This window comes from Phasianus colchicus, chromosome 24, assembly GCF_987193195.1.
Source record: "Phasianus colchicus chromosome 24, bPhaCol1.hap1.1, whole genome shotgun sequence".
Lineage (NCBI taxonomy): Eukaryota > Metazoa > Chordata > Aves > Galliformes > Phasianidae > Phasianus > Phasianus colchicus.
This window is the reverse complement of record NC_143459.1, coordinates 900,301-1,039,214: the sequence shown is the minus strand read 5'-3', so window position 1 is coordinate 1,039,214 and position 138,914 is coordinate 900,301. Positions and strand designations below refer to the sequence as shown.

Below are 138,914 nucleotides of genomic sequence, written 5' to 3'. Positions count from 1 at the left end.
CTACTTATTCAGTTGGACACTACAAATTTCTGTACTTCATTTTAATGTGTTTGGGTTTTTTAGGCTTTTGATAATCCTCCCATGATAATTTAAAGTACCTACCAAGCAACGCAAAGCTTTTCAGTCCAGACCTCTCAATCAATTCTTTGTTAGCAGACTTTATTCCCATGAAGTATCTAGGAAGATTTACTCTAATGGGACACGTAAACAAAGTGACATTTTCCTACCTCCTGCTAGCTAAACAGAGAATGGCAATTTCTCAAACATGACCAGCACCAGAATTTGGTGTGCTATTTGCTTTTCAGCAGTGGCTATTAGCCTTCCCCAGGACCTGCTTTTTTTACTGAAGGGCAAAAGGATCCGGAAACAATTGATTCTCAGAAAAAGGTTTTTTGGAGGAATTTGGTTTTAATTTGCTGACTTGCTCCAAGAAAGCAGCCTGTGTGCAAATCCAAAGATCTGCTGATGAATAATCAGCAAGCTTTTGTGTTTTAATATTTTGGTGGTAGAAGCAGTACGAGTCTGACAGAAGAAACACAGATATCTACAAAACATTCTCAACTGAGTAGAGTACAAAGACCAAAATAATGAAAGCATCACAAAGAATGCAACCAGAAGCTAGATGCTAAGAGGGACCTGAGGCCTAAAGCAAAGAACAGATCATCTGTAATCAGTCAGGACTAGAGAAGCTCGGAGTCATTGGACATCCTCTTTTTGTCCTAAAGATTCCCAAGACTAGGATACCCATCTCCCTGCACCATGCAGGTTGAGGCTGACCAATGAACAAGACAGAATCACAGAATCACAGAATTGCCAGGGTTGGAAGGGACCTCAAGGATCATGAATCTCCAACCCCCCTGCCACGTGCAGGGCCACCAACCATTCCACCTAATGCTAGACCAGACTGCCCAGGGCCCCATCCAATCTGGCTTTGAACACCTCCAGGGACGGGGCATCCACAACCTCCCTGGGCAGCCTGTTCCAGTACCTCACCACTCTCTCCGTAAAGAATTTCCCCCTGACATCCAACCTATATCTCCCTTCCCTCAGCTTAAAACCATTTCCCCTTGTCCTGCTGTCACTCACCCTTTCAAAGAGTTGATTCCCCTCCTCTTTGTAGGCTCCCTTTAGGTACTGAAAGGCTGCAATGAGGTCACCCCGCAGCCTTCTCTTCTCCAGGCTGAACAAGACTTCATGAGACGCACAGGTCAGGGACATAAGGTTGAAAACCCTTCACTCTAGATTTACATTTGGATTTTATGTTTGTAAATGAAGCCACATACAAATTTTAGGAACTGCGATAAGGAAATGGAAGCTCATGAAAGGTGTGGGGCATTGGGAATCAGGATATTTCTATGGAAATGCTTGATGGTTAACAGGATTTACGGGCCCTACTTGCTGTCATTAATCCTTTTCTCCCACATCATTCCATTACACATCAGTTTTCCTGAGTGCAGCCCCAGTGCTGCTGGAGCCCACGGGTTCAGTGCAGGAATGGTTCTGATGTCTGAGTGACCCACAGCCCCGTGTCAAGGCAGAGCAGGAAGAGGAGAATAATATCATTAAGGTCAGTATCATTAAGATCATCAAGTCCAGCCACCAACCAATGCCTGTGACCACTCAAGACAATGTCACTCAGTGCCACATCCACCCTTTTCATGAACACCTCTATGGATGATGACTCCACCACACAGAATCACAGAATGGCCAGGGTTGGAAGGGACCTCAAGGATCATGAATCTCCAACCTCCTTGCCACAGACAGGGCCACCAACTTCCACATTTAATACTAGACCAGGCACCACCTCCCCAGGCAGCCTGTTCCAATGTATTACCATTCTTACCATTCTTTCTGAAAATATTTTTTTTTCTAATATCCAAACTGAACCTCTCCTGATGCAACTTAAGACCATTACCTCACGTCCTATTGCTGTTATCTGGGAAAACAGGCTGACACCCCCTTCGCCACAACCTCCCTTCAGGTAGCCGTAGAATGATGCAGTCTCCCCTGAGCCTCCTCTTCCCCAGATGGAACCACCCCATATTCCTCAGCCACTTCCCATGGCACCAGAGCCCTCACAGCTCCGTTCCTTTCTCTGGATGCACTCCAGGGCCTCAATGTCTTTCTTGTAGTGAACGGCCCAGCACTGAGCACAGCACTGAGGTGCAGCCAGTGCCATACAGAGGGATGGGCACCTCCTGTTCCTGCTGGCTGTGCTGCTGCTGACACAGCCAGGATGTCGTTGGGCTCCTCATCCCCCTGGGCACCCTGCTGGCTCATGTTCAGCAGTGTTACCAGGACCCCCGGATCTTTTTCCTCCTTGCAACTCTCAGCCACTCTGCCCCACACCTGCAGCACCGCGTGCGGCTGTTGTGGCCGAAGTGCAGGACCTGACACTTGCGCTTGTTCAAGCTCATCCCACTGGCCTCAGCTCAGCGATCGGCCTGCCCAGGTCCTTCCCCAGGACTCTCTCCCCACTCGTTTGTCTCCTGTTTTCCCACACGGCAGCCAGAGGGCAGCAGAGGGAGGGATTTCAATTTTTTTTTTCTTTTTTTTTTTTGTTCTCAGCCCTCTGCAGCCGGAGCTTCGCAGCCCGAGCCCGACCGCGCCGGGCGCTCCCGTCCCCGTGTTTCCCTTTACAAACCCCGCTCCCCTCCCCCCGAGCGGTAACTCTACGGCCTCGGGAAGGGCTCTCTGAGAGGCTCTCCCTCATGGCGGGGCTCCGTGCGTAATGAGGGGAAAAGGGCCCCCTTGACGGTAGAGGAAGGTGTTTGAGGAGTTCGTCCCTCGCTTTCCACAAAGGGAAATGGGGCTGGGGGCCGCCCGGGCTCCGTCCGCGCCTCACGGGGGCGGCGGTGAGGAGGGAGCGCCCCCCCCGCCCGCAGCCGGCCTGGGACTCTTTCTCTGCCGCTTCCCCCCCCCCTCCTCCTGAGCGGGAGTTTCCAGGAAGCGCTGAGGGGAGCCGCAGCACCGCTCAGCTCTCGCACAGCGCGCCCCTTGCGCCGAAGCCGTGGCAGGAACGCAAAGTAGTCCCGGCACCTCTCTGCTCTCAACCGCTATAAAGCGCCGTCCCGCTCTCCTCTCGCAGGAGATTATTGCAGAAGCGAGGGGAGAGAAGCGTTTTTCCTTTCTTCTCATCCCGTGGATTTGCGCGGAAAAAGTGAGGAAGTGGAGGGGGGGGGGGGGGAAGGGAAATTAGAAAAAAAAGCGCCGGCTGCGGCGGAGGGATACGCGGGAGCGGAGGAGTGAGGCGGCGCAGGGCGCTGTGCGCGAGGGAGGGGTGAGCGGGAAAACGCGGCGCGGAGCCGGGAACTGCGCCCCCACCCCCTGCCGCGGGGGGAGCGGCGCTGAGGGGGGGTTGCCGCCTCCCCCTCCTCAGGCGGACGGGAGCGGGGCGGCCGCAAAAGGCGAAGTTTGGGGAAAAGTTTTCCCCCGCCCCGAGGTGGAGGGCCTGGGGTCGCGGCTCGGCGCCGCCCGACGGGACGCGGCCCGTGGCGGCAGGTGAGCGGCCCCGGAGCCGTCCTCCTCCTGCTCCTCCACCTCCTCCTCCTCCCCCCCCACCTCGGCCCGGCCCGCCGCCCCGTGTGCGAGGAGCCCCGCTTCTGTCGGCGCTCGCAGCCCCGCCCGCCCCGCCGTTGGGTCCCGTCCCGCCGCGACTCGCTGGACGGTGCGAGGGAAGTTCGGCCCGGAACGCCCCGCTGTCGGTTTGGCCCGGCGCCCCGCCGAGCTCCGCGCCGCCCCGTTGGCGCTCCCCAGCCCCGCGCAGAGCGGACAAAAACCGAGCGAAAGCCCCGCGCGGCCCCGCCGGGCGCAGAGCGGCACAACAAGGGCTGCGCCGATCGCCAGGCCTCGCGCCGCTCTCCCCACCCCCTCCGCAGCCCCATCCCCCACTGCAGCTCCCACAGCCGCCTCTCCCTCCCATTAACGCTGAAAGGGGAGGACGGCGGCGCTGATGGGTTTTTCTCAGGCTGACTCTGTTTTCTCCCCCTACCAACCGCTACCAGCTCACAGCCCTGCAGAAGTGCAGAGCACGCATCTGGCTCTGCGAGCGCATCGACCGAATGCACCCTTTCCTCTGAGCCGATTCCCCTTGTTTTGCTTATTCATTATGAGGGCTTGGCAGTGTGCTTTTTATAAACGTGTAATCTCTCGTTTTAGAAGCATCTGCGCTTTAAGAATAAGGTTTTGTCTTCTATTGTCGCTCTTGATAATAATCTCTTGAAGTGCTCCATTTTTGTCCTTAAAGTTCTATTTTATTACCTTCTGTGAATCAGTGAAGGTCAGTTTAACCCTTCACGTATGAAAATAGGCAGTCACTGTACAAAAGGGTTGCTTTATTTTTCATTGATTTATGTTTATGATCATATTTCATTTGGTGAGAGTTGGTTTTTTTTTTTCCTCCCAGATAAGTCCTGATGCATGCTGGAAGAAGTGTGTGCTTCAGCACTGATTAAAGTCATGTATGAGTTAATGAGAAGCTTGCAGAGTATGTGAAGCAAGAGAAAATCTTTAACCAGCTCTGCTGTTCCCTCTACATAGCACAAACTTGTAAGCTGTAACCAGAAGGTGGATTGGATGTGTGAAATGCTGCAGTAGGAGACTCTTGTAATTGCATCACAGGTGGATGCTCACTCAATTAATGTATTGTAAAAACGCTAACATAAAAGTTGGGGGGTTGTTTTTTTTGTTTGTTTTTCTCAAATTTCTGTAAGATGGTGTATTTCAAAATATATTCAAATCCTTGAATGAAGGATGCTACAAACCTACAAAGTAGTATTTTCTGGCTTGGTTTTTCATTTTAAACAATGCCTTTGTTTGTTGGGATGTTGTTCTGTTGCTTTTTTTTTTTTTCTTCCTATGCTAGCTGCTTCCTGGATGAATAAATTGGTAATACATAAGAGACTCTCAGGTGGTGGATGAACACAGTGCTGTAATATCAACATTCTAGTTGTGGGACTTCTAATTTAAGAAACACATTGCCAGAAGAAATAAAATCAAGGCTGAATCTTGCTTGCATTTAGGTCCAAATGTAAGATCCCCTTTCTAAGCAGTCCCCAATGAACACAGAGGGTAATTAAGTAAAAATAAAACCTTTCACTTCAGCCCTCTCCATCGTTTTTAATGTAAGCAAGAAAATGCAACTGTTTTCATTATGTGTTCTGATATTTCTTAATTTTGTACTGCATCTTCAATCCTCCAGAGGCTTATAATTGGTGTGATTTGGGGGTATTTCTAGACAATACTTTTAAGGAAATCATCTCACTGTGTCCCAAAAGGAGCTACTGAGCAGTCATTCTTTAAAAAAAAAAAAAAAGACTGAATTTCCACAGCTTTGTCTTCTACCCCCCCACCCCACCCCCTCCTTTTTATTCCCCCCAATGGAATTTTTGTATTTAATTGTTGAATTCTTCTTTCCTTAGATTAAGTTAAATATTTATTGGTATCAGTTGGGTTTTTTATTATTATTATTTTTTTTTTTTAAAGAGCCTTATTGCTGAGTAGTCTCTTCATACTGCATTGAGGATATGACATAGAAAGGGACTGAAGGAGAGTTGTTTTTATGCTGGGAAAGTTAGTGCTGTTTTTGGAAAAAAAATATTGTAGAAAATGGAAATTAAAAATACATTTTATGCTGGTGGGAACTTTGTAATGAAGCTAAGAGAGGATTTGAGGTCTCAGAAAAGCAATTATTACAAGAGAAAAAGCAGGACTTTATCATCCATTTGTAAAAGTTCTCCTGCTGAATATCCTTTTGGGGAACTGAAATTTGGCTCGTCTGTTTATGAACATCTGTTGAATGTAATTTTAAAAAGGCACAGATTATAATCTTAGTTTCTGTTGTCTGTTTAAGCTGGAATTGACAAAACAAAGTACGATGCAATGCCTTTTTTTTTTTTTTTAAATAGTGAGCTGCATGAATCTTCTATAGTCTGCAGTACAGATTACCTGGCTGTGTATGTTTATTCTGTACATTTTTCTCTTTGGCTTATGACATAACAGATGTGTGGCCTCCATCCCCGTCTGTAGTTGGTTAACTCCATTACTTTCCCAGTGAGCTTTCAAATTTTGTGGGGCTTTTTTTGTTTCTTTGTACCAGGAGCCTTTGGGATGCCTGTGTTGTCTCTGATGTTTTTGTACAAGGAATAGAGTGATGTATTTGAGGGGAAATTTTGAGAAATGTTGGGTATTCCCAGAACTGTTGCCATTCACTCAGTTTAGCTTTGCATCCTTCCCACCTGTCTTTGACTACATTTCAGTAAATGCAATCACTTGGTGTCCACTGTCTCTAGATAGTACTACTTCAGCATCTATTTCTGCAGTGTTTGTGACCTCCTGTTATTCAGGGAGGTCTTCGCTGTAATTTTCCCTCCTATTATTTTGCTTCTTTTGCAGCCTGATGTTTTTGCTGTTGTTTTATATTCCCAGCAAGCACCTTGTGAATGCTTCAGCTCAAAATTTAGGTCATCTCTGATAGAAGAAAGAAGAGGAAACCTAAAAAGTAAAAATAAGATTTCAGTGCTTTAAAAAATGCTGTTCTTTTTTTGGGGGGGAGGGAGGGAAAGAAAAACATACGAACTCTTCTGTGTTTTATGTTCTGTGTGGACCGGGGAGAATGGAGGGTGCCTTTGTTTGATTTCAGGAGGAGAGCTGTGTTATCTTCATGTGACCGTGGTTTCTTTACCCATGTGCTTTCCTGATCTTTTTCATTTTCACACCTGCCTTGAGCTTTAATCACTCAAATTATTCATAGACTTGCCCTGGAAAAAGAAGAGGCTGACCTCTTCCCATCTGGAGTAGATGGATTTACTATCAATAATTGTAAATGGACTCGGATGACTTAATGGTTTTTATGCTTAAATTTTTTAATTCTGTGATTTCATTTCTTTTTAAGGATTCTGCCCACAGTCTTCCCTGAACTGATAGATCTCTATGGTATAACTTTAAGTTATTTCTTGCAAATTATATCTTAACACTGGACTCACATCTGCAATGTGCTGATGATCCCCCGTTGACTGCTGAGTTGTCAAAGAACGCTTCGTTTGCACAGGACCAGGCCTGGAAGTTGCAGTTGTCTTTTTTTTTTTTTTTCCCTGTAATTATATACAATGTCTTTCGTTACAAAGAACCTGAAGACAATTTATGAAATCAGCAGCCACAAAAGTAATGCAGTGCCCGTTGGGGGTTATGTATTCACATTGATTACAATTTAACAATCCCTCAGCCTGGGGATATCTGAGAGGACTTACAGCCAACTGCTTTTCAATCCGTGCGTGTTGCTATAAGCAGCAAGCTGGAATTGATAGATATCTTCGCTCTCGCCAGCAACTATTGGTTCTCTGTTACTTCAGTAGCTTAATTTAAATTATTAAGAAACTTGTGAGTCTGTTTTGTTTTTCTACTCTTCCTAGCACCAAAGTTTCATCTGGCCTAGATGTATAATGAATACTTTGATTGTGATTTAGTACAGTTTCCTCCATTAACTCAAGAAAGATTTCTTTTCTGTATTGTTTTTCTTTCAGACGGAGAGAAGACTTGCATAGCTGGAATTCACCTGGACAAATTGAACTTGGGACATAATAAGATGCAAAATGAGAACACTTGTGATTTAGACTTGAAGTTTTGTGTTGTTCTGCTATAGAATTGTACTTGGTAAAAGTCAACCAGAGGGAACCGCCTGTAATCAAACACATCTTGATGGTGGAGGGAGCACCACAAGGTGACTTCAGTGACCTCAGCTTTGGGGCTGTGTATTTAGATAGCCATCCCATATTTCCTCAGTGCTGTCTTTTGCGTACTGTGCTGTTGTTCTCTCTGTTTTGCTCTTTCTGATACTTAGAATGCAATGATTTGGGTTTTTTCCACAAGCAGATGACACTTTGCTGTATCCTCAGTGTCCTCCCATGGTTCCCTGTATGAGATAGGTTACATTCTGACACTGATGCTGTATTCTCTGCAGTTACATGGAAGGACCACTTCAGAAATCAGCAGCTCTCTAGCTTTCTAGGTTTTAGCCTACCAACCTCTTTCCAATTCCAGAGACTTGTCAAGCAAACTGCACCATTGTCAGTCTACTGTCACTGTCCCTCTCATTGTAGTTTCTGGCTTTTCTGCTGGAGGTGGGAACTTATAAAGGCACCTTTAGGGTGATGGATGTTATACGTGGGTACAGATAGCAGTATTTTTGGTACAAATAAGGAAAGAAAATGCTCTCCAACTTCTGAATGTAGATGCAAAATAAGAGAATCACAGAATGGCCTGAGTTGGAAGGGACCTCAAGGATCATGAATCTCCTACCCCCGCAGGCAGGGCGAACAGAACCATGCAGGTTCTTTGTTAATGTTGGGTCATTTGTTTCTTCTACCCTCTGCCTCACACGTTTGATAGGTTATTAATTGAAATTAGTTCAGCCAACTCCATGAATTAGTGATGTATTTCATAGGCCTGTCTCTGGCCAGAACAAATCTTGCAAGGAGAAGAAACGACTTTTATTTTTTTCTAATTTCTAACAACAAGGGGATTGAGTGCACCTTCAGTAGATTTTCAGGTGACACTAAGTTGGGAGGGAGTGTTGATCTGCCAGAAGGGAGAAAGGCACTTGATAGACTGGATTGGTGGGCCAAGGTTAACTATATGAGTTTCAGTAGGGCCAAGTGTTAGGTCCTGCGTTTTGGTCACCACAACCCCAAGCAACCCTACGGGCTTGGGAAGGAATGGCTGGAAAGCTGCCTGATGGAAAGGGACCTTGGTGTACTGATGGACAGTCAGCTGAATATGAGCCAGCAGTGTGCCCGGGCAGCCAAGAAGGCCAGTGGCATCCTGGCTTGGATCAGGAATGGTGTGCTGAGCAGGACTGGAAGTCATCCTGCCCCTGTACTCGGCACTGGTGAGGCCTCACCTCGAGTGCTGTGTTCAGTTTTGGGCACCTCAGTACAGAAAAGACATGGAGGTGCTGGAGCAGGTCCAAAGAAGGGCGACAAGGCTTGAGAAGGGCTTGGAGAATATGGCCTATGAGGAGAGACTGAAGGAACTGGGGCTGTTCAGTCTGGGGAAAAGGAGGCTGAGGGGAGACCTTACTGCTCTCTTCCAGTATCTGAGAGCTGCTTACAGTGAGAGCGGGGTTGGTCTCTTCTCACTGGTACAGGATGAGGGGAAATGGCCTCAAGTTGCACCAGGGTAAGTTTAGGTTGGATATCAGGAAACTCTTCTTTACAGAAAGGGTTGTTAAGCACTGGAATAGGCTGCCCAGGGAGGTGGTTGAGTCAGCATCCCTGGACGTGTTTAAAAACTGTTTGGATGTGGTGCTCAGGGACATGATTTAGTGGAGGGTTGTTAGGGCAATAGGTCATGGTTGGACTCAATGATTTTTAAGGTCTTTTCCAACCTGAATTATTCTATGGTTCCAGGGGTAAACTCAGAAATATACACATCTGTTATCAAACTGTTTGAGATATACGTAGGTCTCTTTGAAAGTAATTCCTCCTTACTATTTCCATGGAAACAACAACAGATACAAAGAGCACAATAACTCTATTTGATAGAGCAAGATCTTAGCTGCAAAACACTCTTTTTCAACATAGTCACCGCTGTTAGCTTTGCGTTTTCACAATGAAGAAGAGCCTGCGTGCCACACTCATCGAAATCTGTGCTGGTGGAGGTGATCTGCTGCCAGCACTGCTGAGACGCAGCACCCACTGCCTCACTGTGCTGACATCTACGTTCAACAAATGTCAATGAACTTCATGCTGTTTTTTTCCACGTGGAGGAATTCAGTTCCTTTGCTTCATACGCGTGTCCATGTCAGATGCTCATCTGTCAGTGTGCCCCTCTGCTGCCGTCTGCCACATGGCAACAAAATATAGTGGACTATCGGCAGGAAGGTTCAACTACTGCCATGCCACCAACACCTGCCTGTGGCACTGTGAGCCAGTGTACTATAGGAAGCATTACCTTTGGAACAGCTCTGGTAATTGTTTAGCACCATTATAATTTTCCATCTACCCCTCCAACAATTGCAGTTGCAAATTAAGCCCTTTTCTCAAGCATGTGTCTCTTCACTCATGTGTGTCCTCTACATTAAGGCATTATTTGGTGGCTTCCGTTTAACTATGTTATCCTGTTAGTGATAACACCTCTGTTCTTATCAAAAGATTGGAAAGGTATTCCTGGTCTTTGTTCAGCTCTGCTACAATGCGCAGATATGTCATAATTTACTCTTTAATTTATCAGGCTACATCCTAGAAAACAGAGAGAGAAAACTGTGCAGCCGCTATAACTGATGTGGCTTGGAGTGCAGGTTGTGTCTCAAAGGATGCTCGTGTGCAGACTGCATCTCTTCCTAATCCCATAGTAACGTTGCAGCTAATTCTGATGGTTTCAGCTCTTCTGATGAGTTGCCACGCTGCTTTTTGTTTGGTCTTTTTTTCTGAGTTTAAACAGTACATCTTGTATTTGTTCAACATAAGGTTACTTTTTACTTTGAGTGCTTTTGTAATGTCTCCATTACTTATGGGAGCTGAGGGTGCTCTTTTTGATTCAGAGTGTTTGATGAATATATTTGTAGGCACCTGCAAACTTTGTCCTTGCTTCATCTACTCATTCCGTGTTTACTTTAAGATAAAACTATCTTCACTCCCCTAGATACGATAGGTCTTTCCTTCAGCTATAGTCGAGCTTCCTGTTGGTGTTGTTATTTCTGAGTAAGGAAAGTCTGATATCTTTCAGTTCAGTTGTTGCTTCATCTCCTCTGCTCTCCCATGGGGTCTTACATGTGCTTTCAGTTCTGCCTTACATTTTTGATTTTGTGATGTTCCCTACTATTTACATTTCCTCACATATATCCTCTTCATACCATCTGCTACTTTATGTCTTGCTCATCTCTGAATTTGGTAACCATGCTGCATGCAACAACATGCTACCTTATTTTCTTCAAATTTAGTAAAAAAGGTTTTAAAAGAACAAAGCAAATTAGCATTCACCATTTCTATCTGGACATCTTAACTGATGAAGGACCAATTCAGTGAAGGCCTTCAAATCCTCAAGATGAATAAATTTATAGCTGAGATTTTGTATGTTGTTTATGCAAAAGGCATATTATCCAATTCGCCACAGAGGTTTCACTACTGACAAAAATTAAGTTATTGTAGAATGCTTCCCTATCAATTCTTTTCTTTAGAATGCAGTAATTCTACTAAGTAGTGTTTACTTCAGAGTCGGTGTGTGGCTGTGCCTTGTTAGATAAAAGCTGCGGTACTAAAACTGTTTTACTGAACTTAGCTCCTGACCTACCTTCTAAGGCCACGTCTACAAAGGGACGATACATCAATGAGTCCGTCTGATCTAATTACAGCTATTTAACTATGTTGAGCACAAGTACATCCACCTCACTTTGTTATGCTGATTTCAAGTATTTTCACTGTTGATCGTGTGCACACCATCCTCTTCTGTATCAGTACCTCTCCAAATACTCTGTGCTGTTATCCCATGGAGTGCTATTCTGCTTCTCAGCTGTATGTTCTTTTTCACAGCAAGCTGATAGGGAATTCTCTGGAATGTGGGAATTCTACAGGTCAAACTGGCAATTTACTATCGCTTTTTTCTTGGCATTGATTTTTGCCTATGCAACTTCTTCCTCAAAATGCTGCAAGGTGGCATGAAGAAAATGCCAGTAAATGCATTATAATGCTTATTCCTCAGAGGCTGCATAGGTGGAAGGGTTTTGTTCTACAGCTTTGTAAGTAGCAAAAGCTCTATGTAGTAGAAGAAATGCAAAAAGGGAAACCATCAGGTATGATCAACCTGTTACTTCCATGCAGTGTTTCTGGAGCAGCTGACACGGTGTGCTGTGTCTGGATGCAGTCAGCTCACAGTGCCTGGGTAGCACAGGAAGCAGACCAGTAGCAGCAGCTGAACAGCAGGATGACAGCATTGCACTCATGGAAATCTGTGCAGATTTCAGCTGCAGAGATGAAATGCAAAGCAAGGGCTTTCCCTAACATGCAGAAGCCCATTGCTGTCTATGGAAAAGCATTATTTCTGATTACTTGCAACTAAAAACCAGCTGGGTTTGTGTCAGGGGTGTTGTGGGTTTTTTAATGCATATAGCTGTAGCTTGTGTTGTAAAGCTTGGTAATGCATAAGAAATTACTGAGAGCTTTTCCCAAATACAAACCATGAATTAGATAAAGGCCATAGGGGTTTAAGGAAAAAACATGGCCTGTTGAGCCAGGAGAGAGAATTTATGAAGACTGTGAACAATTTCTTAATGGTTGTACAAGGCCTTGCTCATCAGTGAAGGTGATTTACCATTAAGTGGGTTTTGAACAGCACTACAAAACTTTGTCATAACAGTCTAGACAATTGAAATTGCTCTGATTTGTACAACATCTGTAAGAAAAGATACTAAAGGGTGGGTGGAGACAAGGAATGGAAAGGTGATTTTGATGTTATCCAATGAAAAAAAACTTCAGCAAAATAGTCACTTTGAGGAAGACCTGTGCACCTTTCTCAACAGAATTCTTCTTCCTGTACTTTCTGTAATGGTATAGCAGTCAGAGAGATATCAGGAGACTTTGGTCCCATGTGGATATTTAATGTCCTATCTTTAAATATATATATCTTCTCCTCGTGCTGGTATTTTCATTGTTTGTCCATCAGTTTTGTTGCTTTACCAAATCTTACTGTGAATTAAGACTATTACATGTCCCATTTTCCATGGGCGTGCACATTCAATTGCCAACATTCAGCATAACTAAGTGGAAGTTTGGTATTTTGTCCCCCCTCAGTTCTCAGGTCAGCTCTCCCCTTTAGTTTTTCTGAGTCACCTGGCATTCTTGTTCTTTGGGCTCTTCTCTGTTGATTTTTATCAGTTTTTATGTTTTATGTGGTGCCTAAAACAGGATACAGTATTCTAGCTGAGAATTTCACCAGCACTGAGTTGAACAAGATAATTGTCAGGGGTGTCCTACGTAAAAGAACCTTATTAAATATTTCTGTGATGTATCGTCTTCATTGTGTCTACTCAAATTCAGTTTGTGATGCGTTACAACCTCTGGCTCCTTTAGTGAGTACTGCCTGTTACCCCTCTTATATTGCATGCTTCTGATTTGATCCTTGGCTACAGAAAACTGCTGAAAATGTCACGTCTGAAGACAAGGAGGAGGAAAAGAGATGAGGAGCTTTTCCAAAGACACTGCTCCTGTGAAATCCAAGTGGGTCAGCCTGCCTTTGGAAGAGAAATTATTACTTAATGTTTGTTCACAATAATGGGTGGGAATGACAAAGTTTTGTCATTATTAAGTTCATAGAAGTCCTAATATGAGCCGGAGTAGGAATGTTTGCTTGCAAATGAGAAAGAAGATAGTTACAGTACGTGAATCTTAGATTATACTTCTGGATACATTTTTCTACTCTCCTGTTACTCACAAGATGTGCAGAACGACTTAATAAATGTCCCTTTTAATAAATAATAGTTCTGGCTGCCAGAGTTGAGATGAACTGAAGTTAAAATTGAAAGGCTTTTGAAGAAAGAAGAAAACAACCAGGAAAGTTATGCAATTCTGCTTTTGTCCAAAACACTGAGAACGTGAAAATGCTATCCATGGATGTGAGGTGTTCTCTTTTGGTCTTTCATGTGGTTATCAGGTTAGAACACTGCCAGAACCAACCAAACAAAAAAGACACGGATGTGTTTCTGCCTAATGCCCCTTGCATATTATTGTTTAAAGAAACATGAAGCAGTGGCAAACGAGGAAGGAATCTGACAGCATGGAACATGGTGTGCTTAAAATCATGAAAAACGTATCCACTTGAGAATAGAAGATCCCAACAAGAGCAGCCAAGGTTTGTTTGCAGAAGAGAAGTATTGCTAAAGCAGGCGTATTTTTATTTGGATAAATTAAGAGACCTTAGATTGGAAGAATTTGATTATTACTGGAGAAGTTCTTTGTGATCAAAATTGAAAGACATTAGCAAAGAAAATAGAAATATAATGGAAACCTTTTATGGTCTTCTGGGTCCTTCTGGGTCTTCTTTTTGGAAAGCTCTCCCCTGAGAAAAGATGGTTCTTTGAACTGCTCCTTGCGGAGCCAGAGGGCATTACAGTGCTGAGGTGAGTTTGTGTGTGTGAGTGCAGCAAGGGTCACTGTTCAGTTCTTCAAGTGCAGTCTGACAGAATTTGCTGAGCTTGTGTGTGTTCCATTGCTGGGTCAGCTTGCATATTATTCACTGTGTATTTCATGCTGCTCTACGCTCCTGTGACCCGGATGAATTTAGCAGGGCACTGAGCAGGAGGTTTCCTGTGTGTGCTTCTTACACTTCTGCCCATCTTAACCCAGTTCTGTGCACTGTGATGCAGTCTGTAATTACAAATCAAATAATAAGACCTGCCTTCTCAAATGCTGTCTCATTTTGTGACTTTTTTTAGAATTTTTTTTTGCTTACATATTTTATTTATTGTATATAGTTCAAATTACTGCAGCAAATAGGGATTGCTAATTGTAATGGATCTTCTTGGTGTTTTTCACTGTGGCATCTAAATACCTTTTAACCACTTTAAATATATCTTCACAATATTGCAAAGAGTCTTTTCTTCTCAGTGCATTGATGCAAAGCAGGAAAATTAATGACAAAGCTATCAAAACTTTCCACTGCATCTATCTATTCCACAGTGACAAACAAACAAAAAAATCATCTTGTCCCAATAAAATAATTAAAAATATCTTCTTCAGCCACCCACCAGGTTGCAGATGAATATTCCAGGCAGGCTGTTGGTGTTGTTTTGTTCCTTGCGATGCTGAACTGAAGGAGCCTCAGTTGGTCACCATGCCTTATGTGAGCACTCATACTTCATGCTGTCCATAGAAACATCAAATGTTAGCACAAAAGCTGTTAGCCCTTTTCAGCCTTGTAGCCCCACTTGAAGGATATATATATATATATTTTAATATATATATATATAGTTAATAAGACCTCCTATTCTGACTTCTCAAGTGCAATCAGACCTTTTTGTATATTTGGTGCCAACATAACCCAGTAATTTAAATACCTGTTTTCAAACCATAACTCATGGTCAGCCTTTCTTTTGTTGGAGTTACCTGAGCTAAAACTTCAGCCTTTTCTCATTATAGATTCTTTGCTCTTGTAACCATCTTAGTGAGCCTTTCTATGACCATTCCAATTTTCATGTATCATCCATGAATATAAACGGTGCACAGAATTTTTTTCTGGAGAGTCGCTGCAGTAACATCTGAGTGTGCCTTACCTGGCCATTAGATCACATTATCTCCTTCATTTTCTGTGGTGTGTGGTCATTCTGTGACCAAGTCATGCTTTCAAGTCTTTATCCTTCTCCATTAACTAAAATGAATTCCCATTTTACAGGAATGTTGGCTGTTAGTCCCTGGGTGAGCAGCCTCACGCTTTGCGGTCTTCTCATTACTGCGTTCCACTCCTGCTGGTCCAGCCCTCAGAATTCCCATCTTGTTCTAAAACCTGGTCTGATTTTCCTCCGTGTTTTTTCCCCTCCAGGTGAGAAATGAGCCTTGTACCTCTCGCTGTGCTGGCTACTCTGTACAGATGCATACATATGTATAATGTACATGTACACATTTATACATATGTATAAAGTAATCCTTATGAAAATACTGTATGAGAATAGTCAAAATAAATAAAATGATGCGGTGGGAAGGTAGTGAATCTGGAGGAAGACATGGGGTGATTACATCCAGGACCTGAGTTTTCCAGCAGCAGGGCTTAAGGGTGTTTCCTGAACAAAAGAAAACAAATGATGCTTCAAACACTTTGTTTCATAATGTGTGTTGTTACACTTGTTGCCTTTTGGAGCACCTTTCACTGGGGTATCTGATTCCCAAGGCAGGAACACAATTGGCGACCTTGGCTGGTTTTCTGCTCGGTATGCTCTGCTTTAACCAATGCCTTTGTTTTACTGGAGGTGCCTGTGATAGTATCAGCCCTTATGAAGAAGTAGTATTGCCAAGGTTTGATTGTGGGCCTTCTCAAAGTCAGAGATAACAGCTAGATAAAAAATGACCTTGTTGCTCAGCTCCAGTAATGAGTTCCAAACGTTCTACTGCAGCCAGTCTAAGCGCGAGCGAACTTCTGTGAGGTACGAACTTGTGAAGCTCAGAGCCACTCTGGCTGTGTACCATTGAGCAAGGTGATGGAAGGAGGCCTTAAAAACGTCACATCCCTACATGCAGACGGCAAGCTCCCCGTGTGGGTTAGACTATAGGATTCAGACTTTGAAATACACATTTATGGATAGCTGTTGAAAGGTCGATGAGTAAAATTTCTGCCTGGCCCTTCCATGATCAAGTGTTTCAAGGCTGGTCAACACCTTTGTTTATCTGGAGTGTTGCATTTGTTGTGTCGAACTTATTTATCTGTGCCTGCCTTTGTACATTTGAAACGAAGGGACGTCAGTAAGTGTTCCCCTCATAGCATGGATGTTAAATAGTTTGTGTATTCTTTCTCTGCATTAAGTATTGTGTTTGTGCCCATTTTATATCAACAACAACAAAAAAAACCTCATAAAATCAATTTTTGAAAGAGGTTTTCAAAGCACATCATGTGACTGAGTCACAGCTCTGGATGAGGTGAGCTATTGTAGAATCTCATATAAAATATTGCAGTGAATTTACCCAATAGGGATATTTTACCAGTGAGCACAGATGAACCTCCCCTGGAGATTTCAGTCCACTGTGATCTGATTCCCCACCTCAGGTGAACTTCTGTCTTTTAGAAACCAAAAATCTTCAGCTCTTTTCAAAAGAAGATTTTCTTTGTGTTCTCAATGCACAGATACTCGATTTTCTTGAGTGAGGAGCTGCTATGGGCGTTATGGGCGGACCCTGCGGAGCGCTGAGCACATGGCTAACTTCGAGGGAGTCAGTGCTTAAAATCCCAAGCACTGCTGCCTAAAATCGCACGTGCACTGAAGAACCCGGGGCCGACGGGCTGCGCATCGTGTGGGACCGAGCCCTGGGGAGCACACGGCGAACCGTGCGTCCGAATTTTCTTTCTCTATTTTAAACATGACGCTTAATGCAGAAGTCCTGACAGATGTTTAATTAAAATGGTTATTTCAAAAGCGAGGAACGCAATGTGTAAAACTGACATGCCGGGTTTCTTTCTGGCTCTCCCGGCATCCGAGCTCCCTCCTCTACAGCCGTAGTGCAGCGCTTGCCGCTTTCGGTTCTGCTCCGTTCCTGTGCGATCCTCTTCCATCTTTTCCAGTTGCTTCATTCTGTTTGGAAAATGGCAATGTAGAATGTGTTTGGTGTAACCTTAATCCTGACCAGCATCTGGGCTCCGCTTGAAAAAAAAAAAAAAAAAAAAAAAAAAGCAGCATCTACTGCAGGCAAGGTTTGTATGTGCTGCCCTGCTCCGTGGAACAAAGTTGGGAAAAAGCACCAAACCCAACAACCGAAAGTAACCGTAGCAAATAATATTTATTCGAATTGACATTTTAATTAATTGGAGGTTTTAGTTAATTGTAGGTTTTAAGGGATTCTCCTGCTCACACGGACAAACTGCGAGGCTGGTACTTGTCCCCTCACCTCTGTCCTGTACGTCATGGCAGAGGCAAAGCGGATTTGCACCATTTTAGAGAAAGAGAGAAAGGAGAGGGGAGCTGTCTTGAAATCACGCTGTTATTTACTCACAAAATATGGATAAGTTCAATGCCACCATTAAAAAAATAATAATAATGTAATGAACTGAAATTCCTGCGCGATGCCTTACGGCATTTCCTTAATAAACTTTTACGGGCCTTGCAGCGGTACCAGCAGAGGGATGTTTCATTCCCCCTCCTCCCAGCGAGGCTCTCGGTGTGAGCGCGGCTCTCCCGGCCCGCACGGGGGGGGCGAATCGCCTTTGAAAATCCGGCGCTCGGATCTTTGCAGCACCTGGAGATCGCGCGCATGACTCCGTAATTGTGCGCCCTGCGGAGCGGCTTTGTGTTCAGCCACACGTTGAAATCGCCGCTTCAGAGCCAGTTCCGATCGCTGGGGTGTGACTCCTAATTACAAAGCGTAGAATAACGCTTCTCAGCCAATTGCGCTTCCCTGATGTTCCCCCCACCTCTCCTTTTCTTTCTTTCTTTCTTTTTTTTTTCTGTTTGATTTTCGCGACCCAGAAGTCGGTGGCACAGTGCCGCATCTGCCAGTGCTCACTTAGGGCTGCTGAACTTCACTCCCCGAGCAGCCACAGAGGTCGCTTCTGAGCAGCACGAAACGTGGTTGGTTTTTTTTTTTTTTTTTTTTTTTTCCCCCACCGAGGCTCCCAGTCCCTCATGGCCACGGTGGAAAAGCACGTTTAAATCCTTAACTCGGCTTTCCCACGTGGTGCGTTGCCGAGCTGCTGTCACAGCGCGCAGCGCGTTCGTTTACACGGGGTGAATGCACTTGTTTCCTGCTTGCGCTGAGAACGCGGGAGGCGATGAACATTTTTAATTAAGCGGCATTTCCAAAACAGCACGGGGAAAAAAAAAAAAAAGAAAAAGAAAAAGAAAAAAAAAAAGTGGGAAAAGCTGGTGTGTGCTGGGAGACAAAACCCGGCTGTTCGTGCGAATATAGGACGTGTTGGGTGTGTGTATGAGCACTGAAGCGGCGCTGGGAGGAGGGGGTGGGGAATTTTTTTGGTCATCTTTTCACCCCGTTCAGAGCTGACGGTCGCAGCGTGCCGTGGTTCAGCACTCAGTGGGGAGAAGGGAAGGGGGGGACCCAAAGTTGCATCTGGTCTTCAGACCTCGCTGTAATTTCTAATGGAAGGTGTCCCTTGCCTTTAATTATTTAGTCTAAATAGACCTATAGCTCACTTCATTTCACTTAAAGGCCTTTTTCCCGAGGTCTTCAGGAGGCACCCTGCATCGAGCAACGAGATAAAATCTTGGCAAAAAGAGGACCAAAGGATGTGAACCCCTCGGAAAATTCCACTTCCTGTATACTAATGCTTGTCCTTGGGTCTCTCACTCATTCCCATGCATTTAACAAGGGATTTGTGCCTGGGGCTACAACGCTAACTTTCTAAATAAATGCCGTGCTGCAGAGAACAACCGAGCTCGCCACTTTCCGCCCTTCGCAGTTAATAGCTCGGTACGATCGCGTCTCCTCTCCTCCTCCTTCCCTCCATTTTATTTCTCCTCCGTTTCTTTTTCAGCAGGCTCAACTCTCCTGCTGAACTTGCTGTGAACAAAAGGCTCCGTTCCAGATCCAGCCCGGAGTTGCCGTGAGAAACTTCACTGCGAGCGCTGTCTGTCGCGCTCCCTCCCTCGCCTGCTCGCTCCCTCCCTGGCTCGGTAAAATGGCAGTGCGAGAGCTTTATGAAAAGGGTGAAAACCCTCCTTTCTCGGCACCCGGCTCTCCCGCAGCACCTCCACCACCCCCCCGCCCCAGTCGTGACTCCTGAACTCAAACTTCTCTAAAAATACACTTTAGGAGGGCAGAATTTCACGGCAGGGAATATTTTTTTTACACTCCGCTGAAAAGAGCAGCTGAGGGTGGGAGAAACGCGGAGGGACAGATTTGCTGGGAATCGGTGCCTCTCTGTGCGCTGGTGAACTCAGCCGATTTCACCTCCCTGCGTGGTATCGCCAGTTCCCGAGTACTTAAACAGAATAATAGTTTGCTTCGGTGGGAAAATCCAGGCCCGGAGTTGAGGTCTTTCTCTTTTAGCAGCAATGAAAGCCTTTTTAACTCTTCCACGTGGGTTTTGCAGAGCGATGTGCCTGATGGGCGAACCTCCCCGCCAGCTCCTAAATCTGGTGGGGGTCTGCACAGATCAGACGGTTGAGCTCCCGATCCAGTGCAGGGATTTGTGCAGACTCCGGTCCGCGTTTTCTTCCCCCCCCCCTCTTTATTTATTTATTTATTTATTTTTTTGTTGTTGTTAAGTAGATTTACTCCTCCAAGAGCGCTCAGCAGCAGAGCTGGGCTTCGAGGGCGGCTGTGGAGCCTTGCGTGCATAACCGCCCGTACAAAACACACGCCCAAAAGCTCTCCTTCCCATTATTATTTTCCTCTTGGAGGTGTTCCGCGTTCAGAACATCGCTGAATTCTGCCCGGAATTTATAAATTCCAGCTCCGTTTCTTTCAGCTGCTCCCCGCGCTCCTGCCCCGCTCCCACCGCCCCCGCGCCTCTTCCCTTCCGCTCTGCGAACTCCGCTTCGCCTTTTACTCCTCCTAGCGAGAGCTGCTGAAATAATGCGTTTCCTTCAGTCAGGCAGAGTCCCCTTTCCTCTCCTAATATGCATCCAAACTTTTTGCAGCGCACCGTCAAATGTTAACAGCGGGCGCTGTGAGCGCGGCCGGGCAGCGGCTCCTCTTTGTAACCTTTGGTGCCGGCGCGGTGGGAAGCAGCAAATCCCGTGTAAAATCCACTCCTGCCTTTGAGCCGTGCTGCTGCGTTCAGCGAACTGACAGAGTTCCCTTCTGCTGAAACTCCACTTCAGTTCGCAGTGCAGAGCTCTCTCGCTGCGTGCCCTCGTGCCATTGTGTCAGCGCTGGAGAGGGAGATTATACAATATCTTGACTTTTTTTTTTAAGAGGATAAATAAGCATTGTCTTGTACAGTGCCCCGGCACATTAGCCACTCACAGCAAACAAATAATTCAAATAATGTTAAGCTTAGTGCTTATGAAGCTGCAACAAGAGCGCTTAACCCCGATATGATAGTGGCTAAAATACTGGAAAGAATGGGCTGGACAAATAGAAACATATTTATAGGAAATGTAATTTTCTTTAGCAAAACTACTCTCAGATAAGCTGAGGGACTGTAGATAACCTTTCCTCATTCCACTCCATCTTTTGCGGTGTGCTCTGTGAATTATAATGGATGGGTCTCTTGTTCTTGGGTCCAGTCTGCATATCTCAGCATACTGTGCCTCTCAGTAAAATGGAAGAGCATCCTTCTTCACCCAACTACACTCATTGCTTCTCAGCTCCTTTCATTCTAGCTCAGTTGTGCTAGTTAATACTTTACTGTAGAAACTCTATCCAATTCCTGAAGTAATCCAGTCCATGTTTGTAGCGGGTTGGAAGGCTGGGGATAATGATAACTTGTGTGAGCAAGCGAGAGAGAGGGAGCGCGGCTGACTTTAGTCTGGTTTCCATGTCAACGATTCAGTCCATATTTGCCATCACACAGTTGGCAGAGCCTTTTTTTTTTTTTTTTTTTTTTTTTTTCGGGAGGGGGACACTACTCCTGTTTCTAGTACTCTAATCTACACCAGGTTTCCTAACCTGCCTCGGTGCTAGGATAAATGGCACGGCCACCTTCATGAAGGAGACTCCACTCAGGAAGAGCCAGCCTAGTGGCGGTGGCCTGCAGTGCCATGTGAGCTCCGAGCTGGCCCCAGCCTATCTGAGCAGCCAGGGGCTGAGCCTGTTGTGGAGGAAAGCGTGCTCAGCACTCGGGGAGATGGGGAAGGGAGGACTGCACAGGCTGAGAAGAGTGTTACCCTGTTGCAAAGAAAAGCCTTGTTCAGTTCTGCAGCTTGGAGAGATGGGAGTAACAGCATGGGATGACACAGCTGGCAGGAGAATTTTCAGCTAATAGATGGAAATGTTAAGAACTGTACCATCATCTGCTTTCCAAACCCCATGGTTGGAGTTTCATTGAATGCCTTAGTATTTAGTAATGTGCCAAGGCCTCATTGATGAGGCATATTCCAAAATCTGCTTCAGCTTTCACAAACATTTGTTAAAGTGAGTGTCTCCTTATTGTGTGGGTGGCTGGGGAATCCAGTCTGCTTTTCACATTACAGTCAACACCAGGTTTCATAGTCTGCCATAGTGCTCTTTGAAGAAGGTTCCGAAAGGCTGACACACGTAGAGGAGCTGCGAGCGTGGAGTCTTTGGGTGCACCTGAGCTGAAACTTCAGCCCCTCGTCCGTATTCGGTAAACTTCTGGTGGTGCTTGGTTGGACAGCGGGGCGTCCTGAAGTAGGCTGCAGCTTTGGAGTTGAGAAGATTGTTCTCAAGACTGTGAGGCAGAATTGCCTCCAGATTAATTTTCTAGGTTTATAGCAAAAGAAGCATCTGGAAAAGGGTGTGTTAGTGCTGTGGTCAGCTACAGCCCACCACGGACACTGGTAAAGCCGCTCTCACAGGATCTAACCTGATGTCTTAAAAGCTTTTCCCTCCACCTGCTCCTCCAAGGAGAGCATACAGACCAACTTTTTGTTCTAGCATTTTCCACAGTTTTGCTGTGATGGAACCTCATCCACGTGGCACAGTCAACTGTGGCAATGCTGTTTTTGTTTGAGAGCCTGTAGGGCTATTTACCATTCTAGAATACATGTAAAATATTGCTATTTATTGCCCTGACCAGGTTCCCTTCCTACTTTCAGCTTTGGAATAAACCTTTTGTTCTGCTACCTGCGTTCTAGATAATACTTTTATATGGTAGCTTCATAATGAGTGTAAGGGTTGAGTTGATAGTAGCAGACATTGAGATCTTCAGTTCATCCACAGCAGCAGGCATGGAGCACCGGCAGTGATTCTGTCCTTCCACGCATTGTCTTTGCCTCTTGCTCTGGACTCAGGTTTCCCCACTGCCAGCAGTGTTGTTAAAATGAGATTGCTTGTGATTGTGTCCTGCTGGTTGTTAAGGCCTGGGCTGAGCTCAGTGCTTTCATCCCTGTACAGCTGGTAATCGAGGTTGTTCTGCCCCACTTTTTTGTTTTGAGGTGGTGTTCTAAAATGGAAGCCTCCCCTTCAGAAGATTCTTCTGATTCCCCACCCGTTGTATTCCAACCTTTTCCCTCTGTAGAGTTGTATTTACTTAAACTTCACTTTTCCAAACATTCCTGTATCCCAGAAGAGACCCCTTCCCCCTCAGCCAGCCAGATGTGGGATGCAGGGCTGAGGTCTAAAGCATATAGGTATTCTCTCCATCACTTCTGGAGGTTGTTTTTTTACAGTGTAACTAACTCATCTTTTTGTATCTTTGCCACAGACCTGTGCAGTTAGAAACATAACAAGAAGAGCTGCTGGGATAGGACAGCCCGTGTCCAGCACTGAGATCCAGGTACATTCCTCTCCTCCTCCCTTCTGCTCTGGGAAAGGCTGGTGGGATGGAGGAGACGGGAATCTGGGTCTGAAATGGTTAAAGAAAAGCATGGCCTAATTCTTAGTTCACCTTTTGACAGTTTGGGAGGTCCGGCACCTCACGATCCTCGAGACCGCGGGAGCATCCCGGCCCATTGCTCAACGTGTTGTGTCTAGACACGTTCAGGTGGTTGTGGTTCTCCCCATTCAACCACCCTGAGGGAGTTCCTGGTCCGCTGCCCACTGCCGTCGCTCTGGCAGCAGCGGGATCAGGACTTTCTTGGACGTCCGCGCCGTGCAGCTCTTGTCTTGGCGCGCTGCCAACTCCTCTTCCAGAGGGACACAACCAGCAGAGAGGAAATGACAATCTTCAGTAGTTGGTAAAGGCTAATTCTAAATGGAATTTCTAGGGACAAGGGAGAGGCGCTTCGCTGACCCGCGGCCCACCTCCTCGCTGAGCCCCCAGAGCCGCCGGCGAGCGACGCGGCCGCGCGCCCTCTCCGCTCTGCCCCGGAGCTGGGCTGCGGCCCCGTGCCCCCGCCGCCCCCGGAGCTGCCCCGGGAAGGTAAGGGAGGCCGCTCCGAGCGCGGCCGCAGCTCCTGACCCCCGCCCCGAGCCGGGCGGCCCGGCCGGGGTCGTGCCGCCGCCCGCCGCCCCGGCCCCGCCCGCTCCCCGGCCCCGGTTCCGCCGCGCCGCCCCACGCCGGCCGGCCGCGCTCGGCTCCGCGGATCCGCTGCGGGTTTTGCGTGCGGCAGCCTCCGCCGCGCCGAGCCGCGAGCGGCCGGGGCCGGCCCGCTCCTCCTTTGTGAAGGGGGGGAGGCTCCCGTCCGGGCCGCGCCGCGCTCCGCTCCGGGTTTGGCAGGCGGCCGCGGCGCTGGGTAAAATGGCAGTGCTGAGCCTCGTGTCGGAGTGAGCCCCGCTCGGCGGACCAGAGTCGGGAGCTGCCGCGCGGCTCGCCCAGCCCGGCCCCGCCGCCGCTCGGCCCGGCTCCGGGGACGGCGCCCGCCCGCCCGCCGTGTCCCCCCCCTCCCTCCCTCCCGCCTCTCCCGCACCGGGAGCCCCGTCCCGGGTCCCCCCCTCCTCCTCCTTCCCCCCACTCTCTCCTCCTCCTCCCCTTTCTCTGCCGGCTGCAACCGAGGAGGTACAGCGGGGCCAGGCCCCGGGAAGCCCAGCCCAGCGGAGCCCTCCCCGCCTCGCCAACCAGGCCGGGGGGGAATGAGCCCCCGCTGCCCTGAAGAGCCCGCCGCCGCCTGAGCGGGGAGCAGCAGAGCAGCGAGGCCTCACGCCGGCCGGCCAGGCAGGGAGCAGCTCGGGGGGGACCGGTCCGGGGGGGGGGTGGCCGGGCGGGGAGGGGGGGGATCATGGCTGCTCAGGTCGCCCCCGCCGCCGCCAGCAGCCTGGGCGCCCCGGCTCCGGCCGAGCTGAAGAAAGCGGAGGCGCAGCAGCGGGATTGTCCCCCGGAGGAGGCGGGGGGTGAGGCGGCGGCGGAGCGCGGCGGCGGCGGCGGCGGCGAGAAGCAGGCGGAGAGCGAGGGCCCCCCGGGGAAGGAGCTGCAGGACGGGGCCGAGAGCAACGGAGGGGGCGCAGGGGCCGAGTCCGACCTGAAGAGCTCGAACGGGAACCCGGGCCCCAGGCCCGCCGCTGCCGCCGCCACCCTGAACAATAACCTCCCGGAGCCGCCCGGTGGCGGCGGCAGCAGCGACGGGGTGGGGGCGCCGCAGCAGCAGCAGCCGCCGCAGCAGCCTCCCCCTTCCCACCCGGCCGCCTTGCCCCCGCCAGCCTACGGCTTCGGGCAGCCCTACGGCCGGGGCGCCCAGGCTGCTGCCGCCGCCGCCGCCGCTGCGGCCGCCGCCGCTGCCTTCCACCAACATGGCGGACAACAAAGCCCTGGCATGGCAGCGCTGCAGAGCGGGGGCCTGGAGCAGTCTTACCCGGGGCCGGCGGGAGCCCCCGCGGGGCCGCCCCCTCCCCAGAACTCGCACGGCGGCGCCGAGCACGGCTTCCCCAACCACCAGTACAACTCCTACTACGCGGCCGGCGCCGGGCGCAGCGCCGGCTCCTACCCGCCTCCCCCCCAGGCCTACGCCCTGAGCTCCCCCCGGGGCAGCGCGCAGAGCTCCGCTCAGGCGGCCGCCGGCGCCAAGTCCCCCGCCGCCGCCGCCTTCCAGCAGCAGCGCTTCGGGGTCATGGGGCCCTCGGCCGCCGGCGGAGCAGGAGGAGGAGGAGGAGGAGGGGGCGCCACCCCGCAGCCCACGGCCACCCCCACCCTCAACCAGCTCCTCACCTCCCCCAGCTCCGCCCGCGGCTATCAGGGGTACCCCGGGGGCGACTATAGCGGCGGGCCGCAGGACGGGGGAGCCGCCGGCAAGGGCCCGGCCGCCGCGGATATGGTCTCGCAGTACGGCGGGGGCAACGGCCAGGGCTGGGCCGCAGCGCCCGGCGGGGCTCCGCCGAGGAGTCACCACGCGCCCATGAGCCCCGGGAGCAGCGGCGGCGGCGGCGGGGGACAGAGCCTCGGCCGGAGCCAGCAGGTAACTGCGGGACCGCGTGGGGCGGGCGGCGCGCCGGGGGGGACGGGACGGGACGGGACGGAGGGGCCGCGGCCGCCGGGCCGGGGCTGGGGGCGGCGGGGGAGAGAGGGGCCCGGGGAGGAGGGGGGGCCGGACGGGACGGCGCCTCTCCCGCGGCTTCTCCCCGCCGGGTCGGCGCTGCTGGGGAGCTGCCATTGTCTGTGCCTGCTCGCTCGCTCTAAAATGGCTGCCTCGCCGCCTTCCCTTCCTCCCTCCCCAGCCTTTGTGCGAGGCTCCCGGAGAGCGGCCTCCGTCCCGCGGGGGTGCTCCGGCGGGGGGACGGGGGGGGAGAAACGGCGGTCGTCCCCGGCGGGGAGCGGCCGGGCTCGGCGCGAAGGGGCCGGTGGAGGCCGTGCGGCGGGGGTCGGGCGGCGGGCGGCCCGCCCGGGCCGACGCGGGGCCCCCCGGCATCGCCGCCGCCCTCCGCGCCGCCGCCCCGCTCCCCGCCGCTCCCCGCCCCGGGGGCTTCGCTCCCGGCCCGGGGTCGCCCGGGGCCCGCCCGGCTGGCCGCGTCTCGGCCCGGCCCGGAGGGGCCATCTTCCCCCGCGGGAGGCCCGGAGGCCCGAGCCCGTGGCTGGGAGTGCCGGTAAACAGCTCGGCGATGGGAGTAGTGAGTGCAGATTGCTTTGGTTTGGGATTTGAATTATGGAGGTAAAATCCTTCTGTCAAAGCCAGGAGACAGTTGGTCTTAGGTTGACATCCTATCTGTGATCTGATTGGCTCCCCATCTCCTGCTCTTGGCCATTTATAATTGCCTCTGATGTAATGGTACAACAATCCTGATGAGCTCATAAACTTTTACACTCGGCTTTTCTGCCAGCTCGGACCCGAAGCAGCCCCGCCGCTCGCCACCTCCTCGGCCCCCCACCGAAATTGGCCGTGACCTTGAGGAGGGTCGGCCCCGCGGGAGCGGAGCCCCGGCCTGCCTGCCCCGCTGCTTTGTGCCCGAGACAAAAGAAGAGGCGATGGCATTTTGTTTGTACCTTGGGTTTATTTTGCTTGTGATGCTTTATGCGGCCTGGAATAGAGTCTGTGTTGTCAGAACAGTGGAAGGGCTTCTCCGCACAATGGGCTTGCTGTTTATTTTGGTTATGTGACTTTCCCTTTGGTATAAATGATTTCTTTGATGGATCTGAGGGTGCATTTGTTACTGACTAATTTTGGCCCTTTTCAAAACTGGGGCTGTTTGGATTCTTTGAGCTGGAGATGTGGGGGTTTCTGGGGTGTATCGCAGCCTTACAAATAAACAAAAAGCCCCACCAAACAGTAGCAATCAGTCTTGCGGTGGAAGCGCTGAAAATGAATTACCTACTTCAATTCATTGGGGAGGTTTAGTATTGATCCGGCCTCGGCTTCTGGCTGTGCATCTCGGGGCACGTTTTGACTTTGAGTGAGCACTGACAACATCTGTCCCCTCTCTGTGTTTAAAGGACATACTGCAGGTCCTCACTGTGTCACAGCTCTTCGCTTTTTGAAGGAGTATGAACAGGAAAACCAAGCCTGCACATCAAAACGATCATCGTATGGGTAGAGTTACCCGTTTGCTGAAAATATGGAGGAGCAGAAAGCGTGTCGAGGAGAAAGCAGTATGGTGTATGCATCAGACATCTTAGATACGGGGGAAGAAGAGATGCTGGTATCTAATATCTGGAAACTTGACTAAAACCAGCTTCCTCTCTGTGTTCAGACACGCATCCCCGTGGCCTGTCGTGGCCTCGTGCAGCCTGTCAGATGTCCCTCCTTGTTCTGTGTGCTCTGCTCTAACTTCAGGCCCTGGGTTAGAGCCATTTGATCCCACACAGTGTGACATGCAGCCTCCAGACTTTCCTTTCTTGCTCAGTGCTTGTGTCCACATGAAAGCTGCTTAATTTTTGTCTCTTGGTTACCTGAAGGTGGTCTCCTTCAGCATCTTGAGTTACTTGATTGTCTCTTCTGTCAAACAGTGCTTTCTAAGAGTACCGATCTTAGCTCTGCTGTGTTCTTCAGAGTGTCTGATGGTAACTGGTAGTGAGCATCCCATTGTTCAGAGCGAAGGCTGCAGGTCCTCAGGGGTGCAGCCATGTACCTGCAGCACAGGAGTACAGAGGACAAGTGACACAGGTGTCAGGGTGTCTACTTGAATTTACTCTTTGTAGCCAGAATATGCGGATCTTGATAGAATGTGTGCTAAAAGGTGGTGTCAGATGGAACTTTTCAGGCAGCTATTTTATTATGCTACATGCCTGACAAAAATGTGTTCCTGTCTGTGTCATGATGGAACAGGAGATGTCTCTGGGTTGTGTTTTTGTCCTGGAAATCAGATTTCTGTATCTCTTGATTCAGCTTGGTTCTGTATCTCTTGATCTGCCTTGTATTGGTAATATCTGAGTAACTAGTCTCATTAACTGGAATCATTAATGCTGCTTTGAGAATTAGTTTAACTTCTAAGTAGTACAAATAGTGTATATAACTTTTCCTAAAAAAACAAACAAAACTCCCCAGTTTTATTTGTGTGAAGGACTGTTGGATTCGAGCTGACCAATCCTTCTTTTTGTTGTTAAAACCACAAAACCCAACCCAAACAGGCTTACCTTGCGCAATGGAAAAAGCTTGCACGTGTCTTCTCTGCTGCTCGCAGTAAATGGTTCGTTAATAATAATATTCTGGTCTTAAATTGTAGCCTCCTTCCACTGTGTAGTCTGCCAAATTCCCTGGATTGGAAGAATTTAAAGCTTGTGTCTTTCCTTTGTTTTGTACAGTGGTGAACAGAGTGCATGCTTACTGTGTAACTTTCTGAGGAAATGTTGGACAGGGAGAGCAGGACGCGGCTCACCTGGCTGTGCGTTAGGAGGAGGAGCATCTCCTGGTGCAATGGAAGGTGATGGGAAGAGCGGGGGGTTCCTCCAGGCAGGAACTGCTGGGGCAGTGAGCTTGGGGTTTTGGAGCTGGGCAGCAGCACTGTGCACAGAAGCGCCCTTAATTCTCCATACTTGTTAGGATTTATGAATGATGCCGTGTGGAGAGTTTTATTGCATTGCTCATCAGGAAAGACAGCATGCTTTCTGGAGTGCAAGTTGTCTTGGGGAACAGTTCAGGCAATAAATGGAGTCTGTAATTGCTTGCATAGGTGGTATGGAACCCTCTTGGACCTCTGCTTGCTGGCTGGGCATGAGAACAAGGTGCTGAGCAGGGCAGGCGTGTGCAGGGACTGTGTGTTTTTTGTATGGCCTTTACAGCTGGGAAATGCAATAGGGTCAAGAGATCAGAATGCCTTGTTGCAGAGTGTGGGATGAGAAATCTGTAGTTTTCTGTGGGAATGGCTTGTAAGAAACCAGGCTTGGAATCTTAGTTTTCAGTTTTTCCATTTCACTAACAGCCATATCATGTATTTGTTTCCACTTCCCTTCAGAGCGTGTGTAGCTGTTGTTAATAATCAGCTGGCTTTCCCAGTGTCTGGAGGCTTAAAGGAAACTGCTGAAGAGAAAGCACTTCTCTCCCTGAGGAGGTGGGCACCTCTCATACGTGCTTTCACTACAGCAAGTGACTCCTGAAATGGGAAATGATTTTGGGTTGCATTAAACATCAGCGTAGTGGGTAATGTCCTCATAGGTGTACCAACATCTCCAGGCCTCTATTAGAAGTTCAGTGAAGTCTGCTTAAAAATTGTATGTTAATAAGGAATGCTCTCTGGGCCCGTTGCCATACGATAGTTATGTTTTGTTGACTTAGATCTCAACTTTAGTAGCAAGTGAGGCATGAAAAATGTTGTTGAAAATATGCTTTTTAAACTAAATTGGCACCAAATGGCTCTGTGCTGCCAATGAGCTGTGATATCTTGGAATCTGAAATCGAGACCTGGCTCCCGTTGTCTTCTGTCACAGGGTTTTCCCTTGCTTAGCATTGTAATGCTAGGAGGCCTGGAGCTGCTCGCAAGGTGCAGCATGCGTTGGATCTTTCCCATGAAAATGAGGAACATCTTTTTTTCTAATGTACGGATTGCTTCGGAATGAATGATTTTAGATTTTCTCTGTGTTCGTGTAGGTAGAAAACCGTTAGCTTGATGTTGTGAGGATCAATCTAGTTAATTCTGATGTGGACTCTGAAGGTTTTACTGGCATGCTTGTCGGAGTTGTATGGGGTAGGTGTTGCCCGATTCCTGTAAAATACCTTGATTTCTCAGATGCTTTCATCCTGCTGCTTGGCTGGATGGTGACTGATGTTTCCAGGCTGGCCGTGTCTGAAGTAGGATTCAGGACAGAAAGCCTTATTTTTCAATTTTTTTTTTTTCTCAGTGAAATGGGGTTAGTAAGGCTTGGCACCTGTATTCTGCTAAATGTGAATTAAATGCTCTGACAGTCCTTATTTATTAGCTGGGCTAGGGGTGAGTTTCTGCACACGTCTCTTGCAGTCATGTTTCTTGCAAGATAGAAACGTGCTTTCTGGAAGGTTGTATGCTTGGCTTTTGGGTCATAGTTTTTTGGCAAGAGTACTTGCTGGTTTCCTAAAGCTGTTAGTCCAGTCCAATTCCTTTTATGTGCTGAAAGTTTAGTTTCCTGAGACGAGTGCTCGGCAAATATGCTTCATCCCTTCCTGTTCTGAGGTGATAGCAGAAACCGGGCTTGAGGGAAGCATGGGAATCAAACACGGGTGGACACCTTGCTGTGTTCCTCATGCTTTGTTTTTAGCTGTATTTGAGAACACTGGTTAATGAATACTGTCATGCAGGAGTATTAACGTGAAGACTCTATTTAAAAAAAAAAAAAAAAAAAAAGCAAAACAGAAAACCAAAATAAAAACATAACAGCTTTCCTTCAGAGAGAAAATGAAGTTTGAAAGTAGGCTGAATTGTACAGATGTGAGGTAACAGGAATTAAAAATGAACATGTGACTTTTCCACCATTTTTCCTTTTATACTGTGCAAGGGAACACCACCAACCTGGAAATCCAGTTTTTATCCTATGAATCTGAATCTGTGATCTCTGTAATTAAAATATTAGAGGAGAAAGATGCCCTTTCCAGTTTTTGTGTTTTTGAAATTCGTTGTCTAGGCAGTTTGATTTCTTTTTTGAATTGCATCTCCTGTGTGATGGATTGCTCTGGGGAAAAGCTCATCAGCATTCCATTGCCCAATTCCTGCCAAGAATGTTTGAAACTCTCAAGCAGCAGCAAAGCAGAAACTGAAGGCAGGCAGAAGTGCAGGGGCAAAAAGGGAAAAGATAACCTTGTCACTATTGCCGTTGTTGCGATGGCCACCTGCTTTCTCTTCTGCAAGGGCCCATAAGGCATTGTGAAGGATGCAGAGTAGTATCTTCCTTTTCCTTCTTGTGGATGAAATAAAGGGGATTTCCTGGGAAAAGGTAATTGAGGAGAAATCCTGGAAAACGTTCATCTGTCTTGTGCTGATTCAGCCTTGTTTTTATTAGGAGGTTATGCACATGCACTAGTAAAACTAGACTGGATGTCTGTTAGCCAAAGCCATAAATCTCCAGCTAGGAGTGGATGACAGGTGGGGCTGGAGGAAAAAATGCAGCTTGCTTTGACACACTGGACCAAAACTGATGTGTTCTGTCTGGGTCCCTGCAGTCCACCTGATCCTAGGTGACATTAGGGAAGCAGCTGCTGCTAACTTTCTCTTTTTTGTTTTAGCAACTGAAAAAGAAGAAAAGGTGGTGACCTGATGAGAAACCATGTGTATTTTCTGCAGGCTCAGGAAGACCACAGTGTACTTACAAACTGATTCCAGTAACATTCCAATCATAAGTTAAATGTCATCTCTGCTATGTTGAGTGTGCGTGTGTTCTTTAAGGCCGAAATCCTGTAGAAACTGTAGGCTGCAGGCAGTGGTTCTGCTCTGGTATGTAGAGGAGTGTAAGGTCTGAGGTTCTCACAGTGTCTGTTCTTCAGTGGGAGCAGCTGAGATGGGGATGTGGGAGGCTGCAAGGTGGGGCATGGAAGCTGGGACAGGGCAAAGAATGGAAATACAGATCTTGTGCTTTGGCCTTCAGTCCTCCCTCAGTGCTTGGTTAGCTGCATTGGATAGGACCCTTTTAGTGGAGTTCTGTGCTTAGATGCTTGGAGAGTGAAAGCAGCAGGGCAGGAACAGGAGGAGCTGCTTCTCTCAGGACTGAGCTCATGTACATATTTTACCAATGTCTTAATCAGATGATGATGTGTATTAGCATATGGATGAGGGAGGGGTTCCCTCTCTCTTCTGTGCACCTGCACTCTTCTGTGCACTGCTATGTAACTCAGCAGTTCAGTCCTGCAACTTGAGCATTTTCACTTTTTTTTTTTTTTTGAAAGCACCAAGAAGAGCATTCCCCAGTTTGCCATTGTGTTCTTTCTGGAGTATTTCTGACACTAATTCACAGCTCAGTAAGTATTTCCACAATGTAGGCATGAGCTTTCTATGGTGAAATGTAAAGGATGCTACGTAATGATAAGTAAATTCAATAAAAGCTACTTTTGAGTTTCACAGCAAATATTTTTTGTTTGTTTGTACGTTCAGAGTAAAATGGTAACTATAGCTAGGATTTAATTTCTAATCTTGATTCTTTCTGTTTTTGGGGAGGAAAAGGGGGCAGAAGTGGGTAGGAGCAAGTCAAAAAAAGGATTGGGTCATTCCATAAACAATTTTGGTGAAGAAGTTTCTTTAGGGGGGAGTGTGATGGTGGAGAGAGAGTGTGTGTTAATTCCTGTGAAATTCCCATGAAGAATCAGTTTGTGTAAATAACCCTGGAATGCTGCTGCTCCATTACAGTTATTGGCATTTCATGCGATAACCAGCATGCCATTATTTCTTTCACTTACCTGTAGCAATTGAAATGCTTTCAAGGACATACTAAATTGCTACTAACTTTTTTCCCCCTTTTTATCTTTTAAATTTGAGTGACTTCCTGTTACTCTGGGATAACAAATATTAGGCTTGAACTATCCCAAGAAACTTCATGTTAGACGTGGGGAATAGTTTGTGAAGAAGCTGTGATTGTCTCTGGAGCAGGCAGTGCTCTCTCTCCTGTGTGTTCTGCTCAGGGCTCGCCCTGTGTTCTGTGTGATCATGAGTGGTTTTGGCTCTGTGGCAAAGCAGAGGGGACTGAGGAACACTTTCACGTTTTTTTTCTGGCATGTGACAAGGAGAGGAGAGAGTGTTTCAGGGCAGCAGCCAGTTGCTGATGTCAGACTGTGGCCTAAAGAAGCTGTGACTTTCCAACCTGAGAGATTCTGTGACTCTTCTTGATAGAAATTCTTGAAGTTTGGATGACTGGAATTTCCCCTGGGGAGAATTACTGGGTTAAACAAGTACTTCCCCCTTTACCACCGCCCCCCCCCCCCCCCCCCGCACTTGTAAGATTTCATTCAGGTTTGACTTAGAGAAACCCTGAAAATTACCATTTCCCTTCTGATGTCAGCACTGTTCTGGCATCCTGCCTGTGAATAACTGAGCAGGAATGCTTTAAAACCTGAGCTCAGGCCACAGCTGCAGCTGCACCTCCAGACATCGCGATGAGAGAGCTGTTGTGCCCCAGCAGGGGTTGAGCTCTGTGATGCACTCGGACCGATGTGTAACACCGCTGCTTCCCCTGCTGACAGCGGGTTTGTATTTAGCGCTGTGTCTGGAGCGGCGGTGGTTGCAGTGGTGTGAAGGCAGACCGAGGAGCAGGACGTGTGGAAGAGGCAGGGTACATGGAGATGGCCATCCTGCTTTGGTTTGGGGCTCTGGTTTTGGTCTTTTCTGGTGAGATCGTGCAGAGCAATCTGCAAAATATTGTGGTCTTTCACTGCCTTTGTTTTGGTAGGTGACCGTGCCTTCCGCGCTGAACAGAGGTCTGTATCTGAATTCAGATAAAGGCCAGGTAGCCTGCTGTCCTGCTCCGGGGCAGGATCTGCTACACCTAGTAACAGCACATACTGTGATGAAGGGATGTGGCTTCTGTCTCAGTGCTTTACTGTCCTTAGCACTGGACATTAGAAAAAATGTTTCTCTAACTGAAGCAATCTTAATTCTCTTCTTGTGCTTGTCTTTCGAGTTATTGGGATCAGAGCAAAAGTGTATGATAACCAGCTTACAAACGTCTGAGTTTCCCCCCTCCCCTGGTTTCTTGCTAGTTAGGTTGCAAAATGTCTCTGTTTCTTTCCAGATTACTGTGCTTGCTGGGGACTGCGCTGAAGGGATTGGGCTGTCCTGTGTTACCACTTGCACACCTAGGGTCCCAGAGCCAAACTGTTCACTGTGCTTCCCTGGATGGGATCCTTCCTGTTGTCTTGTTTTCCATTTCATTCTTCTTAACAGTTTGGTGATGGATTTAAAGTCCAAATGACTGTAGGACTATGCACCCTGTGCAAGTTTAGGAGGAGAATCTGGTATTCATTAACTCTAGGTAAATAATTAAACCAGTGCCAGACTAGAGGTGGTCTTTCCTCAAACGTACTTCTTGTGACGTGGTTTGAAAAAAATCTTTCACCTCTTTGCACAACGTATGTTGAAATGGTGGAAGTGCTGGAATCAGGCACAGCCTGAGCATTCTGCTCAGCACGAGGTGTCTCTGACTTTGTAGCTGGCATTGCTGGCCCTGGTGAAGGCGTCACACTGAAGGGCAGTGCATGGAGTGTGATCGCACGGTCTTCAAAACGGCCTTTTGGTTGTGCTCCAGCTGTGCACAGTGTGAGAAGGGAGTTACCCCCTGGGGCAGCTGGGTGGGTGTGTGTGTTTTTCTTTATTATTTTTTTAAAAAACATGATGGTGACCAAATGAGTTTGTAAGGGGCTTTGGTAGTTGCAGCGCTTTGGAGTTTCTGGGAGGTGCTCCAGGTGCCTGCTGGATCTGACTTTCTCTCTGGATTTGGCATTGCACCTGGAACACTTTTCTTCTTTGGTCTTATGAAAAATCATCTCGTTGGAAATGTCAGTTCCGATTGGCCATAGACAGAAGTTGGCTCCCCTGGAACAGAACGTTTTTGTGGGGGCATGGTTTTCGGGTGATGTGTGCTGACCCTGGATGTCGTGAGGGTTTAGAACAGAAAGATGAGGAAAGCACTCACTGAGCTGCTGCTCTGGAGGTGGGGCAGAATGCCTGGCTGCTGCCTGGCTCACGGTAGCTACTGGTGGATGTACAGAAGTGACTGACAGATGATCCTGAGGTATTCCACCAGCCTGTGCTTTAAAAAGATTTCCGAAAGGCCTTCGTTGGCCTTCCTGTTTGGTTCACACGACGTGGCAGCATTGCAAAAGCTTATTTCTACATTAACTGTGATTGATTACTTTGCAATCTAGGACAAGATTTCCTTTGAAAAGCTCTGTGCTGATTCGGTGTCAAGAATTAAAATCAGATGAAGTAATTAGTGTGCTGTGAAATATCCCAGAGTGTTTCTTGTTGGCTTTCAACTGTTCTTGGCCCTTAGCCCTCACCTCCTTTTCCTTCTCTAGTGCAAGGTGCTAAATCTATTGTCTGCACGCTCAGGAGAATAACTCATTAGGTGTATCGTATTAGGAGACTGGGGGATAATTTGCTGCTGAACTTCAGAGTGTAGATTTACTGGCTCTAATGATGAGTGCGGAGTATATTGAAAATGCATTGTGTCAAAGCAGCATCGATGCTTGTACTGAACGGTGAACACGTATTAATGTTAGCTTTAAACCTGATCACTCTGTGAAGGGCAATAAACTGTTCAGAATTGTCAGTGCTGTCAAGGTACAGTCATGCCTCACCTTGCTGTTCTCGTATGAGTTGTCTTGCAGTTTCTTGTTATACCTGTTCCTGCAACCAGTGAAGACTTCACAGCATTGGCTGATCCTCCTCCCCCTTGGCATTGGCACGGTGAGGCATTTCTATATCTCCTCACCAGCTGTCCCCGCGCACTTTAACTTGCTGAGCAACTCCCCACATTGTTCATTCTGCTTTAAAAGAAGCTGGATTTTTCTGGGCATAGATGGAATAGGAGCCCAAGGACAAAAGCAAGCATAGGGTGGTAGACCCAAGCCTCAAAATCGCTATAATCAGCTACATAGGGCTGGTGGATTTTTATTATTGTTTTTTAAAAAAGCAGTGACCTTATACTACTGTACAGCTGGGGTTCATGCCAAACTCAATAAAGCCCACAAAAATAGCATCCAAATTTGTCAATTGCTGTAAAAAGAAGGGAAATAAGTCTTGTTTCTTCCTATTAGTATAACATGGCTTTGGTACCTTGGATCTCTCTGATGAAACAGGAGAGGGTAATGATGCACGGATGGACATTAAGGGGAACTGAGCTGCTTTCTAACAAGGCAGCAAGGTGGCTGATGTTGCAGTGCAGAAGGCACTGTGAACATTGGATGCTGGCCTGGAACTGAGGTGTGTTAGAGATGCTCCTGTTCTTAACAGAGTGTTGCAGTAGTGCTCCTGGGGGGCTGAAGTTGTGCCTGTGTGTGATCTGCTTGGCGGGCCCACATCACCCTGGTGCAGAGCGCAGGAGCTGTGTGAATTGGGCTTTGTGGGGCCCAGAGGTGAGAAGGGCTGGAGGGTGGGCTGGTACAGCACTGGTCTTTCATTCAGATTGACTTAAGCTGAGATTGTCTCTTCCGTAGTTCAGATTACTTGGGTGATTTTGGCAGTCCTTTATGTTGTGTTATACATTCTTCTAAACAAATTCAATTCTTCTGCAGAAGCAAAGGAGAGACTGTGTTATTCTGAATTGTTGTTTGTAGAAATTACAGGTGCTGACATGTAGCTCTTATTAGTGCAAGCAGCTGCTCTGGACAAGATGGATCTCTGTGTGCTGAGATGAGGTAGCCTCTGACAGCTGTACTTTTCTTACCATGAGCTGGGCTGCTTCTCCTCCATCGCAGTGCTTTGTGCAGTAGGAGAGTTTGTGCCACTGGACACCTGCAATGTTTTAGAGCCCTGATGTGATGCTGAGGTGCCTTGGGTACACCCTTACCAAACCAGCATGTTAAGTGGCCATGGGAATTTACTTGTCCAGTGAGTCTGGTCAGCCACCCTTTGTTCCAGTGTAAAATGAAGCAAATTTGCAAAAAAAAAAAAAAAAAAAAAAAAGTTGAAATATTCAAATATACTTTGAGCTTTCAGACAGACACAAGTGGGTTGAAACCTGCAGTGCCACATTTATTTCCACTGTATGTATGGAGGATTAAGGCACAAGTTAAGATGAGGAAAGCCACATGAGGTAGTATAGTCAATGTGGGTCTCCAGTTCTGCAGCTTAACTGTGTTCCTCTTTCCCTCCCTAAATGTTGGAGGAAGATCCATCTTCAGACAGACTTATCCACAACTTTTTCCTGGGCAGTTTGCAGCTTTGCTGTTTTGTTGCTTTTGAATGGGAGAGGCTGAAAATGCACTAGAAAGTCTCTTTCTAGTCTGATAATCATGATGATGAGGTACTTTATATCTGCATATGTGAAACCAACTTAATACCCCTCCAGCAGATGATGCTTGATGTCTTTTAGACTTTCAGAGCGTGTAGAAATTTTGTTCTTTTTTTCCGTGGTGAGTAAGCATTTTTAGAAAGCTAGGAGGGTGTGCTGGAGGTGCCTCCTAAGAATGTTTAAACGTGTCCTGGGACCCCTCGGATTTCTGTTCATGAAGGGCTTTAAATGAATTGGTAATGTTAACTTTATTCTGGAAGATAAATTCTAGTGAGCTCTCTTGCATTGAGTTTTCCTTCAGCTCAAGTTCTGGAAAAGAAACGTCCACACGTTTGAGTACCAAAAGCCTGTCTCTGAGATTAGTATCGCTTGTTTGAAGGGAAATGGGCGTTATGGAGAATTAGCTGCATGACTGACGTCTGCCATAGGTCTCAGTTGTCCAACTGCATTTGCTGAGCTTTGGGAGCCTTTCAGGTTTTCAGTGGTGCTTAGGGCAAATATTTTGTGTCTTGGTGATCTGGAGCAGCTGCACTCTTCTGGACTGAAATCAGATCGCTTAAGCTGTAGTGACACTTCGTGTAATTTTGCTGTTCCATCCTTGCCCTTTCTTCTCTTGCTTTTTTATGGCTTGCTTTTGGCCTGGGCCCATTTCTGTTGTACAGCAGGAACTTGCATGCTCCTCCTAATGCATAAGCGGGCCTGGAACAAAAATGCTGTGATAAGACACTTAACTGTCTTTTTGTTGACTTTGCTCCAGTTCATTAGAGTGGATGCAGGAGGTTGGCTAAACTTAAAGCCTGATTTAATATTCAGAAAGGATGTTTCTTTCCATCTTAAAAAGAAGAGCACCTCGTTACAGCTATCACATATGTGGTCCTTGGGGTCATCTCCTGTGGAGCTGAGGTGAAGATTTTGGGAGGAGTGAACAGAGGCACTTTGGAACTCTTGGGATCAGTTGGCTGAATAGTGTGCTTCTAAATGAGTTAGAGAGCGAGGGGATGGCTAGTTACCTCATTACGTGGATCAGAGGAAATACTTTCAATTTGTACTTGTGCATGCAGATGTAATTGAAGGTGTTAGAGATTACGCTGCCCCTCTAAATAGCAAAGTGGATAATCTGACTCCATCTACTTGTGAAATGTCTGAAAACTTTACTAGTCTCCAGCAGCTGCAGAAGAATCTGAATTCTTTGTTAATTTAGCCTGTGTTTAATTCAGTAAATAGTGCTTGTCAGAATCTCCTGCCGTGTTAAAATAACCCTGTAGGTAGCTGTCAGCTCCTGCTTCCGCCTCAGCATCTGATAACAAAGTTGAGATGAGAGCAAAAGGAGCCGGTTGCTTGGCCAAGGCCTCAGCCCACGTGTGTCACTCAGCCAGCTGCAGAGCGGGCAGGAGCCCTGAAAGTGGGGAGGCTCTGTGTTGGCTGCTGGCTCACCTCTTCCCTGCAGCCCAGAGCTCCTGTGCAGGCATTGGATTGCATTGTTCAGCTGTGACACCGGTGTCGTGCTGGCAGAATGAAGACAGAGGGCGAGGGAAATGAGTCTTGTGGTTGCTCCAACCTCATGTTGGTGTGGCAGGGACTCGCTTGTGCGCTTTCCACAAGGATCTGGACTCTGCTGTGCACTGAGTCTGGATAGCAGTGGTGACCCTGAGGAACTTGCTGTTTGTGTGACTGGTGTGTCTTGTGAGTGCTGTGCTACATGACCCTGGTGTGAGGCTGGGCCTGTATGCCTGGAGCTCCCACCAATGCTGGTTTTTGCAGAAAAACAGAAGAGACTTCGCCCCTCGCCCTGCTCAGCACATTGCAGCGCTTACACTGTAAATCTTACTTCAGGTCCCTTTGCACTACTGAAAAATGTCCTGCTAATGTAAGTGTGCATCTGTCTTTGAATAGATTCTGAAGATGGCAGAAAACCAGCTATGTGTCATCTTCAGATATGATAGTGGTTGAAATATTGCATCGAGGATGCTGAGAGATACCTGAATAGTGTGGTGTGTGATAAGCCATGTGGCTGTGTGTCAGGGAATGACGGACTGAAGAAAGAAACAGAAAATCTAGAGCTTTGATAAGCTGGATTTGTTGAATTTGCTAAGGAGGGCTTAAAGTCAGTCTAGGAGGGAAAGATGAGATCAACAATTGCACTTTGTTTAAAGCAGAGGCTAGCGGAGCACCTTCCTTCTGCCTTTAAAAGAAGAAAAAACAACAGAAAACCAAAACCAAAACGCGCATGCACATACAAACAACAAAGCCTCAGATTCCCCCCTGCAACTGGGCATGAGTACTGTACTTCTCTCGGGTTCTTTCTGATGACGGTTTGATTTCAGTTCCTTGCCGGATCTTCTGATTTACTTCTTTCGGGAGCAAAGCAGTCCATAGTAATAGGTCTTGTGTCAAAACTCTGGTCAGTTGTAATCAGTTTCAAGAGTATTAGTAAAAGTGGTACTTGGGAAAGTCCTCTGAGATGTGTGGACTGTCCTCTTCTTGAAAAGTGTTAATAGGGTAATTACTGAATTATGTTTAGCCAGGAAGGTACATTCACAGAATAGCTGTTTGGAGGAAACCTATTCATCTTAGTTCCACTGGTAAGATGTAGCATCATGGATTTGTGGAAGATCTAGAGAGGAATCTGTGCTGTAAGACTGCACGTAGGGAAAGGAGCAATGTTAACGGGACTGATGGTGAACCGATGGGGCTCCCAGTGAGAAGCAGGTGGGTGAAGTTGTTTAGAAAATGTTTTGGTTTCCTTTTGTGCCCAGTGCTGATTTCAGTAGCTTGTTCTGAAGTCTGTGTCAGTTTGAGATGAGAGGACTAGAAAGTCTTTGGTCAAACTCTGACCTACTGGAAAAAATAAGAAACAAAACCAGGCCCCCACTGCTTGCAGAGTTGAGGCTATTGAGCAGGGGTCAGTTAATCAAACACTTTGGCAATCACAAATTCAATCTGTGTTGGCTGTTGATAATGAGATGAGTTTTCTGTTTCTCAGTGAATGTGTTCAAATCTTTTAGGTTCTTGGATTTGCACTATGGTGGGTAGTTTTATTTACATAAAAATAGATGTATCCTTCAGATTTCCAAAGGACATTTGTAACTCTGAAGCACGCTTGTCATTTAAACTGTCCCAGTGGGACACTTGATCCACATTTGTGTAGTGCTTGCTATGGGGTTTTCTAAGCCTTTCATCTTTTGTGTGGACCTTCATCTACTACAGGAGAATTTTTCTTTTTATCTTAATTTCACCTTCGCCTCCTTCATCTCTCTTTAAAAAGTGGAGCACCATAGGGAGAGAGGCAGTGAAGTGTGACCTGCTGTGCTGGCCCCTTACAAAGCTCTGGAGGGGGGTGAGCTCAGGCTGGGGTGTTGACCTTAGCACAGCCAGTTGGGCCTTGAACAGATCGGATGGAACTGGTCTGGCTGGAAGATGAGCTGTGTTTGCTCGCAGATGAGGCTGGTTGTTAGTTTGTGCTCAGTTCTCAGCCTGAGCTCTAGTCTGGGTCTGGAAGAGTTTTAATCACGTCTGTGTGGGATTTTGGAAGACCCAGCAGGCCCGTGGAGGTGAAAGAGCAGGCTGTGCCTGGGGAAGCATCTTGTGTTGTCAGTTGGATGTTACCATTCGTCCTGCTGCCAGCGAGTTCATGGCATTGCAGTGGGTGTTCCACTCGTGTTCTCAGGGGCCTTCACACTGTGTGCAGGGACCCTTACAACTGCCACAGCAGCACTGGTGGATGTTTGCTTGGTGCTGCAGAGGGTATCACTCTGTGCCTTTTAACTAGAAGATATGGCAGAGTTTTAGTTTTGGGGGAGGTTTGGATTAAAGCCTTTGTCCCTGCAGCACTGTGAACGTGTGCTGATGGTGCTGAATGCTGGGGCCGCATTCTTACACCAAGCATCCTTACCCACTGTTGGTGTCTCGTGCTGACCAGAGCTGTTGGTAGCTCCAGAGGATGTGGGAGTTCCCCCCCGGGCCCAGCTCGCTCTGAGCTCACAGGGCAACGTTCAGCCTCAGCGGCGCTTGGGATCTTCTCATCCCAGTGACTTCCAGGCCCTCAGTGCTCCCTGTGCCAACAGCCCAAGGACAGTCTGGGAGCAGCTGCCCCTCGAGCAGTGCCGGCAGAGCCTGGCGGCTCCTTTGTACCGCTTGCAGCCAAACAATGGTTTGTGCTCATGGCCATGTGGTGAGTCACGTGCACCGCGCTGTTTCTGCTGGGGTCCTTGCCCATCTGTTCCCGACTCTTTCTGGGTTATCAGGCGCAGGTCCAAGTCCTTGCAGGCAGCCAGCTCTGTGGCCAGAGATTACAAGCACTAACCTTCCTGGCAGGGTGGCGTGGCTTTGCTTTTATGCAGATTAGCCATGTGCTTCTCACTTCAAGGCGTTCCACAGGAAAAGACGTTTCCTGTGTTTGGCTGTGGTGGGCGTCTCCGGTGCGGCCTGGCTGGGGCCATGCGTGGCGACTACACTCGGGAGAGGGATTACGGCGTGCTGGCCCCCCTTCCCATCCCACCTCCGTCTACGTCACCACAACACAACCACACGCGTGCTCATACTGTTGGTGTCATTCATTCGGTGCCAAGATTGCTTTAAAAAATTCCCTTGGCCCCAGTTCAAACAGGAGTACAGCTGGGATGTGTTAGATTTTAGGCAGTCTGCCCTCAATTTGAGATGAGTTATAAATAGCAGTGCCGACTTCCTTAACTACCACTCTCCGAGGTAAAATGCAGGTTAATTACTGTGGGAATCAATTAGGGCTTCTCTCGGTTAAACAGCCAGCAACGCTTTTTATTATTTTTTATCACAAAAAAATGGACAACAAACCTGATCAGGAAAAGATTTTGGATCTGAGCTGGGAGCTCGGAGCCTTTTAAATTATTTTTTTGGCCTTTTTATTTTTATTTTGGGGCAGCAGAGGAAACCGATTGTGGCCAATACCCGCATTTGCCAGTAGCTGAGTAACGCTGATTTGAAACCAGAGAGTTCAGTAAGGAGTTCTCCTTCCTTTTCTTCCTCTGGCCTAATGAAGTACAAACATGTAGTAAGATAATGGAGAAAGTCAGAGCTTCTTTTTTTCTGTGTGGCTGCAGAGGGTTTGGCTCCTGCTCTCCAAGTGGGATTTCTCTCTTCTCTTTACTCCTTTTCCTGCTAGGACTGTAAGGCAAGCCCCTCCAAGTCAAGCAAACTGCTCTTTGGAGAAGCCAGACTTTGCTTCTACATGAGAAAACCTAAGAATTTGTTGTGGAGTCCTCATCTGCTTAGGTGTTTTTTTTTTTTTTTCATGTATTTTGTTCAGTTTGATTATTTTTAAAGAGAGCTGCACCTGTCTCCTTGTGCAGTGAAGCAGAGCCGCTGGCTGCCGTTCAGTTTCTCTGCTCGGGGCCCACTCTGTGCTTTCCCATCTCTACCTGCTCACAGCCCCAGCATCCTGGCATGTTTTGGAAGAAGTGTGGGTTTTTGCAGTGCTGTTGCACTGGGGCCGACATACTGTGCATTGCAGGTGCTTGGAGAGCTTTTTAGCTCGGCCATTGAGGCTTGCTTTGGGCTTGCTGTTACTCGCTGTTGCTCTTACTCTAAGAATAGTTTAAATTTTCTTGAAAGCTCAGCAGTTTGTCTGGAACGTTGGCTTTCAGTGGCTTTCATTTCACACCGTACAAAACAGCTTAGCTTTTTAAAGTTTGACTGGGAACAGGGCTGTGTTTTGCCAAGTTCTGGTGCCTAACAGTGTTGTAAAACAGCGGAGCTACTGAGACTGAAGGGAGAATAGAGGCAATTTCTATGAATGCAAGAAGGTGTAAGCAGGGGGTCTGGACTTCAGTGATCAAGGAGCAACACTTTATCTCAATTATATCTCTCTGTGGCGGAGCCTTTGCTTTTGAAGTGTAATCACAGTAATCTACTCCTGTGGTTTCCTATTGAAAGGATTTCCCATGTATCAGTCCAGAGAAGTGTCTCCAGCCTTTTGCAGTCAGGGTTTGGTATTTCCTTGTTTATCCTGGAGTGTTCTTGTGAGCAGGCTCGCTTCCTCTCGGCTCTCCCATCTCACACACATTGGTGTGCAGAGCAGCTCTGTACCACCTCCACTCCCAAAGTCTTTATGAGAGCTCGTGGATCAATTTCAACTTCTGTATTTTGACTTTGAACGTTCCTTTCTTGAGGCACATGTGGTTAAATTACCAGCAAGGGCTGAGATAGCAGATAGGAGCAGCCCTCCTGATGGCATGCTCCTGAAGACAGAACAACACTGCTAAGACAAGAGTAGTTTAAGCCCCGTTAGTGAAATAGATGTGTGTCTCTAATGGGAGATTTGGAGGGGAAAAACGAAGTGCTGCTGCCTGAAATGGCCAGGACAGCCCTGACTAATTAGCTTGTTGGTAAGCAGCAAGTCCAGGCTGTGTGTACGAAATGGTTCCTTCACTTGAAAGACATGAATTGGGATTTACATTTCTCTGCTTAGAGAATTTTACCTGTAAAGCTGTAGTTCAGAGTGCTGCTCTTCATATTTGTTTTTAGCATCTCTGTGTGCTACGGCCACAGCTGAAAGCTGTGGTGTTTGAAAGTACACCCTGCACTTTGTTGGGTGATGGGCGATGACTCTTGGCCACATCCTCAAAATATTGTTTGGATTTTGTGTTGCCTTTTAAAATTTCCTTATAGCTGCAAAAAAAGTTTCTTTCTTTAACAGTCATCATGTTTCCTGTAAGAGCCATGGAAAAGTGGATCTTCACCTTGTTTCTTATCCTTGTGGGTGACCACAGACAAGAAAATCTGTGCAGAGGGGGCAGCATGTGGTGTGTGCACAGTTAAACACAACAACAACAACAACAACAGAATTAACAGGGATGTATTTGAGAAGCTGTCCTTGCTAGCAGACTGCGAAGATGAGGTAACATCTGGGGGAAACAAGTAACAAAGGGAAAAGATACTGAAATGTGCAGTCAGTAACAAAAGTTGCTCTCCAGCAGATAGCAGCAGAACTGCACTGCGTGCTTTTCTTGGGGGAAGAGTGAGCTATGGGGGCAAGGAATGTAATCATCAGTACTGCTTTAAAGATAGCAAAGAAAACAGTGTGGGGAGGGAAAAGATGAAACCCACGGAGATGCTGGTGATGCACTGGGTGAGGTTTGGCTGTGAGGCAGTGACACAGGTGATCCTGGGCTCCTGGGACTCCATCTTCTGATGCACTGCAGCCTCAGCCCATGCTGCTCCTCAGTTCTAGCAGCTGTGGTAGCTTGAATATTAAACACAAACTTCTTCAGAGCTGTTTCAGTATCAACGTATGAACTAAAATGGAAAAAAAAAAAGGCACAAAGGAGTGTGGTGGGTCACATCTCTGTAAAACTGGCTTGGTAGAATCATAGTGATGTGTTGCACATGGTTGTCCTGGGGTGCCTTCTTTAAGATGGCAGAGTGCTGCAGGGCTGTCTGGGGCCGAACTGGAGGGAACTCAGGTCTAGTTCCTAATTGATTTCAGCCTTATTGGTGCAAATGGCTCTAAGGGAGCTGGTTTGGCTGGGTGGTAGCACCACTGTACCAACTGTGGGGTGCTTTGTCTGCATCCCCACTGAATTCCCTCTGCTAAATTCCAGCTTGTGCTGCCCTACAAGAGTGCATCGAGCTCCCCATGGTGCCCCTGCTTGCTTTTCTTTGGCATGGGCTCGGAGCTGGGCTTGCCTGGCAGGCTGGAAGTAGCAGACAGCTGGTCAAACAAATGTTGTCAGGGTCTGTGTGTTGGGGCTTCAAGCTGTGCTGGCTGTTGAGGTAGGATTTTCTGAAGTGTAGCATACTGCATGAACTTTTTCCTGGGAGGGTGGATTCTGCAAACATAACTGAAATACTGTTCTAGTGTCTGGGATTCTTTATGCTTCCAGCAGGAGCTGGCTTTGTGCGATGTTTGCTTGTGCAGGCCTGTAGTGCCACTCCTCAAGCACCTGATCTCAGCAAGAGCGGGTGGATCTGCGCAAATAGCACCCTAGGGCTAGTTGCAGGAAGCAACGATGTAATAGAGAGTCCATTGTCATGGTGATGCGCTGGAAAACATCTAATTGGTATTAGTTAGGTCGTCAGGAGATCAGTGAAATTCCTTATTCAGTCCGAGGGATGGAGGTTAAAGACTGCGGCTGGGATTCATTTAGAGGTCACTATGCCAAAGCAGGCTGATGGCAGTCTTGCTTTAGTGTAGTAGTACTGCTGCCTAGGTAGCAGCATTGTGTTTTGGGGCTTACAATATTTTCAGGAAATTTGGTTGACTGTTCCTATGTGTCCGCTGCAGGCAGAGGTAGTGCAGCTGAGGCAGACCTCCTCAAGTTGCATTTACTCGTGCGTCTGCTCCAGAACTTATGGACTTGACATTCAAGGCTGACCAGTACTTTTTCATGCATCTAAAGAAATTTGATTTAGAATCCTGTATTCTGCAAAAGGCAGTAGACACAAAGCACATGTTAAAAATAATAATAATAAAAGGTAGAACTGCAGTCTATGAACATCAGTAGTACTCGCCAGTATTACTACACCGATATGGATTAATTGAAATGCATAGGTGTAAATTAACAGCCTGTAGTGCTTTGGGAGACCTCATTACACGTGAAAGAAGAAGTGTTTGTTGCGAATATTTAAATTTTCAGAGTGAATTTACCTTGTTGTGGAGTATCTGGATATTAAACTGCTGCTTAGTGTGGAGAAAAGCCACTTACATTGATAATTCATCTTTCCTAATGGTCCTTGCCACCTTCTTTCCTGTCCTCTGGCCATAGGAGATATGTCAGCATAAAATGACTGCTTCTCATTGGGTTTGTTCTTTGTGAAATGTCTGTTGTTTGAAACGGCATTGGAACCCATGCTGTACTTCAGAATAGAACTGTAGGTTGTAGCACCCACAAAGAAGCAGACGGCTTCTGCTGCTTTGCACCAACCTGGTGAAGTTTTGTTTGTTGTTTTTTTTTTTTAAATTGTGAACAATTCCTGTATGCAGCTGGGTGTATATCGTGTTTCACAATTTGCTTTGCAGCCTTCAAGCCCAATGGATCAGATGGGGAAGATGAGGCCTCAGCCGTATGGAGGAAACAACCCCTACACACAACAGCAGGGACCTCAGGCGGGGCCACAGCAAGGACATGGCTATCCAGGACAGCCCTACGGGCCACAGACTCCTCAGAGATATCCCATGGGAATGCAAAGCAGGACACCAAGTACAATGGGCAGCATCTCATATGCGCAGCAGGTAGAGCACCCAAGCTTCTGTAAGTCTCTGTTTCCAGCAGGGACAGGTAGAAGAGCAAGAAAATACAGTGTGTTTTGAAGGAACCACCTTCCATTGGGTTGGAATTGGTTGATTAGGTGAAATGGCATTTCTTTAGGCTGCATGTGGAATCCTTCCTTCCACAAGAGGCAGCAGCAGAGCAGTGAGTCAGAACCAAGGAAAAAATAAATAGTGAGGCAACTGAGATACTCTCACCACTGTTAACAGTTCTGTTAACGACAGAATTGTTTCTTGCAGTGGAAATGACTTCCAGGTCAGTTCTGGCTCACTGCGTGAACTGAGTGCTTCCTGCTGGACTGTTAACAAGATACAAAAGGCTGGCTTTTTGTGGAGCAAGCCTTCTTTCCTTTTGATGTTAATGTCATCGAAGCATGGTCAGATAGGGATCCCTAAAAATTTAGTTATGGTGCCTATTAAAATTTTCTTACTGCTGAGAATAATGTCATGCACAAGTGACTTTTGATACTGTCTGGGAGGTTTCCTTACATAAGTAGTGACATTTCATGTACCTTCCCAGTTAACTGCTCTGCACAGGTCTCTGAATCGTTTCTTCTTGAGTATAATATGACTGTGTGTATGTAAAATCACTCCTTAACTGGTATGATTCTACCTTCCTCTTCTGTAGATTCCACCTTACGGACAGCAGGGTCCCAGTGCATATGGGCAGCAAAGCCAGACTCCATATTACAACCAGCAAAGCCCTCATCCCCAACAGCAGCAGCCTCCATATTCTCAGCAGACTCCATCCCAGACCCCTCACTCTCAGCCTTCTTATCAGCAGCAGCAACAGCCTCAGTCTCAAGCTCCACAGCTTCAGACATCGCAGCCTGCGTATTCCCAGCAGCAGTCCCAGCCGCCCCATCAGCAGTCCCCAACTCCATATCCTCAGCAGCAGTCCACAGCCCAGCAGCACCAACAGAATCAGCCTCCCTACTCACAGCAGCAGTCACAGTCACCCTACCAGCAGCAGCAGCAGCAAACTCAGCAGACAGCTTCCTCGGCTCTTTCTCAGCAGTCATCTTCATACCCTCAGTCACAGCCGCAGCAGCAGCAGACTGCATATTCCCAGCAACGCTTCCCCCCTCCTCAGGTAGGCCATCTCCTGCTTTGCTTCCTTCTCTAAGTTTTAAGAAACTTGGGCAAATGGTTTTCTTGGTGGGTTTAAGCCAGTAGAACTATGCATTGACAAGCTGGCTGGAATGATTGCAGTAATAGATGTGCTGCTTCTCCACTGTGTAGATCTGCATCTTTTTCAGAAACGTTATGTTGGTAACAGGCCGAGCTGCAGTAATGCTGCAGTTCTAAAGACCAGTTGCAAGTAAATGCTGTTTATTGACAGTACTGGTCTAAAGATTTCATAGTGGCGTGGTTTTCACACTGTGGTCTGTGGAAGATCTCCAGGTGGTCTACAGAGCCACTTAATTTAGCACAATAGCAGAGCACTTCAGAGATTTCAAAAAAAAACAACCCTATTTCCTGGTGCTTTTATATCTCATCCCAAGACTTCAGGAGGTGTATTGATCATACAGAGGAAATGAGCATGGGAAAGCTCCGTGGGTTCCTCGCTGCTTGGGTGGAGTTTTTTCACAGGCGTTTACAGAAGGCAGCACACAAGTGGAGATGGAACCAGTAAAGACAGTTTTCAGAGTGACACATAGATGGGGGAGTTTGCTCTTAAATGTAAAGCTTTGCTTTAAGGGGGAGAGGTAAAACATGAAGCATGGGGAATTGAAGATAAAATCAAGAAACAGATACATTTTTTTCTGTGTTTATTTGCAGTAATATATAATAATATTCTAATAGTCATGAAAAGCTAGCTGAGACCTTTAAGCAAACGTTGCAATGCATCAAAAGTAGCTTTTTGAAAGTAGGGAATTATAATTGACTTGCAGCATTTGTGTAAGGAGGCACTTATAGCTATTGTGTGATGTTAGAAAATCAAGAAGCTGAGTGGGCAGTCTCCCAGGACAGTCTGTGTTGTTCAGGGTCTATCAGTAATAAGAAAAAGGCAAAGAATTACTATTTTGTTGTGATTTGGAGTTCAACACCCAGCACTCACCATAGCAGTCTGTGGAACAGTAGGCATGCTGGCTTCAACTCTTTTCTGTCCTATTTCCTGGTTTAAGCAAATGTCACTGAGGGTACATAATTCCTCCACAGTGTGAAAATATACTGGAGTGATTCCAGCTGAGCCTTTATTTTACTCCCATTTGTGATTTTTTGGGGGGTTGTTTTTTTTTAATTTTTCAGGAGTTATCTCAAGAATCGTTTGGCTCCCAGACATCATCTGCTCCCTCAATGGCTTCCAGTAAAGGGCAAGAGGATATGAACTTGAATCTTCAGTCCAGACCGTCTAGCCTGCCGGTGAGTGGTGAGCTGTTCTACGAGTGAATGGGGAGAGAGCAGTCAGAAGCACAGCAGGATAAATTAGCAGTGGTGGTATTCCACGTGGAAATGGGAATGATGGAGACTGCCTCTGCTTTTTACTAAGTCATTAGCTTCTGGTTTCCCACTGGAGATTAAATGTAATTTACAAAAGTAATGGATCTGAGAGTAAAGTTTACCCCTAAGTACTCTGGTCTGCATGTTCTAGCCAGAAGATTTTTCTTGGGGTTTCTGTTCATAGTGTCTGAAGTACTAATTGCTGTTACAGTAGGTTCTGCCCTTCAGGAAAAGGTGTCTCATTTTATTTTATTCTGTTGTTTCTTTAGCCCACTGTTGCGTCAGTTGTTTGTTGGCTGTGGAACTGTTCCTGTTCTGTCACTGGAACCTCATGCTGCTGATTTAAGGTTTTTTGCTCTAATCTGACCAAATGGTTGATAAAAAAAACCACAAGTTTATTAGCACCTGAAGTGAGGAAGATCAGCTCTTTCCCTGACAGAATGCAAAAGAAAATGTAATTCTCCATCTAAATCTGCTCACAGTATGCACAGTGAACAGTTGGGTATGAGATGAGTGCCTAGTTTTCCAGCAGATTTGGGCCAGAAGGGTTTAACTTTGGCTTCAGACTTCATAAAGGAAATGGAGGAGGGTCAGATTAGTTTGCACAAGTTGCTCTGTGCCTCTGACTTGGAAGAACAGCATTGAGATGCTGGATTCTGATTTTTCTGGTTACTTTCACTTCTAACCAGTAGGAAGTGGGTGAGGGTTTTTTTTTTTTGTTTGCTTTGTTTTTTTAAATTTATTTAGCCACTGGCTAAGTCTATTTTCTACTGCATTGGTCAAAGGAGACTGAGCTGTGTATATACCAAAGTTATTTTTGTACTCAGCAGTGAGAACAGCTTTGTGAGCCCCTTGAAATAATTCCTTTGGATTGTGGGTACAAATTGTACCCAGAATACAAAGTGATTCCAGTTCTGACCACCTAATGAGACTACCACTTTTTTTTTTTTTCCCCCCTTAAATTTTGGACCTTTTAAATAGCACGTTTCTTTCCACTCTACCTCTCCACAAGTTCTTCCATGTGACCCATCTTCTGGCAAAGGATGTAGGAAAAGTGAAGCCACTGAAGTAGTTGAAGAAATTGCTCTAGTTCTGAAAGGATGGAAGTCCTGTTCAGTAGCATTGTTGGTAGAGCCTTCATGAATCCTACCAGTCAGCACCCTCTGACTCGGATTATAGGAATTAGCTGCTCTGCTTAGCAGAAGTGGCTCCTCAGCATCCAGTGGGAGTCTGTTTTATACCCTGTGGTATAATGTGTTTGGCCCCTTTCAAGCTTTCCTTTTTCCAAAGCAGTTTAAGAAAAGATACCATCTCTGCTGTGAGGGAACTTACCCAGTTTAAAAGTTTTTAATGCTAATGAATTTCTAAACAGATACTCAGATTTTCTGAAGAGAAATCCAAGGCATGAAAATTCGCTCCAGCTTTTAGTATCTGCCATCTATCAAGTTTATTTTCTGTATTAAAGACACTTTACAGTCACAATGTTTTCATATCTTTATCACCAAATCATGAGCATTTAAGAAATGAAGTAGTGTTCAGCTTACCCAACCCTCACGTGCTTCTGGGCTTTATCTTCTTCAGTAAGCAAAAAACATTAAGTGGTACATATGTATGTGTGTGTATATGTGTACCTGTGTGTGTTTCACAGTTCTTTGTCCTCCAGTTAGGATCTTATAGGGCAGGACCAGCTCTCCCATCTGTAAACTGAGAATCCATTGGATAGTGGTGCTGTGGAATAGCTTAAAGAGGACCTCTGAGGTGCACAGAAACCAGCTCTTGGTTTCAGTGACGGATGTCTTGCAGGATGTCTCTTGGCCTAGAGATGCTTAGAAGCAGAGGAGCTACGTGGAAGGGTGTTAGCAATTTATTTTATCTTCCTTACATACTACTCATTCTGTCTGTTTTAGAATTTTTTATCCTACTTGGGCAGATTCTTAGACTCCTGTTTTGCCATTCTGTATGACTTACAGCATCATAGTTTGTGGGTTTTTAATTTTTTGTGGAGTTAAGTCCTATTCCAAGCCTCAGTGGGCATTGTGGAGAACCGCTCACTGGGTATCTTGGAATCTGGGCAAATCATATGGTGCATCATCTTTAATTAAACACAGATCACTAGGAAAAAGAGGTTGCTGCTTTTAGGTGTGTATTTGTGAAGTGTTAAATTTACGTAACAAGTGCCTTTACAAGTCTGTGGCTGTCACCCATTTAATATTATATATCAGTATTAATGCTGAAATTTCAAGCAACAAAGGCAGGAATATATCTTTGGCTGACATAGTCATTTCATGATGTCCTAGACATGGAAGTGTTGGTTTGGTGACATTGTCAAGTTGTTGAACTGCTGTCAGATGTTGCTGGCTTTCTTAGGACCTGCCTAACAATGAGAAATCTCACATTGGTCTCCCTGCATGGTGGTCTTCAAGATACTCTTCCTTCCAATGAGTTTTGTGTCACTAACTAAAACTTCTTGATGATTTTCATTTGAACAGCTGAAGAGTCAAACTACTGATCTCTCTAGTGATTTGCCTGAACATCTTTAAGTAGCAAAATACCTTGTCTTTCTGTCCTAGCCTAAATATTTCTGGGTTTGTTGTTCTCTTTCTGAAGGTTATACTTGCTGTGTTGGGGGAAAAGACTGCTGCTAGCTTGAAATCAGTGATGCCTTTTAGAGAGTAATGCATCTGCAAGAGTGTCCTGGCTGGTACTCTTTTCCTACAGCAGTCAGGATGAAGAATTTCTCTGAAGAATTTGCTGTTTCCCTCGGGAATTTCTTGCCAGGATTGCAGTTCAGCTAAACTTAGATTCCTATTGTGTATGGGAGAAGTGAAGTGTAGTCGTTTGTGTCTGAGCGTAATAGAGGAATAGTAATCCACAATGTAAGTCTTATTCTCCCAAGAGGTTCCTCAGTCTTGTCTTTTCAGCAAAGAATTCTTCTTGGCAAGTTGTATTCAGTTTATTTGGAGCCTCTACCTTTGCAACTTGGATATTGAGTAAGTGGAAGTCAAATATTTCCAGCTATTAATTACCATCTGCTTAGACTTGGAAGGTACTCTGGCAACATGGGCAAAGGAAACCAACAGGGTGCTGGGACGTCAATTTGGGTTGGAGTTGAAGTCAGTTCTGCTGCAAAAATCTCTGAAATTTTGGGGCTGTTCAGAGTAATTTTGTATCTTGTTATGGAACAAGCAGCAGGTCTGTTATGTTGCCTTGGTCTTTGTCTTATGGGCCATCGAGTGCAAGTTTCTGGTGTCTCTGAAGTAGATGCGGGGTAGAACGTGGATGTCTTTAGTTTGTTTGGTTGACATACTGTGTAGTTTGAGGGAGAATCCCTATTCCTTTCCTGAATGTTTCACTTCCATCTTGTTATGAAGTGGGAATCATTTCTATCTCAGTATTTTTTACCACTGGGGAACTGTTGCTCAGTTAGCTGCATTTCAGCTTTGTTCATCACTGGCTTCAGGACTGAAATGTGTCTTGTTGATGGGAGGAAGGAATTCAACCGACTGCAAACAAATTCCTGATCTGTGTTTAACTCATGCATGTGCACTCTGGTCTTGGATCTTTGTAGAGTGGATTTGACAGTATTAGATTTTGTGGGGAGAGGAAAGGTATCACAGTTGTAGGATATTTTTTGTTTGATTTCTTCCTCTGAAGTAATTTCTGAATGCGGAGACGTTGGCAGGGGTAGCAGAGATTTGTGGGTCTCACAAGGAGGTCATTTCAGCTCTCACTCTGTGGGTACCTGAAGTAGGATAAAGTCAGGCTCTGTCAGCTGCATCCCCTGACCTGGAAATAATCATGGCAGCATACAATGAGAAACTACCTCGGGGCTGTTATGGGTGGCAGGGCTTCAGGAATTTTTCTGAAAACATTCCTTTTGGCAATTTCTTTTGGGGAAGGGGAGAAGAAACTTTTGTAGTTGAATCTCTTGGTGGCTTCAGTCACTTTCTTTTCGCCTCTGGGTCTTCCTGCTTATGTTAGGGTTGTAGTCCTTGCCCCAGGAGAGGGATTAGTGATAGCTACAGGCCCTGGTGGCTGGGCATCAGTGGACACATGGGGCACTTGGGGGCTTGCTCCAAGGAGCGCAGGACCTGAAGCACCAGTGTTTATAGGATTGGTACGTTCCAGTTCCTGCTGGTAGGAAGGTTTCTATCCCAAGTTACAGAGATCTGTGGAGTTCAAATGTTTTTTGTCCTGACCAGGGCTTCTCTAGGCTTTTTTGGTTCGTGTGATTTTGGCAATCATTATTATGTCCTTTCTTAAGAAGGCCTTGCTTCTTTAAAAACTAATTTTGCCCACAGCCTTTACAGGTGTGGGGAGTGCTGGGTGCCACGATCATCCAGCCGCTGCAGGCGAGCCCCTCTCAGGGCCGCTCTGCTCTTTGTCCATTGGCAGCTGCTCTCAGCTCCTCTGGGTCTGAGCCAAACTCACCCAAGCACCTTGGAGGAGCTCCTTGCCTGTGTGCAGCAACTGGGCCAGCTCCAGGCTGCCCTGAGTGCTCTGCCTTCAGGGAGGGGTCCCTGCAGGAACCCCATGGCGCTGCTGGGGCGGCTCAGCTTCACAGGAGCTGGCAGCAGATTGCGCTGTGCTCAATGCCGGGCTCGTTTCCTGTTTCTATTCTTGTTGTCAGCAGCTCAGCTCTGCTTCCTGCCTGTGAGCCTCGTGCAGATTCCCCTACCCCAGAGCCTTTTGATTTCTTAGGAGCAATTTTGGTTGCAGGCTGAACTGCAGAGTGGTGGTCTCGTGGAGGGCAGGATGGCGGCCACAGCTAACTTGGGATTTGGGCACCCTGTGTTCCTAGTACAGGCAGGCTCTGGCCTAGCTGGAGTGATGGTGGGGGCGTTAATCAGGAAATTGTTGTAGGATGAGCAGTTCTGATGTTGGATCCTGAAGAATAGTCCATGCTCTCAATCACACACATCCCCTGTGGTGCTGCAGCCTGGAAATGTAGCACATGTGTTGCACTATCACTGCTGCAGCAGGTACCTTGCAAGATGAGCCTCTGCTTTCAAACACACTTTCAGCGTGCTTCTTGTAGGGTAGGGAAACCAGGCTTTTTCTTCATTTTTGTTGCTGAGTTGGTGTTATTGGAAACCCCTTAAAAAGAATGGGGAGCCTCAGTCTGCCTGCCACTGGGTGCAGCAGTCGCATCCCTCTGCCCTGGCATTGCAACAGAACCACACTGGAAGTCCCAAACCATGCAGGGAGAGACAGGCTGTGCTGAGCCGACTTTGTGCACTATGAGGAGTGGCTGCAGGGATAAGTGAAGGCATTTAACTTCTGCTGATAGCACTGTGTTTCATGTGAGCACTGCTGTACCTGAGCCTGAAATTCACAGGATTCATTTTCCTGCTAATGTCATCTTGGCATTTGGGATTGACTTGTCTTGAAGATGTACACAATCACAAATGCAGTGGAGAAAACTGCTTCCGTGTGGAAGCATGGCATGGGCCCATGCCTGTGCCTGCCCCTCTGCTGCGGCAGTGGCAGTGCTGCTGCTCATGCCATTGTTCTCCTGATTGTGAGGTTGGTGCTGAGATTTCAAGCAAGGCCTGCATGGTAATCAGAAGAGGTGTTGTGTAATGGTTTTATTGTGGTTTCAAATCAAGTCTGACTGAGGAAAAGAAAGCAAAATTTGCTGAACTGACAGGAGATGCCATCTCTAGGAATTGACTGCTCTGGCAACCCCTGGCCCTTTGATGGTGGTGAGTGTGCATCAGTGAGTGGCACAGTGCGGATTATCAGGACTGTGCTGACCTCCTCCCTTGCACGTCTGCTGCTCTAAGCAGAATTTCCTAATTTCTTCTGCAATTTGCCTTCAGTTCCCCTGTCCTGCCTAGGTCAGAGGTCCCTGGGGGGGTGCTGCAGCCCATGAAGGCACTTTCTTTGGCTCTGCCCTGCTCCCTGGGTCAGGAGGTCGGCCATGGCCCTTGGAACCACTCTCTCACTGTCTCCCCACAGATACAGCAGCCAAACTCCTGCTTCTGCTGCCTTCTTTGCCCACCCAAACTCCTGTGGTTGGCATGATGGCAGTGGTGGCATTGTATGCAGAGATGCTGGTGAATGCTTTGGAGTTTAAATTGAAGTTGTCAGAGTCTGGAAATTGCCTTCCAGTGTGAGTGCTGCTGTGGCGTTGGAATATCCTTATGGCTGCAGTCAGAGGGTAGCTGCTGCCTCTTAGACAATTAAGCTTGTTATATGCTCTGGGCTTTGTCTTCAGTTTGAAGCAGAAGATGCCATCTGAGCCCCTGGAAGAAAAACAAAGGCTCTGCAAATAACCAGGTTGTGGTCTGTCATTTGAGAGCCATGCAGGTTTCCCACTTGCTCTTTCCTTCCCAGGGGCTGGTGTTGGGTAGCCCTTGTGCCTGATGTGGCCAACTGGTAGTTCTTGCTGCCCTTTCCATCCCTAGCACCCTCCCCAAAAAATTGGTGTTGCCGAGGACATCGTCTGATACAGCTATGATGCTGCTGCTCACTGTGCCTGTGGTCATGCACGTCTCTTCCCTGCAGCCAGTTCAGGGTTGAAGTTACTGTTGAATCTTTAAGATTCACCGTCTACTCATGCTGCTGCTGGGTGGTCTGGCCAGCCCCTGTGAGAGCCAAAGTGACATGGCTCTGCCAAGCCAAAATTCTGCTTTTATCACTGTTGCTTTCAGTATTTGTTGTAGCAAGAAACCTGGGAGTAATTCTAGAAGCTGAGCAGCTTTCCATGGGTTAAGTGGGAGCAGAGCTTTCTGCTGTGTTTCCCAGGGTCTCGCAGAGGAGCTCAGCACCCAGTGCTCCCTGGCTTCCCTGCAGTGGGTTTTCCCTTCAGCGACATCTTGTTCTGTGGATGAATCATGTTCTTCTGTACTTTGTGCTGCAGCTACAGCTTTGAATCTCTCTTCTCCAAAGAGAGAGAATATGAAATTTGTTAATCTGTTCAGCGTTTGGAGGAGGAGGGAAGTCCCCTTCCTTTCTTCCTTTCTCCCTTTCTCTCCCCTTTATAGAAATTTTATTTGGAGGGGGAAGAGAAGGAGAGCAGGCCCGGAGTAGGAGCACTCGATGTGATTAAAGCTCCTGCTGAGCAGATCTGTGGGAGTGGAGTATTGACCTCTGAAAAATCAATGGCTGCTGCCGTAGCAGTGCTGCCGTTCTGCAGGTCTCCCATTGCAGGAATGAAGCGAAGCCAGCAGCACTTTGTCTGTCTTCCTCCCTTTTTAGTTTTGGACCTGCTTTCTGCCAAGTGGCCCGACTCACCTAAGTGTGCTGAGGTGGATTAGAACAGCAGCTTATTTTTGTGATCAGGGTAAAATTTTTTGTGTGACGCTGAGCCCCTCCTCCTGACAGCCTCCTTTGCAAACGCTTTTTCCTGCAGTGCAGCTAGAGCCAGCAGCTTCTACCAGTTTTTCTAAAGGCAGCCTGGAAGAAGGAGCTTTTTGACTTCTTTCTTGAGCAAGGAAACTGCACCAGTGTCTCCTGCATGTTCTAGTCCCCATCTTAGGTTTGTTATTGTTAGCAAAGACACTGGAGAGGAGCTTAAACTCTTCATAAGGAAAGGGAAAATGGACTGAATTAAGCAAAGGCTGAAGCCTTAGTAGTGTTACCCTCCTGTTCCTTGTTTTACCGGGCTGTTGATTTTTCCTGCAGTAGCGAAAGTCTAACTCTTTTCATTTATTTAAGGCCTCCTTGGACAGGGAAGTGGCGTGTAATAGAACCATAATGTTTTTATGTATGCTCAGTTTTGTAACTGGGAACTTAGCTTTTCTCCACAGCAGCTTGACGCAGAACCTGAGAACCCTCTGACTGCTCAGGTCAGAATGTGAACTTCTAAGAAAAAGGTGTGGGGCCAAAGCCAGCAATTTCAGTGTAGAATTAGAACTCTGTGTTCCTTCTTGTTGCTGGTCTCATCCTGCTTGCAGGGAATAGAAGAGGCAATGCCCCAAGCTGGAATAGCTTTCATAAATCGCAGAAGTACACTGCAGCTCACACAACAGCAGCGCTCATCTTTCTGGGTATCCTCCATTTTTTATGCCAGGTGAAAGTCATATTTGTATTTTACACTGAAAGCAAGCCCTTCAGCAGCTCAGGAGTAAGAGCTGAGATGTACGTGGCAGTGGAGGAAAGCTGCGTGTGGTCAAGGATTGTGTGAAAGTCGTGTTGCTCCATTTTGAATCTATTCAATTAATCCTTAGTTGTCTTGAGCAGTTTCGGAAAGAGGGTAAGTGTATATGTAGTTTGTGCACATTTATGAACTCAAATCAATAATGGATAGACTGACAGCTTAAAGATGTGTATTTTTTGGTCTCTACCCTTTTTCTCCTGTGCACCTGAAGAATGTGGAGCAGACCTCCAAGTCTGCTGTTGATGGAGCACAGCATGGCCTCCCAGACATCCAGTGCTCTGTGGGGCATAAGACGCACAATTAATTTGTCTGTACTCTAAAAGGGGGAAAAAAGGCTGTCAGTTTTCCCCAAAATAGCAGGGAGACTCTGACTTGCCAGTCAGCTGTGTCATTTTTGGGATAGAAAAGATTGAGGTATTTTGGGTATGGAAGTAAAGGGGAAGGAGAGGACAGGCATTTTAAGCATTGACACATGTTGCATGAGTGGAAACTAAACTGTAGAGAGAATGAAATTGTAACAGAAAGTAGGTATTTCAATTAGTCACAAGCCAATAAGCTTTTCCTCTTTCAGAAAGGACTGGGGAATAAATTTGGCCATTGTTCTCTGGTCTTGCTTGTAAGCATCTTCGAGGAAGCAACTGGTTTTACAGATTTTATAAGCTCCACCACATGCTTGTCACCAGCTCGTGATTTCCTTGAGTGCTATCTAGTGATCTGACAGTGCCTACAGTTGTGTCAGTCTGCCTGCACTCCTTCCCTCTTCCCCCACGCTTTCATATGCACTTGCTGGAGGTTGTGGGGGAGCGCTGTAGGAGGCTCACAGCCGTCAGTGGGAAGATCAGTTTGCTTTCTGGTCAGTCTTCCTCCTCTAACAGTTTGGAGGGATGGGCTGGGGAGCCTTGAATCTGTCCTCCTAAGGGGTTTTGTTTACCTTGATCATAAGTATTTCTCATTGTTTCATCTTTATGTTTGTTTAACAAATGAGTTCGTATCAGATAGTGCAGTGGTGGTTCCCCCTTTCATGTAAAAGAAATCTTGCTGTTTCCAGCATCACCTAAGCAGCTCCCTTGAGCTGGCTGTGCCAGGACTTGCAGCCGTCTCCCAGAGATAGCTGAACTCCCTGCCCCCTCCTTTGGGTACCAGATTGCGTGATTTCAGGCATGGTTTTGTTGTGGTGTGAGAAGAAGGTGTGAGCTGCTGAGTCCCTGTTTGTCAGCAGCGCTGACAAAGGCATGCTGGCATCGGGGAGAAATGGGCAGCCAATCGCAGCTGGAACTGTTATCGTCTCAGGGTCCCTGTGGGCTTCCGCTATCAGGTCACATCCCAAAATAACACTGGGCAGTATTTCAAGTGAAGAAACTCAGGCTTTGGGGCTTCAGCCAGCTTGGAGTGTGAGATTGTGTGTGAAAGGGTTGGAATCCCTCCAGCGTTCTTGATCTGCATGGCAGATGAGCAATAAAATGCATAAAAACCACATTGGAAACACGTGAGGAAATTCTCCAGCCCCTGACGTTTCCTTCAAGTTGGCAGTTAATGCTGCTGAGCTTCACCTCCTGTCTGGGCTCCATTGGCTGCGCTTGCAGTAGGAGGGGAGAGGAGAGCCCTCTTCATGGTGCAGTGTCTTTCAGGTTCCTTCCTGATGCTCTTAGGGAGGCAAAGAAAACCTTGCTGACCCTCTCCTCTTTTGGCTCGATCCAGAACACACTGACAGCAGCAGGTCTGCATTATTTCAACGAGGTTTTCCCTTTCTAAGGTTTTTGTGCTCTGACTGTCCTTAGTTATGTCTTAGAGTGGTCTGCAGGGAGACTGAGAGATTTCTTTTGCCCCTAGTTTGTGGTGTACTTGAGTAAATGAGATATCAGAGCTGGAGGGTGTCTTTAGGTTTAGTTAGAAAACCATTTGGTGCCTTGATGTTTGGCATCCTGAGAAAGTGACTTGGTAGGTGGAAAACAGCTCCAACTGCTGAGCTGCTTGCACATAAGTCTTTGCTTCTCTCCTTCTACGTGTAGGAATTGCACTTCTAAGTGTTATTCAGCAGTACTGAGTTTCTCAGAAGATGCTGCTGTGCTGATAGAGCACTGCTTTGCTGGAAAATGGCTGTATTATTGCAATTCATAAAATTTAAACATCTCAAAAGCAGAAATTCACTTTAATGAGTTAGTATTTTGTAAGAATCATAGAATTGCTCAGGTTGGGAAGAACCTTAAAGATCATCAAGTCCAACCACGACCAGACCACAATACCCTAACAACCCTCCACTAAATCATGTCCCTGAGCACCACATCCAAACAGTTTTTAAATGCATCCAGGGATGCTGACTCAACCACCTCCCTGGGCAGCCTATTCCAGTGCTTAACAACCCTTTCTGTAAAGAAGAGTTTCCTGATATCCAACCTAAACTTACCCTGGTGCAACTTGAGGCCATTTCCCCTCATCCTGTACCAGTGAGAAGAGACCAACCCCGCTCTCACTGTAAGCAGCTCTCAGATACTGGAAGAGAGCAGTAAGGTCTCCCCTCAGCCTCCCTTTTCCCCAGACTGAACAGCCCCAGTTCCTTCAGTCTCTCCTCATAGGCCATATTCTCCAAGCCCTTCTCAAGCCTTGTCGCCCTTCTTTGGACCTTCTCCAGCACCTCCATGCCTTTTCTGTACTGAGGTGCCCAAAACTGAACACAGCACTCGAGGTGAGGCCTCACCAGTGCCGAGTACAGGGGCAGGATGACTTCCCTAGTCCTGCTCAGCACACCATTCCTGATCCAAGCCAGGATGCCACTGGCCTTCTTGGCTGCCCGGGCACACTGCTGGCTCATATTCAGCCAACTGTCCATCAGTACACCAAGATCCCTTTCCATCAGGAAGCTTTCCAGCCATTCCTCCCCGAGCCTGTAGGGTAAAGATACTGTAGGGTAAGATACTGCTTTCTTTCCATTCACATGTGTCCTAACATCCAAGAAAAGTTTACATATAATTTCAATATCAACTAATGATCTGAGCATCTGACCCAAATCCGTACAGCTGGAAGGCCAGCCTTTTGTGCATGCAAGGTTCAGGATGGAATGCCAGCAATGTAGATAGAGGCCTTTGCTTGCATGTCTAAATCATCCCTGTATTAACCCACTTAATTAAAACGGAATGTTTTTATATGATTTGCAGTCTTTAGGTTAAGCTTTGATGTGTAGGCAAGGTTGAAGACATCAGCTTTGAAGATTGCTATCTGGTTGCTCAGGAGTTAGTATTCCACCAGTTTTTCCCATTGCTTCATTTTATGCATTGCAGATATTGTCATGCCTGGCTTTGCCAAAGTGCATCTTCTTATTCTGCCCAGGTCATGTGTGAACATCACTCATAGCATGGGGAAGTCACCTCCTCTGGTCCTGCAGGCAAACTCCTCCTTCTCTGGCAGAAGTGTGTCACCCAACTCCTGATAATGGAAGGAAAGCTCCATGCTTCACCTTGCATAGCTCCCCGTATCTGTTCTTTTGTACTTGTATGCCAACTCAGGTTTTCATTGTGGTGTGCTTTTCCTCTGAGCCTGCAAATCTCTCACTTAGGTAGCTGTAGACTCTGCCCCTCTGATCTGAAGATTTAACTGCTCTGAAGTGCTGTGGATTTGAAAGCTGCAGTGTTTTGGCCTCCGGTTCCATCTCAGTGATGATGAAGAGTGTTTGTATACCTTTGATAATTTAGCCTAAAAGTGCCTTTAAGTAAAGGAAATATCAGTGGTTGCTAAAACCAATTTTAGATTGGACTGAATTGGCTTCTGGATGTTCTGATCCCTCACTGACCAGGGAGCAACCAAGATGTGCACCTTACACCAGTGGCTGAAGTTCAGGCTGAGTAATCTCACTCTTAGGTAGGGATTGCAGACAGGAGAAGAATGTTCTGCTCTTGACTGTGTTGGATGATGCCTCTTAATGCAAAAAATCCCTCTACTGCCATTTGAGATAGCTTCCTCAGTTTCTTGAAGCTGTCCAGGTAAAAAGCCATATAGCTGCAGAAGTGAGCAGTGCCTCTGGTGCTAGGTTAGGAAGATAGTGAAAAGTGCAGAATCTCATAGGCACTATTCTTAGGCTTTTTCTGTAATTTTTTTTTTTTTTTTTTTTTAGCTTTCATTGAAATAAAACAAAGTAGGTGGTGTTTGTTAGCTTTCAGAGAGGTAATACATCATAAATAAGCAAATGTACCCCTGAGACTGCCATAAAGGGAATTCTCTCTCAATCAGACGCCGTGATGGAAGGGGAGGAAGAACATTCTATGCACAAAGTTCTCCCATTGAGTGACTGGCATTTCCATCTCAAATGTAGCATTTTCCAACATTTCTTAGAAACTGTTAACCAGTTCTACTGTAAAATAGACAAGATTGCCCAATTGCAGCAGACAACTGAAAGCAGTGCAGCTGATCCCCAGGACACCCCTCTGTCCTTCTGAATGTCGCTCTCTGTTCAACAAGTGTAACCCCAGTTTTCCGCTTTCTAAGGTGTGGTCAAAGCTCTTGCTTGTGAAGACTGATACGTTTGCAGTATCTTGTCTGAGGTCCTTGTGTGTTGCAGGGAGTTAGGAGTGTTCCCAGAACCACTGCTAAACAAGGAATCGTCCAGAAAGTGTAAATGAGACCAGGGCGTCCCAGTGATTTGTCAGTGTGCTCAGTCTTTCTGCATGGTTTTTTCAGTGAGGTCGGTTCTGTTTGTGCTGATCAACTGGATTCTGTTGAGAGGAATCTGATCTAAAATGCCTTTCAGGGCTCAATTCAGAGCACTTCTGAGCTACGGTTGGTTATTCTGAAAGACTTGCAAAGTGTGGGCAAGGGCCTAGTAAGTTTTGGTCTGCCATTTCTTAACCTACTGTGATGTTCTGAATCTCTAGTTGCTGGAGGAGCTGTAACTTAGCAGTGTAGTGTTCAAATGTGTCACAACAGACTGTTTGTCTTACTCTTTTGTGGACCGTTCCTTGCTCACATACCCCAGGCTGACCCTGAGTAGCTAATGCTACTCAGTTTAGTATCAAGCAGCCAGTGCAGTTGTGTTTGGAGTATACTTGGGAGTATCCCCATTTTCGAGACTTGCCAAGTGATTTTTGGCACTGTTGCTTTGCTGTGAGTGTTGTTGCAATAGAAGATTTCAACTTTTTTTAGGTTTTTCATAGAATCATAGAATGGCTTGGGTTAAGAAGGACCACACTGATGATCTCATTCCAAACCCCCTGCTATGTGCAGGTCGCCAACCAGCGGACCAGGCTGCCCAGAGCCACCTCCAGCCTGGCATTGAATGCCTCCAGGGATGGAGCATCCACAACCTCCTTGGGCAACCTGTTCCAGTGCCTCACCACCCTCTGTGTGGAAAAACTTCCTCTTAATATCTAACCTAATCCTCCCCTGTCTCAGTTTAAAACCATTCCCCTTGTCCTTTCACTATCCATCCATATAAACAGTCTTTCTCCTTCCTGTTTATATGCTCCCTTCAAGTACTGGAAGGCCACAATGAGCTCTCCTTGGAGCCTTCTCCAAGCTAAACAAGCCCAGTTCCCTCAACCTTTCCTCATAGGAGAGGTGCTCCAGCCCTCTGGTCGTCTTAGTGACCCTCCTCTTTTCAAGAGTTCCATGTCTTTCTTGTGCTGGTGCCCAGGCCTGGATGCAGCACTGCAGATGGAGCCTCACAAGAGCAGAGCAGAGGGGGACAATCACCTCGCTCTCCCTGCTGGCCACCCCTTTTTTCATGCAGCCCAGCACACAGTTGGCCTTCCAGGCTGCAAGCGCACACTGCTGGCTCATGTCCAGCTTCTCATCCACCAGGACCCCCAAGTCCTTCTCCTTAGGGCTGCTCTCAAGGAGGTCTTCCCCTACTTTGTATAAACACCTGGGATTGCCCTGGCCCAAATGCAGTAGCTTGCTTTTGGCCTTATTAAACCTCATTAGGTTTTCATGGGCCCACTACTCCAGCCTGTCCAGGTCCCTCTGGATGGCTTCCCTTCCTTCCAATGTATCGACTGCACCGCTCAGCTTGGTGTCATCTGCAATCTTGCTGAGGGTGCACTCGATGTCATCGTCTGCGTCACTGATGAAGATGTTGAAGAGCACCAAGACCGACCCCTGAGTGACACCACTTGTGACCAGCCTCCACCCTGACACAGAACCACTGATCACAACCCTTTGACTGTGACTACCCAACCAATTCCTAATCCATTGAACAGTCTGTCCTTTAAATCCACACCTCTCCAAATTAGAGAGATGGATGTGGTGAGGGACCACTGTGTCAAAGGCTTTGCAGAAGTCCAGGTAGATGACATAGATGACATCCATCACCCTTCCCCTATCCACCGATGCTCTCACTTCATCACTGAATGCCACCAGATTGGTCAGGCAAGATCTGCCCTTGGTGAAGCCATGCTGGGTTTTGGTACTTTCCTTGTACATGCTTGATACATGCAACATGAAAGGTACTCTCTGGGGTGGAAAAAAAAAAGTCCTAAACTTTGAATGTCAATATTGTACATGCTAGATTTTGCTATCTTTGAAGAAAGGGAAGTGGAAACCCTGAAGAATGTTCTACAGTTTTCTTTGAAATATCTCTTTAGTTTGTTTTTATTCATCTCAAGTGAGTAGTTTCCCAGCTCACATGAGGTTTATGAGTTAATTATGGTGAGGCAGGAGTTTTCTGTTGTTCAGAGACTGAGCCACGTTTCTGCTCCATGTTGTAATTGCACTGAGTACCTTCTCCATAAGCAGCTTTATGTGTATTGTTGATGCATTTTTTAGTTTCTTGCCTCTACACTGAATTAAAAGAAACAAGTAGGAGAATGAGGTAGGTGTCTGGACCATGAGCAGACATTCATCAAACCACCTAGGGAACTGCTGGGTTCGGAGGCAGGCAGCAGGACACAACACATTCAGCAGTTACCTCAGTCTTCAGCAGCCATTATTACTGACAATGACACGAGCTAACTTGATTGATTTCAATTTGTAGTATGCCTAAGGGATAAATTCACTTTCAGGGTGGTGTGTGAAGAGTAGTCCCATGGTCTCTTTATTTGCTGATGGCTGATCTGTTTCTTTGTGTGTTGCAGGACTTGTCTGGTTCAATAGATGATCTACCCATGGGTACAGAAGGAGCCCTGAGCCCTGGAGTAAGCACATCAGGGATTTCCAGCAGTCAAGGAGAGCAGAGTAACCCAGCTCAGTCTCCTTTCTCTCCACATACCTCTCCTCACCTGCCAGGCATCAGAGGACCTTCCCCATCCCCTGTTGGTTCTCCAGCTAGTGTTGCTCAGTCCCGCTCTGGTCCACTTTCACCTGCTGCAGTACCAGGTAACACTGCTTGGCACCTAGTGATCTTTTGGTTCAACTCTCCGCTGCATGTAGAGACAGAATTAACATGGTCAGTGGAAAGAAACTGGCCAGTGTCAATATTATGTGTCTGTTAAGAGCTTGTGATCTCTTTTTTTTTTTTTTTTCCCCTTTGAAATGCTTGTAACATGTACAGAATGCAGTCAAATGAATGGCATAGCTGACAAACCAGCATTGTCATTTTCCTGGGTTAGTGTGGGTGATCTTGCTCTTGTTTTTCTTCACTGTGGCTAAAATGCTCTTGTGAAACTGTTTGTAGTTCTGGTTTTTAATGCTCTTGCATCCTTGATTTTGTGGTAAGCAGTTCTTGTGATTAACCACTCTCCTTTTTGTGGTGCAGGCAATCAGATGCCACCACGACCACCCAGTGGCCAGTCGGACAGTATCATGCATCCTTCCATGAACCAGTCAAGCATAGCGCAAGATCGAGGTGTGTGGTTTGAGCTAGAGAAGTTTTAATGATAGAAATCTGTTTGTAAAGCTAGATGTATAGCTAAAAATTACCTGTCCTGATAACATGAATTCTGTGGTGAGATAGCATCTAAAGGTTGTGCCAGCATTTTAAACTGCAAGTGTTTTGGCTCCTGGCACCACATTCAGCTGTGACAGTAGTCCTTTGGCTTCTGAATGTTAGATGCAAGCTTGTTGTTTGGCTTGTAAGATGTTTCCTCGGCTTTTCCAAGTCTTTTCTACAAATGTTAGTTGCCAGAGTTCTGTGACCTTAAGCTTCAAAATGAGGGGTGGTCATAACAATATTGGGTGGCATTTCCTCATATGAGAATAAGGGAAAATGAATGTATAATGCCAGTCTGAAAGTATTTAGATGTCACCCAGAGAAAACAAGTAAGCAAGCAAAAAAAAAAAAAAAACCACTCTGAAAATGACAGTCCTCAGAATTTGCCAATTTACTGTCAGTTCCTGTAATGCTAAGCTTTTTTTTTTCCTTGGTTAAAAGAGGAAATTGAGTATGTTCTTAGTGGCTAGGACTACTAGCAACAACTGTAAAATGTGCCTCAGTTGGTGCTGGTAGGGTTCTGTTAGTGGCTCCTGTGGACTGTTGTTGCTTAAGACACGTGTGTCCACTGGCACCCCTGGGTACTTTGCTCACTGGGTGCTCTTCTCCCTGGATGACCAGGGTACTTGCAGAGGAATCCTCAGATGCCCCAGTACAGCTCTCCCCAGCCCGGCTCAGCCTTATCTCCCCGTCAGTCTTCTGGAGGACAGATGCATGCTGGAATGGGGCCATACCAGCAGAACTCCATGGGAAGCTACGGACCCCAGGCCGGGCAGTATGGACCTCAAGGTGAGGCATGGGCAGCTTCGCAAGGGGGAACTGAGTGCAGCAAATGGGAAAGGCCTCTGTCAGTGGCAACATCTTGTTTTCGGAGAATGTGTTTTGAGTTGTTGGCTCTTCATCTGTGGGTGATGCAAAACAGTCTACTCCTTATGAGGTGGAACAACTTGTGCTTTGAGTATTATGCTGAGATTCATGAAAGATGTTATTTGAATGCTAGTTGTAAATGTAGGATCTCTTCTTCTCTCTTTGAAAGATACAGGCAACACCTCCAGTGTATTAGAGAAGAGCCAGTTAACTTCAGAGGGGAAGAGAGCTGTGTGTTATATGTTTTGGAAAGGGTTGAGTGAGTTTATTTACATCTTATCCTGGACCGTTTAGCTCAGTGTGGTCAGCTGAGGTTTGGGAGAGTATCAGTCAGCTTTAGAATGAATGTTGTTTCTTAGCTGTGTCAAAACACATGTTACATGGCTTCTATCCAAGTGCTTTGACTTTTTGTAGAGGTGTTAAGACTCCCCCTCATCTCTGTTAGTGATCTTTAAATATTTGCTGATAGAAGACTTGTATGGTGATTCATGAACTAAGTAGTTGAACAATGTACTTTGCCTTGTTTCATCTCTGTAGGAGGTTATCCCAGGCAGCCAAACTACAATGCTCTGTCCAATGCCAACTACCCCAGTCCCGGGATGGGAGGAAGCATGAACCCAATGGCAGCAGGGAGCCAGATGCATGGGCAGACCGGTGTGCCTCCATACAGTGGGCTTCCTCCCGGGAGGATGAGCCACGCAGCCATGGGGAACAGACCTTATGGACCTAACATGGCAAATATGCCTCCTCAGGTGGGGACAGGGATGTGTCCCCCACCAGGGAGCATGAATCGCAAAGCACAAGAAGCAGCTGCTGCTGCCATGCACGCTGCTGCCAACTCCATCCAGAACAGGTGAGGCATGAAAATTCCCTTGGTCTGAACATATTCAGTGCATTCCCTGTGTTGTATCTGGGTTTGAAAGCCATGCATGCAGTAACCTGAAACTGGGGTAATAGTGAACATGTGCTTCCTTAGGGATTTGCCTTGCTGAAGTCTTGTTCCTCTATCTTAACTGTTTTATTCTCTTTTTTTTTTTTTAAAGCTTGAATAAGTGGTGTAGTTTAATATATTGTTAATGACCTGCTTAGGGAATTTTTAGTGTTGATGGATGAAATCTTTTAAACTTGTTTTTTCCTTAATTTGTTTCGGCTTTCTGGTCTACTTTGTGGTATGGGTGATTTTAATGCTGCTGTGTGTGTGATAAGCTCATACATCTAGCCAACAGCATCCATCTATCCAGCTACATTTGTCTGGACCAAGGCATTGCTTTTCCACTGTATTGAACTTCTTCCTTTTAGGGCTTTGATGGGCAGCTATGGGAAAAGGAGCTGGAATTCAGCGCTGAACTTTACAGTTGTTTTCTGTGTTTTATTTTGCTTTAATTGCATGTTTCAGAGCAGTTGTTATGTCGCCTACCAGAATGTCATAAGAGCCACAAACTAGCTTATAAATTAGGCTCCCCCAGTGAAGCTGTTAGATTTACATGCATTTGTGGTCTGATTAGGTGTTGTACTCTTTATCCTGTCTTAAAGCTTATTTCTGCAGTCTTCTGCCTGATGACTGCTAAGAGGTCAATTCCCAAACACCAATCAAGGCATCAAAGTGCATCCTTTTTATTAATGTGTCTGAGGGACAGTTGTTTGTGGGGTTTTATGACACATGTGCTGTAATGTACTTTCTGTGGATATCAAAAAGTAAATAGAAAAAAAGCCATTAAATTTGGGGGGCATTATGCTGCGCATCTGTAGAAATGCTGTATTGTTGCTTACATGCACAATGCTGCAGTATTTGTAGATGAGATCTTTCCTGTGAAGGTGACTTAAGACCTGAAACCAAGTTCAGTTTGGGAATGAAGATGAGAGGTCAAACTGTTGAGTGCTGAAGTCCTTCTTTCCTAATGGGTTGCATCTCCTTTGCTTTTGAGAGTGAGGCTTAGGTTCTGCAGTGGGTAAGCTTTCAAAGAGCCCCGATCTTTGTTCACTTGCTGAATGTCAGCTTCTATAGTAGAAGGCTTCTTCTAGTCAACCTGTTTTGTTAGAAGGCACAATGTGAATGCTTTGAATTTGGAGTAAATGTCTGTTTCTTCCTTGCCTTTTCTAGGCCTCCTGGTTATCCCAACATGAACCAAGGAGGAATGATGGGTACTGGACCTCCTTATGGACAGGGAATTAACAGCATGGCTGGCATGATCAACCCCCAAGGCCCACCTTATCCCATGGGTGGAAACATGGCTAACAACTCTGCAGGTAAGCAGTGCTGAGTGCTGGGCGTTGGGTGACTTCATGGGTCTGGATTGGAAAGCAGTGTCATAGATTCTTGTAACTTCCTAGGGATGGCAGCAAGTCCTGAAATGATGGGTCTTGCGGATGTCAAATTAACTCCTGCAGCTAAAATGAACAATAAGGCTGATGGGACCCCAAAAGCAGAATCCAAGTCAAAGGTAAAACTTTTTTTTTTTTAAATCTACCTATATATATTTAATGACACAGTGTATGTATCTAGTGGTGAGTGCACCTCCTGAGAGAAACCCAAGGTGACTTGCCATCTTCCGTGAGCAGGCTGGCCATTAGTGTGGCTGTTTGTGCAGCATGTGATGGTGCTGCTGTATGTGAGCACGGTTTTAACTCAGCAGTGTGGCAGTGAGTGGATACCCTCTGCTGGGATGTGTTACCTTTTGGAGAGTGGCATATGCTGGCATCTCCTGTTAGGTGTGAGCAAGCTCTGAGTGCTGTTCTCTCCATTCCTCGCCAGAGTTCGGTCTGTCCCCATGTCAATCCTGGGCCAGTCCTGCCTTTATTAATTGCAGGGAATGTACCAGAACAGATGCCCCTTGCAGGGGTTAGTTTTTCCAAGTCTCCAAATGCAGTACATAGCTAATGAGGCTGTTGCTTGAATCAGAAGTGGTCTCAGAAAACAAGGACTGTGTAGTTTTGGGGGGGAATGATGTTTGAGTTGGCTGAGGTGTTTCCTGATGTATTTAGCAATTGAGCCCACGGAGGGTCTCTCAAAGAGATGGTTCTGCAATGTCTCTGTGAGGTTTGATTGGTTTCTGTAGCATTCATGAAACCTTTTTCTTTTTAAAAATACGTCTCCTCTAATCACTGACCGTTTTCTTGATACCTTTGTGTCGTACTTGTCTTTTAGACTGACATGTGTGGGTCTAGTACAAAGCTGGTCTCAATATAACAGCAGAACCTCAAGCTCTGACTGCTGTTTGAAGCCGTCTTGTATGTGTGCTAAGTGTTTTTGTGCTGCTCAGTCCTGATATGTTTCCTTTTCCTAGAAGTCCAGTTCCTCTACTACGACCAATGAGAAGATCACGAAACTCTATGAGCTGGGTGGTGAGCCTGAGAGGAAGATCTGGGTAGATCGTTACCTGGCTTTTACTGAAGAGAAGGCCATGGGCATGACAAACCTCCCAGCAGTTGGCAGAAAACCCTTAGACCTTTACCGGCTCTACATCTCAGTGAAGGAGATAGGAGGATTGACTCAGGTGAGTGTAAAGCAGCCTGTGTGGTGACTGAATGTTTGTGCTCATGGCAACCCAATGTCTGGCAGTCACACATCAGTAGACAATCAAATTTAAGTGTTGGCTTTTTGTCTAGATAGAAAGCTTGACTTTCCATTTAACTGTTTTTATTTTTATTTTTCTTAAATAATGCTTATATAACCCAGGATCCTTCTAGCTAGCCAAATATCTGCATTCTCATTGCCTGCTTGGGAACAGTGTGTCTTAAGATTCAGTGCAAGGGTTGTTTTTCCTCTCTTTGTCCATGGCAAAGATAGGTAACACTGTCTTTGTCTTTACATCTGGCTATTAACTGATCTCATGGCTGATTTTATTTGCTGTGTGGTGTTATCTGTACCTCTTTGAAAATTTTTCTGTAGGTGAGGAAGAGATTTTACTAGTTCTTGAACAAAACTATCTGGTCTGCTTTAGCCCTTATTGCATCCTTTGTTTTAGCGGAAGTGATTCTTTCTTGGAGGAGGCATAGATGGGATTTTGAGTTTAGAGTCTCTTGTTTGGTTGTGCAGGTCAACAAAAACAAGAAATGGCGTGAGTTAGCCACAAATCTCAATGTGGGCACATCCAGCAGTGCAGCTAGTTCTTTGAAGAAGCAGTACATCCAGTGTCTCTATGCCTTTGAATGCAAGATTGAGCGAGGTGAAGACCCCCCTCCAGATATCTTTGCTGCTGCTGATTCAAAGAAGTCTCAGGCTAAGATACAGCCTCCATCTCCAGGTGAGTGTTGACACTAGCTAAGGTGCGCAATGACTGTTTGAACCAGAGGACCCTCTAACACAGCATGCACGACTGCATGTGCTGTGGGTCAGATTGGCTCCAGACTTCCCCAAAGCCCCCTTGTCTGTCTTTAATTAGATGTTCCGTGGTTTGTAGGTTAAGTAGGTTGGTAATATGGATGTGAATGATGCTGGGAATTTCATATATATTGTCCTGGGAATATAACTGTCAAGACTTGGGATAGTTCTGCTCTTGTGTGTAACTTTGGTAACTAAGTATAACATATACATACTGGTGTACATACACCTCAGTACTTACCAGTGCATGAATGCCTGATGAGAATTCGAGAAAGAGGAGCCTGGAGTTAGACTGTCAAGATGTTATCTGCCCATTTTAACATTTCCTATCATTACTGCTTGATCTTTTGGAACTTTCTAGAAAAGTTGTGCTTGTTCTGACTATGCAGATTCTTCCTTCTAGGAGCAAACAGTCGGTGTACATTTGTACTCACCTTCCTCATGAGCTAATTCTTTTTGTCTTTAGCAAGTGAGTACTTTGAGACTTCATGTCTGGAGAACTTTGTAAGCCTATTAAGCCTATTATGAGTTAAATGTTCTGAAGCCCTTTAAAATAAACTTCTAAGAAGTTTGTAATTCATTAATCTTCGTGGTGTTGTTTCAAATTTGATGGTGTGCTCCAGTTTCCGAAGACTTAATCATATAGTTCAATACAGATTTGTTAAAATAAACTAAGAAGAAAATAAACTAAGAAGAAAAAAAAATAATAATAACAAACAAAGCAGCTGGGCTAGCAGTGCATGCTGTACTCTTCAGTCTTTGGAAGGTCTGATAGTTTCTGTCTAATCTGCATTGAGTTTGCCACTTGAAATGCAGCTGAGCTTGTCAGCTTTCTAGCTTGTCTTATAAGGAAAACCCTCAGGTGCTGTTTCTGGTCAGGAGCTTGTTTGTGTAGGTGAAATAAGAACTGTGACACTTGGAAGTTCCTGTAATGTTTGGAAAAAAAAACAAAAACAACCAAACAAAACCTCACATGAAAAAGCCTTCTTGTTGCTGAAACTTGGTGTCATCTGTGCCAAGCTCCTAAGGATGGAATAATGAAGTCTTTATTTGATTGTACTGTGGTTGTCTCTCAGCCTTGCTAAGCCCTTGACTGAAAGTGTTCTTGTCCAAATATAGTGTTAACAACTACATTTATCTATTCTCTCAGTTAGAGTTTTTCTTAAAAAACAGAATAATACCCTTTGTACCTGTCAGGAAACCTCTCCCAGCATAGGTACACCTTGGTGAAGAGAAAATTTTGACTTTTGTTTCATTATAACAAACTTCTGTCTAATGTTGTTTCTAAGTTCTTAAACTTGATCATGAATCCCTCCTCACTTTCTTTTGAAAACATCTTTCTTGCCCCCTGAGATAGCATGCAGTGGACCAAAGAAGCTGAGAGCATTTGGAGTTCATTTGGAGAGAGTTGAGATGTTTCGGAAACCACTTAAAGCTTCTTGTAGCAGTAGGTGCCTGTCAGAATTGATTAGGTGGTACATCAGATTTTCTTTTGTTTTAGCAAACGTGGTGGTATGTGAAGGTCCCAAGTTTGCCTTCTAGGGCTGTGCTACAACTGGTCTTGTGCTTCAGCACACTGGTGGTTGGAATTGGCAGGGTTGCTATCACAAACCACAGGTTTGTGCAGCTCTCTTGACGTAGTCCATCACTGTGATTGCTGCTACGTGAGGACTGTTCTCTATTTTCGTACTTAAACTGCTCTCTCTTCTTGTCTTACTCCAGACTCCTGCAACTGGGAATATACAGAAGCAGCACTGAATCATGGTTGCTGTGGTCCTTTTAGCCTTATCACTCAGTATGTTTGTGCTCCTCTTTCAGTTTTGTTTTCTTTCTCTCTCTTGCTCCCCTGCATTAGCAAGAGTGAGGGCATAGGACACAGCACAAAGGGTGCCCTCAGCACTAGCTCCAGACTTCAGGGCTGTAGAGTCCCAGGGGGCACAGCTGTTCCAGGATAGCTGAGGCTCATTTTAGTAACATCTCTAAGGCTTCTGAGCCTGTTTGCCAAGAAATCACCCTTCTGGTGCATAACTTCCCTATTGGAAAACTTAGTGGGCAACATTGGAGTGTTTTGGAGTCCCACTGTGTGGCGGAAGGTCTCTCATCCTGTACAGACGTATGTGATTTGCTGTCTTTGTAGACTCTGTAACCTGTTGATGTTGGCTTATGTGTGATTTCAGCCTACTGTGTCAAAATTAACTTTTCAGTGCTTTATCAGTGGTAGAGGTCACACTGCATGGTTCTGCATTAGCCACTGTGTGTGGCTGTAGGGGACGTAAAAGCCTTGCAGCACAGTGATCAGAGAAGAGCTCTTGGTGCTGAAGATACTTTCCATGCATTGTGCCTTCTTCACCCTCAAAAAGCAAAGCTGTTTACAGAAAGGCCTCTGAAGCAGGCTAGGGACTGCCTCGTGGGCACTCAGCACGGGTTTGCTGCAGAGCGTCTTGGGTTCCCGCTCACAAACTGCAGCGCGTCCCTGGGGAGCCGTAATCAGCCTACTGTTGGGTTTTAATTCCCAGAGCATGGAACTGGCCTGGCTCCAACTGTGTGTAAATTTGTGAGTGGGAGGGACAGCAGGGGGTGGGGACAAACACCAAATGGCAGCGACGCGGGGAATGTCTTGAGGCCTCTTCCTGCCGCTGCCAGCATTTGTAAGCACGTAGAGGAACAGCAAATTCCTGGAGGAAGCAAGTGGAACCAAACTGCTGCTGAGAAGGGAAGGAGAGCTGCAGGAAGGGTTCATGAATGAAACTCCCTGCTGAGCTGTCTCTGCCCTTCCTTCTGCCGAGAGCTCCCCGGGCTGGGAGGGAGTCGCAGAGAGGAGGACAGGGTGCCAGGAAGGTGGGGTGTAAACAAACATGCCCTGGACATGACCTCGGTGGATTTTAATGAATAGCTGAAATGACTCATCAACCAGCAGGGCTGAAGCTGAAGGATATCGGGTGCTGGGGACAGTAACTAATGGAAACATTAATTAAGAGTTCAGCTCCTGCCAGCTGCAAAGAGCATATAAACCTGAGAGCTGACACTGTCACAGCAATCCAGGGGCAGAGCTTCACAGCAAAACACAGCTGGATGGCACCTGATGGCCTTGGATTTTTGATGAAGGCTTAGCATGGTGTGAAGCAACCTGTGCAGAGTCAGGGAACTTGCTGGACAGGTTTTGTTGTTCAGTGAAAGATCCTGCATCTCTGGCATTCCTTGTTCCAGGAATTCTTGGGAGTGGTGCCTGAATTCACCTGTGTGAATTAACCCCGCTCAAAGGGCAGAGTAGATAGAGGAGCCTTGTTCAGAGTTACCCAGTGACTGCAGCAAAAGTCCCAGAGTTTCCATCAATTGGAAAAATTTTAAAACTTCTGAGAGAGGGTTTACACCCCTCTTCCCTCTGGGCAAAATTAGGATGTGAGGACAATGGGTCAGAGGTTGTCATTTGGCAGGGAGAGACATTCCCTACTGTGTGATCCACTGTAGAGCACTGATCTCTGAGACTAGATAGCTTGGGCACTCAGCAGAGTGCTACAGCAATGGCACTGTGTGTAAAAAGGAAGGTGGTCAAGTTGTAATAAAAATGAACACATCCTTTCAGCTTCACCTTACTCTACAGGGTTCTTCTGGAAAGTCTGGTCCAGTACGTCCTTGGAGGCAGTGCACTCCTTGTACTGTTTTGGCCGTGTTTCTTCTGTCTCTTTATTCAAAGACTGATTGCTGTGTGTTACAGAGGCTGGTACTTTGGGAAGTTCTGGGTTACATCTGTAGGGTGCAAAGCTGCTCATGCCACATTTGTGTTCTTGCAGCGGGTTCAGGCTCGATGCAGGGGCCTCAGACGCCTCAGTCTACCAGCAGCTCCATGGCAGAAGGAGGAGACCTGAAGCCTCCTACTCCAGCATCTACACCGCACAGTCAGATGCCTCCTTTGCCAGGCATCAGGTATGCAAATGTTGCACTCTCTTCCACCATACTGGATGTAAGTTGTGATTGTGAGTTTGCCGAAAGTTGCTTCCACACCTGGCTGGAGACTTAAGTACCTGTTTTGATAGACTCCTTGGCTTTGCTTCTTTGCTAATAGCTCACAGCGACATTGTTGACCCTGTGTCTCTGGGTGTGAATAACCACTGCTTTTGGGATTTGGTAAGGATAGTATTGTAGAAGGGCAGTTCTTGCCTCTTTTCAGAAGCATGATTGTGGACCTTGTAGGGGATAGCAACATGTGAGAAGGGAGTATGTGGGGGGAAGAATCTTGAGAAGCACTATGGGCCTCTAAAAATGTGTGGGTTTGTTTTGTTTTTAAATCAGGAGTAACTCAGTGGGCCTTCAAGATGCCTTTACAGATGGCAGTGATCCCACGTTCCAGAAGCGGAACTCCATGACTCCGAATCCAGGGTACCAGCCCAGCATGAATACCTCCGACATGATGGGTCGCATGTCTTATGAGCCAAATAAGGATCCTTATAGTAGTATGAGGAAAGGTGAGGAAGTCTGTGCGTACTCCTTTCCCTTTTCTCTGCGAGCACTAGTAGTGTATCTGGATGAATGCTGGAATGTGCTGTAGAGAGCTACTTGTCCTTTCACAAAAGAAGGGATGTTTCTTTCTGTTGCAGAGATAGATGTGTTTACTGATCCTTGTTTCATTCTTTTAGCTCCAGGAAGCGATCCCTTCATGTCCTCAGGGCAGGGCCCCAACAGTGGTATGGGTGACCCTTACAATCGTGCTGCAGGTCCAGGGATGGGTAACATGGCCATGGGGCAGCGGCCACACTATCCCTACGGCGGTCCTTACGACAGAGTGAGGTGGGTGCTTTAGCCACTCTCACTGATTTGCTTGTTTCGACTGAAGTGATTGCTTTCTCATTATTGCTTTGACTTGTCCGATCATTGTTTTTTGCTTTTCATTTGTGCAGTAAGGAGAATGTCAAAGAATTTGTCACTTGTTTCCATGTAGGACGGAGCCAGGCATGGGACCAGAGGGCAACTTAGCAGCTGGAACTCCACAGCCAAACATCATGCCTTCCACCTCGGAATCGGGGATGTACTCTCCCAGCCGCTACCCTCAGCAGCAGCAGCAGCAAAGGTTTGTGTGGGATGTTGCCACAAAGAGCTCTTTCCAGTTGGAGAAGTGGTGTGATAGAGAAATGTGTCTAATGAGAAAAGTGATGCATGTGTTTCTTCTCCAGACATGATTCCTATGGCAATCAGTTCTCTACTCAAGGCACATCCTCGGGCAGCCCCTTCCCTAGCCAGCAAACTACCATGTATCAACAGCAACAGCAGGTAGGTTATCAGAAAGTATCAGAATGAGGAGTTATATCTGTGCCAAGTGTGAAAAGAGGGGTGATGAAAACTCTGGAATGTGTGTTTGCTCTATGTGTAGGTGTTGAACAGAATTAAGTCCGTTTTACAGGAGGTTTTCTTGACAGTTTCCACATAGGTAACAGAAGTTTTAATTAGCGTTTCCAGTGTTGTGTTAGAAAAACACGTTTGGAGAAAACAGCTTATGTAGTTTCCAAACCAACATGATCTGGGCAGGGAGCAGAAGGTCAGAAAGCATTCCTGGGCTTTTTTGCTGATCTGGAACTTTCTGAATCCCATCCTGGGCTGGAACAGCTGCCCAGAGAGGGTATGGATGCTCCATCCCTGGAGGTGTTCAAGGCCAGGTTGGATGGGGTCTCGGACAGCCTGGTCTAGTATTAAATGGGGAGGTTGGTGGCCCTGCATGTGGGGGTTGGAGATTCGTGATCCTTGAGGTCCCTTCCAACCCGGGCCATTCTGTGATTCTGTTTCTGTAACACTTTGGATCTGAGTGATGGTATGAACTTGTTTGGAAGAAGTCTTTCATCTTTCTGGGGAAACATTTCAGGTAGATCATTCTGTGTCTGCCTTACCGAGCCTAAAGGCAAAGGCTTCACAACTGCCTCCACACCCCCTTGCCCCACTGCCTTCTGTGTCTTCTCAAAATCATCAGCTTTCTTTTAGAGCAGAGTTTGAATGAATGTATATCTCTTCTCATAAACGTTATATATATGACTTGCTTTTTGTATCAGTGCCAAGATGCATAATGTTTTCATGATAATTTTGAGCCCTCTAGTTGAGGAGTGTATGGAGAGGGCACTCTCAGATCTGTGCTAAGAATAATTTCAACTGCTCTGCAGTTTGGCTCTGCAACCAGAGCCACAGGGCTGTGAGCCAAGAGTTTGAGTTTCTCTGGTACTTGTCATCTTTGAAGCCCTAGAGCTCCATCTGAAGCCAGTCATGACAGAAAGGCTTCTGAGTTGACTGTGTAACAGCTAGAGCACAGACCCTTGGTGGTAGAGAGGTCTTGGATTTTAATTCTGTCTCAGCAATTGAGTGTTTTCTCCTGCACTTCAAAGCAGTATGGGGAAAAATAGTTCTTGCTCCTTTCAGTGATGTGTATTGAAATCTAAAGAAAAGGAAGAAGCAAGTACAACAGTTTTCAACACATTCTGTTTGATATGTGAGCAAAAACCTGTGCTTTTTAAGAAAATAGAGGGCTGATGAAATTCGTGGACTTGGAAGGAAAGAAGTTCCTGTACGCAGTATGATTTGTGGTGAATGTACAGGAGAGCTGAGTCTTTTCTACAGGAAAGTCCTTTCTGCAGGCAGATTTTTGTCCTTACAGCATTCTTGTAGAATCCACACGAGGAAAGTATGCAGCCAGCTGTGAGGAGTTGGTCTTGACTTGTGAAACTGAAACCTTGATCCACATCCAAATCCATTGGATATGACTAACTCTGAGAGCAGTCTTACCCTCTTACAGGCCATGCTGTGGAGTGTTGTCCTCTGGCTCTGAATGTTTCTATTCGCCGTGTTTGGGTTGCCTGTTTCTAGTTTGATAATCTTATGTTGTCAATTTCCATCCAGAATTACAAGCGACCGATGGACGGCAGCTACGGCCCACCTGCCAAGCGGCATGAAGGGGAGATGTACAACGTTCCATACAGCGCGGGGCAGGGGCAGACGCAGCAGCAGCTGCCTCCAGCACAGACTCAGCAACCGAGCCAGCAGCAGGCTGCACAGCCTTCTCCACAGCAGGACCTGTATAACCAGTATGGGAGCACATACCCTGCTGCTGACCGCCGATCTGCGGGAGGGCCACAGAACCAGTTCCCATTCCAATTTGGCAGAGACAGGGTCTCGGCTCCCCCAGGCTCCAATGCTCAGCAAACCATGCCTCCTCAGATGATGGGGGGTCCCATCCAGTCTGCTCCAGAAGGCCCCCAGCAAGGCGCCATGTGGCAAGGGCGCAATGAAATAGGGTACAGCTATCCGAATCGGCAGAGCGCTGGCTCTGCACCCCAGGGGCCTGCTTATCACGGAGTGACTCGAACAGATGATATACTGCATTCAGAACAGAGGGTAAACCATGAGGGACCATGGCCTTCCCATGGGAATCGGCAGCCTCCGTACGGCCCCTCTGCCTCTGTTCCCCCAATGACTAGGCCACCTCAGTCTAACTATCAGACCCCTCCTAGCATGCAAAATCACATTCCTCAGGTATCCAGCCCAGCACCTCTGCCCAGACCTCTGGAGAATCGCACTTCTCCCAGTAAATCTCCATTTCTGCACTCGGGGATGAAAATGCAGAAGGCAGGACCGCCAGTCCCCGCATCGCACATCACACCAGCAGCTGTACAGCCTCCCATGATACGAAGAGACATCACCTTCCCACCAGGATCAGTAGAAGCTACTCAACCTGTATTAAAGCAAAGGAGGCGGCTGACAGCAAAAGATATTGGTAAGAGGATACTCCTGCTTTTCTGCTTGTGCTCATCAAGAGGCTGAGTGTTACCATTTCTCTTTAGTACAGCGCTGCCAAATGGAAGGGCTCTGCCAGCTTTGTAAGAACTCTCCCAAGTTAGTTATGATATCAGATATAATGTTTGTGCTGGGCATTGTCTGTGCAGAGATTGCTTTTGCATGAAGTCTGCACAACATGTTAAGTAGGCTGTGCTCTTTGTGGGACCAGAAAGCAGTATCAAGTATCTCATTTTTGTTTTTAAACTCCAGGAGCTAGAAGTATCATGTGTTTATGTTCCAGGAACTCCTGAAGCTTGGAGAGTGATGATGTCTCTGAAGTCTGGGCTGCTAGCTGAAAGTACGTGGGCCTTAGATACCATAAACATCCTGCTCTATGATGACAACAGCATAATGACCTTCAACCTCAGCCAGGTGGGTGCAGATGTTCTCTGATGCAGGTCTTTGAAGTGCTAAGTTTGTACAGTTTTCTGTCAGTGTGATAGTAAGAAGCAGCTTGTGCCCTTGTAGAGCCATACTGCCAGGTGTCCCTGTACCTGTGGAGTGTGTCAGGTCTGAAAAGCATGTTGGGTCTGGGGAGCTGCACTGAGTGCTCACTGACCTGTGGATTTCCATTTTGTTGGTGAGCAAGTGTAGTCTCTCACAGAATGGCCAGGGTTGGAAGGGACCTCAAGGACCATGAATCTCCAACCCCCCTGCCACATGCAGGGCCACCAGCCTCCCCATTTTATGCTAGACCAGGCTGCCCAGGGCCCCATCCAGTCTGGCCTTGAACACCTCCAGGAACAGGGCATCCACAGCCTCTCTGGGCAGCTGTTCCAGCACCTCACCACTCTCATAGTAAAGAATTTCCCCCTGACATCCAACCTCAATCTCCCCTCCCTCAACTTAAAACCATTTCCCCTTGTCTCTCCTCCCTGGTGGGATGTACTACCTCAAACACAGAAAAAAAAATCACAGTGGGGAGGCCAAGATGGGCTTTGCAGCAGAGTTCTGTGAAAGGTTGAATACTGCTTGCCTAGCCTGATGCAATGGCATTCGCCTCTAGCTCTGTCTTTCCCTGTGGGTCATTGCGCAGTGTGGGCCAGCCTATCTCCATGAGTTACTTTGTGCCTGCATGGCTGTTGTCAAAGCCGTTCCACAATACTGTGAAGGCTGTCTGCTTAGCATTGCCCTGCTCCTTTCTGTGTGTTAATCAGAGAGGAGGTAAAACCAAGAGCGCCTGAGTTGGCACAGGTACGGGTGTGTGGACTGTGCTGGTGTTGGATCCTGGCAGTCAGGGTCTGTTTCCCCCTTGTTTCTGTTCTCAGAGGACAGAAAGCTTTCTTTTGCTAACAGCATATTGCCAGCATGAACAGATCTCATTAATGAACAGCACTACTTAAGATCTCTGCCCTTTATGCAGTATTTTTCCAGTTGTTCATAGTGGTCTAAGTTGCTTTATGATCACTGTTCCCTTTCTTCTTTCCTTCCCCTCCCATTTTTCTCCTCCCCCATAGTTGCCAGGCCTGCTGGAACTCCTTGTGGAGTATTTCCGGCGCTGCCTGATCGAGATCTTTGGAATCCTGAAGGAATATGAGGTGGGAGACCCAGGGCAAAGAACACTATTAGATCCCCAGAGGTTCTGCAGATCTTCAGCTTCTTCTCATGAGGAAGGGGAGGAGGATGAGGAACTACGGAGCCTGAACTATGAGGAGGAAGAAGATGATGAAGGAGAGGAGGCGGCTGCATTTTCAAGCAAGGACAAAGCACCTCTAGAGTGCAGCGAGGAGAAATTAGTTAGTAAATTTGACAAGCTTCCGATCAAGATTGTGCAGAAGAATGACCTGTTTGTGGTAGATTATTCAGACAAGCTGGGACGAGTGCAGGAGTTTGATAGCGGCCTGCTGCACTGGCGGATTGGTGGCGGTGACACTACTGAGCACATTCAGACCCACTTTGAGAGCAAGATGGAGCTACCTATGATTCACAAACGAGCATCCTGCAATTCTGTCTTGAGGAAACGCGCAGCAGCTGAGAGCAATCCAAGCACTAGGGAAGGAGAGGCTCTTCCATCTGACAGCTCCTTGGAGAAGAGAATAACTGCCACCATGGACGACATGCTTTCAGCACGTCCAAGCTCATTATCAGGGGAGGAGGAAGAGGCCAAAGCTTCAGAAACAGAGAAGGAGAGTAAGTTTCCATTTGGCATTAGTCCAGCACAGAGTCACAGAAATATAAAAATTCTGGAGGACGAACCTCACAGTAAAGATGAGACGCCCCTCTGCACCATCCAAGACTGGCAGGACTCTTTGGCGAAGCGCTGCATCTGTGTCTCCAACATCATCAGGAGTTTATCATTTGTGCCGGGCAATGACTTTGAAATGTCCAAACATCCCGGGCTGCTGCTGATTCTAGGGAAACTGATTCTTTTACACCACAAGCACCCGGAGCGCAAGCAGGCACCCCTGACCTATGAGAAGGAGGAGGAGCAGGACCAAGGGGTGAGCTGCAACAAGGTGGAGTGGTGGTGGGACTGCCTGGAGGTGCTGCGTGAAAATACACTGGTCACGCTGGCCAACATTTCTGGCCAGCTGGACCTGTCCCCTTACCCAGAAAGCATCTGTTTGCCTATCCTGGATGGACTCCTACACTGGGCAGTATGTCCCTCAGCAGAGGCCCAGGACCCCTTTCCAACGCTGGGGCCGAATGCGGTCCTCTCCCCTCAGAGACTGGTTTTGGAAACACTCAGCAAACTCAGCATCCAGGACAACAACGTGGATTTGATTCTTGCAACTCCCCCTTTCAGTCGCTTGGAGAAGCTGTACAGCACCCTGGTGCGTTTCCTTAGTGACAGAAAGAACCCGGTGTGTCGAGAGATGGCTGTGGTACTACTGGCCAACTTGGCACAGGGGGACAGCCTGGCAGCGAGAGCGATTGCTGTGCAGAAGGGGAGCATTGGCAACTTGCTGGGCTTCTTGGAGGACAGCCTGGCCGCCACGCAGTTCCAGCAGAGCCAGGCCGGCCTGATGCACATGCAGAACGCGCCCTTTGAGTCGACGAGCGTGGACATGATGCGCCGAGCTGCTCGGGCGCTGCTCGCCCTGGCCAAGGTGGACGAGAACCACTCGGAGTTCACGTTGTACGAGTCGCGGCTGTTGGACATCTCCGTGTCGCCTTTGATGAACTCTTTGGTTTCACAAGTTATTTGTGATGTACTATTTTTAATTGGCCAGTCATGACAGCTGTGGGATCCGAGACCCTGTGTGCGTGTGCGTGAGTGGAGAACTTAGAAACTGACTGTTGCCCTTTATTTATGCAAAACCACCTCAGAATCCACTGTCTGCCCTGCGCTGTCCTGCTTCTCCCTTGGGGAAAGATGTCCCCATTCCCTTTCCCCTTCCCCTGCCCTTCAAATTTGTCCCGAATCCCTTATTAAAGGAGACAAAGTTCTGTCTACATAGAAGACTTTTTTTTTTTTTTATTTTAACCAAAGTTACTGTCGTTTACAGTGAGTTTGGGGAAAACGACTTGCCGTGTTATCACATTGACAGGCTCCACTTTCATAACTTGTTTTTAATGGTAAACTCTGAAGGACAAAAGTGACTGCTGAACTCTGTGGTTTATCGTTGTACATTCACAATCTTGCAGGAACCAAGAAGTTACCAGTTGTGAACAGACCTTGTCCAAGGGAGGCCTGTGCAGTAGCGTGTAGAACTTCATGTACTGTACACCTTAAACTGTAAACATACTGTAATACTGTCTCACATGGAAAAAAAAAAAAAAAAACGCTGGATCAGCAGCAAGCTGTAGTTTTTAAAAATGTTTTTAGTTAATGTTGAGGAGAAAAAAGGCTTTTCCCCCAAAGTATCATGTGTGAACCTACAACACCCTTACCTCTTTCTCTCTTCCTTCTTGATTGTATGAATAACCCTGAGATCACCTCTTAGAACTGGTTTTAACCTTTAGCTGCAGCCTGAATGCTGCCACGTGTGTATATATCTATGACGTTGTACATTGCACATACCCTAAGATTCCTTGCAGTTTTGTTCCCCTTTCCTCACCCCTTTCTAGTATGACGAGTTAACGAGTTGATGACCTGCAAAAGCGAGACACAATTATTTAATCTCTTGCCAGACATCCCTCCCTGGAGGATGCTGTACAGGTCTCTGTGTATAAAGTCATTGCTGTCTCAGCAGCCAATCAACTTATAGTTTATTTTTCCTGTTTTTGTTTTCTTTCTAATCGAGGTGTGAAAAAGTTCTAGGTTCAGTTGAAGTTCCTGATGAAGAAACACAATTGAGATTTTTCAGTGATGACTTCTGCATATTTGTATTTCAGACGATGTAGCTAAAAACTTGATGTAAATTCCTCCCTTTTTTTCCTTTTTTGGCTTAATGAATATCATTTATTCAGTATGAAATCTTTATACTATATGTTCCACGTGTTAAGAATAAATGTACATTAAATCTTGGTAAGATGTTTGTAAGGTTTTTCTTTATTAGCAGAGCACGGGGCTGACCTTGGTGCTGTCAGACCCCGTAGGCATGGTGTTGCAGGTCAGCTTTGTTACCATGCAGCAAGGAGGCCTCAAAGCTCCAGGCCAGCATCTTGTTTAGCAGCACAACCAGGTAACAGAGCAGCACCTTGCCCTGAGCTGCCAATGCTGTATGGTCTGGCTTTCCTTCTATGATGGGCTTGTGTCATTTATGCTCCAGGAGGGCGGATTTGCCGTGTGAAGTGAAGCTCTGGCATGGAAGGACAGACGTGTGGCTCTCAGGGTGGAAGAGGGCATTGGAAGGGAGGCATTTCCCTGTCAGCTCTCTAAAATGGACAATTTTCACTCCTCTTGCGTTTTTCACTCGTTCTTGGAATTGTGATGTGGACTCAGTCATCTTCCAAGGGGTTTTCCAGAGAACAAAAGTCTGATGCCCTTCAGCACACGGCCAGAGTTCAGGCTCTTCATTTGACAGTCTGCACGTTTTCATGGTTAGTAAGTGGATATTTTATTCCTGAAGCTTTATCCTCAAATGATAATAGCAGCAGGCTAACTAGATCTGCAGTGAGCTCACTTAAGCAAAAGTGTCATAGGGAAAGGAGAGGCTTTTCTGTCTTTTGTTCAAAAGGCCACCTCTCATTTCCCCCCAACCCTCTCCTATGAAGCTTGCAGTTCCCTCAGCTCTTAACTGTAATCATGAAATTAAGATTTCTGGAAGGAATTGTGCCTGAATCAAATAGACTTTCTTCTGAAATGTTTACCAGCTGGAATTGTGGGAACTCCTGTCTGGCTTGTCTGGGAAAGTTCTTAAAATGGAATTCTTAAGAGGCTTCCTTGGCTTTAAATGTACTGAATGGAAAAAGAAGTGGTGTGATGAGAGTTGTGTGGGCCTTTGCTGATTTCAAACTGTTGGTTTGAAACCCACTTCTCTGATAATTGAGTTATATGTTCCAGGAGCTTTGTTTAATCTCCTTGAATTAAAAGCTACAAAAGATTTCAGCATTTCAACAGGGAGGACCTCATCAGCGGGGCTGGCGAAGGTTTAATGTTAGCAGCTTCTGCACAACCTCTGTTACGTTTCAGTGAATTTGGGCATAAGTGAAAGCGCCACTTGGGAGTGAAGGAGGTCGCATGTGGTACAACTGCCCGTGGTGGTGTTTATACAAACAGATGCTTTGAGGGAGTGATTCTGCTCCCTCAGTGCTTGAAGGCGTGGCGTGGAGTTTCCCCGGTGCTTCTTCCGTGGTCGAAGAAAAACAGCATCAGTGAGAAGTCAGCGAGGTGAGAACGTGCAGCGTTTACAGTTGGGACCGATCTGAGAGCCGCAGCTGCTCCAACGCTCCATGTGGCTGCGCGGGACGCCGCTCCTCCGCGCTCTGCCGCGATTCGCGCCCGCGGCTTTCCCGCGCGGGGCCCTCCGTGCTGCGGCAGCGCCCCGCGGTGACGGAAGGCACGGCCCGCCGCCTCGGCCATCGCGCGGACGGGGCGCTGGGGGAACCCCGCACGCCTCTTTTAAGCCGTTAATGCCGTGACGTGCGCCGTGCCCGGGCTGCTGCGCCGCGCCGCCGCGTGACCGGCTCCGCACCGCTGCGCCCTCCGCGCCAGCCCGGGGTCCCGGCGGGAGGAGGCGGCGCGGAGCAGCTCACGGCCCCGCCCATCGGCCCCGTCCTCCACCTCGGGCGGAGAGAGAAATCGCCCTCTGCCACGGCAGCGGCGCACCGAGCGGATCCCGCCGAGCCCGGCGGTTATTTGCGCACCGGCGGCGCTGGGCGGGAGCAGCGCCCGGGCTGACGGCGCAGCGAGGAACCCGCCCGCGGCCACCCCGCCGCGGAGCGCCGCCGCCCCGCCTCCCCCCCCACGTGAGGCAGCGCGCCGGAAACGCGCGCGGGACCGGAAGTGACTTCCCCGGAAGTGGCCGCGCGCGGCGGCGCATGGATTCGCATCAGTTGGTGCCGGATTGGTGCCGGAGCGGTGCGCCGAGCGCTCAGGTGGGGGAGGGGAGAGGAGGGGCTGGAGGGGAGGGCGGGGACCGCGCCCGGGACCGCCCCTCCCCCCGGCACGGCGCCGCTCCCGCTCGTAGCCCCCGGAGGGACCGCGGCCCCCGCCCGCCCTCGGGCCGCGTCCCGCCGCTCAGTTCCCGAGAGGCGAAACGGAGCGAACGGCCCCAGTGCGGCGCCCGCCCGCCGCCACGAGGGCCGAGGGCCTTCTGAGCGCCCGGAGCGGCTCCCGAATCTCGTGAAAGCGGTGCCGCGCGGAGCTCCGCCCGCTGCTCCGTGCCCCCGGCTGAGGCTGGGAGGCGGTTCCGTCGGCCGGCCGCGCTGCGCGGCGCAGAAGTGCCTCAGCCGGAGCGCTGCCGCCCCCGCGCGGGCATCGCGCCGTGCTGCTGCGCGTCCTTCCATTGGCGCAACTTCCGGAGGTCGTGGCGGAGTGCAGAACGCCGTGTAGAAACAGGAAAGAGGACAGGAATGGTTCTTTACTTCACACCTGGCGTTATTTTCTGCTGCTGCCTTTTCTGGTCGTGCAGGTGCTCTTCGGAGCAGCGCCGTGCGAGCTGCGGTTCTGTGACGAGGTGTGCTGCAGCGTGACGGGGGTGGTGCTGCAAAGCCCTGCTTTCTTGGCACGTTTGTGTTAAGCTTCTTTGTCCTTTTCTTAAAGGAAAAAGAAAAAGAAGCATTTGGACGATTGTTGGCTGTGATCTTTAATAGGGTTTGCAGGTGTGAATGTGCTTTCGTAGAATTTGCAGCTGGGCTGAAGTATCCCCTCTTAAAATAACATTGCAGCTTTGTGATTCGGGACGGTGTGCCTCCCACTCACGGCTCTGTAGCTGTGAGTGCTGTGGAGCAAGAGGAGTACTTGAGCAGAACCAAAACTTTAATACGTAGCAAAAGAGGAAGAATCAGAATTGTGTGGTTCAGGCCTGGGACTGTAAGTGAATGCATTTGGGTGCTGCTTTTTGCTTTGCTTTTGCCTTGGTTTCTGCTCTCGTGTGCAGCTTTTAACCTGTCTGATTTTTTCTGATTTTTCTCTGTTGGTAAACTGGCAATAGGAAAATCTCTGAGAATGGTTAGGTCAGTAGGAGAGGTGAGAATTTCAGGGATCTTCGTGCATTGTCGCAGGCTCGATTAGAAAGGTGGAAAGTGGTGCAGGATGTGGTGCTGGAGACCAGAGAGAGCTGTGGGTCTTCGGTTTGTCAGACTGAAAAGCCGTTAGTGGCTGGAGAACTAACGGAAGGAATGTGTTATCTTAAAGAGCTGCAGAACAGATACTGCCTGCCTGTGTGGCTCCAGGCCAGCAGTTTTCATAGCTGGTAGCAGAATGTCAATCCAGAATACACAGAAAAGAAAGCAGTGTGACTCTGCAAAGTGCTTTAGATCTCACAGGTAAGGATTTGAGGGAAGAGATGGAAGAGAGCCACCATAGCACGTGTGGTTTGCTCGGCAGGCAGATGCCCTCCCTCTGGAGAGCAGGAGCCCTAACAAAGCAGGGAAGGGTGCACGTGGAGAGAGCGGCGTTACACAAGTGTCATCTCCCAGAGGTGCTGTATGTGATGAGGGAAGTCAGTGTGTCTGAGCAGCATTAGCTTTGCCTGGAGGAACCTGCAGGGCTGCGCTGTGCAGGTGGGGCAGCCCTCAGTACTGCATTTTTTTGCTTCCTAGGAGCAAACGCTGGGCAGAGAGCAGATGAGAGCAGAAGGCACCTGGCAGTGCTTGGCCAAGCACAGCCCATTGGCAGAGACTTACATAGGTGTTATGCTCAGATTCCACGTTTTAGTTGTGTTCTAGTCCAAAAAAGGTTTAAGTGTCATTGAATGCATTGGAACTTGAATGTGCATGTAGTTGCTTGGCTGAGTCGTGGCTGGAGCCAGTGGTGTTTCTGCTTAGACAGCCAGTAAAGAGGTCAGTGTGGCTCTGCTGCAGGTATTTACACTGGCTTAGTCAGAAATGGACTGAGAATGTGTTGCAACCTCTCCTTCTCTGTATCCTAACTGAGGTTGAGAAGTTAGGGATGTTTTTTAATAGGAACAGTCTCAAAGATTTTTTCTGTAGCATCTCCACGTGCCCTGGTTCCTTGATCTCTTTCATATGTGACTTTCTTGTTCATAGAGATTTGCAGCCCTCTGAACATCCTGGTAACAACTAAAGATGCATAATGTACAAACATGTTGAATCCAGAAATATCTCTTGGTGTCTCTGCTCTCTGTTGATCAATTCAGGTTTCCAAAACCGGAGGGTGAATTTCCCCAGCATCAGTGACCGAGGCAGCTTTCAAGCTTGGGATGGAGCTGGCGAGCAGGCAGGATCCTTATTTGCGAGTGGTTGTGCACACTGCAGTGTGCTGCAGAGCCCTGACACTCCTGCTACAGGCAAGTCTTCTGTTCCTGAACCACAGGTGCTGCAGCATCTGTTGTTCTGTGCTCCAAGACTTCTCTCTTTGGTATTGCATAGTGCACCACAGGCTGGTTCTGTGTGGTTGGGAAATCCCCTTCTCCTTTAGAGAACCAGGAGACCAGCTGCATCCGGGGAGGCAGGATGCCGAAGTAAAATTACATACATTTCTTCATAACTTATCATGTTTAATGCTGCTGTTGCAAGAGGTGGGCTTGGCAGCTTGCAATGCTGAAACGTCCGTTTATCCGCAGAGCAGGAACAGTAATCTCCTGCTGCACATTCCTCCCAAGTCACACTTGCAGAGACATCCTTCTCTGAGTGCAGAAGGATGCTATTGGTCCACTTTGTTCTGCCTGTGTATGCCATGGCAGCAGTGCCCAGCTGTAGTTCCTGAAGCCAGAGCAGCCTGGGGCACATCTCCAGCAGTCCGGTGACTGCTGGGTGGGGCTGAGTGGAACTGTCAGTGGAGACAAAAGGCTGCGTATTGCAAATTGGTCCACTTGTGTGCTTTTTTGTAAAACGCTAGCTTGTGAATCTTGAAGTCCCAATTTGTTCAGTATTGCCTCTTCTCTTGTCTCTGTCAGTGCTGAATTCCTGGCCAGAGACTCATCCCAATCTCCCTGTAGTAAGCTGCAAAAAGTACCATTTGGAGGGTTTGTTTTTAAGAAAAACACAGTTTTGTTTGTCTTCTGCATCAGTTTTCTCTGGAAATATCTTTTCTCTAGTTTTGTCTCCTCTCCCTTCTATATCAGCTGGGATGGGAACACCAAATTCAGTAGCAAAGGCAGCTTCCCAGCACTGCAGAGCCACCTGGGGTGAGCATACGCAGTTAGATGTGCCTGAGCAAGGAGCTGAGCTGCCTTTCCCTGTCCAATTCCGAGGGGATTCATGTTGCATATTGTCAAAATTGTATTCCGTTCTGCTATAAATGCCCCACAACAATGTGTGTCTGCTTTCACAGTTTTATAGCCATCCTTGCTGGAAATTCCATTAGCCTGTCTTCTGTGCTGCTCGTCCCCTTCTCTGAATCCCAGAAATGCTCTTCCAGCCCAGTGCTCCCAATAGGTTGCAAGAGGATGTCTGCTATCCTTCAGTTCTCTCTTCTCCTCCTTCCAGGCTGTGTTTGACCTGCTGATCCCAGATCATGCAGCAGATGCCTTCTCCCCGCCTCGTCTGCCCAAGCCTGGCACGTACGACCTGCTTCTGGAGTGGCTGCTGGGGGGTCTGGCACACTGGGACGCAGAGCATTTCCTCTTCATCGCAGAGCGGGGTTACCTGTATGAGCACAACTGCGCCTTCTTCCCACTTTACCCTCTGAGCTTGCGAGCTGTGGCCGATGGCACTCTGTGGCCCCTGCGGCAGCTGCTGTGTTTGCGGAGCCGCCTGCTGCTGTCAGCCATCCTCCTTAATTCTCTCTTTTCTGTGCTGGCAGCCGCTGCCCTGTACAAGCTGGGCTGTGCTGTGCTGCGGTGCCGCAGAACAGCCTTCCTCGCTGCCCTTCTCTTTTGTATCAGCCCTGCCAACGTGTTCATGGCGGCTGCTTACTCGGAGAGCATGTTTGCCTTCCTGGCCTTCAGTGCCATGTGGCAACTGGAGAAGGGGCAGAGCTGGCTCAGCTTGCTGCTCTTTTCCCTTGCCACTGGTGTGCGTGCCAATGGGCTTGTGAATGCTGGTTTCTTTCTCTACTCCCGCAGTAAATCCTTTGCCCTCCAGCTCCAGGTGGGTTCAGGCTCTGTAAGGAAGCTCTCTCTGTTATGGAGGCAGCTCCTCAGTGTGGCATCTTCCATGCTTCTGACATGTGCTGGGATTTGTCTGCCTTTTGCTTTATTTCAGTATTATGCCTACATGAGGTTCTGCAGCCCTGGCCTGGAACTGGCTGTTCCTGAGCCACTGCGGCAGCTGGCTTTGGACAAAGGCTATCGTCTGGTGTCCCCCCATGGGGTAAAACCCCCTTGGTGCTCCCAGCGGTTCCCTGTGGTCTATTCTTATATTCAAGATGTTTATTGGAATGTGGGCTTTCTGAGGTATTTTGAGCTCAGACAAGTACCAAATTTTTTGCTTGCATTACCTGTCTCGCTTTTGGGCTCGTGGGCTGCCTGGACCTTCATTGTTGCAAACCCACGGCACTGCCTGACCCTGGGACTAGAGAGAAGAAAGAAGAAACGAGAGGGTAAACCCAGAGCCGGGTTTTGCTGCCCTGCTGTCTTCGTGTACGTGGTCCATGCTACGGCCCTGCTGGTGCTGGGGTTCTTCTGCATGCATGTTCAGGTAAGACGTTCATGGCAGCACCCAGAAGTGATTTCTTACAGGGTGGTGTCTGAGGTGGTTTGGTGATGGTCACAGTCTGAGGCTGTGACAGCTGCAGGGCCGGCACAGGGCTGTGCAAGCCCAAGGTTTTGCCTCTCCTCTTGTGATGCTGCTTCCACAGTAGCTTTCCAAAGCCTCATCTCTGCTGGAGAGTTCCCAGAGAAGGCTGCAAAGCGCTCGCTGTGCTTTGAGGGCTGGGACTGAATCGCATCCGTGGCGTTCTCACGTCGGCTCACGGAGCGCTGCCCGCCAGAGGGCGCAGAGAACGTCACGTCCTGTGACGCTGGGCTGGGATGGCAGCGTGGGGATCCAAAGCCTGCCCCGGTCCCCTGAAAGTGCTTCTGGATGCTATTTAGTGGCACTGACTGCTGGGGGTTGTGGGGAAAGAATAATTGAAAAGTGAGATTCAGGTCCTCCGCAGCAGCTGCTGGCAGAGTTCCCGCATGGGTCTGTGACGAGGACTGCAGAGGCGCGTTTGCCCAAAGCCCGTGGAGCCCCTGATAAAACAGCGGCGCTGAGCTGGGAGGCGTTTCGTTCCACGTGTAATAAATTCCAGCTCCGCGAGGTGGGGCTGTGTGCCATTCCCTGTGCCAGCAGCGCGATGGCTGCCGCCGGTTGCTCGTCGCGTGGTATCCGTTCGGGGTTGCTCAGAGCCCGACCGGCGACGATTGTCTGCCTGTTGCTTCCAGGTGCTGACCCGGTTTCTCGGCTCCTCCAGCCCCGTGCTGTACTGGTTCTCCGCCCACCTGCTCCAAGGACACGAGGCCTGGCTCTGGGAGGAGGGGGCCGACGGGCAAAGCACGGTGCGCGTTCGCGAGAGGTGCGTGCTGGGTGCAGCGCCCGGCTCCTGCGGGAAGGGCCCTGCGGGGGGACACCCGCTGCTCAGGCTGCTGTTGAGCTACCGCTCCATGACCGTCGTCGGGCGGTGCCTCCTGGGGTTCTTCGCGTCCTACTGGCTGCTAGGGCTGGTGCTGCACTGCAACTGCTTGCCTTGGACATAGCGAGCGGCTGTGGCCGCGGGTTGGGACGGACGGCGGGGGGACGGATGGAGGAGTCCGAACGGAACGTTTTCTAAAGAACCGGACGTGTCCCGAGGCCGTCGTGCGCGACGAGGTGCTGCCGGACGGCGCCGTCCGTCGTCAGGTGCCCGAGCGCAGCCCGCGCTGCCGGCACTGCACGCAGCTCTGCGCGGGCGCGGCCCGCCCCGCTCTCCCGTCGTCTCGGCGCGGCCGGCAGGGGGCGCTGCGGGCTCCGGGCGGCGCCGCGAAGGACCGCGAGTAGCGGCGGGTCTCAGCGCCCCGGCGGCGATTCGCGGTGTTCCGGGACCGCGTCCGCTTCTCGTGCGGCGGCGTCTCGGCCTTCCCGCTCGCTCCATCCCGGCTCCTCGTCGGCCGTCCCAGCCCTCGCAGACGCCGTGGATGCCCGCACCTCCCGCCCGCCCCACGGAAGCGGTCGCCGACGAGATCGTGGCGAAGCGCCGGTGCTGCTACGGCTGCGGTGCCCCGTCCCGCGCGGAGCTCTCACTGCGGCGGCCGCGTCGGTGAGTCGCGAACGTGGCGCTGTGCGTCCCGTGGACGTGGGGCTGTTGGTGCTGCATTTACGTTCACAAAGGGTCGCGCAACGCGACGGTGATGCGGCAGCTTGATGCAGAGCCTGGGAGCCATCGGGCTGCTCAGCTGAGCTTCTAAGAAAACGGTGTGGGACCAAAGCCGGCCATTTCAATGTGGAATTAGAACTCTGCGTTCCTTCTTGTTGCTGGTCTCATCCTGCTTGCAGGGGGAAAGACGAGGCAGTGCCCCAAGCTGGAAAAGCTTTTGTAAAGCACAGAAGTGCATTGTGCAGCTCACGCTACAGCAGTGCTCATTTCTCTGGGCATTCCTCGTTTCTTATCATAGAGTCATAAAATGGTTTGGGTTGGAAGGAACTTTAAGATCCTCTAGTTCCACCCCTTTCTGCAGGCAGGGACACCTCCTACAGGCCAGATTGCTCACAGCCCCATCCGGCCTGGCCTGGCCGTGAATGCCTTCACAGAGGGAGCATCCTCAGCCTGTTCCAGTGGCTTGCCACCCTTACATTAAAGAATTATTCTCTAATATCTAATATAAATCTGTGTTCTTTAAAGAGAGTTTAAGGCTGTTTCCCCTCATCCTGTTGCTACGTGCTTGATAAAAAGTCCCTCCCCAGCTTTCCTGCAAGGTACTGAAAGGCTGCTATAAAGTCCCCCTGGAGCCTTCTCCAGGCTGCAGAGCCCCAACTCTCTGGGCCTGTCTCTGTAGGGGAGGTGTTCCAGCCCTCTGCTCTCCCTCATGGCCCTCCTCTGGATTCACTCCAACAGTTCCATGTCCTCCTTGTGTTGGGGGCCTCAGAACTGGATGCAGTACTCTGCATGGGGTCTCACAGTAGCAGAGTACAGGGGCAGAACCACCTTCTTTTCTCTCATCGACTGACACCTCCAAATTCTTCTCCTCAGGGCTGTTTCTTATGCCAGAAGAAAGCCATCTTTGCCTTGTACACCGAAAGCAAATGCTTCAGCAGCTTGGGGAGTAAGAGCTGAGAGGTGCCTGGCAGTGGAGGAAAGCTGCGTGTGGTCAAGGACTGTGGAGCTTGTGTTGCTCCATTTTGAATCTATTCAATTAGTTCTTAGTTATCTTCAGCAGTTTGGGAAAGGAGATGGGTGTAGTTGGTACACACCTATGAAGCGAGATTGAATGACGGGTTAAGTGACAGCTTAAAGATCCATCTTTTTGGTTTGGACCCCATCCCTGCTCTATGACACAGGCATCACTTGAAGTTCCGAGTGGTGTAGGCATGTGGAGAGTTGTTAGTGCGGAGGTGATCCTTCCTCCTGCTCACCTTTGGCTCTTGTCCAGCCTATGGGCACTCGGAGATTGACCCCTAGTAAAGAAGGACCCTCTGTCCTCTGCTCAATACCCATTTGTGAGAGGATGGGGTGAGCTGAAAGATGTTCGTCCCTTGAGCCGTTCCTGTCTGGATCTACTGGCCAGTGGGTATTCTGTTGGTGTAGGCACTGATGTTTTTGGTCAGGGTTTTGGAGCACAGCAGGTGAAGCAGAGCAGATGGTAGTTGAGGTTCTGCAGGAGTGTGGGCCCTTGGCAACGTGCCTTTGGTGAGCTGTGTTGGCTCAGAGACTGCACAGCTCCACTCTGATGTGGTTTGTCAGCAAGAACAAACTTGGGAGATCATAGATTAGCACTTTATGTTTGGAGAGAGTTAGAACTAGATGGTTTTTTTTTCAGCTTAAGCTTTGTTCCCCAACTCCAACCTCTCTGGTTCCCGCCGGGGAAGCAGTGTGAAGGAGGTGAGCCCTAAGCAGAAAGGCAGCGGTGCCCGGAGCTCTCCGTCAGATCTGTGCCAATCTCAGCAGCTTTGGAGGTGTCTCTGTGCACCTGGAGGATGTGATGCAGAGCTCCAAGCCTGGTGTCAATGGGACACAATGTGCAGTGGTGATTCCCCTTGTCATGGAACAGAAACCTTGCTGTTTCCTGCAGAGATTAATGGGCGCCCTTGAGCTGGTTGTGCCAGGACTTGCAGCCCTATCCCTGAGATGGATGAACTCTCCTGCCCCCTCCTTTGGGTACCAGGTTGTGTCATGTTTGGCACAATTAACAGAGATATCAGAGTTGGAGGGTGTCCCTTAGAAAGGTTTAGAAAAGCAACTCCATGCCTTGATGTTTAGCATCATGAAAAAAATGACTCGGTGGGTGGAAAACAGCATTATACTCTCTGCTTCTCTCCTCCCATGTGCAGGAATCACACTTCTCAGAAGCATACCACTGCAGGACAACACGTTACTGACAATAAGATGAGTCTCTTTCTTTGTTGCTGATCAGTTTCTCTGTGTGTTGCAGGACTTGTCAATGCAGTGCTGCCCCAAGCACCTGGTGTGCAGCAGGAAGCATCCTGCATCCTTCCATCAACAAGTCAGGCATTATGAGACCCAGGTGTGTGACTTGGATCTCATGATGCAGATCTGTTTGTAATTCTAGATGTGTAACTTAAGAAGTACTGGTCCTGATAACATGAATTCTGTGGTGAGATGGCATCTGCAGGCTGTGCCAGCGTTATAACTGCCAGTGTTCCAGCACCTGACACCATGTTCAACTGTTACCAGTCCTTTGGCCTCTGAATGTTCGAGGCAAGCAAGCAGCTTGGATTGTAAAATGTTTCCTCTGGCTTAGGTGACGTTAAGCTTCCCAGCAAGGGGTGGTCATGACACTACTGGGTGACGTTTCCCCTTAGAGAGCAAGGGAAAATGAGTGTAACATTTCAGCTTTGGTGGATGAAAGTTTGTTCCTTGGATGAAAGAGGAAATCAAATTGCCCCAGTACAGCTCTCCCCAGCCTGACTCAGCCTTATCTCCCTGTCAGTCTTCTGGAGGATAGATAGATGCACGCTGTTTTGGAAAGGGTTGAGTGAGTTTATTTACATCTTATCCTGGACCGTTTAGCTCAGTGTGGTCAGCTGAGGTTTGGGAGAGTATCAGTCAGCTTTAGAATGAATGTTGTTTCTTAGCTGTGTCAAAACACATGTTACATGGCTTCTATCCAAGTGCTTTGACTTTTTGTAGAGGTGTTAAGACTCCCCCTCATCTCTGTTAGTGATCTTTAAATATTTGCTGATAGAAGACTTGTATGGTGATTCATGAACTAAGTAGTTGAACAATGTACTTTGCCTTGTTTCATCTCTGTAGGAGGTTATCCCAGGCAGCCAAACTACAATGCTCTGTCCAATGCCAACTACCCCAGTCCCGGGATGGGAGGAAGCATGAACCCAATGGCAGCAGGGAGCCAGATGCATGGGCAGACCGGTGTGCCTCCATACAGTGGGCTTCCTCCCGGGAGGATGAGCCACGCAGCCATGGGGAACAGACCTTATGGACCTAACATGGCAAATATGCCTCCTCAGGTGGGGACAGGGATGTGTCCCCCACCAGGGAGCATGAATCGCAAAGCACAAGAAGCAGCTGCTGCTGCCATGCACGCTGCTGCCAACTCCATCCAGAACAGGTGAGGCATGAAAATTCCCTTGGTCTGAACATATTCAGTGCATTCCCTGTGTTGTATCTGGGTTTGAAAGCCATGCATGCAGTAACCCGAAACTGGGGTAATAGTGAACATGTGCTTCCTTAAGGATTTGCCTTCTGGGAGGCTTTTAATCACAGAATCATAGAATTGCTCAGGTTGGAAAAGACCTTAAAGATCATTGAGTCCAACCACCTCTGTGGAGAGCGTGATTGAGTCCTGGCTTGCTGAGAAAGGCCACACAGACTGTATTCGGCTGATGAGGCGAGAGTGAACAAGACAAGGACACGGCGCCCTTGAGCAATGCAACAGGTGCCCTTGAGAAATGTAACAGTGTGAAAAGAAGGGAGCAGTATGTAGAAATGAGAAAGACAAATAGCAAGGTCTACAAGTAGCTGAAGAGCCTATCAGGAGCTTGGGCTTTGCGGTATGTATGAGCTTCATTAGTGCCAACATAAATGCACGCAACCTTCTGATTAAAGTTGAGACTTTCTGATCAATTCTGTGGTCGTGTGTTTGTCTCCCACCGAGCTCCGACACACCTCTCCCTTTGCTGATTAATAAAAGAGGTCAGTTCCCAAACACCAGTCAAGACATCGAAGTGTGTCCTTTGGAGTACTGTATCTGAGAGACAGTTGTGTATGAGGTTTAGTGATGAATGTACAGTAACGTATTTTCTGTGGATTTCAAAAAGTCATAATATGTGGCAGGGGCACTGCACTGCCCATCTGTAGGTGTACTGTTTTCATACTTAATGCACACTGCTGCAGTGTTTGTAGGTCAGTTTTTTCCTGTGAAGGTGACTTAACAGCTGAAACCAAGTTTGGTTTGGGGATGAAGATGAAAGGCTTCTTCTAGTCAACCTGTTTTGTTAGAAGGCACAATGTGAATGCTCTGAATTTGGAGTAAATGACTGTTTCTTCCTTGCCTTTTCTGAACCAAGGAGGAATGATGGGTACTGGACCTCCTTATGGACAGGGAATTAACAGCATGGCTGGCATGATCAACCCCCAAGGCCCACCTTATCCCATGGGTGGAAACATGGCTAACAACTCTGCAGGTAAGCAGTGCTGAGTGCTGGGCGTTGGGTGACTTCATGGGTCTGGATTGGAAAGCAGTGTCATAGATTCTTGTAACTTCCTAGGGATGGCAGCAAGTCCTGAAATGATGGGTCTTGCTGATGTCAAATTAACTCCTGCAGCTAAAATGAACAATAAGGCTGATGGGACCCCAAAAGCAGAATCCAAGTCAAAGGTAAAACTTTTTTTTTTTAAATCTACCTATATATATTTAATGACACAGTGTATGTATCTAGTGGTGAGTGCACCTCCTGAGAGAAACCCAAGGTGACTTGCCATCTTCCGTGAGCAGGCTGGCCATTAGTGTGGCTGTTTGTGCAGCATGTGATGGTGCTGCTGTATGTGAGCACGGTTTTAACTCAGCAGTGTGGCAGTGAGTGGATACCCTCTGCTGGGATGTGTTACCTTTTGGAGAGTGGCATATGCTGGCATCTCCTGTTAGGTGTGAGCAAGCTCTGAGTGCTGTCCTTCCCTGTATCCCCCTGTAGGTGTCAGCTTTTCCAAGTCTCCAAATGCAGTACATAGCTAATGGCTGTAGGCATCCTGAGATGTTCAGAGATCACTAAGATTCTTTGCTTGCTGTGGGTGAGTGCTCTGCTTTTAAATGTTGCTTGAGAGTTAATGAAATGATTACATATGTTGCATCTTGCCTTGACTGGCTGTTAACATAGTTTCAGGAGGAAGACATGTTTTGTCTTTTTCTATGCTTTACAGGTACAATCAGGTGAGAAAGTGTTATGCTTCATGATACTGTGTACTTGGCCTTACATTGATTTGGCAGCCAGGTTTACTAGCAGGAGCTATTAAAGCATTCATGGAAATACTGATGTTCTCTGGGCACAGAGACAGCAGTTCCCAGCATGGACTTAGGCTAAAGTCACGTGCAGCACCTGTGGGCATGCTGGTTGTCTGGATGTTTATGTCCCTCAAGATGTGCCCACAAAAGGCTGCTCATCAGCCATATAGTAGCTTCTTGTCTCTAGAGGCTGCTTTATCTCTGGTTGCCCCCGGCCTTCAAGTCTTCAAACAAAAGATTTCTTAGACTTTTCCATCTGTTGAAGTTGTCCATCAGCAAGCTTTGAGACAGAGGTGCAGACTGTCTTAGACTTAGACTCCTGGAATTTCCTGCACTTGTTCATCTGTCAGAAAGTCTCTTGCACTTACAAGCCACAGGACCTTGCTGACTCGAAATTCAGATTTGAAATGTATCTGCACTGGTTTGCTAGGATTCCTCATGAAAAAGAATGGTGGTGACTGCAGTGGTAGAGAAAGGGTAAAGTCAGATATTATCTCCTTCTTCCCCATTCCCACAATCCACACATTTCTTTCTTCTCACACTTGAAGCAGAGAGCTGTACAGGCACTTCTGATTCAGCCCTATCAAGTTTGCTTCTCAAAAACTCTACACTTTCCCCATGCCTAATTGAAATGGAAATGGTCACTCTTCCATTCAGAATAAAAAGGTACATTTTGATTATTTAACTCCAACGTCAAATCCTCTTAATTTCTGGAATCGAGATTTCTTTACGTGCAATAGTGTGAAAAATCCAATTAAAGTGCAGCTGAAATTGCTCAGGGGGTGCCTGTCAGCAAAGGTGGAGAAAGAACTGTTTTTCAGGATTGTAAAGAGTACCACACAGCATGCTGTTCCTTATTTGTCTTTTTTTCTTTCTGCTTAGGAACCAGGCCAATGCCTCTTCCCCTGTTTTGAGAAGCCAGAGGTCCAACAGACTATTCTTTCTGTAGCCATGATGATGCACTGTTGCTGTGTCTCCTTCTCTCTAACAGCTGGTGACCAGACACCACACCTCAAGAAATCCAGCTGTTCATTAGATATGCACTTCCTCCTCCTAGAGAAAAGTAAAATCATAGCTCATATTAAGATGTGAACATCTCTCTGAGATGGGCTGAGTTGGGGAGGCAAAAGAATCCTTACAGGTGACATTTTCGAAGTGAATTTTTAAAGTGTGGGATCACTGCAAGTTCGCTCTATCTCAACAGGGTACTGCTGTGTTGCCTGAAAAGAGCCTCCTACAGCCAGAGAGGTCAGATATTTGCCCTTTATCACTTTGTTGTTGTTGTTGTTTTTGTCTATGAAGGTAACAAACCAAGGAAACTCATTTATTTTGTTGGCAGCTACCGTCTGTTGAGAGTTTGTTGAGGAGGCTCACTCACTATCCCATTTCAGAGGAAAACCAGGAATTTCATGTAATTAAGTCAGTGGAGCTCAGTTCATACTCACACACATTGCTCTACACTGAATACACAGCAAAGAACATGTTGTCTAGAGGATACTTTCTTAAGGTCCTTATTAAGATATTCTTTGTGGGAAAACCTACTAATATAGCACTAAAATCACTGTGGTCTTGCTTCTCCTATTGTCTAGGTTATGCCATTTTGAAAGTGCTGCAGACAAAGAAAAGGTTTTTTGCTTTCCCCAATTACCATATTGAAACTACATTGGCATGAGATCAAACCTTCTATGTTTCTGAGTCAGAGGTCTCTGGAATCTCTCAGAATTTCCTGCCTGCTATATGACAGGTTATGATTGAGAAGTTAGGGGCACGTGAGCATTATAATAGTTTCCATACGAATATAAGACCATAGCAAACCCCCAAACCCTCACCTAAATGTTGTCTTAACAAAAATAGTAATTTTTTAATAGCAGTACAAATACAGAGCATTTGGGAAAATCATTAACTACTGTCTACAACAGTAAACTACATACCGTTATTTTTACTGTGTGAGGTACTTAGCACGTGGATTTGCTTGTGCACGAGAGGCCACACTGCAGAGCTACGATTGAGCATTCACTTGCCCTATGTAACTCTCTCAGGTAATAATGTTTTGTTTGTGAGCAAAGAAAGTTTTGATAGCAGTATCTGCAGGGAAGTTTGAATTAGCTGGAAGTAAGGATGTATCTGTAGAGCTCTGCAGCAAAGCTGTGACATCAGGGTTTGATGAGTTGCTACAAGTCAGCTAAGATAGTGTAGAGCCAGAGCTTCTACGTACTGTAATGTGAAGTATTCTCTTAAATCCTCTTTAGTCTCTTCTGCTGCAACAAAAGCAATCATGTCCTTCTCATTTGCTCAGACAGAACTGTGTGCACAGAGTTGGTCACTGCTGGGAACAGTGCATGTCCCAGGATGTGTTGTTTTCTGAGCTGTGAGAAGTCCAGTGTGAACCGGCATCAAACCCATACTAAGGGCTTTCTCCCCATAAGGATTATATTATTGCAGTTGTCTTTGGCTATTGCAATTATTTCCTTACTCTGACCACCATGTAGCAAACCTAGAGATTAGAAAGCAAGTCACTTGGTTGTAATTCTTGGGTGGTCAAATCACTTTAATTCAGTATGTTTCTCAGGAACTGCGTGTATGTACGTCAGGGTTCCAGCTTGGTTCAACCTAGAACTGTGACTGATGGGTCAGAGGAACCCATGGACCCACACACAGGGGGCTTACTGCTCATACACCATTCTAAATGCATCTAGCACTTTGAAGAACATTAGCCATAGCAAGTAATATCAGAAATTCAATAATGATGACTATACTAGTAAGCTGAATATAGCTTGGTGGACAAAATCTGTCAATTCTTACAGCTTTTAAAAAGAACCTAAGAAGTAGAGATGGAAAATCTGAATAGTAGTTAACGTTTCCAAAGTGTTTTCAACATCTGCATATCTATCAATATTTTGTAGCACTGATAGAGGTTGGCTTAGCAATAGGGATCAATATATCAGCGTAAGGACCATTATATTAGTTTAGCAAAAAGGAATTAATATGTGATAGTTCTAAATTTTTCTAATTTAGCTTTTCTTGGTATGTGAACAGTCTTGTTTTTCTGAACAATCCCCACTTCATTGAAGCACTGAAGTTGCAATTGGCTGCTTTTATCTTTGCATCCACCAGGTGCTTGTTCTTGGGCTTCATATGAACTGTTGCTCATTATGGCATAACAAGTCAAACTGGGGAGAAACAGCAAAAAGGTTGGTGAAAGGACACTGTGATGAAAGTGAAGGAGAAACAAAGGGGAGGAGCAGGAGGTGGTACGACCACTGTAGACATGACCGCTCACGCTCAGAGGGACATTAGAATATGTTAATGAGTTCTTTGACAAGGGTGAGTATGTATGCCAATGTATTGCACGTGTATGTCTTAACTGTTTAAACGCAGAACCTGAAATCTGGGAGCATGTGCTTCATTTGTCAAGTCGCCCAGTATGTATTACAAGAATAAAGGAATGCTACTGCTAACATCACATTGGAGTTGGAGAGTTTTCTTCCCAGATTTTTCTGATAACAGCACAAATAAAGAGAAGATATTCTGCATCACACTGAGTCAATTTAGCAATTGAGATTAAGTATCAAAAGTCTGAGAGAGGAACTCAAAACAACTCAAACTTGAGGGGCTGCACCACTGCAGATGGGGGCTTCGTTACAGACTGATGATTCCAGGTTTTCAGGTATGGTAGTGGAAGCAACAGTCTGCAAATAGATAAAAAGATAAGCATTAGTATACACCTAAACTTTCTTTTTTCCCTAGGTGGAACTGTGTAAATAGATTCCAACTTTAAGCAGATGTAAGATGCAGATCAACTTCTCCAGCCTTAGATGTGTGTAGCCTCAACACACATCTATGATACTTTGTCATCAGTCTTACTCACAGAAAGGAAATTGGAAGTATTTCCAACAACATAGGCAAATTCTTCTATTCATTATGGATTTTTTGTTTGTTTTAAAACTCTATAGATCTTGTTGTTGTTGTTGTTGTTTGCCAGTATTTAAAATGGGAGTGTGGCAACTCTACTCACCCCTGCTGACTGTGCCTTTTGCCCTCCCCGCTCCCAGTACAGCTGGGAGCTGAAGGGTTTTTCCTCTGCCAAGTTCCTGCATGCACAGTTTCCACATAACTACTTTAAAAGGAAAGACAGTTTAGGAATCAAACATCTAGCAACAACACCCTTTGTTTCCTCTGACTTTACAGATGAATATTTTAAATAAAAGCCACACTGGGAAAAACATACAGTTCCATGCAGGATCACCAGCTATCTCTGAGATGCATTTGCTTTAAAGGATCAATCTTTCACTTACGTGTCTTCTGCTTGAGCTGCATTTCGGCAAGCATTGGTGAGCCAAAATTTGTGAGTTGTACTGGCTGCCCATAACATGTACTTTTCAAAAGCTTTAGCAACCTCTGAACAGAGATCACATAGTTTTCCTCCTCCCTGTCCCTTTCCCTTATGGTCGATGATCTCAGATGATCTGCTCTATACCATCTCCACAAGTCTTTGTCACTGCAGCTCACCGTAAATTCCTGGCAGGCAGGGAAGCAGCGTTTTACTCTTTGGCCCTGAATTTCTGTCAGTTCCTTGAGCTGTGTTCAAACCTAATCTCAGCCCTGGACATTATCATGGAGTCAGCTTTTCAACAGCTCCAGATTTCTACTGTAATGAACATCACCTTTAAGCAAGTTCACCTGGAGATTTCATACGTGCTGCTACTGATATTATATGAGAGCAATTTTCAGTAGCAAATATCTGGATTCCATCTTATGACTCAGCCACAGAATGCATACTGTAAGGGACAAGAAGAAATTAAAGGGCCCATTTTAGTCACAGTTTATCAAAGGTCAGGTTGTTCTGCCAAAATTATCCTGAAGAGAAGTGCTTTCTCACAGGTCAACGTGACATCTCAAACACAGCTTTCCCATACCAATGCAAGAGAGGCAAAGGCAATAAATGCCCCTTTCATTCAGCCAGCTCTGTTGATATTCCCAGGGGAATCGTATGCTTTTTTTTTGCCCTGGATCATCAAAGATGCACAAATGGATATCACATCAGTGATCTTTATGTAGTACACAAACAGAAAAGGAAACAATTCTGACAGACTGGCATCCTGTCTGGCAGGTAGGGAGACACACTGTCAATCATATCACGGCTGAGAAAGCAGTAAAAAGGAAACCAGAATTCCCAAGTTTTTGGTAAAATGACAATAGAACATTTGGTACCTAACAAATGATACTTGCAGGATACTTCCGTAGCTTTCTGTTAACAGAACAGTCTCCTTTGCAGGAGCATTCTCTTCCACAGCACCACCATATTCCAGATTAATTGAATCTGTACGCAGTGAGGAACTGAAGAGATATTTAGAGATCTTGATGGCTATGGAAAAACCTAAGCTGACAGAAGGAACACAGACCCAAACAAGGGTGCTGGAGGACCTGGCTGCCAGCGAGAGTGAATGACACTGCGGTGAGCAAGCTGAGACGTCTTCCTTTGTGTCTTCATAATGGCAGGAACAATTCATGGATCCACGTTGGCCAATTCATCTACTGATGGAAGCAGTCGGCTTAGTTTTGTACCGTGGGATATCACTGTAATATCTTGTTTCACCTCTTGCTGCTCAAAAAGTGCATCCATGTGTTTGTACATCATTTACAAAAGCCAATGTTGTCTGGTGCTGCTCATAATATGTCGGAGTCGTAAGAGGAAAGAGATAAATCTGCAAACATTTCTCATTGCTTACTGGAAATTAAACAGGCAGTCCCACAGACTACAGTTCTGCCACAGAGTTACTTTCTTGGGAAAGTCAAGAGAATGAATACATCATGACATGAGCAAACCTCATCTCATTTGATTCTCTATTTCTGGGGCAAAAAACTCATGAGATCCAGTGGGGAAAGTAGAATACTAACAGGCTTGCTCTGCTTGCTGAGAGAAGATGGTCAGAAGAATCAGCTCCTTTTCACTGAAACTATGTGCTAAATATGTGTTTCCTATCTGCAGGTTCAATTCAGCACTGAAAGTTTAATTAGCTTTGCTCAGCAATAGGGAAACATTCAGATTCGCAAGAATTGTTGGTTTGGTTGAGGCTTCTAAGCACGCTCTTTACAATGTTCTCCATGGCATTTTTAAGCTGCTTGCAACTTTCACAGTTGGGCATTCTGATTCAAAGTGAAATTCTTCAACAACAGAAGTGCCATCAACAGAAGTGATGTGTTTCTGAGCAAAACGGGGGGGGGGGGGGGGGGGGTGGTGTATGACAAACCTAAATGCATAGAACTTGGCTCAGATGTTACCTATAGCAAGAACAGCATTTCTCCTCCTATCTGTCAGAGTGAGAAGAAAACAGGGATGCTCAGAAGCCAAACAGATTGTTCAACAATTAATAGGTAGATACTGAAATATGTGAAATTAATAACTTAGGAGTTGTTTTGTTGGAGAAGGGATTCAGAAGCCAAAGCGAAATTGAAATTTCCTATTGATGAATATGTGCTGAACAGCAACCACACACCCTCCCAAAATCTTATCAGCGGCAAGGACTCAGAGGAATGCTACAAAAAGTCACTGAGTCAGGAAAATGCAGTTCTGTAGGAGATAGAAAGAACACATCCTGATTTGCACCGGGAGAGGTGAGGCAAGCTTCCCAAAATGTCATGCCACCAAGTGTGCTGGAATATTGCAGGTTGCTGCTATTATCAACTCCCTCCCCCCAAAAAAGAAACTGCAACCAAACAGTCCAAAAAGATAATGCTTGGTTATTATGGAGAAGTGCCAGGAGCCAGAAATAATACAACAAGCATATGAGAAATTAAACACTTAAATATCGTCAAACTGTATCCCCTGTAAGGTCTGTCTCTGCAGTTTTGTACTTCCAGAACATGACAAATACTAAACTGATTCTTGAAAAGCAAAATTGAGTATCTGAGAGAAGATACAAAAATATTTTGAATCACTACTTTGATTAACAGCATTTGACTTTGCTGTATTAAGGCATTAGGAAAAACTATTCATACTGTCACTATTCATAGTGACTAAAAGTGTGTTTGCAGAAGAAAATAAATTTACAGTACTGATTTATTTTATGCTTTCTTTAGAAAGCATTTGTAAAGTTGAGTCCTTACTGAATAGAGAAACTTCATTGGATGAGGACCTGCACAGGACTGCAGTTCCATGTGCTGCTCTGCATCCCACTTGTTCATGTTACTTACAAATTTGCCTGTGAGTCTTCAAGCAAGAAAAGGAAAACAAAAAGAAAGGAAAAAAATGGTGATTTGTGAAATATGTCACTATTCCATCATATCCACCACCATCAGAAATAATGTCTATTTGCACATATAAATCTGCCTAAAGCACTTGCAACTTTTCCTTTCTGAAAAAATCCTGCAGTGATAGATACTACACATGAATATTTATCAAGGGGAAATGATAGTATACCCACATTTAATTTTTAATCTGAAATCTTGGATATTGCTAACTTTCCTGGCAGCATTAAGAGGAATAATTTCGTAATTCAGACCTGTAAAGAACTGCAAATGAACTGCAAGTAAATAGAACTGAACTATCTTTTGCAAAGATGTGAGGAAGAATTGAGGTCATGCAGGCTGCATGTGAAACTACAGAAAGTCATCACATTCAACACGTGTCAGACCTCCCTGCCTTGAGTTCTGCAGTCTGAGTTCACACCCTCTGAGGACAGAACTGCCTCTGCCTGCAGCCCTGGGATGTGACTGAGCTGCAGTCTCAGAAGTGTTGTTTTGTTTTACATTGTCTGCTCTACTGAGAAAGGTTTAGGCATTAACATCTGCAAGGAAAAGAAGATTTGAAAACTGAAACCAACTGTAGCCTGCAGCAAGAACGCTGGCCTCCATCTGCAAGGATTTGACAAGAGGCAGCAGTGCAGCAGAGAAGAGTGTGGGCAGTTCTCAGCTGTTGGCAGATTCTCTTTTGCTCCCAGGAAAAGCACTGGGAGATGTCCTGTGTGTGTCTGCAGCGCTCTGTGCTTGAAGGGTGTCCCCATGCAATGGGGTTGCCCTTCTCCAAGCCTGCTGCACTCGGGCTCACAACATGAAGCAATGTTGAGGACACAAGCTGGATTCCTCTTGAATGAAACAGAGCCAGAAAACGTTCTCCAGAATCACACCTCAAGCATTCTGGCTGTAAATTGGTGTTCAGATAGAAACCTCTTAAGAGTCATACGACCACAGAATGATTTGTGTTTGAAGGGACCTTAAAGGCCACCCAGTTCCAAGACCCTGCTGCAGGCAGGATTGTCATGACCACCCAGGCCCCATCCTAGAACACCTCCAGGGATGGGACATCCACAGCTTCTCTAGGCAGCCTGTGTCATGCTTCACCACCTTCTGAATAAAGAATTTCCTCCTGAAATCTGATACTTTGAGCAGCCCAGTCCTGAGCACCAGTGGGCTGTGCAGCAGCCTGGGAAGTTTCATACCCCAAAAGACATAGGTCCCCTTCGCTGTCTGTTTAGCCAGTGCAGTGCTAGAACAAACTAAGTTGCCACTGAAATGCATATACAGGGTGAACGCCAGGCCCACGGGTTTTGCTCTACAGACTGGCTCCTACTTGTCAACGTTTGCTCATGTGAGCTCAACCTGTGATGCCATCGGCACCCCAGCTGGCAGGTGCCAATTCCTTCTCTGTCCCCAGCTTCTCCATGGCCAAGAAACAAGCAGAACAGATAGAGGGAACTGAACTCTGCAGATCAGAGCAACCCAGAGAGAAACAAATCAAGTTTTAGCAAATGGGACAAACCAGGATCACATGAAATAGACACTTTGCACATGGCTTCAGTGATTAACACTGGAGCAGGAAACAACCATGAAATGAAATCCATTACAACTCACTTCATCCAGTTTTAATCACATTTGTGATTGATATTCCTACAGAATTACTATTCAGGTGTGTAAAGCATAAACACTTTCCTGAAAGCTGAAAGGCTTTTCATAGGCTGGAAGTTCTTGAAACAGGGAAAAGTCCCTGACATGGTCATCTTACCCACAGCAGTCACAGCGACCTCCTCGGTACATTCAAGGATATTAAATGTTCACTAATGAAATAAGGTTCTGTTCCTTCTAGTTGTATTTCCGAGATCTCTCCATGCACCAGTCACCTTGCTGGTCAAACACAAATCCAACTCCTTTTGATCTTCATCAACCAGTCTCCTCAGACATTTATTCACTCTGTCATCCCTCTCCCGAACTCCTTCTATTGTGGCAACAGCTTTTTGAGTTTAAAGCACCCCAATTAAACACTTTCTCACCACTGCCAGATTAATTGTTCACAGACAACATAAGGGCTTCTTTCTCGTATTGATTCCCAGTATTTTGTTTCACGTTATTAAAACATCAGTAACAACAGCCTCACCTCATCTTAAGGAGACTTGCAGCTCTACACAGCAACACTCTTCCCGGGAGCTTAGTCAAAACAGTTTGGAGACCATTGCTGCAGAGCATGGAGGTACATCCAAATGGGAACATATCTGCATTTTCAGTCCTAAACTGTGTCAGAAAATCCACCCTGCTGCCACCATGCGCTCCGTCAGCTCCTGAACTCATCTGGCAGAGTCAGGCCTTGATGACCGGCACCAACCAAGTCAACTGCTGCCGTCATCATGCAGGGTTAGTGGTCTGCCCAGGGAGAAGTGACAGTGCAGGGGAGAGTTTGGACTCACTCCAACACCAGGAATTCACGAGGGAACAGGAGTGCAAAGGTCTTTTCCCCCCTGTAAACAGGAATTCTATTAATTTTACTATGTCTATTTCATAATACCATAGAAAAGGCTTAGGTTGGAAGGGACCCTAAAGATCACAAAACTCCAACCCTTGCTGCAGGCAGGGTTGCCACTCACCAGATCAGGCTGTCCAGGGCCCCATCCAACCTAGACTTGAACACCTCCAGGAATGGGGCAGCCTGTACCAGTGCCTCACCACTTTCTGAGTAATGAGCTTCTTCCTAACATCTTGCCTAAATATCCCCTCTTTCATTTTAAAACCATTCTTCCTCTTCCTATCACTATCAGATCATATAAAAAGTCAGTCTCCCCCTCCCACTCATAAGCTCCCTTCAATACTGGAAGGCCACAATGAGGCCTCCCCAGAGCCTTCTCTTCTCCAGGAGAAATAAGCTGAACTTCCTCAACGTTTATAGGAGAGGTGCTCCAGCTCTCTGTGCATCCTCATGGCCTCCTCTAAACCCACTCCAGCAGCTCCACACCTTTCTTGTGCTGGGGGCCACAGACTTGGATGCAGAACTTCACATGGAGTGAAAGCAGATAAAGATTTAATAATTGCATAACAGAAGTAAGCTCTGCATATTTCAAACTTTTATTTAAAATCAGCCGTTCTTTTAAAATCTGTTCAGAACTATATATTTTGACAGATAAAGAGTAGAGACCTCCTTCTGAAAGGATTAACTCAAGGACATTATTTGTAGCACAGAAACTTAGAATCTGAATTCCATGTGTGAGTATAATGCTATTATGGGATGATAATAGCAGGGTGGCTAGCATCCTTGGTTACAGTAAACAAGAACAAGTCCAAATACAGCAATCACAGATGCAAAAATAAAGGAAAAGAGCTGTCTACCTTTGGAAGGCCTCAGGTAGGCAGGGATCTCCAGCAAGAGATGCCCTCACCTGCACTGCCAACACTTAAATGATGTCTGGGAAGGGATGGACCCTGGCTCCACCCCTTCCAGTCACTCAGGTGCATTGCATGCAGCTGAGCTCCCATGGGTTGGCTCTGCCTTCCACCAGGTGTTCCATCAGTGGTTCAAGCCCTGACTTAGCATTTCCACTACAGTGGGTATAAAAAATTTCGGGACAGCTGTAGTGAAAACATTAAGAGGCACCAGTGGAGTTCTCCAGGAGAACTTGGAGGCGATCACTGCACTGTATTTGAACAACTTATCTCAATTCTGCACTGACCTGAGCAAGTGAGATTTATTCTGTCTACTGAGAGTCCAGAATAATGGGATTGACTGAAACACGTAAGCAAACATTTTTGTAGGTACACAGCGATATGAAGGAAAATTCATTTGAGAGCAGTTAAGGACACATTTCAGTTTGGTTATTATGTGCTGAGTTGCCCACATCCATAGGAAGGGCATCGAGAATCAAGTCCTGATTGGTCTGTGGGGGTCCAGTTATTTACTAAAGGTAATGAGAAGACCTCAGGGTCCATATACTTCTTTGGCTGTGAACATCAGAAGCTTTCTGCAGAACCCCTTGCAGCTATGTAGTGCTTATAGCATTAGAATTACCCTTTGAGTAAAACCTTAAATTGGAAGACACATTGTGTATGTCAGAAGTGTAGGGCACAAGGGAAGAGCTAATACAAACTTTACCATCATCCCTTCTCTGGGATGAGGATTTAGAAAGAAGTCCCAGATATTTATCCAATGTTTTGTCCATTTTTAATTCCAAATGAACTCAAAGTCTCTTTCTTTCCCCTTTATGTAGGTGTAACCAATGCACTTTCCCCAGCTCCCTCCTCTGTAAGAGCTGTATCAGAGTATGATTTTCACCATTGGTCAAGAGATACAGCATTTGGGCCTAAAAAGGACCTTCATGGCTTTTGCTTCCTGCTTTATTTCTGTGTGTTTAGGGAAACATAAATACTGGAAGGGACATCTAGAAGGTTTGGCTCTCTGATGCGTGGCTGGCTGCCCTGAGCACTGTTCTATTACAATACTGCCTACTATGTGAATATAGTGACACAGCAGCGACATGGTAGATGTTCCTGCAACACTTCCTACTGTGACAGGGCTGCTGCCTGCCACCTGCCTCTTTTATGGAATATATATGCAGCCTGGCTCTCTGGAATATATTGCACCATCTGGCTCTTTTTTGGAATATACCACACTTGTGGAGCATTGCCTTCAATTTCTGCGAGGATTTTAATCCTTCATTCAACATGTGTATTGTCAATCCACTGCTTTTCTTCAGTCTTTCAGATACTAATTAGCATCAACAGTGAACTAAGGTCAGTGTAAGTTGCAACTTTTCTATATTTGGCTTGCTTGGGCTTGATTCTACAGAGTTGAACAATGTCATCTTAAACTTTTGAAGGAAGTCCTGCTAGAGAGCTGTCTGAGAAAGGGAAAATGGTGATTTTACTCAGGGCACTCACTTGACCACTGAGCTCACACAGAATGGTAGCACAGTCAAGGCCTGTCCTGAACCTCTCCAGGCCCTTCCAAAGAAAATGTGAAGGTGGTTTGCAAAGTGCTGTATCATCTGCTGGCCAAACCTGCAAAGACCAAGCAGTCATTACATTAAAATGGCCCCTGGATATTTATATAATACATGGAAATGCCGTTTTCCTTCTCCTTTTTGATTTCTGTAACACCAATAACCAATTGTTGATTAAATCAAAGCTGAAAGAACTGTTATTTCAAGACTTGCTGCTTAGTTATAGTGATTAGTTTCAAGTACCTTTCCTGTGGATTAACGGAGATCAACAAAAGCACATTTTTCAAGATGTGGTAAGAAATCCAGGACTTTTTGTACTGGCTTGCTGAGAGTTAGATTAAAAATAGGCAGTTTCTTTCATTTGCTAAATTACCAGGGGCACTTGATGAGATTGGTGATATTTAGCTTTAAAATTCCAGTCTCTGCTTGATTCTGGATTCTCTCTGTTCAGGGAGAAGCTGGCTCAGCTGGCCAAGTTTTTTGTACTTTCGTCCTCATACTAAAGGTTTATATGAACCATTAATCTGAACAGAATTATCTGTGACCTTTTTCACAAGCACGGCAGCAAAAGGACTTGTTATGAAAACATTTTTCTTACACAAGACAACCACAACATGCTTTTACAATGTTGTTCTTAAAAGATTTGGCATTTGCTATGTGTGAGAAAATGGCTTCAACTGCTTCCTGGAAGCCAAACAAATTCTCAGTCAATTTTAAAGGAAAAATACCTTGACAAAAATAATAATAATTAAAAACAAATAAACAAAAAAATAAATATATATAGGAGAGATTTAGGACTTCAGCCATACACCAGAAGATAGCGATGACTGTGGCTCTGCTGGGCCCCTTCCAGCTTCTCGTAGGAGTGTTCATGCAGCGCTGCCCCAAACCTGGTGATGAAAATGGACTTCTCATTTTATTCTTCAAGGCCTCAATTTTCATACCAAATAAAAAAAACCAAACAACTACTGGTGGCAGAAGAGGCTTCAGGTTATCCTCCAGCCATCTACTCTAGCATCTAACTTGTGCATTTTGCCTTGGTTCATCTGCTGCTCTCACAGGGAGCTGGGGCCTGAAAGTCCTACATGGCTGGCTCTCTGTCATAGACACTATTATGCATGAATTTTTGATGCAAGAGTTGGCAATTTGAATAGAACCCTTTGAAATTAATAAACCAGCAGAAAATTTCTGCTTGCATTTGCTGAAACAGTAGCTGTATGGACCTTGTGTTGAGGGATATGGTTTAGTGAGAACCACTGGTGATAGGTGGATGGTTGGACTGGATGATCTCACAGGTCTTTTCCAACCTTAGTGATTCTGTGATTCTGTGATTCTGTGATTCTGTGATTCTGTGATTCTACATCAGTCATTTGTTCACCAAAAAGCCCCTTAGTGGTAAAAGGAACAGCAACCTTGAAAATTACTTTAGCAGTGATCAGAGCATTTTGTTGTTTGATTTGATGGTTGGTGCATCAAAGCCAAATCAGAGAAAACCACTTCTGGGGAACCCTTTTAGATGTCTTGCAGCTAGGCAGGCAGGCAGCATCGTTACTCAGTGCTGGAAAACTGCATAGTTGCAGCTACAACTGAGTTTTGGTCACACTTAATTCACCTGTTGATATCTTCTTCATCACCATGGATCATAGAATCAGTGAACCACCTGAATATTTAACTGAATTTTTAATGTATAGTTCTGGCATGGCATCAAAGGAAATCACTTTATTATTATCCTTCTATAAAACTGGAAACTAAGGCACAGAACGTCATTATTTTGCCTAAAGTAACTCAAGGCAAAGCCAGGAACAGCACCTCATTGCCAGAATGTTGGTTTATGGCTTTGTCTGCTGGAGAACAGCTGTCCTCAGGTGGTCGGTAGAGGCTAGAAGGCATCTTCACTTTTTCCAAAATTCTCACTTGAAATAGTGACATCTCAGAGCATACACAAACCCATATCAATGGCATGTGCAACACATGGCACCAGCAGCAGTGTGCAAGACACATTTCCTTTCCAGATCCATTGTTTATGTGTTTCCAATATAAACTTTCAGTTCACATCCTCTGTTATCAAACTGCCACAACTGTCAATTATCTGACAGTACAGTGAGCTTTTGTCAGAGCAATGGTTGGAAACAGGAAGCAAGAAGTTTCAGGACAGCTTCCTATTGCAGCGCAGCTAGCAGCTCCTTCTGAATTTATCATTAGTTATGAGTGTTAGCACTTCTGAAAATACAACCTGAAAGTTTGACCACATCATCAGGCTAAAATTGTGCCCCAACTGGCCAGGCCACAGCTGAGGAGAGGCACAAGAACCCACTCACCATCATGGAGAGGAGACAGCCCCATCCTGGTCTAAGGGGGAAAACGAAATTCAGACACTGTCTGCCCATGGACATCCTGCTTTAGGATGTCAACTCCCAACACTTTCTTTTTCAGGGGCACAGTTTAGGATGCTTACAAAATGACTACCTGGATGAACCTCAGCAATTTTCACATTCCCAGTGGCACTAAAAGAATAGGAGAAGATTTGAAAGTGTAAAAGCATTGTCTAGTTGAAAAAATAAACATCATCATCATAGAATCATCACAGATGAGTCTAATCATAGATAGAGTCACCAAAGTTGAATAAAGCCTCCAAGATCATCCAGTCCAACCATCCACTTATCACCAGTATTTCCCACTAAAACACGTTCCTCAGTATAATGTCTAAACATTTCATGAACACCTCCAGGGATGATGAGTCAATCACCTCCCTGGGCAGACCATTCCAGTGCCTGATCATTCTCAGAGAAGAAATTTTTCCTAATATATTTCCAACAACTTAGCGTAGATGTCAGTAATAAAAGGTCAATAAACATACTAGGGGCAGAAAATTTACAGTATTGACATTTTACCTTTTATGCCATGCTTTTCATATGAAAAAATCCATTTGCATTGAGATTATATAGTCTATTTACCTTCCACACTTAGATAACATCCATTACCATTAGAAATCAAAGTATTCTTCATGAGGCAAAAAAGTCATCAGTATGCCACTTGCATTTGTTTTTGTTTAGATCTGCATAGGTTATGAGCTCTAAGTCTGCCATAAGTCCTTAGCCTCATGTGACTGCTGGGAGCTGTGCAGCTGACACCCTTTGTAAGCTTAGAAAACTCCTCCTGTTCATCAGTATACCTTCTTCCTTCTGCATCTCCTTGTTTTTGCTTCATGGAGAAAGACAGATCTCCATCATTAACTCATTGTTATAAACTCAGAGAAGCTCCTTGTTACTGGATTTCTGGAGATTTCTTCTCTCTGTTGCTCCAGAATCACAACAAAGCAAGGTCTATTTTGCATCTACAGTAAGATCAGGAGCTTCTTGCCTGAGCAGAAGGCTCAATATCCCTTAAGCATTGGAAAACATATTTACTACCCAACTGTTAGTAGCCTGGTCTGTGATACTCATCAGAGTGATGTGAATGGCATCTGAGAATGGTTCAGTTTTTCATGCAGCACCCACTGCAATTACTTTGAGCACTAAGCACTGATGCAGTGTCCTGTCTATGTCTTCTGTGTGTGACCTGCTCTTTCAGTAAGTCTCATTTCAGTAAGTTTAAGTCACAGATGTCTGTTTCTGTAGTAAAGGTTTGGCCCAGTACCTCAAATTGGAAGCTGCCCCCACTACAGCTGAAGAAAACACGTAGTGAGCCCAATGCTTGGCTGATCTCCTTTCCCTCCCTGCAGATTTTGGGGACTCCTGAATGCTCCTCTCCCTACTCAGTTATGAACTATTTGTGCATCATGTCAGCAAGGAGGGACATGGAGACAGCTTTCCAGGGACACAAAGGGGCTTTGGCAAAAAAACTGAGCAAAACAACATCATATATTGAAGCTGTCCGCCATTTTCTGTCTGCTTGTTTTCATCTGGCCACCACACTTGGGCATATTCCTCTTTTTTCCCTCCTCTTGGGATCACACTCCAAGCTAGATTACTGAAATAACCCAGTGTAAAAGGTTTGAAGAGGCATTACTGCATTCTGAGCCTTTCTGGCAGTCTCTGCAAGTCACTGTTGCAGTGCAGCTGAAGGGACAGCCAGCTTTGCCCCAGAACATCGCTAACTGGTAGTGCAGAGAACGATCCTTCATGGTCCCTCAGGCTGTAAGTTACCATCTGCACATCCACAAAACAGATGTAGAGCACTGTGACTCAAATCTGTTGCTAATCTCACTACAGTCCTGTGGCCCCACAAAACCAGCAGCAAAGAGAAATCCCTCTAATTTTTACCCTCTGGCAGGCTGTAGAGCCAGTTAAAGTCAATGGGAGAAGCCCTTTGAACAACTCAGAAAACAACCCCCACCATGCCCACTGACCTTGTCCCTCAGTGCCATGTCTCCACGGTCCTCGTAAGCCTTCAACTTGTCAACTTGTTCTCTGTGAGTGTGTAGCACAAACAGTTTTGCTGCGCTTTGTATGTTCCCTATAGCTCTGGAGGTGGGGAAGCTGCCCAAGTGACTGCAGAAGGAACTCTAGCTGCACTATGCCTGGTTACAGGTCAGCCTCATGGTCTTGGTCTGTCTGACTTGACTAGTGGGAGTGTAAATTGTTGAGGTTTGTATGTCAAGCACTTACTCTAGACAGTGTGCTGTCACTGGAACGGTACCTATGAAGGAATGACCTGTCCATAACGCGCATCTCATCAGCACTGCCTGATGCCTTATACTGAGCTGCCTTGTTTTGGAGTCACGTGCCAAATCAAGCCGGCACTGCCTGGTGGGTCTCCTGGGTAACACTGTTGTTAGAAACCCTGGTTTTGATGCCTTTGCGTGATGGGAAATTCCCTACCAACCTCTGAAATACAATTTTCTCTAAGTCCTACGCTCCTGTCTGCTAAGCTGTGCGTTCTGATTGCTACAGAACGGGGTTCTTGTTTGCTTTTGCAGGAGTTTGTAACTGTTGGTTTATAACGCTCTGAAGGCATCACAGACCGCCTGCTTCTCTCCGCAGTGCTCAGGGGCTTTTCTGAGCTGCAGGCCCTGCACTGCAGCCCCGTGGCACCCCAGCCTCACATCTGGTGCTGGACTGAAGCTGGAGACTCCTGGAAGCAGGGGATGCTCCTGCCCCACAGAAGGGCTCGCAGCTCCAATGCAGCTCCAGTGCCCTCAGCGCTGGGGAGGAGGCAGAGGTGCACCCAACCTTATTCCTTGTGCGGATCACCGTGTGAGGCCACCAGGAAAGGTGGGCACAGGTGATGCTGCTGGGGGACATGTGAACGGCATCAAAAGTGACTGCAGAGCTCTCGGGCCAGTAGTCAGGGGCACGGGGCCCTGGTGCTGCTGTGGGACAGGCGTGAAGAGGAGGGCACTGCCGATGCGTGCCAGTCGTTGGCTGCAGGACTGGAGCTGGTAGCAGGGCCTTGGGTTCTGTGGCTGGAGGACCTATTTGAGGATTGGTGTCTGCTTGGAAGAGGTGGGACCCACCTCCCTAAGGGATGTGAGGATATTTTCATCAGTAGGATGGCAGCTTCATGAGGGAGGCTTTGAACTGTGAATGGGGAGGGCTGCTGAGTAAAGGGATGCCGTGATGCTGTGGGAGGAACCAGAAAATCAGCACTATGATTAAGCAAGGACACTGCCAGCAGGTTCACAAGGAAATGCCTGAAGGCATGTGGAGAAATCCCCCAAAGCTCCAGAGGAGGTTCTGGTGGGTAATGGTGAGGCTGCTTGGATTCGCACAGATGGAGAGAGGAATAGATGAACAAGAGGGATCAACACAGGAAAGAACTTTTGGAGGGATGGATTGAGTGGATTGAAGGATCATCGCGTGAAAGGATGGATGGAAATATAGGTGGATGGAAGGATCAACCGAGGAAATGATTTCTGCCCCAGAGACCAGTGCCCCCAGGCCCTGTCCCCTCCATGGGGACCAGCGGGGGTGGCCCTGGAGGTACAGAACCTGCATCCCATTGGCTCGAGCCACTTCCTTGGCTGCTTCAAACCTTGGAAACTTTGGAGGAGGTTCAGCTCCATGGCTCCAGCATGGTGAGTGCCCCTGTATCCCCTGTCCATTTGGGATGGGGTTATGGGGTCTGTGTGCAGGATGGATCTTAGGTATGGTGGTTCATTGCTCCCTTTTAGTGGGATGTGGGGTGAGATGGGTCCTTGCCACATGGGTCCCCTTCTTACAGGTGCGAATGGGTTCCTTGGAGTAGAATGGATCCCACTGCCCACCTATGAGGGTTTATGGGGTACAGTGGGGCAGGGCGGGGTCCCTAACCCTGCAGCTGGATGCTCTGTTTAAGGTGAGAAGGAAGACAATGAGGTAAAGCAGGGCAGAGGGAGGACCCCCTGCTTGCCCCTCTCCTTCACTGCTATGTTAGTGGGGTAACAGCAGTTCTCAGAGTAACTGTCCAAACCATCCTAGTCTCACAGCCTCTGAGCTGTGAAGGTGGTGCTTCATGGCCTTTTTCTGTCCAGGGTGGTTGGTGCTGCGATGCGGTGAGTCCCATTGCGCCAAAATTACTGATTTTGTGCTGAAATTCATCTCTTCTTCCCCAACTGTATTCTCAAGGGATCCTCCTTCCCCACCCTCTCCTTCCTCCAGACTTGTATCTTCAGCCTCCAAATCCATCCACCCTTTTGCAGCAACCTTCCCTTATCCCTCCAAATCCAAATCTGTCATTTCCAACCCCCAAATCCATGCACCCTTCCCTTTTACCCCTTGCTTTTCATCTCCAGCCCAAATCTAGCATTTCTAACCCCCAAATCCGTCTAAGCTTTCCCTTGTTTTCCATCCCCAACCCCATAATCTGGCATTTCCAACTCTCAAATCCATGTACCCTTTTACCTCTTGCTTTACATATCTGACCCCAAATCAGGCATTTCCAACTTAATCGCGCTGCCCCGAGGAGCGGCGCACACTGACGGGTGGCCTCAGACTCTGTAACCACAAAGTAGTTATAGAAGCAGGTATGTTTAATCAGGGCTGCGCATACGCCGGGTGCAAGGGGGAGAGCTGCTCCTAACTCGCACAGCGTCAGGAAAAAGGGTGCTACAGATACAGGCCGAACTAATACATAACCAGTAGTTTCCAGGAATTGGGATGCATCTTCATTACATTCCCAGAACCCATTAGCATGCGGTTCCCCCCCACTCGCGCGTGCACAGTGAGTGGCGAGGGTCTCCTCCTGGTGGTCGCGGGATGAAGAATCCTCATCTTCCTCACGAAGGCTCCTAGTCTTTCTCCCTGTTAACTTCTGACCCTGCGGGAGGGCCAGCCCCCCCAGCCCAGTTCCAGCTTGCCCTGCGGACATCGAATCACCTCCCTGCCAGGCGTCCTCAGGCTGTTCTCAAACCCTTCTCTTTACGGCCTTCATCCCCTCGTTATCCCAGACCCAGTGTCTGCCATCCCTTATTTTTCTAACATTCTTGCTTCTACAAACTATCTCTAACTCTCTCCCCCCCCACCAGCCCCATCCTTAGTCCCTGGGAAGCCTTTTCCTCCCTTTTTTACTACGAGGCCTTTCTCACCCTTCAACGCCGGCCCGCACAGCCGCACCGGACAACCGCGCACCAGGCACGGGCTGCGGCCCCGCACGGCCTCCTGCACGCCCCGCCCCCCGCGCCTGCTATTGGCCAGCCGTGCCCCGTTCGGTCATCCCATTGGCTGCCACTGCCGCCTGTTATATGCACGCCCTGCCCCCCGACCCTTCTTCCGGGAGAGCCCCGTCCGCCCCTTCGTCTCTGCGGAGCCAATTGGCTGCCCTGGCTGTCACTTAAGGCTTGGGAGGAGGGACGATTGGACGAACGAGGCCACGCGGGGTGCCCGCTCTGCGCGTGCGCGGTCCGGGGGAGGGCGAGTCCGAGTACCGGGCGCGCGGAGGCGTGACGTCACCCGACGCGACGCGACGCGACGCTGCCGGGGTGGGCGTCACGTGACCTGGGGAGCCGGCGGTACGGGGCTGAGGAAATGCGGGTCCTTGCGGGGCTGGGCGGTGGGTCTGGCGTGTTGTTGGGGCGTGGGGGGGGGGTCACGTCGGGCTGGGAAGGGAATCCGAGGCGTCCTCCTGGAGCTGCGGGTGCCGGGACGTGTTCTGGGGGCCCCGTGGGGCTGGGAAGGGGGTGGGGAAGCGGGGCTCTCACGAGGCCGGGGGGGCACGGGCCTGTTGTGCGGGGTATTCCCCTGAGACTCGGGAGAAGGGGCCGGCGGTCTCCGTGCCTGATGGGGCCGTTCTTCCCCCGACTCCCCCTCCTCCCTTTTGTTCCCCTCTCGCAGACCATGGCCGCCCCTCTTTCCCTCACGCTGGTGCTGGGCGAGGCCTCGGAGAGCGACTCAGAGCCGGAGCCGGAGGGGGGCGCGGCCGGGACCCCCGCAGCGGGGCTGAAGGTTCCGGGGGAGGCGTCGGAGACCGAGGAGGAGGAGGAAGAGGACAGTGCGGCCCGAGTGCCGCTGCCAGGGGTGTCCCGGGGGGGCCCCTCACTGCTGCAGCAGCGGCTGGGGGCGGGCGAGGGGCGGCTGCGGGGCGCGATGGCTGAGGCACTGGGAGGCAGTTTCGGTGGGGCTGCGCGGCTGCTGGAAGGCCTGGGGGGGCCCCTGGGCCAAGCGCAAGCTGGGGCAGCTGCCACCGCGCACTGCCTGTGCCTGGTGCGCCGTGACCTGCGCGCTGTGTCTGCCACCGTGGCCACCATCACCGCCTGCCACCTGCTGCCCGACATCTGCGGGGAGCTGTGAGAAAGGGAACACCGGTGGGGCAGTGCTGGCAGCCGTGGGGAGCTCCTGGCGTCGTTGTTGCGGTGTCACTGTCGCTCACCGCCAGTGCTGTGTCCAATGGACTTGGAGGTTGTGGTTGTCACTGATGGCGTTCTCACTGTCGCTGCGTTTCCAGTGCTGTGTCCCCTTGAGCTGATGCTGCCATCAACAGCGCTGCCACTGATCACTCGGTGTCTCAGCGGTGTCACCTGGCCTGTGGGGACCTTGGCCTCACAGTGACGAAATGGAAGCTCCCGACAATTGCTTGGTCTGGAATTCTGTGGTTTTGCCCTGTTTAGGGGATCTGAGGTTTGTGGCACCAAATAAAGCCCTCTGGGGACACAGCTGCAGCAAGGACACGACTTTCACTAGGCGGGTGGCAGCGTGTTCACGCGTGGCACTGTTGTCCCAGTGGTCTGAGCAAGGTCCCTTTTGTTGGCCCTCGTGTCCCCAGGCTGTGGTTGTGTCCTGCCATACGAATGTCTCCAGCACCTGGCCACTGTCCCCAAGCTGTGGCTACATCCTGTCACCCTGAGTGCCTCTTGGTCGTGTCCACAGCCCGCTGCTACCTCTGTGTGCCCCTCTGAGAACTTTAGCTGGGGACAGGGAGAAGCACATGTGATACTCCTGCCACGGAGCCACGTGGCTCTATCACACTGCATCCTGCCTGGGCTACCACCCCCTATGGGATGCCAGGGATACACCATGGGTGCTGGTGGGCTTGTGGCAGCAAAATGTCTAGGGCGGGTCCTGGGGGCTCCCGGTGTCTCCGGGAGGGTCCCAAGTATCCCCGGGACTGACCTGAGGGGTGGTGGAAAACCAGGATGAAGGTTCACTTTCCCCATTTCCCTGTGTTGTGGCAAATGGGAGAGGTTTTGTGAAGGGCACAGTGGTGTTGGATTTCTTTCATAAAGATGCTGGACCTCGGTTCCCTTCCCGTATCCAAATTAGAATGAATAACGGTATTAAAACTTCATCTTTTGAGGAAGAACCCCTGAGCGCTTGTAACTGGCAGTGCTTTGATATTCTAGATAACCCGTTCCATAAGGAGTGCTGGGTGATGCTGACTGATACCATCAATTGTGAGCATGCTCTATGGAAGGTTTCCCTCTGTGGGAGTGAGGAAACAAAATGTGGTGATTCAATACTGTGGGGTTATGATGGGGTTACTAGAGTCTAGGATTCTAGAGTCCGAGGATTGTATGAGTATGCTACGAGGATACTAGCTCCTGTGAGTGTAAGTTCTGTTATTTCAGATTCTGTGATTTTTTTTTCCCAGTTCTAGATTCTTTGACTCTGTGATGATTCTGGGCTTCAATTGTGTGGTGATTCTGATTCCTCACTAAGAGTCTAGACTCCCAGATTTGTAGCTACGCAATACGATGCATTTCCATATCCACCCCTGTGCATAGTGTGCAGCATAGTTCTGAGTGCCTGATACAACCCAGGCAAAATCAATTTCTGTAGGTTATTAAAAAATAAAATAAAATTCCTTCCTTTAGTTTCTGCTCCCTGTTCCACTTATTTATGTTCTCCCTTGCTTCATATGTAACTTCCAAACGTGGCATTTTGCAGATAATACCTTTTCCCCCTTTCATCCTGTGATGGCTTCTGATGGTCCCTTGTTTCTCAATTATAACAGTTGTCATGAGCCCATTCATGTAAGAATTTGGGACTGGAGTTTACTCCATGACTCTTACAATAGTTAGTGTCCCTAGTTGCTATCATGCAGACTGCAGCAATTTATAGCAGATAGATACAGTTACAGTATACACTCCTGAGGGGGGAGCAGGAATGTATGTATTGATGAACATAGATATGCTGTAGTAGATTAACAAGACTGGAGATGGCTGGATACACTTGGTTATTTTCCACATGGAGGACAGGGTTACACACACCCACACACACACACACACACCTACAGGACGCTCTCCTGCTGTGTCATGAGAATCAGAGCAAACCCCATTGCTGTCTGAACTCTTCAAACCACAGAGATAAGGTTCCTCAGTACAGCTGGATCCACTCCTAGTCCCAGACACGTTCAGGAGTTTGTGACTAAGGGATCCTACGTGCACAATCAAAGATATAACCTTAGTGAAGCTGAGAAAGCAAAGGATCTCTGTGCAGGTGTGACCTCGAGGCATCCCTGCTCAAGAACAGAGCTTGTCCTGCAGCCTGCTGCTGTGCAGGAGAGCTTAAGAGGTGCTTGTGCTGCTCTCTATTTTGGTGGTAAGATGATTGACCCATTGCTGTGCTTTGTTTTTAGGCACATGCTCAATTGGCCCTCAGCTGTTGAGCCAGAGGTCTGCTGTGAGTTCTTTCAGCGTCCCAGTTTGAGACGGTTTTGTGATTGCTAACCTGATTTAGCCAGGAGTGTTGCTCACTGTCTTCCTGTGCCAGGCTGAGGGAGGAAGGTGGGAGAAAGGAAGAAAGAAAGGGAGAGAAGGGAGCGCACCATCATACTGGCTTTGCTGGGAAGGAAGCCTGGTAAGAGCAGTGCTGCTGGTCTGAGTCCCAGCTGGCTTTTACCCCTAGGCGGTGCCCTGCGGGTGGGCTGGTGAGGGTTTGGCAGGGATTGCTGCATTCCCTCACACCTCTCCTGCCTATTGTTCCTCTTGTCCCAGCAATTTAACATCTGCCTGCAGCAGAGCAGCAACTGGCCACAGCATGTCGATCTCAGGCAGGGGCTTGGGGAAGCAGCCAGGAGAGGGCAAGGAGCAAGAGATGGGAGTGCAGGGTGAGAGTGAGGTGTCCTCAGCCATCGTCTGTGTGCTGGGAACAAAGAAGCCGCAGGGACGGGAGTTTCTCTCCTCTCCAAGCTGCTTCCCTGGGCCTTGGCTGTTCCCGGCAAGGAGCACTTGCAGGAGCCCGTACCTTTTGCAGAGGTGGCCATGTATTTCAGCAGGGAGGAGTGGGCCCCGCATCATTTTCAGAGACGCCAAAGGCGTGCTGGGCTCCAAAGGAAGTCGGTATGTGTTGGGCCAGTGTCATTCAGAATTGAAACAGGGACACGCTGACATGCACCAGACTGGGCTCGTGCTTGACATCTTGTAAACAGGGTTGAAAAGAAACCTCAAAATAAACACACGCAGCCTTTGTAAACCGTCCCCTCCAAAATCAACACATTTTGCACAGCCAGAGGTGCCTTCCCAGTCTTCTGCCTGTTGGCAGTTTTACTTCCTCTGTTTTTTTTCAGATCACAGCAGAGTGAGTCTGCGTGCGTCAGTGGAAGAGCTGCCTTCGGGGAGGTGCAGATGCAGTCAGCCGTTGTGGAATTCATCTTGAACCTCTCAGATGTCCTCTTCCGCTCCAAATCCAGCCCGCTCATTGGAGATAGAGCGAGTGAGTGTCTTCCTCCATTAGCTTTAGCTTGATCAGACACCTTGATCAAGTTCAGATCTCCCCCAAGGTACTTGACATATGCTTCTACTGTCGAGGAGACAACAGACTTCTGGGCTGATACAAGAATATGGCAAATGTGGCTACCAGTATCTTTCCGGGAAGCCAGGGATGCTCTACGAGAACACATAGCTGAAAGTTTGGCTGCTGCTGTTAGATCCTCACATTGACAGGCTGTACAGAGTAACTTAAATCCATCCCCCTACTCTCTCTTTTCTTTCTAAAATCACTTTCTTCAGTGCTTCTGTGTGCCTTTGCACTTGAGCTATCTTGCAGTACGACACAATGCATGATCCGTTGATCCTTACAAGCATCTTAGAAGACAAATAGCAAGCAGCAGATTTAAAGAAAGCTCTTGGTATTCATTAGCGTTGATGCTGAGAAACAGAGTCTTGCACTTAATGTGAGATACTCTGACAGCTGCTTTCCTGGTTGTTTCTTCTGCGCAGCGTCTATAGGTTAATCAGCAGGGCTGTCCAGCTGCATGGCAAAGACTGCACGGGCCCTGCAGCTGTTGCCCAGTTCTCTGCCTGCACTGCAGAGTTGAGCTTAGGTGCTAAGAGTGAGGAAATAACTGCAACGTGTTTGTGCCCAGCCCTGGAACCTACAGCTTACCTTGAGTAACTGCTAAGACCGGAAGCACACCTGGTCCAGTGGAAAGAAACAGGCCTGCACCAGGAAGAAAGTTTCCTCTGCATGTTAGATGAGTAAGTGTGAAGAGCACAAGCAATTATTATTCCGAAGGAGCGCTGAGTTTGTTCCATCTACTTTGATACCCCGACCTTCCCATGAAATTTGCACAGTCACTGCAGTTATTGCCACTGGTGGAGTAGAGATAGCTGCTTTTCCAGAATATTTGCTGCTTCCCATTTGATACGAGCGTTGCTCTTCTTTGGATAGCACAGTTGCTGTAAGTCCAGCTTTTGTTCCTACTGGAAGGCAGTTCTTATGTCAGCAGGATGCAGGGGTTAACTTGGTTGAACAGGAACAGCCCACAGCAGGCTGAGCTCTACCAGGGGAAGATCGACATGCAAAGCACCTGAGCCATAAGATGATCCAGGCTGTAGAATGGAGCATATCACGTTGGCTCGTTGTTTAATGATTCAGACGTTCACGTTGTCTGCTTCCCCACAAGCAGAAGGGTCGGGGAATGTCACAGTGTATCAGCTAAGCTTGGCAATACTGCTGTGGCAAGGCAGCCCCTCTGAGCACAGCGTCTCAACCTGGGCCAGCCTTCAAGAGGGGACAGCATTCCCCAGCCTGCTTTAAGCCATCCCAAGTTGGTCTAGTTGGATGTCTGTGTACCATTTGGCCCGAAGCCTGGCTACTCAGGTACAGCTGACAAACACATGAGGCTGTGCACACATTACCCAGGAGCTGTGATGTTAAAGAGAGAAGTAGTAGGAATGGATCCAGCCAGGATGTTGATGTGAGGGGATGATACGCTTCCCTCCCACGCCTCTTATCGCACGAGAATGGCCTTATGAATGCCTGCTCTGTAGGCAGTGGCAAAGAAGGACCGCTCTGAGAGCAGACTCCTCGTGCTCACCTGCACTGCCCTGCAGCGAGAGGCTTCAGAGATCCTAGCAGCTGGCACTGTGAGCTACTTTGGTAGAAGTTTAAAGGTTTGTCTCCAAAACCAAGCACAGGCTGTAAGCAGGCCAAGAGCAAGGCGCAGACCGTCGTGTGACAGCTTAGTTTTACCCTACTGATGATGTGTTGTTGTGCTAGTGATCCTGGCGTCCACCTGCACACTGGGTTGTAGCTGCTGCAGTCGCGTGCAGCATTTCCTGTTGCTGGATGCTGAGAGTGACCAAACCCAGACCTCATAAGAAGAAAACTGTCACTATCGTGACAATGTTTTGCATGCAGACGAAGCTGGATGCAAGCACGGCAGTGAAGGTTTCTGACGGACCTGTCCTCACTTTTTAGGAGTTTTGGTTGCTTGCTTAAATACAGTAAGCTGCTCTCAATTATGAGTATGTCCTTTGCCATAAACATGCCTGTGACAAAGTGGTTATTTTGACATCATCCTCCAGAGACTAGGATAACCAAGTCTTAGAAAAACACAGCACCACCCCCAGAGCTGTGATGGCCGTGCTGCTGCTTGCTGATTCTCGCTCTTATCTGTGGTTTTCCTTTACAGGATGCAGTTGTTAACTGTGGCCCAAGTCCCTGTGGGTTTCTTCTCCTCCCACAAAGCTGCTCACCCTGGAGGAGGCACAGGCACGGACACGAGGCCACAGCAGCTCTCCCGTTGTGTCAGACAGCAGAGAGATTGCAGTGGAAGAAGGCCCCGCAGCTTTCCAGGGGAAATTCCACACAGTCGTTGACTTTCCATCCAAAAGATGAAGAGGAGTTTCTTTTGCAGCATCTATCGTAATTGTTTGGGTGGTTTTTTTTTCCATTATTAGTAAGGCAAAACTCGCTGAAACTAAGTTGCCTTCACCACAGGTGAAGTGTTGTAGCAAACTTCCACTCACTTTGGACTCCATAGGAGGACTCAACTAACTTACAACTGCCTGATGGGCTCAGTTTAGCCACACAGTGGCTTCCTTTCCTGTTGGGCAGGTCACGAGGTGTACAAAGCCATCTGATGTCTATGCTTGCCTGTACTACCTGCACCTGGAAACATCGGGGTTTTCCAGATTTCAGGACCTCGTGCCTGAGATAAATTCCGGTTCTACTCAAAGCAGAGCTGTTGGACTGACTTGCCGTTTGCTAAGACTGGGAAGAGGCGGGGCTGCTGCAGCCCCAGCCCCACCTGACAGGGGTCTCTGTAGGGACGGGCTGCTGGCTTTGTTCCGGGCACTGCAGTGCTCTGTGACCAAGAATTACCACCAGGAGCTGTTCTACCGGCTGTGCCCACACCTCGCTGGCATATGTGGCTGAGAAGCCTGTGCACGTGGCCAGCCAGGAGCTGCTGCCCTTCTGACCACCTCACTCAATAACTCCTCTCTGCGTGGGTGCACATGCTGGAAGCTATTACTCAAGGAATAATACAAAGATAAGAAATAAGCACTAAACAGGGCTTATTGTCACGAGGTAACTAGACAAGAGGAATGAAAAAATGCATGCTGTATTTTGATTACAAATACGTAAGCACAAGCCCTGTGTGGGGCCTGGTTCAGCAGTTCAGCTTGCCTTCGTGCACTTTGCCTGGTCGTAGGGAAAGTGGCAGGGTCTGATGCAGTGGCGGAGTTGTATGGACGCTGTGTTTGTTGCTCCGCATCCAAAAGTGCAGCAGTTTCTGGAGAGCCAGGTGGGACCTATAGGTGATGGTCCTCTCGCCACCGAGCATCCAGTTGCCAGCAGTGGGTGAGTTCACTGGGACTTTGGGGATGGGAGGTGCCAGCCAGCAAGCCTTCAATTTCTGCGATTAAATTCAGGCTTGGAAGCGCGCTACGCTACGTGGGAAATACAGTTGGTGCAGGAAAGGGGATGTCCTTAGCCGAGGTACTGGCAAACTGAAGGAAAGCAGATGAAACTGGAGATCTATCAACAAAAATGTAAGCAGGTGACACTTGACTTGGCAGGTTTGTGGGAAGGTCAGCTTCCCCATGTTTGTATTTCAGCCATCACCCTCCATACCGGAGAGGCTTTCTTTGCTCGGCTTGCTTAATTGCAGCACGTTTCGCATGCATGGATAGCCTGTGCGATAGCGCCCTTGATCCAGACCCCATTTCCACATTGCATCTCGTCCTCAATGGCCTGAGGTGTCGTGGGAGCACAGAGCTGTAAATATTTCCCTCTTGGGGTAGCTGAAGCACTATGAAAGTCTGCCAGGCGAAGCTGTGGCTGCTCCATCCCTGGAGGTGGATGGGGCTCTGGGCCGCATGACCGCGTGGGTGGCATCCCTGCCCACGGCAGTGGGGCTGGGGTTCTAAGCTCTTTACTGTCCCTTCCAACCCAAGGCATTCTATGAGTCTGCGTTTCCATGACGTAAGCACCCTGGTGCAGTGCGTCACAAGAGCGGCAGCCCGCGGGGAGCCGCCACCCGGAATCTCGGAGCCGTGAGGTCACAATGCCCCGTCCTCTGACTGTGCTGTGCTGTGCCGCAGGCTTCGCTCTGTGCGACACTCACTGTGGCTGCAGCGGTGGTGTTGGAAGCATGGTGCGAGTGTGGGGGGCCATGGCCCCTGCCCGCCTTGTCCTCTTCCTCCTACTGATGGCCATGTGTTTCCGGGAGACCTGTGCTGCTCCGTGGCGAGCACCGGGAGCAGGTGGGTGGGCAGAAATGGGACCCAAACTGAGCAGCACTGGCGGCAAGAAGTCAGGCTGCGTCCCCACGACCCTGTGCCACACTTCCCTGGGGCCAGCCTTCCACGGGGGTGGTGTTGGGCAGGGGGTGATGGGCAGCACCGCAGGAGCCGAGCGGAGCCTGTGGCAGCGCTGCTCCCCAGAGCCGGCTCCAGCCATGCCGGGCTGTGGCTCTGCTGCTTGCTGGCTGGAGCACAGCCTTCATCCTGGGAGATGTCCTGGGGAGAGCTCAGACGATGTGTGCTGGGAAAAGCGTGAGCATTTCTGCTCCAGGCTCGCGGTACTCCTGGTACCATAGATGAATGCCAGTTTCCAGCACGGAGCCCCGGCCCACAGCCCAGGGGAGGAGACAGGCGTGCTTTCCTCCAGTGCTTCAGCATGACCTTCCTGGTCATTAGCGGCCTCCCAGGAAGAAAGCCCCGGGGGGCTGCATCTTCTTCCCTGCGGTCCGTGAGGGATGTGGCACACGGCTTGGGGAGAGTACTGTGTACGCTGCCAGTGCCAGCCTACAGGTCACCCTGGCCGCTCTGCAACTTTGGAGACCTGAGTCCTTCTCCCGTGCCGTTCCACGACCCACATCCAGTGACTGAGGGAGAAGGAGATCACACCATGCAATGGGAATTTCTCTCGTCTGTTCTTGATTCTAGATGATGCGCTTGGTGCTCCCTTTGCAAATGATCGTTTGGGTCCGGATTTTGTGGCTGTGCCTGTGGGGCAACCCAGAGGTAAGTTGTGTCTGTTAACTTGGAGGCAGAAACTTTCACGCTCTCCTAGTTTACTTGGGTGCAATTTTACTTAAGATCCTCTCAAGATCTTCCGAGCCTGTTTGTGCCTTGAAGGGCATGCACAGTGGAGGCGTGAGTATTTCTTTTCTTGGAGAGCTGCCACATTTCAGTGGGAAGGTTACCGCTGCCCCTCCTCAGCTGAGAGAGCCCAGAGCTTTGTATTTGGGCCGTGGCATTCCCTGGCCCACCGCCAGAGCCTACAGGTCACTCAGGGAAAAGGAGGCCCCCACACGTGCTGGAAGCTCTCCTCACCTGTGTCTGATCACACTTGTGCCTGCAGGCCCTGCTGGTGAATCAACAGAAGAGGATCCTGTCTACGAATCTGAGGGGGATGCTGGAGGTAAGTCACCAGGTTTCATTTCCTTGCTATTAGATGATATTTGGCTGGGATAGTTCAGCAAGGCAGTAGCGTCCCGAAGCCTAGGTTTAATCCAGTCCGTGCGGTTGAGGTTAGAGCTGGGGTGAGCTCCAGGAGGGCGTTCCTCTGGGCAGTTCTGCACGGGGTTAGTTGTGTATGACGGTGGTGCTCCTGCAGGCAGCCAGGAACTGTTTCCAAGGTGCTCCTGTGCGGAAGGGAGAGAATAGTGTTGCTAAGGAATTCCCGGCATTAATTGCATCCTGTGTCATTCTGCCTGGAAGGATGTTTAATGGGAGTTGTTCTGTCCTGCGTTTGTTTGCAGACGTGACTGGAGCAGGCGATCCAGGATCCGCTCTGAGCTCTGGTCCCGAAACTCTGGAGGATGGCATGGGTAAGTCATGGCTTTGTAATTCCTGCGAGAGCTTTCATTGCCCATTTCAGTGCCGTTTCATGGCACGATCCCCCATATGCTCTGCTACTCAGTGATGCTGTAGTGTATGAGTGAAACTTTTCACGGGTCTCTGGTTGCAGAAGTGCCCCCATGGATGTCTTTGCCTGGTCGTTCGTTTCCTCCCGCGCTGGAGCCCAGCTGGAATCCCAGCGGTGAGTAGTTTGTCTTTACTGACTCCGCTGATTCACCGCTGGTCTCCAAAACTTCATGCACGTGATATTTGACTTCGTACATTCTGTACAGGTCCGGAAAGAGGAAAGGATGAACCCAGAAGAGGAAGATACTCCCCGGGCTCATCCCGTCTCCTAAAGGATCTGCTGAAGGAAATGGAGAAGGCAGCGCGTGGTAGGTATACGTCAGTGTGTTCACCGTGAGACCTGGGAAGCTGAGGTCTGACGTTCATGTGTGGACAAGCCGTAGCCTGCACAGCAGGAAGGGATCGCGCAGAGCCGTGCTGCGGTGGTGTTCCATGTAACGCCTTGCAGGCACTGTCGAGCACCAGAGATGGTCTGCTGCCACTCTGCATCCAGCCGAGACCCAGCGGCAGCTGCTCCCCCAGCACGACCATTACTTGTCAGGGCTGCTTTGTGCAGACGCTGGCACCCAGATGGCGAGTGCCGTGCTTCTGTTCATACAAAGCCCTCTGTTCAGCTGAGCAAGTTGAAGGCAGGAGGAGCATCCCGATCAGGGATGGCTGCCTTTGCTAATGCTGGAAATGAGCTGGAGACGCTGATTCTGAAGGTGCTTGTGCTGGAGCTTGAATTTCAGCCTGCAGATAGCTGGCTGTGGTGGGTGGAACGTGATGGGTGGTGACGCTCACAGCACAGGGTGTGAGGGCCTTGCGTAGGAGCTGATTCCTGAGGAGGCATGAGAGGGTCGGCACCCTCCAGTTCCTGGGAGGGCCCAAATGCCCTTGGGCAACGGAGGGGGTGACAGTGGATGCGGGGGGCTGGGACCAGCAGACTTTGCCTGAGCTCGGGATTGGAGTAGCTCAGTTCCCGATGAGAGCACATCACGTCCAAGCTTACTGTCCTGCTTTCCTTCTAAAGGAACTGACCAAGAAACTGAGCAGGATGCACTGCAGGAAGGCAGCCATCCCACACTGCCGGTCTCGGACAGTGGAACGCAGGCAGCGACAACAACTGGCATGCCAGGTAATTTCTGTCCCGCGCTCATCCAGCGTCACTAACCAGAGTCGCTGTGTGCCTGCAGGCTCTTGCTGCCTGCCCTTGCACACCAGGTCAGCAGCCAAACCTGGGCGTGTGAGCACAGAGCACGTGTAAAAGAAGCCAGGGATGGCTCTCTGAAAATGGCTGGCCTCAGTGGGGTGTGGAGAGTTGTTCCAGCGGCGTGCCAGAGAAGGTACTTGCAGACCTCTGTGACGCTGCTCAGCTCCCACCACTCGCAGTTCCCAGAGAGTTGTGAGCTTTGCCCTTTTGCAACAAAGCCACCCGAGGGCGATGAGCGGGGTCCTGTGTGGCAGGAGCCTGCAGGAGTGTTTCTCCCCTGGGCTGGCTCCGGCTGTGCCCTGCACTGGCTGCCGCCCGACCTTGAGCCCGGGGGGTGTCCTGCGGGAGAGCTCAGGACACGCGCGCTGGGGAAAGCGTGAGGGATTCTGCTCTGCAGTGCTCCCCACAGACAAAGCGCAGATCCCAGGGCACAGCCCTCGGCCCAGAGGAAGACACGGGTAGTGCCTGTGCAGCCTCTCCCTACCCAACGAGAGGTGGAAGCGATCCTACTTGTCCCCTGGTGCTTAGGCACCAGAGGCAGAGGCACCCGCTAGTGAAGCTCTCTTGGGTCCGTGAAGCACACTGAGAGATCATCTGTAGCGCAGGTGAAGGTAACGTGGGACATTGTCTCGTTTCTTCCAGGGATGAATGCCGGGAAAAGCACAGAGGCTGCTGTTCACAAATCTGTGCGGAAGCGCCACATCGCAGCCATGGTGATGTTCTCAGCTGTGCTGCTGTCTGCGCTGGTGCTGGCCTGTGGTGCTGTGATATGGATGTGCAAAAAATACCCGTGAGTTGGCTTTTCCCCAAAACACCTGATTGCTGCATTTGGCAACGAAGCATTTGTAGTGCCAGGATCCTGGACGGCCAAATCAGCTGCTGGCAGTACACTGCCAGGACTTACGTTGCCAAGTCTTTCAAGTTTCCGCTTATTTCCTGTCAGTGAGTAGTGCTTTCTGAAACTCCTTCTCACAGAGTGTGCAAGAGAGAAGAGAAAGCAGCAGAACCAGCTCATCCTGAGACCAACTAGGAGGTGAGGGCAGAATGGAGCTGGGAGAGGCAACAAAAGAGACTCTTGCCCCGTCAAACAAGAATCTCAGCAATAGTTCCGGTCCATTCCATTCTGCCATCCAAGAGGCCAAAGGTCTTCAAAGTCATCTGGAAGGCCTGGAGCGTGAACTCAGAGCCGCGAAAGAGGTCCACGGGAACAGTCCTGAGTGCTGCTTTCTGTCAGCGGACGGCCCTGAAAGTGAGAGCGGAGAATCAGCAGCAGAGCTTTTGTCCTTCATCCTGCACTCTCCAGGACAAGTATCACCAATAATTTGAAGATTCTTAGCTCGCCATAGCTACAACCCTGTTGAGGGTCCTGATGAGGACCCAGAAAGCGAGCTTCCTCCGAGCACCGGACAATACGTTAACGTCTTTGGAGATGTGGATGAGGATGGCTGGTTCAGGGAGAGCTGACAGATGGCACGGGAGGACTGGTCCCTTCCAGTCTGGTTGCAGAGGTTTCAGATGATGAACTAGATACACCTCAAGTTCCTGACAGAATTCCTGCATTACTCCGTCTGCAAGACCAGCCCCTGCTCCACTCGATGTTCCGGTGGAGCGTGTGCAGGATGTGGATGAGCTCCTTCAAACCAAAACCAAAACCAACCAATTAAACACCCACAATAAAACAATCAAACAAACAAAAAACCCTACGCTGTTCTTTTTCTTGGATAAACGGCTGTTTACGAGGGTGGATAGTGATAGAACATGGAGGAGTGGTTTTAGACCGAGACAGGGGAGGATTAGGCTAGATATTAGGAGGAAGTTTTTTCACACAGAGGGTGGTGGAGCACTGGAGCAGGTGTGCCCAAGGAGGTTGTGGATGCCCCATCCCCAGAAGCATTCAAGGCCAGGCTGGAGGTGGCTCTGGGCAGCCTGGGCTAGTGGTAGCCTGGTTGGTGACCCTACACGTAGCAGGCGGGTTGAAAGTAGATGAGCACTGTGGTCCTTTTCAACCCAGGCCTTTATATGATTCCATGATTATATGATTGTATCAGATGTCGGGGCAGTAATGTGGAAGAAACAAGCCTTGAAGTTAAGCTTGGTTTGCTCTGCCCCTCATACACCTGATAATTGCACCCCTTGCTTGGCAGATGGCCTTTCTGTGGGGTGTAGACGAGGAAAGGGGAGGAGGAGAATAAAGCAGCAGTTTTGTCCCAGAGCTTTTGTTTCACTGGGGTCTGGCCCTATTTTCTGAAACTAAGAGACAGCGTGTGGAAGAAGGACGGAGAGGTGCAAGGAGGTTTTGTTCTTGGTGCTGACTCCAGCCTGCTGCTTGCTGCTGGGAAAGGCGTGCTTGGCTCCAAGGGAGGATGTATGGTGGAGAGCCAGCAGCTGGCAGGTTTGGGATCCCCAGGATGCCCAGCAACAAAGGGCAACAGCCCAAGCAAGAGCTGGGGTGATTTGTTTTTAAACTGCATCCACTTACGTCCTGTCCCGCTGCATCTGCCATATGTCTCCCCGTTTCCTTTAGGGTCCCCCCGAAAGGTGTTCTCCGTTTTGCAGTTTTGCCTGATTTTCTCATCTCCTCGGGGCGTTGCAGCATTGAGAGGAAGGTCTTCCCTCTCTCCTTCCCTCTGCAAAATCATTGCAATTGCTGAGCGCCCCCTCGTGTTGTGGCACACACCATGTCTAGTTGCATCACGAGTTAGAAAGCGACTTTTTCCTCTCTTCCTGAATTTCCCTGTTTTCCCTCTGCTTTGGGGAAAGTCCTTCTGTTGCGGACGTCACCCCTTGCAGAGCTGTGACTGCAGTGCCCAAGCTGCAGGAGCAGAAGCATTTCAGGTGCCAAAATGGCTTACTTTCCTCGTTGCGGTGGAATGGGGTACACAGAGAAGGAGGACTTCCATTCTCGGGGTGGATGTGCACAAGGGAAGGCGCGCAGGGTGGGCTCTGTCTTGGCCAGTTCAGCCAGCAGCTGTATCCAAGTGGCAGAAGCAATGCCCTCTGTCCCATGCCACCTTTGCACAAACTGGGACCAACTCAGCCATGCAGACAGAGCTCTCAGGGTAACAAGCAGCCCTACGGATCTCCATGTGCAGGGTTGTTAAGCATTATTGGTTTTTCACATTGGCATCCAAAGTTTGAGGCACTGCGTGCTGCCAAGATAGCTGGCTGCTCCACTTGGAGCTGTGTACACCGAAGCACTTTTCCTGTGTTTCTACAGAAATATACACAGCTTGAGGTATAAGCAAGAGGAGCTGGAAGGTTTAGCTTGGCTCCCGAGCTACATCAGCAGCAGAATAAATGAGGCGTGGTGGGAAGGGTCCTGTGACTGGTGTGCTGTGTGTGATGGATGGCTCTGGGCCCTCCAGGACAGATGAGCAGGACAGGTGAGATGGAGTGGCGTTGCTGTATGTAGCGGTGGGCTGGGCTGGACGGAGCTTATAGTTGTCAGTGACACGGTTGAGACACTCTGGGTCTGGATTAAGGGACAAGTGGATGTCAGTGTGGGAGTCTAGTATAAGCCACCCGGCTAGGACAATGATACCAATGAATTATTCTTCAAGGAATTAAGGGATATCTCTGGAACAGCCTCACTTGCCCTGATGGGTGACCAGCTTCCCAGACGGTAAGGAGGGGTACCACACAGCCAAAAAGCAGGGCCGGGAAATCCCTAAAGCATGTTGATGATAACTTCTTGGCACATGCACTGAGTGCCAAGTGGGAAAGGTGCTGCCTTAAATTTGTTGCTTGTAATCTGAAGGGGTCTAGCAGGTGAAGTGGCAGCAGGTGGCCGTCTTGGCTACAATGATCATGAAGCAGCCCAGTTAAGCTGAAGAACGCTGCAGTCCTCGTAATTCATGTTCTTAGGGAGCCTGGTGCTAAATGATGTGCAGATGATCCGATTCGGGGTCAGGGCTCTGTACGCAGAAGAGCAGCTCCCTCGCTGCGATCTGTTGAGAGTCAGTCCCCAGCACTGAGGATGCACCAACAGCCCCAGCATAGACTGAAACTGCAAGCAGACAATCCTGCTAAAGCATGTGAAGTGCGAAGCTGAAGGGAGAGCTCATTGTGGTTCTACCTCCTGCTCACATTCCTCACGTGATGAAGTGCAAAACCAAGCAAAATAAGAAGGAATTCATTGGGTATTTTATGTACCTTACTACCATCAATCAAATGTGGCAGTAGAAAGAGCAGATGTTTTACTGTTAAGAACTGATGTCGGGTACTCTCCCCTGCACTCCCCTTTCCCTAAATGTTCCTTAAAACGAAGGGCAAAGAAGATCTGTTCTCATCCTCTGCCCCCTTCCTTCCACCCAGCTCGCCTGAAATCACCTTTAAGCGCTCGTGTAGATTTCCAATGTGCTCCTTCTTGTCTTTCTGTCTTCTTCTTAAACCCCCCTTTCCTCCTGGTGACGTTCGGGGTGCGTTTGAACACTGGTTCCAGCTCCAGGACCTAAAGCCACAGCCATAGCACAAGAGGCCAGCACCAGCCCTGGGGCTTAAAGCTACATCCACAGCCAGAAAGACTGGCACGGGCAATGAGGCCTAAAGCCAAAGCCTGAGAGGCCAGCACCGACCCCAAGGCCTTAAGCCACAGCCAGGGATGCTGACACTGGCCATGGGGCTTAAAGCCACAGCCACAGCCAGACAGGCCAGTACCAGCCCTAGGACTAAAGCCACAGCCACAGTTAGAGAGGCTGGCACTTGCCACGGGGCCTAAAGCCCCAGCCCCAGCCCATGAGGCTGGCACTGGCCCTGGGGCACAAAGCCACAGCCCAGGAGGCCAGCTTTGGCCCCAAGGCCTAAAGCCACAGTCAGAGGCCAGCACCGGCCCTGGGACATACAGATGTGCATTCCTATTGGTTCTTACTAGTTCCCTGGGACTCCATTGACCGCGGTGAGGCCATATTGGTCTTTACTGGTTATTATTTGGCTGCACAAGAGTCATCTTCACTTCTCCATTATTTTTACTTCAAATAACCCCATTACCATTCTGTCTTCTTCTTAAATCCCCTTTTCCTCCCAGTGATGTTCAGGATGCTTTTGATCCAACCTTGCCGAAATCTTTGCTTGATTCTATTTTTTTCCCCTCCTTTTATCATTACGAAAACAAAGAAACAAATAAAGAGGATTTCCCCCCAGCCACACATACCCGTTTCCCACCAGCCCAGGCAGCTGGAGAGCCCAGAGCTCCAGCAACGACACCTGCAAAGAAATCTGCTTCTTCCCATCTCGTTCCTGTCTCTTCCAAATATTTGGAGCAGCATTCAAACATATGTTTTGTGATTGGTAGGACCTGACTTTTGGTGGATGACTGCAACGCTGCCTTGGCTTCCTTGCTCTTTGCACTGCTCGCCAGTGCCTATGGAGAAGTTCTGAGTTGTGATCTTCAGTGATGGGCAGCGAGTCTCAGTGCTGGTGGAGCGCTGGCCCACTGTGGTGCCCAGCAAAGTATTCACCAGCTCTGTTCGATGACTCCCCAGGCAAGTGAAGTTCCTCACCCTGACCATCAAGTGGGAGAATAAAGCCTTGACCGTGCTTGCAGCAGTGGGGCTGATTCCTCAACCCCCTAAGCCTGCTGCAAAAGGAGGTGGGTAGCTGCTATCCAGCTATCAAGCTGGCATGGGGAAAAAGGATTGGGAGGACACAGAGCAGGGCTCACGGTCATGAGATTGGAGTGCCTTATGAAGGCACAACAGGCTGGGTCTCTCTTGCTTACTCATGGGGATGGCCCAGCTGGCATCTTTAGGGCCCCACTTGAGTGCTGGGTGTAGAAACATTACTGCTTCCTGGGGCTTTAGTGGGAAGAACTGCACTCTTCCATGCTCAAAAAAGGCATGTCCAGAGTGCTTCCAGCCCAGAGATGCGCATGTAAATAAATCCAGAGTAAGGAGAGCAGGTTTGGAGGAATCCAGGGAGGCAGACTGCTGCAAGGCAGCCGATCACACTTCTCACATACTCTGCGTGTCACTTGTCTTCCTCTTCTTCCGCGCCTTCCCCGGATGGAGAAGATTTGTTATGACTGCAGGATAGGCTAAGTCATCTTCAGTGGGATCAAAGACAGAGAGAGCTAAGGAAGGCTCCTCTCGGGAAAAACAACACTGCACTGCAATAGTGACAAGGTAGGTTAGTTAATAGCAATCTCCTCAAGTGTGGAGAAGGAGGCAGAAGATGGATAATAGCTTGTTTATGAAATGATTTAGTGGCAGAACTGGTACTTTTACCAGATGCATTTTGTTGCTAGATTTGTGACCCCATTTCAAGACAGTTCTGTCTATGACCAGGTTTTGCTGTAGAAACTTTGAGGTTGCTGCTACCCGGAGATGGAGGTTGGTCCAATGCTGGAGATGGAAAGAGTTTTAGAAACGTGTTTAGAAAACACACGCTTATAGCGTGGTGTAGCACAAGTGCTAAGTCACGGCCTGAACCAGTGATGGAGAACCTGGGGGAAGGCAGGGTCAACCCAGGGGAGCTCAGCAGCATGCAATGCACCTGAGTGACAGGAGGGAGTAGAGCCAGGGTCCATCCCTTCCCAGACCTCAGTTAAGGGTTGGCAGTGGAGATGAGGGTATCCCTTGCTGGACATCCCTGCCTATCTGAGGCCTTCTGAAGGTGAGCAGCTGTCATGGTTTTATGATTTTTGTTGTCAGTATCCCACATCATAACAGCATGTAAGGCATGGGGAATTAAAGAACTAATACTCCAGTAAGGGCACTGATGGAGACAGCTGCCTGGCACCTATATGCAGTGCTGTATGATTTGAATATTGACAGATGGAGTAGCCAACTTTACGAACAACATGATGTTCAAACCGGGTTCCAGGCTCTCTTCTCAGTTCTTTACACATTTTTGGAATGCCAAGTTAGTGATCACGTTCACGCTCATGTTATCAACCTCCCTGAATGTATTCTTCTCTATTCATGTTACGTGGAAGAAGTGTTCTCCAAAACCAGAGAACGTTGACTGGCACGTTGAGAATATGGAGAGGTTGATGTGTGGGGACCTGCAGTGTCATGGGATTTCACTCTTGAACACCTGTGGGATCCCTTGCTTAAAACTAAGCAAGTATTTAAGTCAGGGACGGTGCAGCGTGGAGAGATTTGATGAGGTACAACTTATTTGGGGCTTGGCTTGTGCTTACCGAGCTCTATGTAATACTATTCTGGAGAGAGAAAGTTTCTGAGCTGAGGTTCAAGCCAAAGGGGGAAGTCTCCAAATCAAGCCTGATCAGTCACAGGAGGTACCATTTTTGATGTCAGTTGCCCCTCTGGAGGGACAGAAATGGAAATGGGTGTCCTCGCATCCAGAACAGAAAGAAGACACAGAGGAAGTAGAGGAAGATCCTGGCCAGGGGCCGTCCCCAAAACCACCATCACTGAGAAAGGCAATGGAAAAAACTAAGAGATGTGGAGAGGAGAGTAAGGAGGAGGAAGTCACTGTTACCACTACTCGTCGAACTCTGAAGATGACTGAAATCCAAGGCTCAAGAAAGGAGTTTATTTTACATGGTGCCCAAACAAAACTATTGTCACCTGCTTGCTTCGGTGCTGGGACAACGGGGCCAGTAGTGTGTTTCTAGATGGTAATGAAGCTCACCAACTAGGAAGCATTGCCAGAGACTCAGCTACTGTCAGAGGGATTAGTAGATGCTTGGACAGAGTTGCCACCCTGGGAACGAGTGTTATCAGCCTTGAGGGAAAGATAGCCCTTCAAAGGTGATCTGAAGCCTGAGATGAAAAAGTGGAATACTGTCGAAAAAGGTATTCAGTCTTTGAGGGAAACAGCCGTGGTGGAAATGTTGTATGAAAAGCACTGGTCACATACTTACAGACATAACATACACATATTCAAAGTTCCACAAAAATGGGCCGGAATTCTAAGAAATTATTAACATATTGTCCCACCCTCTTGAGCATGCGTCCTAAAAATGTGGTGGGATCTCCAGCGGATGAAGGCCAGTAGTCTACTGTCGGAGAAAAGACCACGGGAGACAAGTCTCATGCTATCATGATCAACAGGTCTCAACTTTATTAAGTATATTGTGGCTATTTATACATGAAATAATTAGCTCATACATATTGCAAAAGCGAAGCTCATGATTGGAAATTCCTCTAATACCCGTGAAGTGGCATTTGTCTGCTTTATTGTTAAGCACTTCTCTATTTATACATGTTAACAGAGCATTCTGCAAAACACTCCTTAACCATTCACACAGGTGCTTAGCCTATCAGAGCCGTGAGATGTTCCTTCTTCTTCTGAAGGTGTCCTTGGTTCCCATGCTGCTTATCTTGCTCCGCAGCTGCTGCTCTGTGCAGCCCCCCGACTCCAGAGCTGCTACTCTGAACAGTTTTTCCTTACGTTCCCACAGTCTACCTCACTGTGAACTTCCAACCTCTTAAGGGACAGTGACCCCCAAGTCCTTCTCCGCAGGGCTGCTCTCAAGGAGATCTTCCCCTGATTTGTATAAATACCCAGGATGGCCCCAGACCCAAGTGCAGCACCCTGCACTTGGCCTTCTTGAACCTCACTGTGTCTTCATGGGCGTGAATCCACTCCAGTTCTGTGAAAAGGCTGTTCTCACATTATGGAAAGGCTGTTCTCATGATTCAGGAGACAGCTAGAGATGGAGAATGGACGCATGGCACCTTATCTCTGACCAGCAAGGAAACCAGGAGAACGGAATGCAGACACTGCCAACTTCCAGCAGTTCAAATCTACTTCAAGACTCACTGCAAAGTCACAGCTAGAACAAGTATCACCTCAGTGTATCCAAGAGAAAGAACAGCAAAGGGATTTTTGTTTGATTGTTTTATACTGGGTGTTAAATTGGTTGGTTTTGGGTTTTGTTTTTGTTTTTTGTTTTGAAGGAGCTCATCCGCAGCGGAGTTGGTTCCAGTTTGTGCAAAGGCGGCATGGGACACAGGGCATTGCTTTCTGCAATAATGTAAGTCCTGGCAGTGTACTGCCAGCAGCTGATTTGGCCGTCCAGGATCCTGGCACTACAAATGCTTCGTTGCCAAATGCAGCAATCAGGTGTTTTGGGGAAAAGCCAACTCACGGGTATTTTTTGCACATCCATATCACAGCACCACAGGCCAGCACCAGCGCAGACAGCAGCACAGCTGAGAACATCACCATGGCTGCGATGTGGCGCTTCTGCACAGATTTGTGAACAGCAGCCTCTGTGCTTTTCCCGGCATTCATCCCTGGAAGAAACGAGACAATGTCCCACGTTACCTTCACCTGCGCTACAGATGATCTCTCAGTGTGCTTCACGGACCCAAGAGAGCTTCACTAGCGGGTGCCTCTGCCTCTGGTGCCTAAGCACCAGGGGACAAGTAGGATCGCTTCCCTGCCCTGGGATCTGCGCTTTGTCTGTGGGGAGCACTGCAGAGCAGAATCCCTCACGCTTTCCCCAGCGCGCGTGTCCTGAGCTCTCCCGCAGGACACCCCCCGGGCTCAAGGTCGGGCTGCAGCCAGCGCAGGGCACAGCCGGAGCCAGCCCAGGGGAGAAACACTCCTGCAGGCTCCTGCCACACAGGACCCCGCTCATTGCCCTCAGGTGGCTTTGTTGCAAAAGGGCAAAGCTCACAACTCTCTGGGAACTGCGAGTGGTGGGAGCTGAGCAGCGTCACAGAGGTCTGCAAGTACCTTCTCTGGCACGCCGCTGGAACAACTCTCCACACCCCACTGAGGCCAGCCATTTTCAGAGAGCCATCCCTGGCTTCTTTTACACGTGCTCTGTGCTCACACGCCCAGGTTTGGCTGCTGACCTGGTGTGCAAGGGCAGGCAGCAAGAGCCTGCAGGCACACAGCGACTCTGGTTAGTGACGCTGGATGAGCGCGGGACAGAAATTACCTGGCATGCCAGTTGTTGGCGCTGCCTGCGTTCCACTGTCCGAGACCGGCAGTGTGGGATGGCTGCCTTCCTGCAGTGCATCCTGCTCAGTTTCTTGGTCAGTTCCTTTAGAAGGAAAGCAGGACAGTAAGCTTGGACGTGATGTGCTCTCATCGGGAACTGAGCTACTCCAATCCCGAGCTCAGGCAAAGTCTGCTGGTCCCAGCCCCCCGCATCCACTGTCACCCCCTCCGTTGCCCAAGGGCATTTGGGCCCTCCGAGGAACTGGAGGGTGCCGACCCTCTCATGCCTCCTCAGGAATCAGCTCCTACGCAAGGCCCTCACACCCTGTGCTGTGAGCGTCACCACCCATCACGTTCCACCCACCACAGCCAGCTATCTGCAGGCTGAAATTCAAGCTCCAGCACAAGCACCTTCAGAATCAGCGTCTCCAGCTCATTTCCAGCATTAGCAAAGGCAGCCATCCCTGATCGGGATGCTCCTCCTGCCTTCAACTTGCTCAGCTGCACAGAGGGCTTTGTATGAACAGAAGCACGGCACTCGCCATCTGTGTGCCATCTGGGTGCCAGCGTCTGCACAAAGCAGCTCTGACAAGTAATGGTCGTGCTGGGGGAGCAGCTGCCGCTGGGTCTCGGCTGGATGCAGAGTGGCAGCAGACCATCTCTGGTGCTCGACAGTGCCTGCAAGGCGTTACATGGAACACCACCGCAGCACGGCTCTGCGCGATCCCTTCCTGCTGTGCAGGCTACGGCTTGTCCACACATGAACGTCAGACCTCAGCTTCCCAGGTCTCACGGTGAACACACTGACGTATACCTACCACGCGCTGCCTTCTCCATTTCCTTCAGCAGATCCTTTAGGAGACGGGATGAGCCCGGGGAGTATCTTCCTCTTCTGGGTTCATCCTTTCCTCTTTCCGGACCTGTACAGAATGTACGAAGTCAAATATCACGTGCATGAAGTTTTGGAGACCAGCGGTGAATCAGCGGAGTCAGTAAAGACAAACTACTCACCGCTGGGATTCCAGCTGGGCTCCAGCGCGGGAGGAAACGAACGACCGGGCAAAGACATCCATGGGGGCACTTCTGCAACCAGAGACCCGTGAAAAGTTTCACTCATACACTACAGCATCACTGAGTAGCAGAGCATATGGGGGATCGTGCCATGAAACGGCACTGAAATGGGCAATGAAAGCTCTCGCAGGAATTACAAAGCCATGACTTACCCATGCCATCCTCCAGAGTTTCGGGACCAGAGCTCAGAGCGGATCCTGGATCGCCTGCTCCAGTCACGTCTGCAAACAAACGCAGGACAGAACAACTCCCATTAAACATCCTTCCAGGCAGAATGACACAGGATGCAATTAATGCCGGGAATTCCTTAGCAACACTATTCTCTCCCTTCCGCACAGGAGCACCTTGGAAACAGTTCCTGGCTGCCTGCAGGAGCACCACCGTCATACACAACTAACCCCGTGCAGAACTGCCCAGAGGAACGCCCTCCTGGAGCTCACCCCAGCTCTAACCTCAACCGCACGGACTGGATTAAACCTAGGCTTCGGGACGCTACTGCCTTGCTGAACTATCCCAGCCAAATATCATCTAATAGCAAGGAAATGAAACCTGGTGACTTACCTCCAGCATCCCCCTCAGATTCGTAGACAGGATCCTCTTCTGTTGATTCACCAGCAGGGCCTGCAGGCACAAGTGTGATCAGACACAGGTGAGGAGAGCTTCCAGCACGTGTGGGGGCCTCCTTTTCCCTGAGTGACCTGTAGGCTCTGGCGGTGGGCCAGGGAATGCCACGGCCCAAATACAAAGCTCTGGGCTCTCTCAGCTGAGGAGGGGCAGCGGTAACCTTCCCACTGAAATGTGGCAGCTCTCCAAGAAAAGAAATACTCACGCCTCCACTGTGCATGCCCTTCAAGGCACAAACAGGCACGGAAGATCTTGAGAGGATCTTAAGTAAAATTGCACCCAAGTAAACTAGGAGAGC

At 48.1% G+C, this 138,914-nt stretch overlaps 6 protein-coding genes across 25 annotated transcripts in view; 5 read left to right on the top strand and 1 right to left on the bottom strand.

The window, feature by feature from the left end:
* The first annotated feature begins 24,101 nt into the window (after nt 1–24,101).
* On the top strand, nt 24,102–82,029 carry ARID1A (AT-rich interaction domain 1A). Of its 2 annotated transcripts, none has more exons than XM_031595132.2 (20): nt 24,102–25,597; nt 45,968–46,180; nt 46,845–47,309; nt 48,470–48,583; nt 63,824–64,064; nt 64,444–64,533; nt 65,239–65,406; nt 66,022–66,337; nt 67,586–67,731; nt 67,816–67,925; nt 68,772–68,978; nt 69,521–69,728; nt 73,597–73,729; nt 74,096–74,268; nt 74,440–74,590; nt 74,742–74,870; nt 74,974–75,070; nt 76,679–77,552; nt 77,856–77,986; nt 79,072–82,029. In XM_031595132.2, exons 1-20 carry the CDS (start codon nt 24,428–24,430, stop codon nt 80,791–80,793), a joined length of 6,858 nt encoding a protein of 2,285 aa, XP_031450992.1. In that variant the 5' UTR covers nt 24,102–24,427; the 3' UTR covers nt 80,794–82,029. The 2 variants fall into 2 exon arrangements, with proteins under 2 accessions (XP_031450992.1, XP_031450991.1); XM_031595131.2 differs by having other exon boundaries at nt 68,769–68,978.
* Nucleotides 82,030–83,756: 1,727 nt separating this feature from the next.
* Nucleotides 83,757–93,887, top strand: PIGV (phosphatidylinositol glycan anchor biosynthesis class V). Of its 9 annotated transcripts, none has more exons than XR_016459768.1 (8): nt 83,757–84,037; nt 86,263–86,412; nt 87,554–88,705; nt 89,166–89,309; nt 89,434–89,564; nt 89,746–90,284; nt 92,752–92,900; nt 93,456–93,594. XR_016459768.1 is itself a non-coding variant. In XM_090124072.1 (7 exons), exons 2-7 carry the CDS (start codon nt 86,326–86,328, stop codon nt 93,646–93,648), a joined length of 1,800 nt encoding a protein of 599 aa, XP_089980198.1. In that variant the 5' UTR covers nt 83,915–84,037; nt 86,263–86,325; the 3' UTR covers nt 93,649–93,887. The 9 variants fall into 9 exon arrangements, 6 of the variants coding, with proteins under 6 accessions (XP_089980199.1, XP_031450997.2, XP_031450998.2 ...); XR_016459767.1 differs by lacking the exon at nt 92,752–92,900 and adding an exon at nt 92,614–92,706 and having other exon boundaries at nt 93,456–93,503; XR_016459769.1 differs by lacking the exon at nt 92,752–92,900 and having other exon boundaries at nt 93,456–93,591.
* LOC149915111 (AT-rich interactive domain-containing protein 1A-like) lies at nt 93,758–99,352 on the top strand. The gene is made up of 4 exons (XM_090124077.1): nt 93,758–93,771; nt 94,730–94,846; nt 94,931–95,040; nt 96,544–99,352. Exons 2-4 carry the CDS (start codon nt 94,735–94,737, stop codon nt 96,751–96,753), a joined length of 432 nt encoding a protein of 143 aa, XP_089980203.1. The 5' UTR covers nt 93,758–93,771; nt 94,730–94,734; the 3' UTR covers nt 96,754–99,352.
* A 15,973-nt stretch (nt 99,353–115,325) lies between these two features.
* LOC149915110 (uncharacterized) lies at nt 115,326–116,935 on the top strand. Of its 2 annotated transcripts, none has more exons than XM_090123931.1 (2): nt 115,326–115,826; nt 116,108–116,935. In XM_090123931.1, exon 2 carries the CDS (start codon nt 116,111–116,113, stop codon nt 116,561–116,563), a length of 453 nt encoding a protein of 150 aa, XP_089980057.1. In that variant the 5' UTR covers nt 115,326–115,826; nt 116,108–116,110; the 3' UTR covers nt 116,564–116,935. The 2 variants fall into 2 exon arrangements, with proteins under 2 accessions (XP_089980057.1, XP_089980056.1); XM_090123930.1 differs by having other exon boundaries at nt 115,668–115,785.
* A 1,154-nt stretch (nt 116,936–118,089) lies between these two features.
* Nucleotides 118,090–128,777, top strand: LOC149915109 (uncharacterized). Of its 10 annotated transcripts, none has more exons than XM_090123918.1 (12): nt 118,179–119,923; nt 122,127–122,371; nt 123,370–123,489; nt 124,042–124,203; nt 124,888–124,965; nt 125,306–125,365; nt 125,706–125,774; nt 125,915–125,986; nt 126,078–126,179; nt 126,884–126,988; nt 127,706–127,853; nt 128,039–128,777. In XM_090123918.1, the coding sequence occupies exons 3-12, from the start codon at nt 123,462–123,464 to the stop codon at nt 128,091–128,093; spliced, it is 879 nt and encodes a 292-aa protein (XP_089980044.1). In that variant the 5' UTR covers nt 118,179–119,923; nt 122,127–122,371; nt 123,370–123,461; the 3' UTR covers nt 128,094–128,777. The 10 variants fall into 10 exon arrangements, with proteins under 10 accessions (XP_089980046.1, XP_089980044.1, XP_089980042.1 ...); XM_090123916.1 differs by lacking the exon at nt 123,370–123,489 and adding an exon at nt 120,430–120,687 and having other exon boundaries at nt 128,039–128,776; XM_090123915.1 differs by lacking the exon at nt 123,370–123,489 and having other exon boundaries at nt 128,039–128,776.
* A 5,913-nt stretch (nt 128,778–134,690) lies between these two features.
* The window catches only part of LOC149915108 (uncharacterized), a 5,296-nt gene continuing 1,072 nt past the window's right edge, over nt 134,691–138,914 (bottom strand). The window contains exons 3-8 of the mRNA XM_090123947.1: nt 138,554–138,613; nt 138,145–138,213; nt 137,933–138,004; nt 137,740–137,841; nt 136,920–137,024; nt 134,691–136,266 (exon numbers count right to left, since the gene is read on the bottom strand). Of these exons, the coding sequence (XP_089980073.1) occupies nt 136,115–136,266; nt 136,920–137,024; nt 137,740–137,841; nt 137,933–138,004; nt 138,145–138,213; nt 138,554–138,613 (560 nt within the window). The 3' untranslated portion in view covers nt 134,691–136,114. The remainder of the gene's footprint in view (nt 136,267–136,919; nt 137,025–137,739; nt 137,842–137,932; nt 138,005–138,144; nt 138,214–138,553; nt 138,614–138,914) is intronic.

Excerpts from the sequence above, each read along its gene's own strand:
- ARID1A (XM_031595131.2), top strand. The coding sequence starts at position 24,428 with ATGGCTGCTCAGGTCGCCCCCGCCGCCGCCAGCAGCCTGGGCGCCCCG. Across the intron at positions 66,338-67,585 it reads GCCAACTCCATCCAGAACAG|GCCTCCTGGTTATCCCAACA; the intron begins GTGAGGCATGAA and ends TGCCTTTTCTAG. Across the intron at positions 68,979-69,520 it reads AGATAGGAGGATTGACTCAG|GTCAACAAAAACAAGAAATG; the intron begins GTGAGTGTAAAG and ends TTGGTTGTGCAG.
- PIGV (XM_090124072.1), top strand. The coding sequence starts at position 86,326 with ATGGAGCTGGCGAGCAGGCAGGATCCTTATTTGCGAGTGGTTGTGCAC. Across the intron at positions 86,413-87,553 it reads CCCTGACACTCCTGCTACAG|GCTGTGTTTGACCTGCTGAT; the intron begins GCAAGTCTTCTG and ends TCCTCCTTCCAG. Across the intron at positions 89,565-92,613 it reads ACGGTGCGCGTTCGCGAGAG|GACTTGTCAATGCAGTGCTG; the intron begins GTGCGTGCTGGG and ends TGTGTGTTGCAG.
- LOC149915111 (XM_090124077.1), top strand. The coding sequence starts at position 94,735 with ATGATGGGTACTGGACCTCCTTATGGACAGGGAATTAACAGCATGGCT. Across the intron at positions 94,847-94,930 it reads CATGGCTAACAACTCTGCAG|GGATGGCAGCAAGTCCTGAA; the intron begins GTAAGCAGTGCT and ends GTAACTTCCTAG. Across the intron at positions 95,041-96,543 it reads AAGCAGAATCCAAGTCAAAG|GAACCAGGCCAATGCCTCTT; the intron begins GTAAAACTTTTT and ends CTTTCTGCTTAG.
- LOC149915110 (XM_090123931.1), top strand. The coding sequence starts at position 116,111 with ATGGCCGCCCCTCTTTCCCTCACGCTGGTGCTGGGCGAGGCCTCGGAG.
- LOC149915109 (XM_090123915.1), top strand. The coding sequence starts at position 122,329 with ATGAAGAGGAGTTTCTTTTGCAGCATCTATCGTAATTGTTTGG. Across the intron at positions 125,987-126,077 it reads GCCCAGCTGGAATCCCAGCG|GTCCGGAAAGAGGAAAGGAT; the intron begins GTGAGTAGTTTG and ends CATTCTGTACAG. Across the intron at positions 126,180-126,883 it reads AATGGAGAAGGCAGCGCGTG|GAACTGACCAAGAAACTGAG; the intron begins GTAGGTATACGT and ends TTCCTTCTAAAG.